This window comes from Papaver somniferum, chromosome 1, assembly GCF_003573695.1.
Source record: "Papaver somniferum cultivar HN1 chromosome 1, ASM357369v1, whole genome shotgun sequence".
In the NCBI taxonomy this organism is placed as follows: domain Eukaryota; kingdom Viridiplantae; phylum Streptophyta; class Magnoliopsida; order Ranunculales; family Papaveraceae; genus Papaver; species Papaver somniferum.
The window spans coordinates 221,619,297-221,724,965 of record NC_039358.1 but is presented as its reverse complement, the minus strand read 5'-3'; the positions used below and the strand labels follow the sequence as shown (position 1 = coordinate 221,724,965).

The 105,669-nt window shown below is 37.3% G+C and overlaps 5 protein-coding genes, 2 long non-coding RNA genes and 3 other non-coding genes across 17 annotated transcripts; 5 read left to right on the top strand and 5 right to left on the bottom strand.

Annotated features, from left to right (window-relative positions):
- Positions 1-1,271: 1,271 nt before the first annotated feature.
- LOC113337282 (GDSL esterase/lipase 7-like) lies at positions 1,272-3,398 on the bottom strand. The gene is made up of 4 exons (XM_026582996.1): positions 3,021-3,398; positions 2,815-2,945; positions 1,740-2,247; positions 1,272-1,550 (listed from the first exon to the last, which is right to left on the bottom strand). Exons 1-4 carry the CDS (start codon positions 3,289-3,291, stop codon positions 1,336-1,338), a joined length of 1,125 nt encoding a protein of 374 aa, XP_026438781.1. The 5' UTR covers positions 3,292-3,398; the 3' UTR covers positions 1,272-1,335.
- Positions 3,399-13,506: 10,108 nt separating this feature from the next.
- On the bottom strand, positions 13,507-13,631 carry LOC113342059. Its single transcript, XR_003356372.1, has one exon. It is a non-coding gene; the product is annotated as a small nucleolar RNA snoR86 (small nucleolar RNA).
- A 205-nt stretch (positions 13,632-13,836) lies between these two features.
- LOC113342138 lies at positions 13,837-13,931 on the bottom strand. Its single transcript, XR_003356427.1, has one exon. It is a non-coding gene; the product is annotated as a small nucleolar RNA snoR1 (small nucleolar RNA).
- A 351-nt stretch (positions 13,932-14,282) lies between these two features.
- LOC113342332 lies at positions 14,283-14,388 on the bottom strand. The gene has a single exon (XR_003356614.1). It is a non-coding gene; the product is annotated as a small nucleolar RNA snoR97 (small nucleolar RNA).
- Positions 14,389-16,869: 2,481 nt separating this feature from the next.
- Positions 16,870-19,849, bottom strand: LOC113316652 (protein FAR1-RELATED SEQUENCE 5-like). Its single transcript, XM_026564808.1, has 4 exons — positions 19,681-19,849; positions 18,443-18,997; positions 17,640-17,883; positions 16,870-17,282 (listed from the first exon to the last, which is right to left on the bottom strand). The coding sequence occupies exons 2-4, from the start codon at positions 18,977-18,979 to the stop codon at positions 17,266-17,268; spliced, it is 798 nt and encodes a 265-aa protein (XP_026420593.1). The 5' UTR covers positions 18,980-18,997; positions 19,681-19,849; the 3' UTR covers positions 16,870-17,265.
- A 30,062-nt stretch (positions 19,850-49,911) lies between these two features.
- Positions 49,912-51,407, top strand: LOC113337269. 4 transcript variants are annotated; one of them, XR_003354153.1, is made up of 4 exons: positions 49,912-50,251; positions 50,367-50,441; positions 50,713-50,748; positions 51,043-51,407. It is a non-coding gene; the product is annotated as an uncharacterized LOC113337269 (long non-coding RNA). The 4 variants fall into 4 exon arrangements; XR_003354155.1 differs by having other exon boundaries at positions 49,912-50,293; XR_003354157.1 differs by lacking the exon at positions 50,713-50,748 and having other exon boundaries at positions 49,913-50,293.
- A 3,398-nt stretch (positions 51,408-54,805) lies between these two features.
- LOC113316637 lies at positions 54,806-59,125 on the top strand. Of its 5 annotated transcripts, none has more exons than XR_003343006.1 (10): positions 54,806-54,959; positions 55,512-55,705; positions 55,798-55,899; positions 55,977-56,077; positions 56,157-56,270; positions 56,352-56,492; positions 56,709-56,822; positions 56,970-57,077; positions 57,735-57,928; positions 58,167-59,125. It is a non-coding gene; the product is annotated as an uncharacterized LOC113316637 (long non-coding RNA). The 5 variants fall into 5 exon arrangements; XR_003343004.1 differs by having other exon boundaries at positions 57,735-58,058; XR_003343003.1 differs by having other exon boundaries at positions 57,735-59,125.
- Positions 59,126-62,642: 3,517 nt separating this feature from the next.
- LOC113337258 (MORC family CW-type zinc finger protein 4-like) lies at positions 62,643-68,280 on the top strand. Its single transcript, XM_026582968.1, has 11 exons — positions 62,643-62,765; positions 63,988-64,060; positions 64,424-64,668; positions 64,744-64,846; positions 64,928-65,106; positions 65,189-65,293; positions 65,392-65,907; positions 66,195-66,272; positions 66,348-66,473; positions 67,021-67,241; positions 67,757-68,280. Exons 7-11 carry the CDS (start codon positions 65,437-65,439, stop codon positions 67,758-67,760), a joined length of 900 nt encoding a protein of 299 aa, XP_026438753.1. The 5' UTR covers positions 62,643-62,765; positions 63,988-64,060; positions 64,424-64,668; positions 64,744-64,846; positions 64,928-65,106; positions 65,189-65,293; positions 65,392-65,436; the 3' UTR covers positions 67,761-68,280.
- A 10,487-nt stretch (positions 68,281-78,767) lies between these two features.
- On the top strand, positions 78,768-80,316 carry LOC113360778 (zinc finger BED domain-containing protein RICESLEEPER 2-like). Its single transcript, XM_026604244.1, has 5 exons — positions 78,768-78,786; positions 78,901-79,041; positions 79,386-79,557; positions 79,647-80,217; positions 80,293-80,316. Exons 1-5 carry the CDS (start codon positions 78,768-78,770, stop codon positions 80,314-80,316), a joined length of 927 nt encoding a protein of 308 aa, XP_026460029.1.
- LOC113360770 lies at positions 79,999-81,526 on the top strand. The gene is made up of 4 exons (XM_026604237.1): positions 79,999-80,684; positions 80,757-80,854; positions 81,168-81,223; positions 81,448-81,526. Exons 1-4 carry the CDS (start codon positions 80,363-80,365, stop codon positions 81,524-81,526), a joined length of 555 nt encoding a protein of 184 aa, XP_026460022.1. The 5' UTR covers positions 79,999-80,362.
- The last annotated feature ends 24,143 nt before the right edge of the window (positions 81,527-105,669 follow it).

Below are 105,669 nucleotides of genomic sequence, written 5' to 3'. Positions count from 1 at the left end.
CACATATACAAAATGTCTAGATTACCCTTTAACTAGAAGTGATTTTACGTCCAGGTTTGAATTAATTCCAACCGTAGAATTTTATTTGCATTTAATTTTACGTCCAGTTTTGGATTAGTTCCAATAGTAGAAGCTCATTTTACGTCCAGGTTTCTTTTAATTCCAGCCGTAGAATCCGATTTTACGTCCAGTTTTCTTTTAATTCCAACCGTAGAAGTGATTTTACGTCCAGGTTTGGATTATTTCCAACCGTAGAAGTGATTTTACGTCCAGGTTTGGATTAATTCTAACCGTAGAATTTTATTTGCATGTAGTTTCACGTCCAAGTGTGAATTAGTTCCAACCGTAGAAGCTCATTTTACGTCCAGGTTCCTTTTAATTCCAACCGTAGAATCTGATTTTATGTCCAGTTTTCTTTTAATTCCAACCGTAGAAGTGATTTTACGTTCAGGTTTGGAATATTTCCAACTGTATAAGTGATTTTACGTCTAGATTTGGATTATTTCCAACCGTAGAAGTTTATTTTACGGCCAGTTTTTCTTCCCACAAAAACTTTGTCCCAGAATTCACCAAGTATACAACAAAATTCATTAATTTAATTTTTATCTAATTAAAATTAACTAAATAAGTATTATTTAGTCATTACAAAATTATTTGAGATCAGGGGTTTTTGATATTACTTATGAGTAACCCGTTTTTGTCCTATTAGGTGACGCCCCTCTAATGGAATGTGACGCTCCAATAATAGCCTTTTTAGATAGTGGTCTACTCTAGGGAGTTGTAGGTCTGAGGATCGAATCCATGCGTTCTTCTTTTACCGAGTAAAAAAAAACACTCCCCAATAATAGCCTTCTTTTGAATTGGGCGGTTGAGCTCTAACTTTCCTAATTAGTTGAATCCCATATTAATTAGTTTAAATAAGTTTCTCTAATTTAATTAGCGTGATAATGGCATGCAATAATAAGATATCACCTAAAAGATATCTAAAAAATACATCGTGTGTAGATTCCTAAAAAGATGTAGTAAAAAACATCACTGAATACGTACGAAGTTTTTTCATTCAGAATTTCCACTTGCACTTCAATATGACAATTACCACCATGCATAATTTACTTTCTTAGTCTCACAATACTTTATAAATTATAACTTACGAAACCTCCAACTGTTTTATTTTCACACCACAATAAAGATAGCAAAACAACAGTTTTCCAATGCTACTCTTAGCAAACTCGCATTTACGTAAAAGTTGTTGCATGCAATGGCAATGACGATGACAATGACAAAATGAAATGAAATTTATCGGCTAATGATAGTTTACCAACTCAATATAAATTATTACAGACGAGTTAATTGGCGAAGATTAACGGGAAAACAAGTTGATGAGCCTCTAAAACATCCATTAGCAATTTCATAGTTTACTCTCTCGACTGGATGAGCTCTGTCCCAGTACAAATGAGTATTCCTATTCTTGCATGTTGTATCATTCGGAAGACAACGCAGAGTTCCATTTGATCCAGCCGGGCAACACGGTGAATTCGCTTCAGAAAAGCCTGAAATATTATGCAAGGAGTTAGTCAAGAGGAATTTGCAGTAGTCCTGGATATCGAAATATCGAAGAAAATTACTACCTCCGTTTCTGGAAAAGTGTTACTTTCATTTTTTTTCAATTTAGTCTAAAAATAAGCCAAATTAAAAAAGTGAAAGTAACATTTTTCTAGAACAGAGGGAACATAACGTACCGTATTTAAGTGGAGATTGGTTTTGTTCATAGCTCTTCTGGAAGATGTCTGCCAACACAAAATTAGAACCCTCCAATGTGGTTGTAAGTTCTTGAATCATATTTGGAATTCCATAATTGAAAATGTTAATAAGATTATTAACACTTTCTACACATGGGGTAACCGGTTTCGGAGTGACGCTGCTTACCATTCCCGGTATACACCCAATAGGACCCAGGTTAAATACAACAAATTTCCTTGCTCCTAAACTGTATAGTCTCACTAGTTGTGCCTTATAATTTGATATCAAAAGGGCACCAAACTGTAATGGAGTGTGTGTTTTGCTGCCATTGAATTTTGCTGGTTGAAGATAATTGTTAATGTAGTCATTGCTGCCGATATTCACCACAAATATGGACTTGGACAAGTGCTTGGAAATCTTTTTTGGGGTTTTGAATGATTTGGGCAAGTCACTCTTTACTGTTTTCTCAAAGTAATCGACTTGTTCTGCCAAGTTTAAGTTGTCTCCCTACATCCGCAAAATAACACAATGTGATCAGATGTATAGTATTAACCAATCAACAGCTAATCGAAAGACTTGAATTTAAAACTTTTAAAGCCGGCCACCAAAAATAAAAGTACTTTTGCCTTTCTAGAATCAAAAACCAATTTCAAAGCAGAAGCTAATGTCAGTTTGTTTCACAAAAAAAGACTCTTTTTTAAGTAATAGTGCATTTTTTCGATATTAGAAGCAGAAGTCAGAAACAAATATTAATTTTTATGCTTTTAACCCAAACTAATTTTTAACTTTTTTACTTCTAAAAATTAGAAAATAACTCTCGATTTGGATCCACACAGCATGTAAAAGTCAAGCTTTTTACAAGGTCAACTAATTTCTTAGCAAAAAGACAAAAAGAATAGAAAGTCAACTGATGTTTTTGATTCTACAGTGTCACCAGATAAATTAGCTGTTAAAGTGTCACCATACCAAAACATACGTTTGACCAAAAATTAATTATTAAAATTTGGCCTATGGATTATTTCTTTTGATAAACACTAATAATTAGGTCTAGGATATGTGATGCGAGTTTCTTACGGCGTCAGTTCCTGATTCCGGTAGAATGCCGGCAGCTCCAGAGGCATAATTTATGCCTGTAGTTGTCTTAAACTTCTCCTCTTCTGATAAGCCTAAATATGGTGGTACCAACGGTAATCCAAGCCATTTAGCTACAAAAGAAATGGACTTGATTAATTAGTAATTTGTGTATCGAAAAATACAGACTATATGAATGTGGAAATTACCGAAAAAGTCTACAACAGTTTTGCCATTAGTGAATCTGCCAGTAGCTCCATATGGAAAATCAATTCCGTATGGTGTGAAATTGACTTTGTTAAGTGTCTGGAGATAATTATTGTTACCACTGTCGACCAAAGAATCACCGAAAACGTATAGTGCCGGTACAGCTTTAAAACCATGGTTATATTGTCTCCCAGCCTCTGCTGAAGAAAATTGGCGAGATTGAATGAGCAAAAAGAAAGCAACAACAAGGGTGAATGCAAAAGAGAAGTTCATGATGAGCAACTCTTCTGATTTTTTGTTTTGTGGATGGATGTAATCAGTGTGCGACGAGTCGACGACTTATATAGCCGGCCATGGTGGAGAAATTCAAAAATGGATGTCTAAGCTCTGAATTTGCATATTTTTATTTGAAGATGTCTTTGATGGATGGCTAACCTCTAACACATGCCTTATTTTTTTATGTTTTAGGAAGTTCAAACTTTGAACTTCTCTGTTCCCCGTGGTTTATTTAAACATCAACTTGATTACAGCATTAGCACTTACAGGGACATTTTAATAAAGAAGTTCGATATTAGTCGATACTAGCACCCACTAACGTAGATAGATAACTCTCTTGCCAGACCTTAAGTTGCAGTTTATCTCTCTATTTATCAATCATATAGAATACCAAAAATAGTTAATCTGATCGGATCCTTACTAAAATAACTCAACGTGATAGGGAAGTTGAACTTGATTATAATTTCTCTAGCACGATCTACATTTGAACAATTCACATTATTATCAAAATACAAATAAGACTAATTACAGAACCTATACCAGGGAGTACGTGGCTTCAATATCTGAACTAGTTAACAATTCGATCACCAGCAACAAGCAGAGCACTACCCTTGGCCAAAAAAGTCCGCTGAAAAATTAACCCACTGATAACAGTGAACATAACTTCTACCGAGCGACTGACAGCTTTGGTCCATCTTCAAAAAAATGCCCATGGAACCTGCACAATTATTCGATCACAGCCTTGGTTTCCTGCCAACTCAATACCACTGTAGTTGCAGGAAATCCTACACTACACCCCTTGTATGATTTCATTAATACTCAACTCATTTTAGATTTACAATCTTAATTTTATTGATGAATCTTTGAATATTTTTACAAGAAAAGATAAAGGAATCAAGAATAACATATGCTCTAGACTTTCTCTCTCATATTTACTTGTTTCTTACTCAAAAAAGACCCCTCTCTTCTCCTTTACAACTGAACGACTATTTATAGGGAAATACATAATGGATGACAGCTAATCTGTCCTTTATTTTCGGATATGACTTGCGACATTCTCGCAACCTTACAAATGTTAATCTCGCAAACTCTCTAATTTTCGCAGAATCATTACATTCTTCTCATGATTTTAGCTGACGTCGTTTACTATGTCATTTCTAAAATTATTCTGCGACGCTGTTGTGTTGTGTTGTTGATAATTTCGCTGAGACATTATTGCTGTGAGATTCTGATCCTACATCTTGCCTCTTCTCATATCTTCTCTGCGAAGTAGAGAATGATGTGAGAAATGTCGCAGTTATCTATCATTTCATATTCTACATTTATCACACGTATCCTTTTTCCTATCTGTTTCTTGACACGTCTTTTGTAACCGCTGCTTTTTAACCGCTTATATCTTTCCGTATTAATCGTGTTTATCTTCTCGAGGAAAAATTCCCTCTATATATACTCTTTCTCACTCTCTTTTTCTTTCTTTTTATTTTCTCTGCAACTTCATCGTTCTTCTGCAAATTCCGTTATTGCAACTTTTCTTCTTTATTCTTCAATCTTTTTAAGTTCTTCTTCATCTTCATACTATTTCCTCTGCAGATCTTCATCATTCGTAATTTTTTTCGAAATAATCTTCCTGCTAGTGTTTTCCATGGATTCATCAAGGTTAGTTTTCTTTTTTCTTCCTTATGGGTTTTGCTGAAATCGATCTTGTTTACTGCCTTATTTGATGTTGTTTATGTGATTCCCATACTGTTGTTATTTCAGCAAAAGCGCCTCCAACACTAAATTTGCGGTTCAGAACCCTAATATTCCCAAACCGCAGCATAAGATTGTTTCGCATAAAAGAAAGTCTGCGAATCAGAAGGTAGTAAGAAACATTATTTTTTTCTAATAACAATATTGTTGCCTCTGTTTCTTATCTGTATTGTAATTCGCAGGGTGATAAGGATGTCAATAAACCTCTCAAGAATCTCGCCACCTTAAAACTGTTGAAACTTCTGTTCCATTCCACTTACTTATCTCTTCTAAATCTCCTGCGACATCTTCGCAAGATAAACCATCATCTCCAATTCGCGAAAAAGCTGCCTCGGACTTCATTTCTTCAGCTGACCTTTCAATCATTGAAATCCCCATTATTGATCCTTCTATAAATGAAACCTCTTCTCTTCTTATTGATAATATTTCCCAACCTTCTATCATTGCCAGTTCTCTACCTGAGTCTCTTCCCTTTTCGAAAGAAACCGTGGAAGGAATAGATATTGCTTTCAAAGTTTTGTCTGAAGTCTTGGATGATGGCAAGAAGTCTTCCATTGATCCTGTCAAATCTAGTATGTGCGAAATTCTGAGTAAGTATTTCGGTTCTGACAGAGCTGCTTCGTAAACAGCTTTGGAAAAAGATTGCAATGCTCTTCGTCTCGAAAATCAAAAGCTTCAGAATGTTTTGTTGGATCTTGATAACCTTCGCATTAAGAATGATGAATTGAGAGGTATGATTTTCTTATATGTGTCTTCAATTTACCTTTTTAATGGTTTTATCCTTCCCATATTTAATTATCCTTGAAATCCCTCTTTCGCATGTTAAGCCTTAAACCAGAAACGAATAATGGAGAGATATCAATTTGAATCTGCTGTTGAAGAAGCCCGTGTTGATAAAGAAATTTTGATGGATCAATATAACCAATTAGATAACCTTTATTCATATTCTCTTGATCATATAAATAATCTTACCAATGAAAATACCCAATTAGTTCAGAGGCAAGATTTATTAAGTAATGAAGTATCTCGCCTTTCTTATTCTTTAACTAAAGCTAATTTAGGGATGGAAACTTTATCAGATGAGAATAAAACCTTATCTCAAGAGAAGCGAACTTGTTTAAACAAGATGGCGATATCTTCGCAACAACTTAGCATTCTTCAGAAAGTATGTGATGACCAAGAGCAATCTCTTCGCTCTTTGAGAAATGAACTTAAAGAAGTAACAGAGTCATCTATCGCTGAAAGAGATACACTCATTCAAGGTTGAATAGCTTTAGTGTAAAGGCGAATCAACTTAAAGAACAATATTCCAAATTAGAAGAATCTTATTCTTCTCTTGCGAAGAAAAATGCCTTTCTTATTTCTAAAGAGAAAAATCTCCAGTCTCGACTTAAAGGTTTAGTTGGAGATAAATTTGATGACGCAATGGACCGTTGGGAGAATAGTTGTCTGACCTTGATTCAACATCTTATTTTGCAAAAGGAAGGTAGTCATAATAGTTTGACTGCCTTAACTATCTTTTCTTTGTCATATCTTTTTGAGTTCTTCATCTTATTGAAATTTTGTATTCTACCTTTCCCAGAGTCTGAGAAGAATCTTCATTCCTCCATTTCTGTTTTGGAGGCTAAATATTCCAAAATTCCTCAAAGAAAATGCATTGCTCGTCTCTGCCCTTACTGGTTCTCGCGACCGAGCAGAAAGAAGACTTGATTATCTTGCTTATTTTAAGGATATTCAAGATAGGAATCATCAGAGAGCACTTCTTCGTCAAGTTCATCTCCGGGCTGAAGTCCTTGTAAATGATATTTTATTGTCTAAATCTCTTCCTCCTACATCAATCGAACCATTGGAAGTAGATGATGATGAAGTTCCTCGTCCTGCTGATAGTGATTATGATTATGAAAGTGGTGCAGAGGACAATCTCTTGGAAGATGAAGAAGAAATTCCTTCTAAGGAAGCATATGCTGGTGTTAATCAAAATGAGAATGAAAAAGAAATCTCTTCTGAAGAAGTACTTGCTGGCGGTAATCAAGGTGCTAATCAAGGCGAAGATCAGAATCGAAATAAAGGAGAGGCTTGCGATAATGAGAACATTGGCGAAAAACGTCTATTGTCTCCTTCTACTGGAATTAATATTGAAGCATGAGCTTCTTATCTAGTTCTATCTTCTTGAATTGTCTTATTTTTATTACTTTTTGCGAATAATATTCTTCAACCAACTTTGGAATTAATTTTCCCTTTTAGTATTTTGCTAGTGAGAAAGATAATGCTTCTTGTTTATTGATTCCCATACTTGCCTCTCATTATCTTTCTTGTGAAAAATAATCTGTTATGAATACTTATAAATATTTTGTTTTGTCATGTGGTCTTATTTTTCCTTCCTAATTAAAGGTCTTATTATGCCACCTCTTGTCATTGCGACAAAATCGCATGACGTCCTTGCAATTTCATGCAAAAACCCATTGATCTTGCCTTAACTTTTTCTTTTGTATTATGGCCTCTTCAGGAATGTTGCGACAATATGACAGGCCTAAATATTCTTGCGAAAATAAAGCCTCATGACATTGCCGTCTTGCGACGAAATCGCAGGACGTCTTCGCACTTTCATGCGAAAACCCATTGATCTCGTCTTATCTTTTTCTTATGTATTATTGCCTCTTCAGGATTGTTGCACAAATATGACAAGCCTTAATACTCTTACGAAGAAAAAGCCTCATGACATTTGCGTCTTAAGACACTTATCAGCTCACTAATGGAGGGTGCCGCCCTTATCTCCCCCCTGGTTGCCCCTTCAAGGAGGCGTACTGCACCCTAAGTGGGGTTTTCTTCAGGCCGAATGCAGTATAAGCCAAGAATTGTCAAGAATGGCAAGGTATGATTCAAACGCCCCTGGCACTCTTGACTCAACCGTGTACCTCGGCGCCTTGATCAGATCTGCACTCCTTGGGAGCGTCCTTATTACCTTAGTCGCCCAACCTAAGTCATATGTTTAAGCTGAGAATCCAAGGTTCCTCTCCCGGATGGGCTTTATTGACCCCAAATCTCCATGACTCAGGTTCCGGCGGCGGTGTAGCCTTTCCCTGAGCCATGCAACAGGTACCCCCTAATATGACGTACTTTAGGTCTTACATTTGCCTCTTGCGAAATTTTATTCGCGAACTAGGGTGTACGCCATAAAGGTTCGCCCCTTTCTTTTATGTCATTTTTCTGTGATTATCTCTGCGAAAATTTCGCACATCATGATCTTGTTTTGATATGAATAATCTTGCAATTATTCTTTCAGAATCCATAACTTCTCAAAGCTTCTTACGGATAATATCTTTTTAAGTACAACCTGTTCCATGGTCTGTCAAGTCTATGACCAACATCTCTACCTTTTGGATCTATTAATCTATAAGCTCCTGTTCCAAATATTTCCTTAATGATGTAAGGTCCATCCCATTTTTTCGCTAATTTTCCATCATTTTCTCGCTGATATATTGGTGTCTCTCGCAGAACTAAATCTCATGGTTGGAATTCGCGTACTTTGATACGTTTATTATATTCTCGGGCTAATCTTCGCTGATAATTCTCCATATGTTGTAAAGTTTTTTCTCTTCTTTCTTCTAATTCATCAAGTTTGTTTAAGATCGAACCCGCACTAAGATTTTTCTCCCAAGCTTCTCTCTTTGTTGTCGGAATAACAACTTCTGTTGGTAACACCGCTTCAACTCCGTATGTTAAACAGAAAGGTGAAATTCTTGTAGCTTCTCTTCTAGTTGTATTATAAGCCCATACTGCATTATGTACTTGTTCGCACCATGCTCTGTGATGTCCTTCCAATTTCTTCTTTAATATATCTGCGATTGTTTTGTTTGTTGCTTCTACCTGTCCATTAGCTTTTGGATACAAAGGAGTATACTTTCCACATTTTATCTTAAATGCATTGAGTAACATTTCTATGTTCTGTCCTTCAAACTGTTTCCCATTATCAGATACCAATTCCGCAGGAATTCCGAATCTGCAAATGATATTTTCGAATATGAATGTAAAGATATCTTTGTCGCGAATATGCTGTATTGCCTTCACTTTTGTCCATTTTGTGAAATAATCTGTTGCGACTATTAAGTATCTTCTTTGTCCAGAACCTGGTAAAAATGGCCCCACAATATCTAAGCCCCACTTCCCAAAAGGCCACACACTGGTTGAATATGACAATGGTGCTCCAGGTGCATGTATTTTCTTTTCATGTCGCTGACAATCTTCGCAACGTCTTGATATTTGTTTTGCATCTTCGTGCATGTATGGCCAGTAATAGCCTTGCATTTTTGCTCTATGTGCCAAAGATCTTCACCCGCTATGATTGCCAGCATCCCCACTGTGTAGCATTTTTAGCACTTTTTCTCCTTCCTCTCGTGTCAAACATCTGAGTGATGGTCCATTAAAGGATTTTCGGTATAACAGCCCATTCTTAATTCATAATTCGTTGCACGGCTTTTTAACCTGTGTGTTTCCAATCTATTCCTTGGTGTTTCTCCTTTCGCCAAATATGCATGAAGTTCCATTCTCCAGTCTGCGATATTGTTCGCTTGTTCTTCTTCTTCATCGTCTATTATCATCACGTCCACTTCTTCTTATTATTATTTATTGATTGATGGTGACAGAAGTGTTTGTATTTTTATGCATCTCGCAGTTGGATCTGTCATCATACTTTAGATGAAAGCAAAAGCGTCTGCGAGTCTGTTATCCTTCTTGAAATGTGCCTCCATTTTATTTTTGGGATTTTCGCTGACAATTCTTCAACGAGCTTCTTGTATTTCTTCAAGGATGGTTCATTTGTAGTATACTCTCCCTTTATTTGGCGAATAACTAGCTGCGAATCACTAGTGATCCTGGCATTTTCTAGTTTCATTTCTATTGCGAATTTTAAGGCATGTATCACAGCTTCATATTCCGTTTCGTTATTAGTGGATGCGAATTCCAATCTGAATGAAAAAGCCATCTTTATTCCTTCTGGCGAAATTAAAACAATTCCAACTCCATTGCCTTCTCCATTTGATGATCCATCTACCAATATCTCCCATCTATTTGGTTCTGTTAATAAATCTTTTGGATCTCCGTGTTCTCTTCTATATCCATCATTTCTTCTACCGCTTCATCTTCTTCTAAAGGAAATTCTGCCAAGAAATCTGCAACAACTTGTGATTTTGGTGAAGACAAAATTTCATATTTAATATCAAAGTGGCCTACTTGTGCATTCCATCTCTCCACTCTTCCTGATCTTTTGAATTCTTCATCACTGATTCAATTGGTACTTTTGTTAATACCTTTATCTTGTGCGCTTGAAAATATGCGGAGCTTAAATGATGCATAAACTAATGCTAAGATTAACTTCTCAATCTTTGAGTAATTCTTCTCGGCAGTATTAAAAGTTTTGCTAATGTAATAAATGGGTTTCTCCACTCCTGCGTCTACTCGCAATAACACACACTTAATGCATGCGACGTCGTCGCAAGATAGATCAATAATTCTTCTCCTGATTCTGCTTTTTGTAAAATAGTTGTATTCATAAGATGTTCTTTGATCCCTTGAAAAGCTTTTTCGCATTCATCAGTCCATTTGAATTTCGCACCCTTCTTGAGTATATCGAAAAAATATTTGCATTTGTCTGATGATCGCGAAATGAATCTCCCCAGCGAAGCTAGAAGCCATTCAACTTCTGTACATCTTTTATTGCTGGTGTTGGCATGTCACGAATGCTTGCACTTTTTCTGGATCAACCTGTATTCCTTCCTTTGATACAATGTAGCCTAAAAATTTTCCCGATGCAACTCCAATAGTACACTTCTCAGGATTCAATTTAATGTTATACCGCATTTGTTCAAAAATCCCTCAGGTCGTACATGGTCTTTAGCTTCTTTACTCTTTACTAACATGTCGTCCACGTATACTTCTAATGTTTTGTGTATCCATTTTGCGAACACCTTCTCTACCATTCTTTGGTATGTCGCTCCCGCATTTCGCAAACCAAATGGCATTTTCGTGTAACAATATAAACCTCTAGGGGCGAAGACAGTATGTTCTTGATCTTCTTCAGCGAGAGGGATTTGGTTATACCCTTTGTACCCATCTAAAGACGATACCCTATCATTTCCCGCTGCGGATTCCACCATTTGAGGAATATCTGGTAACGGAAAAATATCTTTAGGGAAGCTTTGTTTAAATCAGAGAAATCTATGCAAATCCTTATTCCTTTGTTTTTCTTTGGGACAATGACCATATTCGCTATCCATTCTGGGTATTTAGCTTCTCTTATGATTCCCGCATCAAGCATTTTCTGTAGTTCTTCTTCTATTTGGGAATGGTGTTGCGATTTTTCTTATTCTTTGTTTAAATGGTCTCACATTTGTTAATCTCCAACTTGTGGCATGCAATTGATGGATCTATTCCCGGTATCTCATCCATGCTCCTGCGAAAACGTCTTTATATTCTCGCAAAAGGTTAACAGTTCTTTCTTCTTCTTCTACATCCATCTTGGTTCCAATTCTCAATATTAGAGGTTCTTCTATAGTCCCAACGTTTTTCTTTTGTTGGTTCTGCGGCAGTGTAACTGGGCTTGGGTTCTCCCATTGGTGTTGGTTCTTTTATTGTTTTCACAGGTCCTTCTCCTTCTTCCGAAATTTCGCTGGGTATTCCTTGCCTTTTTTGCCCTTATCATATAACTTTAAATTCTTCTTCTTTCTTTGCCTCCTTTGCCAACTTTCTGCGAAATTGTTTCCTTTTTGCTTGTCCTTCATAATGTTTTATTTCAATTTGATGATATAATTTCGCATTGTCAACATCTCCTCTGATTTCTCCTATTCCATTTGGTGTGGGGAATTTAATACATTGATGCAATGTTGATACTACAGCTTTTATCGCATGTATCCATGGTCTTCCTAGCAACATATTATATGGCGATTCCATATCCACCACGCATAGTGTTACGTGTGTTTCGATCTCTCCTAGTAGAATTCGTAGCACTATTTCTCCTTTAGGTTTTGTTATAAATTTTCCAAAGCCATGAACAAAATATGTTGAACTGGATTTCTTCATCTTTAAATCCCATTCCCCTGAATGCATGATAGAATATTATATCCACTGAACTTCCTGTATCGATTAAAGTTCTGTTCAATATCCATTCTCCCGTGGATTTTGTTGTTGTCTCATTCTCTTTTCGCGTAATAGGCACTGTAATAACCAATGGAGATGTGTGGTTCAAATTTTCTTTTGGTATTTCTGTCGCCATGAACGTAATTTTTTGTGTTTCCCAATCTTTTAAGGGTGATCTTTTCTACCGCCATAACCTTCCTTCCTTCAGAATTTCGTTTATGTATTCTTCCTTTGATGTTTTCATGGAATTCATTAACCATTGCTTTTGTTATCATTTTACACTCCATTTTTTTGTTATCATTTTACACTCCAATCTTTTGTCATCTTCATTGACTCTAATCATTTTTCTTTTAACTGGTTCACTGATTTATTTAATAACTTTCTTGATTTTAACAATCTTAACAACAATCTTCAACTTTCGATCCTTAGCTCCCTATTTCTAGCGATTTGAACAATCTTAACAACAATCTTCAACTTTCGATCCTCAGCTCCCTGTTTCTAGGAAATCCTACACTACACCCCTCATATGATTTCATCAATACTCAACTCATTTTAGATTTACAATCTTAATTTCATTGATGAATCTTTGAATATTTTTACAAGAAAAGATAAAGGAATCAAGAATAACCTATGCTCTAGACTTTCTCTCTCCTATTTACTTGTTTCTTACTCAAAAAAGATCTCTCTCCTCTTCTTTACAACTGAACGACTATTTATAGGGAAATACATAGCTCCTATTTACTTGTTTCTTACTCAAAAAAGATCTCTCTCCTCTCTTTTACAACTGAACGACTATTTATAGGGAAATACATAGTGGATAACAGCTAATCTGCCCTTTATTTTCGAATATGACTTACGACATTCCCGTAACCTTACAATTGTTAATCTCGAAAACTCTCTAATTTTCACATAATCGTTACATTTTTCTCATGATTTTAACTGACGTCGTTTATTATGTCATTTCTAAAATTATTCTGCGACGCAGTTGTGTTGTTGATAATTTCGCTGAGACATTATTGCTGCGTGATTCTGATCCTACAACCACCTGAAACTGTACCATTTATCTGACAAATGATTTTTAACAATCAACTCCAAAAGCAGAGTTCCAAGAATTGTCAATTGCTGCAAAGCACAACAAAAGAGAGCATCACCCATAACAGGAGCCAACCACTGACATTTCTTAATGATGCTCAAGTCTCGTGTCTATGAATACACAATACAAACATTGACCAAAACAAATACAAATCTATGAATACACAATACAAAAATTGACCAAAACAAATACAGGTTAAGAGCACATCAAAACTGATATTATGAAACAAATACAGGTTGAACACATCAACTAGTTCGATGCCTTATTCAAAATTAAGAGATTTGATAGGCACACAGAGAATTGCTTATTGCTATTGCCAACTTCAATCACAGAGAATTGCTTATTGCTATTGCCAACTTCAATCGCAAATATGATCATCATTAGAATTAGACGATTTCGCCTGCAAATTGGCTTTTCATTTGAAACATAACTCCTAAAGCTTAGTTAAAGTGCTAAGATATAGGTCAATTCAAAAAGTACCTGACTGAAAACAGACTCAGGTTCTAGTGACTAGAAGCGTGAGATTATAGTCTACAATAATAAAACAAAAGGAAGATAAGGAGTAGAAAAGCTCAAAGAGTTGCTAACTGTGCTCAAGGAAGAACTGTTTTAAGGTTCTTCTCATACAAGAGGTGTCAGAAATATAGCATTGATCATCATTGCCCACCTACACTCCCATCAAATCTTATTCTAAAGAAATGAAATCAAAAGGGAAGACAATTCATTCTTTTTCAACTTTTGTGTTCCTGCAGACAGGGAAATGAGATCTAAAATAAGATGTAGGAGTATAATATTAAACCTGAAAAACATGGCTGTTTTTTGAGACAAACAAGCTGTTGAATAAAGTAGGCCTGCAGTACTAACACTAAAAGACACAAATTTAAGACATGCATCGGGACTTTCATAGATTTTAGAGAAGCCGAGGTGCCACATGCATACATCATAATAAGAGTGACATATTAATCAAATCCACATAAACCCCATGCTTGGATTAGCCTTATTAGCCTTACATGAAACATATAGTGTTGTAGTTGACTGCGGTCTCATAAATTCCGAAAGAAGAAGCTGACAGATAACACACTTTATATGAGTTTTTTTAGTCTATATGGCAAGCAGTTACCACAAAATGTAGAATAGTTAAAACTCAAACATAAAAGGGGAGTGAAACCAAACTTAAAAAGATAAAATAACAACATTAACCGCCTCAATAATATCCATTAATTTCATGTGAAATGTAATCTCACGAAGGGGTTCTCCCTGTAAACAAGAGTCTCAGTTCCACTATATCTCAGGTGATTGAACAATCATCCCAAGCATTACCCAATGAACACAAGGATATATGACAATTATTACGAAGGTGATTGATGCCCTTTGGAATATAGCTTCGCCAAGGGGTTCTCCCTGTAAACAGGGTCTCACTTCCACTATACCTCAATAAATTGGATAAATGTTTTCCATATTATCAAATGTCAATACATAGGAAAACATATCAATTGGCTCCGATACATTTAAAGCTGTGGAATAAGTCAGGCAATGATTTCCAAGCTACATATGCTGCTAGAAAATGGGCAAATCAGCAAAATTTCAAAGAAGGAGATATGGTCTACAAGTTACTCCAAAAGCAAGAACGACAATATAAAATGGCAATGCATAACGATCTTGGAAGAGCTTCAACGACTTTGTAAAAACTTAATTTACTTTTAGTCATGCTAAAAGAGAGTAAAAATAAAGTGGCAGATCAATTGACTAGGTCCAACAGAATGCATGGAAGCCAGTGGTGCACGCCCGTGCACACCCCTACGTGGACACCCTAATCACTCTTGAGCGAAAAAATCTGTTGGGGTGAATGCGAATGGCTAAGGAAATAAAAGGTCGAAAACACGCCACATCGCCAAATGCGTGCAAGTGGCGTGTTTTCTATCATTTTTGTTGTATGATCTGTCTCTTCTTTAAAAGCGAGTAGATCTTTCTAATTTAAACTGTCATAACAGTACAATCAAAAATGATAGAAAACACGCCACTTGATCGCCGGTGGCGATGTGACGTATTTTCAGCCGTTCATTTCCCTAGTTACCCGCATTCAGCCAGACAGATTTTCCTCTCAAAGGTGACTGGAGTGCCCAAGCAGGGGTGTGCACAAGCATGCACCTAAAGAGGCTTGCAACCATCTGTAATCCAATGCCATAACATAAGAGACAGTGCAACCAAGTGACCTACAGTGGTCTAATGCAACACAATGGGCTTGCGACTAACTGTAATCTGATGCAACAACATAGAGATAGAGCAACCAAGTGACCAACTGCGGTCTGATGCTACACACAAAGGGCTTACAACTAACTGTGATCTGATGCAACAACATACAGACAGTGCAACCAAGTGAGACAGAGTGACCAATTGTGGTTGATGACCAAGCATGCAACCAACTGTGGTCACACGGCCAGCATGGGTGCTCTAAAACAGCCTTTGACCTTTAACTGTTAAAATTGATTTTGACCTTTAACTATTCAACTTGATGGATTGTAATCAATCAAAAGAAAACTGATTTTAAAGATCTAAACCATAAACCCGTAACTCATTATAATCATAAACTCCCTACTCTCTTGGGCATTTCATCAAACACCAATCAGGCCAAGTTCAACATTTCCAACATTCAGATTCAGACAACCTCTTCCTACCAAAAAAAGAAAATATCAAATTTGAAATTAAAATCAAGAACTTAAACTCTATGCATTCTGATAATTGTATAAATTCTCTATTCTCATAAGACACCATGAACCCAAGCAGTCAACTTTTCCTTCTTTCAGTTCCAAAGAAACCCTGGATGTTTTTACCAAAAAAAACCAAATAATAAAAACTAAAACCAAAATCAAATTTGAAAATAATATCAAGAAACTGAGACCTTCAGGATTCACCGAACACCCATTAATCAAACTTTTCCCTCTCTGCAAACCCCAGATGTTTATACCAGAAACCCTAAAGTTGAAAAACAAAATCAAATCTACAAAAACCCAACAAAAAAAAAAAACAATCAATGTTGAAATTTAGCCTTCAGAATAACATCATGAGGCCGAGGAGATAGAGCTGGTGATAAAAATCTAATAGAAATAGAGAGAAAGTGAGATCTGAATAAGAGAAATATCAAAGGGATTGAGCAGCAGAAAAAAAGTTTATATTCAGATTGAAAACTATTTTCCATCAAGATTCTCTGAGAGAACCGATTCTGGAATTTCAGTTTTTGTCCACATGCTTTTTTTTCTCTGCCGCTTCAAAAACCCTAATTTCTCTACTCTTAGCTTCACCTCTCTAGATTTTCTACAGACAGTATCGCCCTTCTCCTCTGTTGTCTAGAAACTCTCAGTGCAAATTTATTTATATGAAGTATAGTTCTGCCTTGAAATACTAACCGGGCCGTGCCTTATATTTCAAGAACTATCGGCCCGTTCTGTCTACTTTGAAGCCAAAACTCTCATATGCTATGAGATGATCTTGGCAGGGCCAAGAACAAAACATTTTACTCTAGGATACAAAAAGTGGCCAAGTTGCAGGGGAATAAGATGTTTGGTGGAATTGTGGAAGAGGTGCAAAATGTGACTCTCTTATCACAAACGATACTAGCTGAAATTTCATTGGCATCAGTAAACCAGAAATCCAAATACAAGGTACACAATTGAGTGGATAAGAGCCAGGATAATCCTGGTCAGAAAATGGGGTAAACCCTCATTGTACAGATACTGCATTGCAGTTAACCCTGGACAGACTATCCCTGCTGAACAGCTCTATTGCTGATACAAATAACACATGCTGTTTCAGCATATGCCAAACAAGGGATTAATTTGGGTTGTCCACGAGCTAACTGCGGGATTAGTTAGTAACCTGCCAGCCATTTGACGGAGCACTTCAATTAGCAGCACTTGCTTTCAACAGTCAATTACAGGAAACTTCTTTTGCATGAGCATTGTAGGCAAATTTGGATAACATAATCACCTCCCATTAAAATGCTACCGGTTTGTTTCACCTAGCACAAATTGCAGTTTTTTTAGCACAAGTTAGAACGTCTCGAGCTCTTGATTCACAATAACCATGTGTAACATCTTAGATGGAAGTATGCAGTAAAGAATTATTATCAAGAATATGACAGATGCTAAACAGAAATATGTTTGTGCGTTATTGCAACAGTGTCAGGACTATATCAAGATTCTGTAAGCACCGAATGGATTTGATAATATCATACGTTTCTACACTCGCAAGTCATGACCAGTCAACCACTTCTCCAGTTGTTTATATAACATTATTGCGTCCTAAATTACAGAGCATGTTAATAACGAACATAGAGGAGCATGACCTGAATAGACTTGGAAGAAAGAGTACTCACTTTGAATTGCTTGGGTCTCCCAATGATTTGATTCTTCATCTTCTATCTCTTTAATACTCTGAACAACAGTTTGAACAGTCATGGTAAGGTGATCGGTGTGCATATCAATGTCTTTCATGATTTTACTTAACTGAGCTTTATACGCATCGCAGCGCTCTTCATATGCTGCACACTGTCGTTGGAACCGTTGCTTCTCATTGTAAAGCTTTGTCGTCAATTCCCTAATTCGTTTATCCTTCTCATCCTGCAACAAAGAAATATCTCCTCACATACCGATCAACTGTAGGAAATAAAAAATGATAAAGAATTGGGTATAATATTTCAGGGGATATTCACACAATTACTATAAAAGGTCATCCTCCAGTACATGTGTATATACTACAGTAAGCGACATGTTCTTTTTCAAAAATGTGGAAGATTCAAAGCTACTTGATTACAGTTATTCTTGTTCTCCACCTGAGGATCATGTAACTACGCAACCCTAACAATAGCATGCATCAATGTCACATATGTATATTTTGTCATTTTAATACTATGCACTCCATGGTTCCTGTGTTTAAACTATAAAGGTCATTCATCAAACTCAAAACTGTTCCGTATTAGCTACAATGCCTTCAATACTTAAAGTCATATTGAAGTATCCATAACCCATAGTCGAATGCTCGTTAGGTTTCAGCAAGTAAGTTTTTACAAACATGAACAGTCCAATCCTCTAATATCAATCAATATTATTCATTTCAAGGGCAAGAACCCATCTGGAAAAATTCAAAAACATCGACTATCTATTTCACTGAAATGCTTACCTCGTTGAGTGGACCCTTATCTATCTGCCGGACTGGAACCTCACTAGGAACCATAAGCTCGTGATTATGCTCTCTAACGAAATTGGTAACAACCCATTTTTCAAGGTCTCTCTTGTAAGCTATCACTAAGATTGCCTTGCATCCCACTCTAGTTTGCCTGGATAGCCGAGCAACTTTTTCTTCCTTAGATGATTTCTTTCGCCGAAATCCTTCCTTTGAACATACATAATCAAAACCAATAACTGCACGATCAATACGCGATCTTCTTTTGCGATTAACACGTATAGTGAAACCATTTAGCCTGCCATACTCAGAATAATATTCCCTACCATCATCTGCAGATTTGAACACCATCCCAACATACGGCTCTGACGAATCAGATTTAACTAAATCTTCATCACAAATAACAATCGTCTTCATGTTTTCACCAGTGTCATCACATTCTTCAACTGTTTCAAGCTCAATATCATTTGAAGTTTCTTCTTCAATGTCCCTGCCACTCTCCATTAGATCGAACCCTTGAGCAGATGTGCCCATTATCACGCTCCTGCTGTCCTGCAATTAGTTAAAAAAACATGAACTTAGTCGTGCATTTTAAGATAGAGGAAACCAAATCAACAGACATTCACTGATGCTGACATCGTAAATGATTATTATTCACACACACATCAAGCCTCACACAGTCAATAACAGCATTGGATTTCCCAACATGGATTTCTTTTCATCTCATGGTTAGTATCTCTTTGTCTTTCTTAAGCTACTGCAAGATAAAATAGAGCCAACACTGGAAACACGAGACAAATTCATCTCCCATTCCCAGCTCCATTAAACCTAGATAACAAGGAATGAGTTAAAGACATACTTACACTTTACAAAAAAACCCTAGGTTTCATAATGCAACCACATAAATGTTCATCACATTTCTAAATTTCTTCATGCACCGGAAATAATATCAAGACTATATAACAAACACATCCAATTTTTTTCCACTTTAGTACTTAAAACTAAAATGAGTTCTTCCAGGAACTACCCACTCAATTTAGCTTAATCTCTACAAAAGAATCAACTAAATTTTCCCAACCCCATCCACTATTTCACTAAACGGATTATTCAGTAAGACCCAATTCCTTCTAAGACCAAGAACAATATATAACCTTCATTCGAATAACAAAATTCGTTTTCAACCCAAAAATTAGTAAGCGAAAAGTGAATTTTCATAAGAAAATTAAAAAGAGTACCTTTACTGAGATTGATTGCAGACGACTGAGATCGATATAGATCAAGAATGGCGAGATTGGGTGAAGGAGGGAAAGTTAGGGTTTTTGAGTGATTTGGGAAAAAAATTGTAAAACTGATCACGAGACTTTTTTTTTCTTCCTCGGTTTAGTGAGGAGGCGTGCGGTTTAGCTGCTGTTGGGGGGATTCACGACTTTTTTAGATTACAAAATACGCCGGCTTATCGGTTTTTGCTTCCACATGCCGAGCCAAAGTCATCGTAGTAGTGTGTCATGGACCTCATGGTAGTGTACTAGAGCAAGTCTGACTGTGGAATTGAAAAATGTTGAATGTTAAGTCAAATCGCTTTTAAGTTGGAGTCTTCCACGTTCGGTGCGGTTATGTGTAAAACCGTTGAACTAACCGTGTACAATGCGGTTTTCAGATTTGAAATCGTAGCCGAAGTGTTCTGTCTTCGGTTCGGTTTTCAACCGATCCAATTCGGCTCGGTTTTTTGTCAGTTTCTACTGTTTTTAACCGATCCAAGAGAAAGAAAAAAAAACATTCAATAGACCCCGGCTCAATTTCATAAATTCAAAGAAACACAGTATAGAGATTCCAATCAAAAAATAAATAAAACTAAAATATGGATTTTTAAGAACCCTAAAGTTCAAATATATTCTTCAAATGTGCAACTTCTTCAGATTACATGAAACAAATCCAACCAAATAAACATCCATCAACAGTTGATTCAACGCACCAACTACAGAAATAAGAATTGAAACCCATAGAATCTAACTAATTAGACATAAAGACATTAAAAAAGACCAATTTTTTAAGAACCCTAAAATTCTATTGGGGTCACTAATTTTCGATTTTTCACCAATCAAAAGGTGGTGGTGCTTGTGCTAGTGGTGTATCTTGTGGTGGTACTCGTGATGATGGTGTAACAGTTGATGGTAGTGTATCAGGTGGGGGTGTTGGAGATGATGGTGTAGCAGTTGATGGTGGTGTTACTAGTGTATGTTGAAAAGGAGAAGAAAAAGTAACTAAAACATAAGAGGAAGAGGGAGGAAGGAAGAAAAAGAAAAGAAAAAGGAAAAAGAGGTGTTGATTCTGGTGCAACTGATGGAGGGAAGAGTTGCTGTGAAGAAGTGAAGAAGAAAAGAGAAGAGAAATGATACATGATTTAGTTTTAGGGTTAGAAATAAGTTAAGTATATCCTAAGGATAGAGGGCTAAGATTTGATAGCAATATAAATCAATGGATGTCAATCATCGGTTAATACAGTTCGGTTTGGTGCGGTTAATGGGTGAAACCGTTGGCCAAACCGAAGATCTAACGGTTATTAAAATTAAAACCGTGACCGACTATTGGATTATCGGCTCGGTACGGTTACGATTCGGTTTATGCGGTTATCGGTTCGGTTTGCGGTTACGGTTCGGTTCTGTGCACGCCTACTTTTTATGTCATGCTACAAGGTTCTATGGGAAAGAATTTGGAATCCAAACGAAAGTTGTAATAATGATATCCAACTTAAATCCAAACCACGTTTCATTTTTCAGAAAACACAAATGATAATAACGTCTAACATCTAATCTAATTGGGGTTTTGGGAGACGTCCTTGAAATCACATTCATAGTATGTATATGATGAGTACCAAATATTTTATGTTGTATTTATATATGCAGGTATGTGGTAATTATGTAAGAGAAGAGATCCCTTTACACTTTTATTATCATACTATGTCACATGTTGGATGTTATTTTTGCAAATAAAAATCAAACTGTAATGGACTTGAAGCTAATATTTTGGGAATATGTTACTATTACAAAGCTCTACGTTTCCACTGAAAATGAGCATATTCATAAAAGAATTTCTCTTAGGAATAAGAGAAATTCTTGGACAAGTCCAGGTCCGGATGGTTTCCCACTCGTACGATAGAAATAGCAAGATCAGATCACACAACTACAAGAAAGTAGTATCGGTCTGGCTTCACAGTTCCAATGAAGTCTTTAAGTTGTTAACCTGGTTTAGAAGAAGAAACCAACGGTTAAAGGAGAATCGACTCTAGCTTAGCACAACTAGTATCACACAGAATGTGTGGGGAGTAGGTTTCCCAGTTGTTAGAGTTCTCCTTTATATAGTCTTTCAAATCAGGGTTTGCAATCAATGTTAGCTTAGTAACAAAGCATTCAATATTCATCGTTAGATGAAAAAATGATTAGATTCAAGCTAATATTTATCAACCGTTAGATCGAAAACATAGCTTGTTACACACAAATGAAATGCACGTTTCTAGGATTGTGTAACCGTACCCAAACTTGTACATTAGTTGGTTCAATAATAGTTAACCAAAAGGTTAGCCATATGATCACTTTCATATCAACCATATTCTTATTCACCATAACTAGTTCAAATGACTCAAATAAACTAGTTAGAGAGTTGTTCAATTGCAAGGAAATCTTATGTACTACACAAGAAAAAATTGAAGCAAAAACTATTTGATTCACTCGAATCGGTTCATGAACTATATAGCCACGGTTTGCAGTTGCATTCCTTAGTTTATAAAGATAAGTTCACAAACATCGTTTTTAGATATAACTGATAGACACATTTTTGTGTCTAATTTGCCTCGATTTTATATATTCATAGTTCTCATTCTTGTATTTATTTTGGTAATTTATCTCTTTGTAGGTGTTTTTGGAGAAATAAGCTTTTGCGGCAAAATTGGCTCAAAACGTGGCATTTGAACCTCCGTAGCAGACGTACCAGTGACATCCCAGAAATACCCCGGAGGAACCCCGAGAAAAGTGTTGAAAACATCCCAGAAAAATTACTAAACGCACCCAAGGGACAAGTGTTATACGGACTCCAGAAGCGGATAAGGGGCGACCACTGGATAAGGGGTAACATTTCCCCTTCACGTTCAAATTCTGAATTTGGGCGGGAAAATAGAAACTCTCCTGGCAGTTTTGGCAATTGTGATTTGGAGGAGTTTGAGGTCGATTAAACCTCTGAATTTCATAGGATAGACTCCTTATGGGTCTAGGAATATAATACGGGTGTTGAAATCGATTATACTGGGCTAAATCGACGGATTTTTATCACAACAACAAAATATGGAAAGTCGCGTGTGTGACCTTTTTTGGGGAATTTTAGAGAGATTAAAGTGCTATAAACCTTCCCAAAGATTTGTATCTATCTAAGGAAGAGTTTAGGATCAAAAGGAAAGCTCAGAAACGCGTATAAATTCTAAAACAAGAAATTGCCGCAACTTTGCCGTGAAGAGAAAGGAAGAGATTTTGGAAGATTTTGGAGAGATTTAATCGGCCTTTTTGATATAAACAGATTGGTTGGGTCATATAGAAGGGGAGTCGAGAGTTTGGGAACCTGAGGAGGGCCAGAGAAGAAGAAATCAGAGTTCGATCAAACTCTGTTTCTGCTGCTGCTGCTGCTGAAGAACACGAAGAACGGACGTCCGAAGACAGTCGTTCTTCAACAGTGTTTACGACAAAGTTTTAGGGGTCGCAGCTGCAGTCTCAACAGCACGTCATATATATTGTTCTTCTTGTAACAGTGAACAACGCCTTTGCAACAGTTATTTCTGTTGCGATTTTTCTGTTCAATTGGTTTACTCCCTTTTAATCAACTTTTAAGCTTTATACATGTATTTTGAGATCATGATTAATATGAGGAGCTAAACCCAAACACTGGGATGACGGAGGAAACCCTATTTCACGCATGTGGTAATTTTTATAATTCTTTATGACTTTTTGCACTTATTTTAATTGATTCATGATTTTCACTAATTAGTTGTGATTTCGTTTGATGGTGTATGCTTAGACGTAAGAGCTTTTGATACACCATGCTTGTGATTTACATCTAAAGTTTTAAAAATCTATTTTTGGCAAAGAATAAGAGTCCATATTTTTAATATTTGAGCTATAATTGGTTGGAGTTATTAATTAAGTCACATGAATGGAATTTGGTGGAATCCTGAATCTCAGTACCTCTCGATACTGTGACAGCTTTACTTGTACATATTATATTAAGTCTAAAATCGAATTTCAACAAGTCCGAGAAACGAACACTTTACTTACCACTACAAAATTACATCAATAACCTACTCAAGTTCGCGGACTGGGTTCACGGACTTAAGTTCCCAGATGGAGTTCACAAACTCCAGCAGAAATTCTCGGGTTTGAGAACTTCGCCAATTCGCGAACTGGGTTCGCGGACTGAGTTTGCGGACTTAGCACACGCACTACTCCGGTTCACTTGATCAACAAAGTTCGCAAACTTCGGTTCAAGTAATAAGGACTTATATATATATATGTGTTTCCACAAGAATGCTTATATCCTCTGATGATTATATAATCTAAACTCTCATTTCAATCATTGAAACATTCTCAGAGGACGTTATATAGCGGTTATTCACAAACCATTTTTCGTCAGAGCAATTTTCAAAGTGATTGAAACATAACATGACTTTTGTCACTAGGTAAAGATGAACTTGGCTAAAGAGAAAGCTTTACCAACACATATTTCGAGAAATAGATAGGCGAGATAAACTCGGCTCGAAATACCAAATGTGTATAATATAAGTCTATATAGCAAAACGACTTTTGTCTCAAGATAGAAGATAAATAGACTTTTGAGTGATAGATAAGTTCAAGTCTCCACATACCTTTTAATCGATGAAGATCCACCGGTTCCTTGAGTAGTCCTTCGTCTTGTATGACGATTTCCATGGAGTTCTTGAGCTCAACTACACTTTCTATCCTAGTCCGAGACCTTAGCTATAGTAGACTATAAATCAAGACTTATAGTTTTGATCATTAACATTGACAAACATGCTTGAGATAGCAACGCATGCGAGTTCGACCGAGCAATGCTTTAACACTCTATTATATTTATACAAATCTAAAAGAATATGACAATGGTCTGAACCTCTTTGAGCTAAATGAGAAAGTAAAGCATCAGGAAAATATATGATCCAATCAATTTTAATCAAAGCCCTATCAATTCTAGATTTATATTGACCAGTTCCATGTTTGTTACTAGACCAAGTAAAAGGATTTCCATTAAATCTAAGATCATTTAGTCCTGATTTGTTGATAGCATCTAGTACTTCTTGAGGTGTAAAGCTAGGAGTCTGAGTATTTTTATCATGAGGGGACATAGTAATGGTTAGGTCTCCAATGAGAAACCAAGGAATTTTTACAGACTTACTCTAGAATATAAGACCATTTCTATGGTTGTTCCTTTGTATATGAAGTACCATAAAATAGGAGAGAACCCATTCTCTTTTACTTGGGTCGTTTGAGATAATAACATGAATCATTTTATCAGTTGAGCCAACTAGATCTAGAAAGAATCCATCCTTCCAAAGAAGCAGAAGGCCGCCATCTAAACCAATAGAAGGAACATAAAATTTATTGGGGAAGCCTAGAAAGCTAGATAATTTAAGGATTATTTCATCATTTATCTTGGGTTTGGATAAAAATATTGTATCAGGAGAGTGTAACTTGTTAAGATGCTGCAAATGATCTCTGGTATCTTAACTTAGAAAACCTTGACAGTTCCAGCTTAAAACCTTCATGCTTGTGAGATTAAGTAACACAGTACTATTAAGAAAAAATGATGAAATAAAATAATTAAGAATGTAAATTTGCAGATAGAAAAAAGAGGGAATATTAGAATGGTAAAGAAGTGATACTGTAGCAGTAGGGATCTCATCAGTATCATGAAGATACTCCTTCTCAGCCAAATCTCCCTCTTCAATCAAATCGTGTTCCATCTCATCAGTCTCATTAGTAGATGGTCCTTTCCCAGCATTCTTATTTTGGTTCTGTAACTTTTCAGCTTGTTCACCATCTTCTGACTCAACATCATCAAGCTCGTTATTTTTGGATCTCTTCAGTTTTATGCCTTCATCTAACTCATCAGAAGCATTTTTAGTTAACTGATTCTGACTAGCTTCACATATCTTCTGCACCAGGAGATCCAAGTCTTCAATTATCTCCACACCATAAGCTTTGGCTAATTCATGTATATATATATTAATACCACACTAGTATATCGCCGAATTCTTAAATCCTCAACTATGTTTTCACACTCTTCATCATTATGATCAAAAACAAAACAGTCTTTGCATAAAGTATGAGATTGTCTTTCTCAGTGATAGTGTACATAAGCAACTCCTCCTGAAGCAGTGTTCCACCATCCCCCTCTGTGAAGGGGTTTAGATAAGTAGATCTTGACCCTAGCTGTGATCACACTTCCTGCTCCTGGTCTACAATTCTCTGGATCTAACCAAATCTTTTCTCCAAGTTCATTAACCACATCATTTACCACTGTAGGAGAGTGATGTCGGTTGTAGTAATTTTCGTGCGGTAAATAAGAGTTCGTTGCTCGGACTTGAAAATATTTATAAATAAAAATATATACACAATATTTGTCACAGGATCAAGAGACACTAGGACTCAGGATTCCACCATTAATCATGCACACAATTCATATATTTATTCCAAACAATTATAACTCAAATGACATCGACTCTTATTCTTGCCAAAGTAGATTTTTAGAAGATTTATTGTATATCACTAGCATGACGCATCAAAAGCACTAAGAACAAGCATACATCATCATACGATATCACAACCAATTAAGAAAAATCATAAAACAATTTATAAAAAGTGCAAGTAGTCAAAAAAGAATTAAATATAATTATTGTATGCGTAAAGAACGGCTTCCTCCATCATCCCAGTGTTGGGATTTAGATACTCATATTAATCATGTTCTCAGAATATGATAAAAAAGAGTCAAAAGTTATGAAACAATGGTTCTGTGACCCATAAGATACGTCCAGAAAGAAACGATACCAGGGAACTGCATTAAAACAACGACACTCCGTTGCTGCTGTTGACGGTGCGGAAAATAAGACTGCTCTGTGTAGTCTGTTCTTCGTGTTCTTCAAGGTCCTCTAATGGCAGCATCAGCAGCAGGTGGGAATTGCTATTAATCCTTCTTCTTCGCTCCTCTGCGTCCCAAACCTTCCCCAAACTCTTGATCCCTCTTCCCAATGACCGATACTTGTATTTATAGTGTTTTGGAGCAAGAAATCCGACCATTGATTGCGTATATTTTCCCTTTAATTCGATTATTCTTTGCTGCCCAAATATGAGAATACTTACCATTTATAGAATTTCCACACGTTAACTCGCTCCCAAAATGCTCCAAATTAGTTTCTTCATGCCTCAAAAGCTTTCCGGCACCTCCACATCACTCCATGCACAGCAGAAACACACTTGAGCTCGTGTTCAGTGTTGTGTTGCTCTGTTTTGAGTTTGGTGAATCGAACCGAGAATTCCAGCCTAAATTGATTGATTCTGACACCCATATTGTGTTCCTTAAGCTATATCACATCTTCCTACCAAGTTTGAACCATTGAATCGCACCACAACACCTTCATTTTGTCGATTGAAATTCTGACAGTTGATGAACCAATTTTCCCGCCAATTTTATTTTTTCAAATCGTGAAGAAGGTGTCCCCTTAGCAAACAGTGGTTTCCCCTTAGTAATTAGGTTACCCCTTATCCAAAAGCGAGAGTCCGAATAACACTTGTCCTCCAGGTGCCAAAATCAACTTTTCGAGCCGAATTTTCCAAAAATGTTTATTTCCTAAAAATACATAAAAACACAATATTAGTACAAAAATAGAGTTCCAACAATACGGACATTGAGGACAAATTAGACACAAAAATGTGTCTATCAAATACCCCCAAACTTATTATTTTCTAGTCCTCGAGCAAATTTATTCTAGAAAGGAAAATCATTTGAACCCCTAGGTGGACCTAGTGGCGGAGTGTTGTCTCCGGAGGGTTTACCAGAGGTGTACCCACAAAACCTTTACTCCAGACCTAGCTATCTACGCAGAACCTTGGAAGGCACTAAAGAATCTCCTTGGTTGGCATACTTATTGACTACAAGAGGAAGTACCCTGGTGCGAAATTCCAATTGATGTACACGAGTTTGCACTCAAGCATACTAAAATTCATATATAAGTGACAGAGCTCTACTCAGATAGTTGCACTATGGACATCATATTCGGAGTCAAACTAATCACATGGAAAGATTAAGAGATGGATATAGAAAAACATAGATGGTTTTGATGTTTACTAAGTGAACGGCGTTTCCCATATCTGTCTGAAGGCCTCCGACAAAATGAACCTATCCTAATGGATTGAGATACTAGTCTGACTAATATCAACACACTGGCATATACAAGGGAACCAGTGGTCGATAACCTAACTCTAGGTCAACACAACTGGCATATACAAGGGTACCAGTGGTCGACTTTATTGAATTTATTCCTTTTGGTCAAATGGTCTGGTCTCAATAAATTTTTTTCAACTTTTTGGTAACTACCATTTTTTTTCATGGTATCTCAATCACTCTAATTCACCCTAGCATTGGTAACAACTTGAATCGTGGGCCCCACCTAATCACTTAGAGTACATAGTTTAAAAACAAAATAAAAATAGAAGTGAAAAGGACTCAACGAGATATGGTGCAACTATCATGTTATTTCTAACACCTGAGCTCTGTGCTTAGATGTTTCCATCTATTCAGATTGGTTCCTCAACTCCTACAACCAAAATGCTTCCATCCACTTAGATTGGTTAGTGCCATCCTAAATACGCATAAATTTCTAGGCTCTGGAGTTTATTTATTGCAACTAAAAAGTTTCTACCATACCCCCAAACTTAAATCTAACATTTTCCTCAATGTTCTAAAGATGAAACTAAAAGCATGAACAAGGAGAAACTGTTACCATTTGAAGCAAAAACAGTTAAGGAAGGATATTACCGAGTTGCATGAGATTGGGTTACCTCCCAAGAAGTGCTAAGTTTAAAGTCTTTAGCCAGACGTAGGAAAGGTTTAGTCAACTCGAACCGTATAACAGTAGCCGGAATAACTGTGGGTCTTTAAAACCAAAAAGAGATGACAAAAGGAAACTGCAGTGAACCAACGAAATGAACAACACTAGCATGCCCTTACCTAGTTTCCTGATAACTATTGCTAATTGTGGTTCAGGTTCAGGTTCTATGAAAGGGTCTAAATAGAATATTTTCATTGGCTGCGTTTCTTCATAGGTTGGATCCAAATTATTAGGTCCTAGAGTCTGGAAAAACTCAAATATGATCTTAGAAGATCACAATAATAACCTAAATAACTGAGGATCCTCTAAGTCAATAAGATTTGACTTACATAATTGACCAAAATGAGAGTAGTGGTCATTCTTAAGCAAATGTGTCGATTCTAATTTCCTAAAGCATTTAGGTTTAGTCTCACAACTTAATATTCGACACATTTGGAATATAAACGTTCCCACAGTTGGAAGAAAACTATTTGGTGGGAAAACAAAGTCAATATGGGGATCATATCCTGGGCAAACCACATCAACCAGAGGATGGGTTTCTAACGACTGAACTCCTTCATGGACATCATTAGGCTCGGGAAAACGAGTATGAAGGTAATCTTGTAAAATGGTCGAGGCACAGATATCAAGTCCTAAGTGTGGGGACTTTCTGAGAGTTAAAGGTAAGGCACTAGGGAAGTGATAATCACCCCCAAACTTAGAGTTTTCAGTGTCTCTAGAAAGACCTCTAATTATTTCTTGAATTTCCGTATCTTCAGAGTCCTTAAAATATTCAAGAGATTCTTCTAAGTTATTATCAGGTAGTGCATCTTTACTCATCTCTACGGGTCTATCTTCTTCTTCTTCCAAGACTATTGTTTCTAAGTCGCTAGACTCTAAAACAGTATTTTCGAAATGAACCCGTTCCTCTAAACCACTATCGGCTTCGTAATCAAAAGGAAAAACTACATCGTCTAAAACGGTGGTATCCCTAATCAAATCCTCTTCCTTTTGAATAGGTGAATAATCATAAAAATTATTTGGATTTGAACTAGAAATAATATAATCATTATAAAGTTCAATTGGATTAATAGATTCCTGATCACTATGCCTACATATTTCAGATTCTTCATTACTACTATCCTCATCATCATAATAGTACAAAGATGATTGAACCTTATCTAAATAAGTAGTGTCTTTTATTCTAACCTCGTTCTCTAGATTGGGCAAATATTCACTATTGATATCAAGGGGTAGAATTGGAAACACTATTTTGGAAATTTAGATTATTTTGAGCAGTATTAGCTAACTGTTCATTTTCTGCCTCTAAACGTGCTTGAATTTCACTGAGCGTAACACTTATACGTTCACAAGTCTCATTGAATATCTTAGACCGTTGTGTACTCTCTTCTCTTGAACTAACTGCACGTTCATACTCCCTTCGAATTTGTTGGTAGGTTTCTTCTAGAGATTGAACAGGTTTAGAAATGTCATAATCATGACTAGTTTTTAAGTAATTTTACAAAAACGCATGACTAGTACTATAATATTCCTGATTTTCTTGCTCGTAAGACCAATTCGTGTGTGGATAGTAATTGGGCTCACTATGGTATGAACCATAACCTTGAAAAGGTTTGCGTTCCCAACTACTATTCCCACCATGGTCATAAAACTGATAATGTCCATATTCAAATTCAGGTCGATACTCATTGTATTGGCTTCTATCATACCAGTTCGACATTCTTAATTGCAAGGGAATTCTACACAACCACAAACAAGGCTGACTCGACCAAATCAAACCTATAAAATCTAGCAAACAACAAGCATGATGGCTCCACTTAGATTTTTTCTAGACTTGCTTCTATCTCTCGAAGGGGAATTCGTTATAATTTAAGCAAACCCCTCTGGAATCAATCCGAGTCAAAGTAAGTTGAATTGAGGCGAGGGAAGCTCAGTGGAGCTTTGATACCCAAGGCCTCACCGCTATCACAAGGCGGCGCAATCACGCATTCAACTCACAGAAACCATTATGAACTTCAAGGTATGCTTAAGAAAGTAACCAATATCCTTCGAAATTTTTTCCTAATAAGCGCGTTACCGTATCGGTCTCGTTCTAGTCAAGTTTTAATCTTGGGTTCGCGTTAGGTTTCGTTTTCCTAAGGCGGTCAAGAAGGGAGTGGTGATGAAATCCGAACCCTTATCTTGTATTGGCCAGGCCTTGCTCTTTACTAGGAATTTAAAAACAGTCCAAATTCGTCCTCAATCAATGAATCACCTTAAGGAATACAGTAAACCCGCTGACAGGAGATTCGCGAGTGTTTCGATGGACTTACCTCCCGTACCAGACGGGGGATGAACCGTTGAAGTCGACTCGGGCCACGACTCCTATGTCATGTACGAACCCGAGGGGCCGAGACGATATAGTAATCGTCGTCCTTCCCTGCACACAGTTTATATAAATTTTTTTTTGTTTAATAATACCCTTCTGTAGGGTTAAAAAAAGAAATAAAGTCCAATTGTTTAAATTCCAAAGTCCAAAATAAATAAAAAAATTACAGTTTTCCTCACACACTCTAAAAAAAATTAAAAATTAAAAATTAAATCCTAAAATTGTCCTTTTTTCTTCTCTTTTCGCTTTTCGCTTTAAGCTTTTTCCTCTCCAAGTCCTTAGTGCTCCACTTCGAACCTGTAAATCAAAGAAAAAAAACAAAGTAAAAAGGAACAAATAATAAAAAAAAATAAACCTAAAAAAAAATAAAAAAAAATCTATATACAAGTCCGCATCGCCGACGCCATTTTGTTGTAGTAATTTTTGTGCGGTAAATAAGAGTTCGTTGCTCGGACTTGAAAAGATTTATAAATAAAAATATATACACAATATTTGTCACAGGATCAAGAGACACTAGGACTCAGGATTCCACCATTAATCATTCACACAATTCATATATTTATTCCAAAAAATTATAGCTCAAATGATATCGACTCTTATTCTTGCCAAAATAGATTTTTAGAAGATTTATTGTATATCACTAGCATGACGCATCAAAAGCACTAAGACCAATCATACATCATCATACGATATCACAACCAATCAAGAAAAATCATAAAACAATTTATAAAAAGTGCAAGTAGTCAAAAAAGAATTAAATATAATTATTGTATGCGTAAAGAACGGCTTCCTCCATCATCCCAGTGTTGGGATTTAGCTACTCATAATAATCATCTTCTCAAAATACATTTTTATAGCTCAAAATATGATTAAAAGAGTCAAAAGTTATAAAACAATGGTTCAGTGACCCAAAAATACGTCCAGAAAGAAACGATACCAGGGAACTGCAGTAAAACAACGACACTCCGCTGCTGCTGTTGACGCTGCGGAAAATAAGACTGCTCTGTGTAGTCTGTTCTTCGTGTTCTGCAAGGTCCTCTAATGGCAGCAGCAGCAGCAAGTGGGAATTGCTGTTAATCCTTCTTCTTCGCTCGTCTGCATCCCAAACCTTCCCCAAACTCTTGATCCCTCTTCCCAATGACCGATACTTGTATTTATAGTGTTTTGGAGCAAGAAATCCGACCATTGATTGCGTATATTTTCTCTTTAATTCGATTATTCTTTGCTGCCCAAAAATGAGAATACTTACCATTTATAGAATTTCCACACGTTAACTCGCTCCCAAAACGCTCCAAATTAGTTTCTTCATGCCTCAGAAGCTTTCGGGCACCTCCACATCACTCCATGCACAGCAGAAACACACTTGAGCTCGTGTTCAGTGTGTGTTGCTCTGTTTTGAGTTTGGTGAATCGAACCGAGAATTCCAGCCTAAATTGATCGATACTGACACCCATACTGTGTTCCTTAAGCTATATCACATCTTCCTACCAAGTTTGAGCCATTGAATCGCACCACAACACCTTCATTTTGTCGATTGAAATTCTGACAGTTGATGAACCAATTTTCCCGCCAATTTTATTTTTTCAAATCGTGAAGAAGGTGTCCCCTTAGCAAACAGTGGTGTCCCCTTAGTAATTAGGTTACCCCTTATCCAAAAGCGAGAGTCCGAATAACACTTGTCCTCCGGGTGCCAAAATCAACTTTTCGAGCCGAATTTTCTAAAAATGTTTATTTCCTAAAAATACATAAAAACACAATATTAGTACAAAAATAGAGTTCCAACAATACAGACATTGAGGACAAATTAGACACAAAAATGTGTCTATCAATGTCCTAAAAGAATATGTTGGAACTGAATATTCCATTCTTGATGAGTAAACACTTCTGATCTTGTACACTGATAGAAGGATCATAAATTTTAAGATTAAGAAGACATTTAAGAACATTCCAGGGACCTTTTTTAGGACAACTCTCATTGTATCATCTAAATGAAACTTGAAGAGAAAGATGTTCCTATCAATTCCTCGGACTTCTTTCACTTTGTATCCTTTCCATAATGAGATTGTGGCTTTCCTCACATCTTCAATATCTATAACATCTTTTGAAAAAAGTTTCCCGATCAAAGTATTTTTCCATTAATTTGAAGCTTCAGCGATAATAGTTTGCTTAAACCCCAAGGCTCTTCTCATTTGTCTGGCACAAAGATCACGAATAATGGAGTTTTGTATCTTGTTAGTGATGGATGAAATTTGATTATTGGATGAAGACGCCATTTCTTTAGAACGTATAAGAAAGATTTTCGAAAAAAAAAGAATAGGGTTTCTCCTCAACTGGTGATTCTCTTTTAATACTTAAAAAAGAGATATAATTATATTATAATTGCATATCTTACTGTTATCAATGGAGAATAACAGAAAAACAGATATACACGTAGGATAATATCTTTCCTTGAATGGCTGCATGGTCAACTGAGAGAAAGACGGATGACAACTAGTTTGAATGAAATTTCTCCGCGTCGTAAAAGAAGGTAAGTTGGAAAATTCAAAATTCAAAATTTGTTTGTGATAATGGTGGATAGGCCAAGCCGAGTTGAGGTGAACATGATTACTAAAACCCATACGATCATACACGTGATAAGCTTGATTAAAATACTGGACATACTGTTGAAGACCATCTTGAGACTGATGGATTGCAAAACTGTTGTCGAAACCGATAATACTGTAATAGATTGTAACAATAAAGTTAACAGAAGAAGCATATAGGACCAAGAGAATCCATATTGGATGTTTTCCATGATAAAAAGAGAGTCCCTGCAAAAGATATTTAGCAATCCATAAAAAAGAAAAAAACCATCATTACAATAAAACAGGCTAAAGCATAAAGAATTAAAACTTTAGAGAGAAACATGAAAACTAAAAAACCTAAAAACAGGATAATATAAAAACAACACTGAAAGAATTATAGAGAACAATCCATCTCCAGTTGGCATAGACTAAAGAACAGAAAAAACAAGAATAAAAATGTAAGATTTAGATCATGGGAAGATAAAAACAAAGGAATGGAAGAAACGATTTTTGTTAAATGAGTTAAATCATTTGTCGCTCGATCCTCAGAGCTTCCTCTCTGTATCACAATTTCTGCATATAACAAATGTACTTGAAACTTTAGAATTTCTAGAATTTATAAGTCTCTCTAGAATTTTTTCATCTCTAAATATTCTTCTGATATAAAACAAGATTAACTAATCACACATTCTCTACACTTTTTTATTTCTCAATTTTTTTTTTTTGTAATATAAATTTATAATCTCAAAGTCAAGGCAGCGACAAAGGTAAAAAGGTCAAAGTTCGGGGTGCAAAATTCAACATTACTGAAGATAAAATGTATTTGTTGTAATTATGTTTATTTTACCCAAGATTGTATGAATGGTGCACAAAAACATGGTAACACCATGTGGGATAACATATTTATTAAATATCAAGAGAAAACCATGAACATCAATGATCGTGATGCTTCTGGGTTGCCGTAATGTTTCATTGTAATCAATAAGGAAGTCACCTCATATGTTGCATTCATAATGGAAGCCAAGAGAGGACGGGTGAGTGGTCTTGTTGAGGTTGATGTTAAAAGACAGGTTCGTACATAATGGCAGTGAAAAAAGGGAAAAAATCCAATTAGAAAGTTAGTTATCATATTTTCAGGGTGTTGAACAAATATAAACCAAAAGTGTTAACATCTAATCAACAAGTACCTGAAAGGTCGTCATATAATTCTTCTCCCTCAATACCAAATTCTTCATCATTTTCACCAGGTCCATCAAATTCTTCTCCAGATACCCCAATAAATCCAAATGTCAACTTAGTATTCAATAATAATGATGCTAATAAAAAACTTTCAGGAAGAAACAAAGCAAGACTTGATAGAAAATTTGCTAAAGAAGGGGGAAACTCTGATGGATTTAACATGGAGGAGTTTATGGAACATCAGAAGACCGTCGAGAAGTAAAGGGCGGTTGACAGGATATTTCAGAACAGGAAGACTAAAAAAATTTCTTGTCTCAAGAAAGATTTGTGAATGACTATGACAAGGATAAAATTAATCAAGCTGACACTTCAACTATGAACCAACAACAAAAACATGCGTGGAAAATCGAATTCGATAGGCTACAACCATAGATTGAACAATAATCAGGATTTGATAACAACCAAGATGGTGGTGATGATGATGAGGATGACTTCAATGATGAGTTTGGTGTTGCAGCTAGAACTTCTAGATAATTAAAGTATTAATTTAATCTTTAATTTAAAATATTACATTTTACTTTGAAATGTTGTTGTTGCATTCAACTTAATATTAGTTTCAAATGAAAAGTTAATTAATTTGAAATGTTATTGCAAGCTACTTATAAAGTTTCACTCATTAAATTAATATTGAATAAAACAAACTACAAACAAACTAATAATTAAATGTTTAAACTAAAATACATAACTTAATAATTACGCCCACCCGCTCTTCCATACTCTTTTCAAATATTCACTCTCAGATCTTCTCTTAAGCTGTCACTACACCATTTTTAGGGATTCACAACGGAATCTGGACGTTGCTGACTGGGGTTGCAACGACAGATCGACGTTGCAAAACACGGCGTTGCATTTTTTCGCAACGACATAAGCTCCGTTGCGACTCTCGGTCAGCAACGGGGATTCGCAAATGCAGGTGTCGTTGCGATGCTATTTATTCGCAACAGAGATCTGCCGTTGCTAAGCTGTTTCGAATTACAGGAATACCCCCACCCGGAACTAAATGTTATTGGTTCTGGTTCTAATTTAGCAACAGATTGCATACGTTGCTAATATTTTACAACATAAAAAAAAGGTCAAGTCTTCATTGACCTGGTCAAAATCCATTTCCCCCACATTTACCCCCTGCAGTTACCCAGTTCCTCATATTCATCATTTCCACAGATATACAAACTATGTCACTCATTACAAAACTGTAGTATATTATGAAAAAAGGATTCTTCAATTGAAATTAACAATAAGTATGAGTATTTGATACAAATATATAATAAGTATGTATCACAACAAACTAGTGTACACATAGAAACTTACTTAGTTCCTATGTTCAGTTCGTAGAAAGTTACGAAATTCCTAAGTTCTCCTAACTTAAATCACTATAAGGAAATACTACATGGAAACTTACAAATCTTGCAGCTGCTGAGGGATCTAATGGATGCTTTGTTCTCCAACCTTTCTGATCTCACTTCAATTAACCATCGATCAAACTAACAAATTAGATTAGATTGAATTGAATTGTGTTGTAGTCCCTCAGTGTCCTCTATCATGTGATAATACAGTGAATTATACAGAATGCAGATCAGATAAGGCGAATCATACTATGCAATAATACAGATAACTGATGTGTAGCAGGTCAAATCTTGATACTATAAAAAATTATTTAGGAGGTATGCCGCGGTGGTCTGAGTTCTGGAGAGATCAAGAGAAAATGATATTCGTGGGAAACACAATCTTTCATTCCAGTCGATTTTGGAAGCTACAGAGTGCTCACAACAGCACATCATAAAGTACGTGCACTACTGTTTTACTGTGTCATTATTTTTCAATAGGTATGAAGGTTCAGAAACAGCAAAAAACTCTTACCGTCTTCTATGGATTTCCAGAATTTCATCACTTAACTTCTTCTCTTCCTTAAGTGATCCTCATTCTACTCTTTCTGGTATAAGTGGAAAAAAAATATTTTAGCAACAATAAGTTGTTAAGATAGTTCAAATTATATGCCTAGAGGTGGAGTCTTGTTACCTGTCGGGAGAAAATGTTTTTCTATGCACCAGAAAAAACCTGTGTCCCTCAACTGCCCTTGCCATGTTTCCAGAGTATGAAGGAATAAAAACATCACTTTTAACCGACACAATGTAATCAAGTTCCTCAACTGATGTTATTTTTTCCTGTGAAAAGTCGGCACGAGAGTGGGGTGTTCTCTCTGCATAAGAAATAAGGGATGGGGTCAAACATGAGGGTGCGATGAAGCAACAACAGAAAATGCGTAATCTCCTTTCGATCAAAACACTTATTATGTGATTAACATTGCATTTCTCCTAACATAAACAACACAAAGGGCACAATTTGGTTTCTACCATTACATTCATAGTACCTCATCAAGGTTAGTTCATCAGCCTCATCCGAAGACAGACCATGTGTGCATCCGCCGAAAGCAAGCATATCCTTCTCATTTCGTAAGTGTAAGGAGATGTACGGACCATAGTCTGATCAAATATCATATGATATAACAAAAATCATCATTACTTCAATAGTTTAAAACTTACAATGATAAGTGACAAAATTAAAACACTTTACTTCAGATTTGAAAACCAATATTAATAATTGTTCCCATAATCAAAATTCGGCCAGGCTATATTGAAACTTAGAACCAAGCAAGGAACAACAACCAACACAAGGAAACTTTACCAAAACAAAGTACTGTACCAAGTAGATAGGGTTGGAACTGTAACTAAATAATTATGTGCTCTCTATTCATATAAGTTGAGAGTGTTGTTATGAAGACACACCAGACCCAATGGCTTAATGAATAAAATGCAAATGATAATGTAACGAAGATCACAAAAAAGACTTACCGGAGTAAAGTCACCAATAACATAGTCCGTAGCAACAGCACGAACAACATAATACCTCAAAAGTGATTACATAATAAAGATTAATGTCCATAAGCTTGAAATCAATATGATAAGCATAAGCAAAAGAAGTGTACTTACCAGGGATTGATATTCCCCCGGGTGGCTACTACCGCTTCAACTGACCTGCACTGCAGTCACCTGCGCAACAAAATACAACAGAGCCCAAACCACACATATCCATAAATAAAAACTGATTATATTGATACTTCCGGTTCACATGATTACATTACGATTCAAAGTTTTTTAAGCACAACTGCCTGAGAGTCTTCCTTATGCAGAACTGCATAAGAATCTTCCTGAGAGTCTTCCTTATGCACAACTGCAGAAGAATTTATATGCTAGCATGCTAAGCACATGTACAAAAGTGTTTCAAAAAAAGCAAAAAAAGATAAAGCACAACCGCCTGAGAGTCTTCCTTATGCACAACTGCATAAGAATCTACATGTTAGCATGCTACGCACATGTATAAAAATGTGAACATATATAAGCAAAATAAGATAAAGCCATGTGTTGTTAATAAATTGGTTAGCGAGCATTATATACGATGGCTGAGATATCTCCAAAAGAGTAAGTCGACCGCCGACCAGACTAGTCATTTCTGATGCACTTCTTTGGATGAAGCACTTACCCTTCAATTCTAACATCTTGAAAGGTCGAAACAAACTTGTTAAGTTTAAGGACTGGTTCATTTGGGAGGAGAATCTTATCCAACATCACCTTTCCAAGATTAGATGGTACAATACAGCCGTGACACATACGTACCCCAAAATATTTAGAGAACATCAACACACACATAACACTCATGTATATGGAATTTACTCCACCTTCAAACAATGTATAATATTCAATGCCAAATTCCAACACCTAGATAGTAATACTGTGGTGTATCGCCCTAGCCATAGCATAAAAGCTCGAAAGAAGTAGTTATAAATGGAGGAGCAGAGTTCCTATATACCACAGATGGAAACTATTGTTTCCCATGACATTCATACATGCAAGCAACATATAAGGTCTTTTCTAAGTAATATAAAAGACAAAAGAATCAACAAGATTTTAGTGAATCAAAAAACAGCAATGCATGAATTTGTTTAGATGCATAAATATAGTTTTGTAAAGAGGCATTAAATGTTATAAAAGAGTAATGTAAGTTCCAACCTCAATCCGCTATACAACCCTTACCCTATGTTGTCCGCTTATCAAATCCAATAACACCTTAACCAAATAGAAGTTAAGTTAGAGAAACAGAACAATCTCGCTGAACCTGATCTACAAAATAAAACGAACTGACCTAGCCAAACTGTGGAAACAACACAAAGCCCCTCGACGAGGATACTAATATGGATTTACTAAAGAAGGTTCCAAAAATTATCAATGGAACTACAGCTAATTCGAGATGTGAATAGGTTCAACAGTTAAAGAACATGACCGCCAAAAGTGCAATAACAATCGTCTCTGAAACTAACATAGTTCATAGTGCAATAACATAGTTCTTAGTGCAATAATTGAGCTGGATATAAATTACCCTGCTGAGATTGTTGTTCGAAGACATCTAAATTATCAGTAGAAATTTTAGTCTAGATCAAGATACAAAATATCAAACTCATTGAAAATAGCACTGGCGGGAGCGTTGAACAGCAGTTACTGAGTGAAATATAACTCACGCAATAAAGTTCATAGATGAAAGCTTAAATTCACAAAAGATATGCCTTTTAGAGAAACAAATTTCATGAAACGAAGCTTTATTTCAGTTCATTATCCCAAGTGCCCTAAAATCGATCCAAAAGTCACAGGACAACGTATGAAATTTCTGTGATGAAGTGGTTTGCCTCAATTCAAAAGATTTTCTTGTAAAATTCAACAAATGAGGTGACTTAGGACCACTAGATACCTATTTATAAGCCCTAGCATCACAATTAATACTAATCAATCTTAGATTAACTTATAAAGGAGGGATAAGTTATAGGACTGCTACACATACCTTCTTAGTTCTTCCTTCTTCTTCAAACTCTGATGAACTGAAAATATATTACAACAACAAACCATAAAATTAGTTTATAGTTTACAACCCAAAAATACAAATTAAACCCTAAACTGAAAATACCTCAAAATCCCTAAGAAAGTTAACATAAAATAATATATCAAACTTATACCTTCAATGTTCTACAGATCTCCAAAGTACTTCAGTTCTTCAATCTTGACAAACCCTAAATGGAAACAACAAAATCGTATTAGATTCACATATGAAACCCTAAAACCGAAAGAAATAGATGAAATCGAAAGAATCAGATTCACAAATGAAATCGAAAAACTGAAATCAAATATTAAACCCTAAAATCGATGGATTCGATAAACTCAAATCAAAATCTCTAAATCCTAGAAATCAAAGTCTCTGAGTCTGAACCCCGAAACTCACAACTGAAACCCTAAATATATCAAAATCTGTAAACCCTAACATAAAAAGTCAAAGATTATACTTACACGATGATAAAGTTCAGAGATTGAGATGGAGATGGAGATGGAGATGGAGATGCAGAGAAGAAGATCGAGATGTAAACCCTAAATAAAGAGCAGCTCAGCTGAGCAGATGGAGATGGAGATGTCGATGCAGAGAAGAAGAGAGAGTGAGCCGACAGAGTCTCTGCTTGTGGCGGAGAAAAAATAAAATGAAATGAATAAAGAAATGGATTAAGGGAAGGATATACCTGGATTGGGATTAAGGGTGGAAAAAAAAAGAAGTCTTGATCGAAGTTTGACTGGGGCGTGTTTATAAGTCCTAGTGTTCCCGACCACGCACGTGGTTCACACGCTTGAACACAGCGCAGTTGCGATTCGCAACCTCGCTTGTGAGGTTACAAAATTCGAAACGACAGATCTCTGTTGCGAAAAAGAAGGGCGTTGCAACTAGCAACTAAAATTTCGCAACGACCCTTATGCCGTTGCAAACCTGGGTTGCGAATCCCTAAAAATAGTGTAGTGTGTCATACAGATTCTGGTTCTAAATGTAATTAGTCATTTTCCACTACAAGAAAACATGGCTTTGGTGATGATGCGAAAAAATTGACATAGAATTTTTTTGGTGATAATCTATAACTTTCTTTACTAAAAGAAAAGTTTTACTGACAAAATTAATTCGTTACTAACTAATTTTACGGTGACGAAACTAAATGTTTGACACTATATTTATTTTTAGTGACCATCAACTTGTTTGGTTGCCAATGGTTATATAGCAACAACTTCTAATCGTCACAAGAAAAAAGATCTGCAGCGAACTACATTTTGTCGCTTTAGCCATTTTCAGTGACACTATAACTTTGTCGCAGTTCGTGACTCAGTGATTACTGAAATGTTGTCACAAATAATTTTTTATGGTGATAAAAGAATACACAGTTGCTAAAGAATAAGTATTTGGTAACAATATATTTTAACAATAACTTCGGGAAACTCAATTTACTTGTTGAAGTAATTTCATTAATGTAATTACTAAAAATACTCATTGGGATAATTACTCGTTCTGGATAATTACTCGTTGCTTATAGTTCGGTTGTTGCTGCACTTGCCACAATTCAGGTGCCTCCTAAAGAAACAAGAGTTCGAAATAATATATAAAAACAAGACAATCCAGAGAAAACATATTTTCCCAAATTAAAATAATGCATATTAAACCTGTCTTTTTGATAGTTAATTGCAAGCGAAATAATTTACAAATTGTAGTAGGAAAGAATACGTTTTTTGGCTCGATAGATTTCAGTTTGTCTTGGTTGGCTATCAAACATCCTCTGCTTACAAGTCATTTATTTACGATACATAACTTCTCTACTCTTTTTGCTTCATGAAAGTACTTATGCTTATAGGAGAGAGAGCGGGAAGTACTTCTAATATCGCAACATGGTTGTGTTAACTACTTGACATATATAAAGGAACACAAAGAACCATTGAATTCTAAAAAAATAATTCATCTGTCAAATTGTGCCATGGATATTCATAAATTATATACAATTGAAAAACATTTTAAAACATCTACGTAATGAATATAAAAATGACTACCAGATTATATATATATCTTATACTAACGACAATCAATTAAACGGGTTGTTTTAGAAATATCCCATTATTTAGTAATACAGGTCATTTATGAGTGAGACAAAATTTAAAAATAAATAAGCCATCTATTTTGGTACCAAGAGAGTATAATTTAGCAAAAAAAACATGGGTGATCATTCAATAGGAGTGTACTAAGCTCTCGACTCTTATAAACAAGCCGAAAATAGCGGCATCCCAACCCCGTTCTCCAAATGTTCAATAGGCCAATCACCTTACATCACATAGCTTGATAGGTTCCATAACCTTACATCAGATGCACCTCCTCCTACTGCAACACCAATTGTAACATACGCTGGGCAACCATCTCTCGCTATCTATTCTTTTATCTTCCCTTTTTTCCATCTGAATCATCAATGTGTATGTGCGCGTCTGTATAAGACAACAAATTAAAAAATCACAGCTAAAAAGTGTCTAATTGGACATAAATCAAACCAAATTAACCATATCCACATCAAGAGATGGCAAGAAAGGGTTTTTATGTTACATATGCACAATTGTCAACTGAACGTGTAAAACCTTTATCATTACATAATTACCAATTTACCATACATACTTGAATCAATACATGATTAGCAATTTACCATGCATACTTGAATCAATCTTATACACAGTGGTTAAGTTTGCAATTCAATCAACCACAAAATGCGTAGATAAGACTGTTTCGACTCTACAAGTGGATCTTTTTCAAAGAACTTACTTTTTGGTTAGTAGATGTTGCAAGGCGGGAGGTTCAGAGAAAGAACTTACAAACTTTTCCAGAATTCTCTTCTCTCTAAAATACGAAAAGATCCCATATTTGGAAGTTATGCATTTTTACAAGACCACCTGGAAAAAGGAAAACTCCGTTCAGAAGAGTACATGAAAATGCTGGATAGAAAGCCCAATTCATTATGGTCAACAAGCCAAACATAACATAATTGAGCACTTTCTTTTTACTCGGTCAACAAAAATAGAATAAAAAAGCAAAACTGTACGGGGGCTAGGCTATATTAGCGCTAAGTTAAAAGGTTGCACGCCAATAAAACCTATTTAAAACGAAAATAAAACTCTCCAGGCCATTCAAAAGAATGAATAAAACCTGGCCTACCCTCATAAAACTCATAATTTTCCTCAGCCAACAAACAAGCTTGTTTTGCCGAGGCATCAGCTGAAAAATTAGCCTCTCTGTAGCTATGAACATAACTAATATTGTTGTAAAAACTCTTTGACATTCTCCACTTCTGCATTAGTTGCCACGGCAACTCTCCTTTTTGGAGAGAAAAATGCAACTCATCGAAACCGATCTGACGCATAGATTTTTGACATTCCATCTTTGAGCAAGAACTGCACCATAGATAGCCGCACAAACTTCAGCATAGAAGTTGGTCTGCCAGCCCAGTCCAACGCACAAAACTCCCAAAACTGCCGAGTTAGAATCACGAAAAACTACACCAGAACCAGCTTGGCCCGGGTTTCCAAGTGATGCACCATCACAACAGATCATAAGCTCACCTGGATTAGGCGGCGTCCAAGTAACTTCAATTGGAACAGAGTGTTTGCAAGATCTATGCTTCACTCTAAAGAAATTCAAAATTCGCAAATCATCTAAGGCATTATACATGTGGCCCTTCATTCTAATTGAGCTATCACGAATTACCTGATGTACCCGTCCCTTAAATTCAAGCCATCAAACTCGCATGTTCTCATAATAAGCCTTATTACGCAACTTCCATAATTCCGTAACTATTGCAAGATTTGCAACAAGCCACGGATCCTTTATCATCCTACTCCGCCCTTTTGCAACCTTGTAAGAGGCCACAAGATCTTCATTCGGTTTCAAATTAAAAATATCAGCTACCCAATTCCAAATCTTCTTAGCAATTTTGCAATGCCAAGTAATATGACTGACATCTTCGCAATCCTCCCTGCACAAGCGGCACATAGAAGGCATCTCCCTACCTGTCTTCTTTATGATATTATCATCAGTAGCGCAACATTGCTTATTAAATAACTTCCAGTATTGAACACTTAAAGTAGGATGCACAACACTTCTCGAGAATAGAGCTGCATATGGAGAAATTTCTACAGGTGCCCTGATGGCAGCCTTAGCCGACTTGACAGAGAACACACCCTTGCTGTCCAAGTCCCAAATTTTGTAATCATCACCCCCACCAATAAGAGGCCAATTATCAACATCAATATTGCATCGTAACATCAATGCCTTAGTCTTTGGAGGAATAACCCAAGAGCCATCAACAATAATATCACTAACTTTGGCCTTAAAATCATTAGGACCCTTTTTAGTGATGCCAAGTCTTTGCGCAATTGAAAAATAAGCACACCAATTATCAAAAAATAAGGAAGTATTAGCACCATTACCTATAATTGAGCGCGTATGCCTTTGCACAAAATTATGTACCAATCTGATTCCTGGAAAAATCGAAGAACCCAACTTATAATCGATCAAGTTGTCATTTATCTTGAAATACTTCGCCTTCAAGAATCTGGCCCAAGTCTTATCAGAGTCACGAATCGAAACCCACAACTTCATAAGCATGTCCCTATTAACATCAATCAATTTCCTAAGACCAGGCCCACCTTCACGCCTAGAACGGCATAAATCATCATAAAGAACCATAAAGTATTTACGCTTCTCAGCATCTCCAGACCACAAGAAATTTCGAATGGCCCTCTCAACTGATTTGATAGCCGTGCATGGCCATTTATACACAACCATGGAATGAAGAAAATAACTAGAAATCACTGATTTAATTAGCCGAGCCTGAAAAGACAAGAGCTTACCCTTCCAACCTGCCAGTTTATCCATAATCTACTCCATTACTTGTCGAACATGAATATGACGCACAATACCAGGTTTTAATTGGATTCCCAAATATTTATCTGGGAATAACGCCCTTTTCATGCCCATAAAATTTGCAGTAGCAACAGCACGAGAATGTCTGTCGCCACCATAATAGAATTTTCTTTTGGCATAACTAACGTATTGACCAGAAGCAAGTTGATACATACCAAGCATCTCCTTCAAATGTTGCAAACTGTGAAGATTACCTTTGCAGAAAATAAGCATATTATCCGCAAAGAGTAAGTGAGTTGGCGCCACACCTTTCTTGCTCACCATATGGTGCATACTTTTCGCTGCAAACAACTTAGAGAGATTGCGGCTCAAGACATCTTCAATAAGAACAAAAATCAAAGGTGAAAGAGGATCACATTGACGCAGACCTCTAGTAATACTGAAAAAACCTTCAGGACTACCATTAATCATAATAGAAATCCGAGCATAGTTAAGAATATTAAGCAACCACGAACACCATGCATCAGAAAACCATATTGACGAAAAACCTCAACAACAAATTCCCAACTAACCGTGTCAAAAGCTTGGGCTATATCCAGTTTGAGGCCAACATTCCCATGCTTCCTTTCCACACTAATCTCATTGATCAGTTCCGACGCCAAAGCTATGTTTTCATGAATGTTTCTTCCCTTCATAAACGCCACTTGTTCCTCATAAATCAATTTATTCAGCATTGTACCAAGTCTGGTAGCCATAATCTTTGTAATGATTTTGAAGAAGAAGTTTCTTAAACCAATTGGCCTATAATCCTTAATAGCATCAGATTTATTATTTTTGGGGATTATAACAATAAAACTAGAGTTAATGCCATTAGGAATTTTCAGCATCGCCCAACAGTTTGCAATAACATTAAAAAGATCTCTAGAAATAATGTTCCAACAGACTCTAAAGAAAGAACTTGTAAAACCATCAGGGCCAGGAGCAGAATCAGCGCCCAGATAAAAAACAGTTTCCTTAACTTCATCCAAAGACGGAATAGCATCCATAAAAGCACTTTCAGCAGCTGAGATGCTTTCATGCTCATAATCAAACAACTTTGGATCAATATGCACAGCTCCACCATTGAATTTTGCACGGTAGTGATCAACAATGTAATCTTTTATTTCATCCTGCAAAAACAAAGTAGAGTTAGTAGAAATCTTCAATTCAGAGATTGTGTTTTGGCTTCTCCTCATACGAATGGTGTTGTGGAAAAACCGAGTATTTTGATAACCATCTTCCAACCAACTAGTTCTCGATTTTTGCTTAAGCATAACTGCCAATTCAGTCCGCACCTCATCAACAGCTTTCCTAGCATCGGCAACCTTCAAAAATTGCAACTCACACCTAACATTTTGATCCAGAATATCATTCTCCTTATCAAGATTCAATTCCGCTTGTTTTAAGCGAAACTGAACATCTCCAAACACAGTTCTATTCCAAATCTTCAATGCATCCTTCAGTCTCTTCAACTTAGATATGAAAACAAAAGGAGGCGCACCATCCATCCTGGCACTCCAATTTTCCTTTACAAAATCCAAAAAAGATGGGTGAGAAAGCCACATTTTCTGAATTCTAAAAGGAGCCCTATTTGGCCTTGGACTATCAAAAACAAAACCAAAAAGAGGGGAATGATCATAGAAAATTCTTGGCATAGCTTTGCACCTCCAGTTAGCATACTTATCATGCCAAGCATCGTTAATAACAGCCCTATCATGTTTAGAAACGATTCTATGAATGCCACTCCGACAATTAGTCCAAGTATATTTCTTCCCAATAGCATCTGCTTCCACCAAACCATTGTGAGAGATCCAACTGCGAAATTCATTCATAAATATTTCTTTGATCGACCTTCCACCCTTCTTTTCATCTAAATGCAAAACACAATTAAAATCACCCAACACCAACCACGGAATAGAAATAAATCCCAACCCCAGTTGACGCCAAAGAGACCTCCTTGCCACCGCATCAGAAGAAGCATGCACAGCCGTGATATAATTACCAGAAAAATCCAAAGTGATAGCCTGTTTTGAAGAAGATATAACATTCGTCCTTGCCAGAGAAATCCTCCAAAAGACCCAAATGTTACCTCTCTGACCATTCACCTCATTAGTGATAACATCTTCACAAAAATCAAGCAAATTTAAATTCCTAACAAAACGTGTAGTGCAACGAACCTGCGGCTCCGCAATACAAATTACATCAGGATTGTGCAAGCGATAAAGCTCACTCAACTTGGCCCTTGCACCATCTTTAGCCAAGCCTTGTGCATTCCAATAAAATACACGCATTAATTAACTCCGTTCTTCGAAGGGCTTGCCGAACCCTGTCTGGAAGATTTACCACCTCGTGTTTGAACTTGACTAACATTTGCCACAGAAATAGTCTTCTTTTTAGTAACTTTTGGTTTTTCTTTTTGTCAACCAATTCCTTCTTCTCACGCTCATTCAGATCTTTATTAGCAAGTAACTCCAAATTTCTTGCATCCTCTTCAACTACCGAGAAAGTATTTGTTACCACCGTGTCCACCTCACATGCAACTTCGTCATCAGCTTCAATAACTACCTTATCAATTTCTTCGGTCCCAGTTTCAAATCTATTAGAAAGCGTTAAGTTCTCTAAAGATTTAGCCGGAGTAGATCTTCTTGAAGTTTTAGTGGCTTCACTAAAACTAGCTTCATCATGGTCATCCATAGTAGTCGGACTAGTAATTGGGGAATGCTGCAAATCTAAAACCTTCTTCCTCAAATTCTCTAGCCTTGTCTTAGCAATCTCTTGTTGAATTCTAGCGACTTCAGCATCAACCTCACGTTGTCGGGCTGTCTCTTTCATGGCCTCATAAGTCTTATAAGCTTGCATCTCCAGATTGGTATCTTCCTCCTTGCACAAATTATCGTGCACAGTTTCCGCAAGTTCTGCGCCATCACTGCGCAAAACTAATTTGGCATCATCATTGCGTAAAAAAGATTTTGTAACATCATTGTGCATCCCAGGCTGAGCCTCACCACCATCGTTGGCATCATGTCTTCTTTGTATGGAATGAACAACACCATCATTGTGCTGCACATATTGGACAGCACTTTCATTGCAAGACGTACCATCATTGTGCGGCACTGACGCTGCTGCACCATCATTATGCATCTCTGATTCCGTACCATCTTCACCCAGTTTTCCACCAGAACTAGCACTATGCTCGGGGAAAATTGTGTGTTTTCCAGTAGCCATCTCAAAAATTGAATTCTTCACAGTTTTGGGATCATCTCCAGACTTGTTAGTTTGATCTTTTTCCAAGATTGGAGGATCTTCTGGCACGTTCTTGTTACCTTTAGGAATTCGTTCTTTTTGCCAGAAATTCTTAAGATCATCCATATCAGCTTCAATTGAGTTTTTGATCTCAGGATCAGTTTCTTCATCAGCCTTGTCCTTCAAATCATCAAACTTTTTTGTTCTACAATCAGATTTTTTATGACCAATAGATTTGCAATAATCACAAAAGCTTGGCCTGTTTAAAATTTCATAATCTTGAACAAAGATTTCTTCATTCTCTTCTCCATCAATCAAAATCCTTCCTAAAGGTTGAGAGAAATCTATGTCGATCAAAGCAGCAGCAAAGTAACCATATTCATGGCGCAAAGTACGCGGATCAACAGAAACCGGCTTACCAAGCCCTCTTGCCATTCGAAAAATCGTCTCTTCATCCCAAAACTCCATTGGCAAAGCCATAAAACGAACCCAAACTGCAGCTCTAGTAATCTTATCCTTCCCAGGATCAAACATAGGCGTCCATGAATAAATTTTAAGTTGTTGGAACCCTGTTTCAGATTTAATCTTCCACGGACCATCATAGCTTACACGTTTTCGATCATCTTCATTGTCTAGCTTAATAACAAAATATCCCTTTTTCCATGGAATAAATTGAACCGAACCTGATAGCTTCCATTGATTCAATAAATATTTCTTAACATCTTCAAATTTTAGGGTTTTGAAAAATATCAAACGCCCAACCAAACTAAATCTCCACACAGCCTTAATCCTTGCGTGAGTCTCTCGTGGAATTTTAGTCAACATCATTGTTTGTTGTAGAACGAATTGGAGGATGAGAGAGTGTTTCAGCATCAATCCTTGACAAAACATGTGTTCTCTTCTTTAATATAGCCGCATAAGAGCCTTCCTTATGCACGCCTTGATTGCCATCTTCATGCAGATTCCTAAACGCGTTAGGATTGCCTTTTTCATGCAGATTCCTAAACGCGCTAGGATTGCTATCTTCGTGCTGCTTCCCAAACTCGGTCGAATTAGGGTTCATAACATTGGGGTTTGCAGCGTTAGTCCTTGGGATATAGATACTTTTTGTTTGAGATTGATTCCATATCCTTTTAGGTTGATTATCTTGATGATTGCTTAAAACAGGCGGATTAATATCTTGATTTTGCGCCATTAGAGCGCAAAATCAAAAGAAAACCTAAAGAACACAAAAGAGAAAAGGGAGGGAGAAAAAACCGGAGCTTCCGCTCGTGAAACCCTAGAGTTTGTTTGCCTCACGAAATAAGTACATAATTAAGCACACACGATATGTTCTCTGATCGGGAGTTAAAGCACAAGTCATCAAAAGATTGAGCGACCGAAAGCACATCAAAAGATTGAGTTTTACGAGAGAAGCACGAAAAACATTTGTATACTTAGAGATTTATTTTTTTATATACTTAGAGGTTTACTTAAGTTGATTAGAAAACAAGTCCATGTGTCTCCATGATTCTTTCACTTTCAGCGAATATGCTTGATGATTTATAAAAGTTAGCTCCCAGATAATTTATCAAGTTCTAGATCTCATTCTATCTTAGTTTATATGCTTTTGAGTCTATGATAGCTGACTTGCAAAGAAATTCACTTGAAGAGTATAGAAAATGGAAATAAATCAAAAGAGTTGTTATTTCTAATTTGTTTGGTATCCTACCGAATAAACTGACATCACCTATTAATACTGTGATGGAAAATTCACAAAATTTTCTTTTTAAAGCTTGGAACCTTCCCAATAGTGTCGCTAAGTTCACTAATACATTTAAAAACCTATAAGAACCTCCATTGAATTAAATTTGCTTATGTCACGTGACGCTAAGTTAACTCTCCTATACCACTTCCTCCGTGTAAAAAAGAAAAAGACATTTCCATTTTTTTATAAAAAAAGTGATAGTACTTCCCCCTAAAACATAAGTAGTATTTGGATACTGGTCAAAATCGGCGTCGAAAATAAAAATGGACTAACCTCGCTACACTACAGCCAAGGATGCCGATGGGAGATTCACGAATTACAAATCGTGACTATACATCTCGTTTTTCCGTTTCCCGAGATTCCACTCCTAATCGTAAAAAAAGAGACGGGAAACCTAAAATATTAACCTAATTATCTATCCCTGCCTCTGTCTCTTCGCCTCCCCCACCATCACCAAAGACAACTAAAAATGAGAATTAGGAACCCTAACTCGATCTCTTCTTTTTTTCCATCTAAACTCATCAAATAAATCTGAAAATTTGGATTCACTATAACTCTTTCGACCACCGAAATCTATAGAGGAATATTACTGATCTATTGCTGCTACTTCGATTATTTCTGCAACAACTTTTTGTTCAACTAGGTCAAAGTTCAGATGTTCAAAATGTTTTGAAACCTCCTCTTGGTAATCTAGTTTGGTTGAATTGGTTTCGTTTTTTTTTTTTTTTTAACTGAAGTACTGTTTTGTGTTAGTGCAGGTGCAGTAAAGGAATTGAAGTTAGCAATCAAGAAGAAAACAAATTAAATCAAATAAGAAATCATCATATTTCATGGTAACCCTTTCTTCCACTTCTTTTATTAAATTTCAAAGGATATCATTAGGCTTCGTTTATTGTTGCAGTTTAGGCGTTTGTTTATATGCCCTAACCAAATCAACATCAGATGATAGATAATATAAGTGAATGATAACCGAAATCATAGCACGAATCTCACATCGGTATGACTGCAAGGTTGTAAAATTTACATTTAATGAGACAAATTCTAAATTTAACATTATAAATTGCTAATTTTCAAGTATTTTCCTTGCTCACTTTTATTGAACAGGCGTGGTTTGATCTTTAGATTCTCACATAATTTAAGGTAAGGTGGATTCCGACATTTGCATAGTCTCCCCTTTGAGAAATATATACAATGGAAAGACCAACAAAGCAAGATAGAGCTTCCCATAGGAATAAATACTCTATGAACAATTGTTTAGTGAATTCAAAATCCACTCTGATGTCTAATAGATTAATATGATTGAAATATCAAATCCCTTCAAGTATGTAGTTTAGTTCTTCTATCATGAATTGATCATGTGATTTGTATAGGTCAGTATTAGTAATTGATCATTTACGATCTTTTAACAATTTTCATTTTACGGCTGGTTTACAGGAGGCATGTATGGGGTAACTTTTGCCTTTTGTACCACAATGAGAAGCTAATAGACGACAAGTCTATGCTTCAAGACTTTGGCATGCGTATTTCGTAGGTAGAAATACTGATATCTTTGGTCGTGGCAACTTCTTTGGATTACCGTTATGGTTTTATATGGGAATTTTATTGATTTTTAAGGTTATTGATGGTAAATGCAGAACTTGTAATTAAGTGCAAACGTATAAAATTTCTTGATGGATTTGGATTCTCTCGGTTGCAGTCTCTCATTACTTATGGCATGTAGTTAAGGGAATTATGTTGTTCGACTTGGTCACCATTTGATTTTCTATAATTATATGCAGCATGCAGCAGTTTGGTCTTTATATATTGTTCAAACTTTTCAAATTGTCATGGTAAAATCTTCACAGGCTTGCACATTTAGGAGAACTATTTGTTGTTGGGCTGTTGTCATTGGTTGACCTAGTCACACTGAAGGACTTCATGCAATGATAAAAGCGCAAGCTGAAAGAATTCAAGCATAAGATGACCAAATATGCACACATAATGAGTCTATCAAAATGAGAAGTTCACACTATACATGACCCAGGAACAACAGAATCTGATGCGTAGACTTGGGCCAAATAATATTATCCCTGCTGGAAAAACTGAAAATCGAATGCTGGATCATGTGTCACCTGTCAAATGTATTATACATTGTTATTAGTAGCAGTATTTATTTATTTTCTGGTGGAGTTTACTCATACAATGTTCTTATTTTGGATATTTTTCAATAATTTGTTTTTATGGCTCATAATTTTTTATTCTATATTATTAAAAAAGTTTATATATTTATATTTATTTTTTAATAATAGATCTCCTTGAAATGATTGGTGATGACATAGGCTAGTCACTAAAGAAAAAATTTGGTGACGAGTTTGGTGTGATGAGAAAATAGTTATGGTGAGGGCGGTGTCGTGTTCTTAAATAATTTTTGAGACGAGTAACTTCGTTGGAAAGATTGTTTTGAAGACAATTATAATTGCAGGTAAAGCTGTTTTGGAAACGATGATATTCGTTATTGAAATGGTCATACAGAGACAATTCTAATTGGTCATTATACGTACTTTTAGAGATGACTAAATTTTGTTATTGATTTATTATTTTGAGACGAAAGTTAGTCCGATGCTAAACCATTACTTTTTCAGAGATGAAAAAATTTCGCAGCTAAAACTATTTAGGTGACGAATTTGTTTCTTCACTCTAAGTATATTTTGAGACGAACAAATTTCACGGCTAAAACTATTTATGTGACGATCTTGTTTCTTCGCTAAAAGTACATTTTTAGACGAACAATTTTCGCGGCTAAAACCATTTTATGTGACGAATTTGTTTCTTCACTATAAGTATATTTCGAGACGAACAAATTTCGCGGCTAAAGCTATTTTAGGTGATAAAATATTTTCCTCACCAAAAATACCTAGAGTGATAAAATTCTTCATCACGAAATTAGTGAACAGTGTCAATTTTATTTTCTCACGAAAAGTTAGTTTTGGAAACAAAAAAACTTATGTCGCGAATTCAAAAATTCGGTAGCGATTTCTTAAGGACGTCACAGAACACTTTCAACGACTCGTTATAGGTGATGAATTTTTTTGTGTTGCTGAATTCTTTTTGCAACGAAGAAATTGGTTTTCGTGACATAATATTTTGCCACTAAAAGCGACTTTTCTTGTAGTCACATATGTTCTTGTAGGCAATCTTCTTTGTGGTTGAATATCAGGTCGTAGATTTTCATCTTCATAGTTAGTCCACTCTTTATCGCGACGGGTTTCCTGAACTGTACCATGATATGGAGAATCATGCAAGTGAGCATAGTATTGTGCATTTCACGAGGACTTAAACCATAATATGACCCACAAATGATACCGAACTTCCTCTTCAAAATTCCAAAAGTGCGTTCCACATCCTTCTTCAAAGCCTTTTGGCGTTCGTTAAAATTCTGTTATGAATAGCTTAATGCACCGAAAAGGGGCTGACGATAACATTAAACCAAGGTTGAACGTTTTGGATAGATACCATCCACAAGATAATATCCATGAGTGTATTTTTGGCCGTTGATCGTAAAACGGACTTGGGGAGAAATTTCATACTTTTTGATCTTCAAATAGAGGCCACTTGTGCAAAACATTGATATCATTTTTTTGAAGCCGGAAGACCAAAAAAGGCAAGCCATATCCAACAGTCATAAGAAGCAATAACTTCAAGGATAACAGTTGGTTTCAGATAATGACCTTTATAATGACCGACCCAATAAACAGGGTATCCCTGCCATACTCAATGCATATAATGAAAACTACCTAACATTCATGGGAATCCCCTATCCTCATATTTTCGCTCAAAATTCGTCTAACATCTTCCTCGATTAGTTTTCGTAAATTTGTTGGACCAAAATAATTAATTATTACTTTGCAAAACAATGAAAGGTAAGTGAATGAAGTTGTTTTAACCATACGAAGGTACTCATCGTTCGCATCCACTGGTTTTTCATAACCTAGAATCCTTAGAGCTGAAGTAACTTTTTGTTCAAGATTATGACCTCTAATATTTAGTGCATCAAACTGATAGTTAGAATAAGGTTCTACTCGAAAAATCTCATCAATATTCTTTTTCACCAGGTTCCGAGGCATGTGGAATCGACATTGGAAATAGTGATCAAAGTACACACAATTGAGAAGAAAATAATCGTGCATTATGTCCCTCAATACGTATATCTTCTTGACAATACTTATTGGAACTCTAGGTATTTGTCCTGAATGTACAATCATCAGAGTGTCGATTAGTTGTTTATCTCCAACTTCCTCATCATCAAGTTGTTGCAACCTCCGTTGATGTATTTCTTACAGTAATCTAAGCCGATTCATAATAACATTCCTCTCTTCATTGGATCTCTCCATTGATGATTATGAAATTTAAAATTGAGAATACAGATAGAGAAATTAGTAAAATATATGTAGAAGTAGGTGAGAGTAATTTGAAGGAGTACAAAAACGTATATATAGGAACCATCAAGGGGAAATAACCTTTACAAAATAGTTGTTGATCGATATTCATAATATCGCTAGCAATATTAAGTAAGTCACGCTATAGGGTCTAGACGCCAGATTTATTTAAAATATCGCCAGCACTGTTGATAATAATTGTCGATAATAACTCTATCGCTCAGTGGTTTTCCCAAAGTAGCGCAGCTCATTTTCCACGACGGCTGTGTGTCAAACACTGTTTTTGTACCATTGTGCATAGAAATAACTTTTTGGAAAAAAAAGGTGGTTGGTAAAAAAATCTCAAAGTGCTATTCTCCAAAAGCACTCATGTTTTAGGCCAACGTTTAAAAGCTACACTGGAATAGCTTTTAAAAGCAGAAGCTTTAGACCCGTTTAATTTTAACAAAACTGATTCTCTATTTTATTCTCGTTATTATATTGAAATGACAATATTTATCCTTAAGTATTTGTTTATGTGTAATTATTTTCACTAATAATTTTATTTTATGTTTATAAAATAATATCTATCTTACAAAAACAAATGTATTTTTGACCATCTGACGATTCTAAATCAATCTTTTTGAGTGATCGATGGCTCTCATTGCTTCAAAAGTTAAACAAAACGGAAGAGACAAATCGTGGCTCAGAATGCACCCTCCTCCTACGCGGTGATCCAACGTCCCAAATTCGACTCCTCTCTTTATGTCATGCGTTACCAGGCTCCTGATCTTCTTCTCTGATATTAAGGGCTCCCGATCGCAAGCGAGTCAAGCTCTCTTACTCATACCCAGCAATCAATTCTTCGTCGTACGTTACAAATGTTCGCCTACATAAACCCTAACAGAGGTCATCATCTTCCCATGTTTCGTACGCCTCCTCTCTCAAGAACATTAGGTAATTGATAATTCTTTTTTAGTTTCCTGACTCTAATTTTTCGGTTTCTTTTATCAATTTTAAATTTCCAAGTTATTTTCGTTGTTTTATTTCAAATTTCCATTGCTGTAAGTTGAAAAAAGGTGCCATCCATCTCCTATCCATCTCAGGTAAATACTAATTTGATTTAGGTATCTTTTTGATTCAGAAATTGCAACCTTTTGCTCAGTAATTAAGTGATTCATGTCGAATAGTCTGTCTAATTTAGCCATTTTGTCTGATTTATCCTTCAACTCTTGATGTTGTCTAAATAATTGTAGGAGATGCTACGATTAAAAAAATTAAAATCATACATAGTATATCTTTACTGAATTGGGTTGGTTTTGCCTTTTCGGTCTTACAAATATATTTTTTTTTGTATAAAAATTGAATCCACGAACACTTAAAGTATGGCCTTTGGTTTGTTGAATCCTTCAATTGGCAATAAACTAAAATCCCTGAAGTATTGTAGATTAAAAAACTATATGTATCTGCAGTTCAATTGATGAGTTTTACTCTTATGATGGTCTACAGTGATCATCTGTAGAAAATGGGTTCCCAGATTAGAGCCAGCCTTCCAAACTCCCCGTAACAGCCGCATACAAAGCTTTCTCGCATATAGGCGAGGCTGAAGAAGGCAAACCTTGGACCACACGTGTTAGACTGAATCGCATTTCATGGGGACCAACGAGGTCAAGATCCTGAACAACTTCATGATAGAGGACAATGTAAGTGTTAGACTACCGATCACTTATTAAAGGTTAAATGTGTGTCATCTTATTCTATGGACTGATCAAAAAATGTTTTATGGATACAAAAGTGACTTATCTATTTGGCGCTCAAGTTGAAATTCTTCATCACAAGTTCAGTTTTATCCCTTTCAAAGATCTGGACTCACGTTCAGCCAACACTTATCTCACGGGTAATGGTTCAGTGTGTTCATTTATTTATTAAAGTTAAGGCTCTCATGTTGCTTACATGTTTTTGGCTTCTGAACAGATTTTGTGGGGCGTGCTGATCAGCCTCATAAATCTTCGACACATGAAGAGAGCCAATGGTCAGCCCTGTATGGTGCGCGACTTCACGCTGCAGGACCTTGGGTATTGATATCTTGATCTCACATGCCTTAGATTGTTTCAATAGGCTGTACTGCTCACCGTAATGCATGCCACTTTCCAGGGGAAGCAATGTCAAAATAACTCTGTGAGGTGATTCTACAAATTAGATGAGCCGTAATTCAGATAAAACCTTTGGTCGCAGTGGTTTCATTCACATATGTTCGTAAATACCAAGGTAGCATTCCTCCAACCTCCAAAGTGTAAATCACCCAAGCTTATCAGCTTAAGTTATTCATTTCCCTGTTTGTTATACCAGGCAATTACTCTTTCTCCTCTACTAACGCCACTAAGGTGTTGTTCAACCTGTCCATTCCTGAGCTGCTCGACATTAAAGAAAGGTATACCATCATTGCGTATACTCTTTCACATACAGATATGAATCTCAATTATAAACCAGGTATGGCTTTCTCTCATTTGGAATATCTGGAACTAGGTATCTTATGTCTACATCTTCTTGAGTTGATTGTTAGAAAAACCAACAATTGTGTAGGTACCTGTTTAATTTGAGAATTTTAGGAAAGTAGAAATTTTGACTGATATTTTGATTTGTTTCGTTTTTTTGCATAAAATATGGGTTTGACTAACTTTTGGAGATTTTTTTGGAAATTTGCAGATTGGCAGTGAAGATTGGGAAGATAACCTGATTTTGAAAAATATTTGTTGGGGGGAAAATAACACAGGAAATGTCGTTGCTTCTCTTATGACTTCGTTAGAACCGAAAGCAAAGGTATCATATCGAAGTTGCTAAAAAGCTCAAAATATTTTTAATGTTCACATATCTGAATCTCCAATAATGATAGTGTTTTTGTAAAGTACAACTATACCTATAGAGTAACTTATGATATACCTTCATTGTTTACTGGGAATTTTTCAGCTTATATTACCCTGTATCTTCACTTTACGTCTTCAATACGACTGTTCAGCAACCTGTTTCTTCAGCTTGATGCTTGAGAGTTTGAAAGAAAGGAGACCTGCTCACAAGGTCTGCCATTTTGCAATATTTTGTGCACGTTTTTTGGCTTGAAAAGTATTACTCTTTTAAGATGTCGTAGGGGTACATCAGATTTTACTCCAAGTGTTCTTAAAAACTAAGAAGAGGTAAAACTTGGATCTACCTGTCTTTTAAGATGTGGTAGTTGATTGCAACAACTCATAGAATAGTGGTTGCAGTGGTGGACTTATGGATTACACATAAGGACAAAGTATGATGTAGCTCTTAGATTTTCCAACCTATCTTTTCTATTTCGTTTAAGCTCTCCTCCTAAAAGCTGGAGATGTCCAGCATGTGTATGTTACTAGACTAATAATTTGGTTCTTTTTGAATATGATTATTGGTGGTGTATTTTGTTAATTCAATTCATGGCTACTCCAATGTATATGATACTTGGAGAAAATAAATGATTATTCTTTAATATGATAATTATGGTCACGATTTGGTGAACCATTTTATGGATGCTGAAGGTGAGCCTTCTTAATGACATTGGTAAGGTATAAGATTGTGAACTCCGACCCATTATAGAAGAAAACAGTGACGAGGCATATTATGCATGTCAACCTATAATTGCAAAAACAATATGGGTTACTGAAAACTTGATGGTACTGATGAAGACTGATCTTTCTTTATGATTTTTTTTTTTAGAGTAACCGCCGGCGCCAAGGGAATCGCAACCAGGTCTACCCTTATGATTGTGAACTGCGACCCAACATAGTTTCTTATTAGTAACCCATGTCTCAACGATATGGCTTACTGAAAACTTGATGGTACTGATGAAGACTGATCAGTACCAAAATGAGGATTTTTTTTTTAATATTAGAGCATCTCTAATGCAACGGGTAAATGTTTTATAATCTTATATTTAACCTGTAATTTTGAGTTATTGAGGAATATGAGTAGGGACAACCGTACTGAGCACAATATGGATCTGTTGTTCCTCCACTCTCAATTTTGGATATATTAGTCCAGGTTACTTCAACTGTTTTATATTCCAGTATGTTTGTTGAACTTAAAGTTTTGATTATGGATTGTGTCTCTAATATTTGATTGCGGATTGTCAACTGTTCTATATTTCAGATCCTTGCTGATTCATTTCGAAAGCAACCTTTTCATGGTTACAAGTCCATTGAGTGAAAACACTGTGGAGAACGATTGGCAATATTGGCATTGGGTTGCAACTCCCTTGGCGCCAGCGGTTACACAAAGAACAATCCGTGCGTGTCCATAATTGTAATGTACGGGCCGAGCTACTAACTTCTTTTGTAAATGTTAGAAGCGCAATGGATATGGGAGAGGCAGGAGCAACACTAAAGAAAACATGCATAGTTAGAATTGGTAGATTTCTTCATGGAAATTTGCTCACTCAACGAGAGAAACATGCCAGATGCAAAAACCGCTTTAGCTAAGGTCAGAGAACCAGTCTTTACAGAACTTCGGGATTCATACGTGGAAGCCCTTATTGGTAGAGTCCAAATTTTGTATCTCTACCAACTGAAGGAGTGATACTCTGATAATGTTTCTGACAAGCGAATTCAAAATCATACATCAAATGTCAAAATATATGGGGAAATTACAGAAGATCAAGAAGACCCATTAGACCCATTTTAATGTTTCTTACAATATGATTTGGTAAAATTATGATGTAAAAGGTGGCTTGAGATGGCATTTGGGTACACTCTTCTGAGGGTGTTTGGCAGACCACTTTTGAATCTTTCAAGAATTCAACTTTGAAGCGGAGGCTTACAAATGTTGTCAGATTCAATTTATGCACTTCATGCAGAAAGGTTAGAAGGGAACAAACTTTAAATATGAAAAGAGTCATTAACTGGCGGGATGGTTGACGTATGGAACCTACCATAACTTGGGAGGAGACAGGAAAATGAGTACAGATTATTTGCTGAGATTTGAGCGTTGTTGTGACTCTGTTCCTCTCTTCATCCTAGATGACTACCTTTTTCTTTTTCTTTGTTCTCTCTAGATTTTTCTTCAGTTATAAATTTGTTACAGTTTTGAAGTAATGGCTTCGTCATTTAAAAGCAGTATACAACTTTTGCGCATGAAATTTATTACAGTTTTCATGAGCTAAAAATTCCCATCCGAACAAGCACATGTCAACAACAAGAAAACATGCAGGTCCCATCTAGCTAATCGGAAATCACTGTTTTTTTTGTTTTGACACAGTAAATCGGAAATCTCTGTTACTAACAACAAAATTAAATAACCTGTGGAAAATACGGCACATGTTAATGGAAAATGTGGAAAACCTTTGAGTCTCCATAAGAGCTTATCATAATTTTCAGCAAAAGATTGAAATCCGGATCATTACGGCACGGATCATATCCTAATATAATAATAAACAACAATGATAATAATAAACTTAAATTGTTTTTAAATTTCATATCTATTTAAAGAATATTCAAAAAACACGCTAATTAATATTAATGGATGTCATTTAAAAATAATTTTTAAACCATGTGTATTTTCGTCATCAGCCACACCATAAGCACTTTAACATAACAATTTACCAAGCAGAATTGGCAGTTTATTGGTTTAACATCACTTTACATAATATAGTTTACCAAACGTGTAACACAATAGAAAAACGCTTTTATAAAACTTACAACAATACCAAACTCGCGCTAAGGTCGAAGCTTCCACCTGGATAACGTGGATCGACGACCTCACTTATTGGACCACCGACGACTTCGTATCCCTCCACAACGCCCATAGATGACATGTGTATCCCAAATTGCTAAGATGCTATCTATGCACGCATGAACCAAAATGGAATTGCCCAGTCTGGCCCTCCTTCACTGAAATTTTGAGATCGGGCTTTGAACCGAACATTTTTATCGAATTCGACTCTATTTTCAGAGAACAGTCACGGGAAGACAAAACCTAGAGCGCTGAGCATCGCCCACATCCACATTAAATGGATCGAATAAAAAATATACGAAGGAGTGAATTATTTTATCTTTGTTTTCCAATGAATCATATTGGTCAGGAAAAATTAGATAAAAACTATAATATACGGTCTAGCCTCGATAAATCAATAATCTTGAGAACAGAAAAATATATTTGTTTAGCAAGATCATTTATTTATCAATAAATACATATTTATTCATTTAGAGAGAATTTTTTGATCTTATTATGCTATATAAAATTGTAATAGAAGTCAAACAACAATTGAACCATCGATCTCAACGGGAATGGTACAATAATGGAATCAATTACCTGTGCAGAAATAATGAGTCTATTATAAATGATAAGAATTAAATGATGAGAATGATCCTTAACCATGTACATATTATCGACATATCAACTGAGGTTTTTCAAGCAGCAATCGTAATAAACAATTACTTTTTACAACACAGAACAAAATATTTTAAAAGTTGTACATGCATTACAAAATGTTAACAAAGGATGCATTTTAGTTTTAGTGGAAGGAAAAAACGATCAACTTTGTGTATATTTTATATTGTTGAATGGATGAAATATTTTGGTCTAATATGTATATGTTTTTGTACGAAATTAAGTAATCATTTATTTTTGTTTCCATAGAGCCTTTAAGGACTTTTTTTTTTAATTTTTTTTTTGCCTTTACCCGTAAATGAACCCTAAAATCCAAATATAGGAAGATTCTGGTAGGAAAAATCTTGAATCCTCTCCGTAAATTCAATCTCCATAATTTCTATTATGTTTTTGCCAAAATTTCGATTTTAAAGATCGGGTATATATATGGGTAAGGACAGGTTGGAATTATAAAATCTGATAAAATCTAAGTTTAAGTTGATATGGGTTTTTTGTTACATTTTTATTGGGTATGGTTTTCATTAAGTCCAAATAGTGAAGGCACAATTGGGGGCGCCCCGACTAAGATGTAGTCGGGCCACATACAAAAATTATTTCTTGACACTTATTTAACTAAAAAACCTGCCCTCCAATTTCCCTTAATTATTCTACTTTTTGAGAAAAATTAGGAAGTTAAAGAAAACTAAAAAGGTAAACAGTTAGGTAGTAAAACAGTTTTCAAGCTTTTTACTACTTTATACGACGTATCAGTATTTAAAGAGTGGCGACATACTTGAAGTATGTGACCCGATCACATCGTAGCTGCACCGATTGAAGGATACAAAAAACAACAACATAATTAAGTAACTGAAGTACCCCTTATCCAAATGTGTTTGGGGGTACTTCAAATTATATATTTTGATTAGACGAAAAAGAAGAAGGATTTTGGAAGATTTGTGTGATATGAGAAGATGCTTAAATGATTTTATGACTCCTAATTGCAACCTTTTGTAGACAATCAAACTTTCGTCTATGAAAAACCCCAAACCAAATCCCAATTCAAATACTAAGTCAATCAAATTTTGCAATTACAGAGCCACTGTCGCTATTATATTAATCCGACAAAACAATACCGACTGAACTGTTGGCATTGTATTCATCAGAAAAAACAATATCGACAGTAATGTATTCATCCAACAAAACAATACCGAGTGTTAACCTACTACTGAAACTCAAATTTGTTTTTTATTATTTAAATACAGTTTCGACTTTTTTTTTTAAGGCAAATGGTTTTGATTCAAATCATTTTGATTATCATAATTTGCTTCGCTACTCAAAATGATTTTTTTTTGATAACCTAAATCAAAGTTCATCATTATGATTCGTTTGATTTTTTTGATGGAGAAGAAAAGTGAAGGGGAGATACTAAAAAATAGTTTTTAGTTTTTTTTTTTTTAATTTTTATCAGGATAAGGATAATATGGTTATTTCACACCTAGAAATAAGGACCCCTTAACCAAAATACAACCCAATTTAACTTTGGGTATCCCCCAATTTGTGGAGACATCTCCTAACTACGCCTTCCAAATAATATGGCGGTGTTTTTGACACTGAAAGAATATCACCTTGGTGTTTTAGAGCTTAATATACTCCCTCCGACCTGGTTTACTTGCCAAAATTGGGGATTTTTTTGTCCTAAATCACTTGCCAAGTTTCATATTTTTCCACATTTTATCCCAATTTACCCTTATGTTGGAATCAGGTCATAGTATTGAGAATTGTGTAATTCTATTTCCTATACACAATGTTAAATTCTCCTCTCTCTCTATATCCTTTATTTTCTTTTGTTTTGAAATCTTCAAGTAAAGACCAGAAAACTAGATATATAAAAACTATGTATCTTAACTACTAACTTGAAGTAATTTTGAAAAAAAATTCTACTCTCTACATTTCTTAATCTGTGTGAAAAACCAAATAAACTAGTAAACTATGGCGAGGAAATAAAAAAATTTATTTATTAATGCGCTAAGTGAGATTATGCATTTAGTCTCTTCACCTAAATCAGGACGGGGGAAAATTATTCATTTGGCTGAACATTTATTTATGAGGTTTGACCGTAAACCAGCCTTGGGTTGAGCTGGTAAACTAGGCACGGTGGTAAAAGTAAAAAATTTGGTCTGGGGTTGGCCCCGTGTCAAAAATCGTTTCCGCTGCCTATATACTGTCAAGGTGAATTCCTTTACTTGTTTCATTCCCTCCCAAGACTCTTTCAAAACCCCAACATTCTGCCAAAACCTGAGAGAGAAACCGAGAGAGAACAATCGAGAAATCGGATCGAGATCGAGGTTTAGTTTCATTGAAGATTACCAGTTAAAGATATGGCAGGTAATCATCTACAATATTAATTAGGTTTTGATTTTAAAGTTTTGAGTATGATTTGAAGGGGAAAAAAAAGCCCTAAATTGGATTCGTGACGAGTTATTGATTCTTAAGTAGATCTTTCATTTTCAAAAACTTGTGGACTTCGTGAATCTAGGTTTAGGTTCTTCTGATATGATGGGGATTTTCAATCTCTAAAATCAAATTTTCACAAGAACACCTATTACTCCTGAAAATTTAGGGTTAACACTTACCAGTATTCTTTATGTTTCTGAAATCGTGGATTCACAACGAGTTCTTGATTATTTAATGGAAAAACTTAAGAACCTCTTGAATTCAGGGTTATGTTGTTATGATTGGATGGGGATTTTCAATCCTAATAACAAATTTTCAGAACAACATTTAGGGTTTGTAGTATATTTTTTATTTTTCAATTGGGTAAATTTTTTGACTTGATGGTATTATGCTGAGTAAGTAGGAATAGAATAATGAATGGAATCACTACTGTGCTGCATAAGTAACCATTAACATTTTCTGTTATTAGGCTGAACATAACCTGGTATTACGCAACAATCCGACTCGTTTGGACTTGTACTTATAGTACCACTTCATTTTGTGGTTTTAGATGTCAATTTCCATGGGACCATTGCCCCTAGTATCTTGTTGGATATGATATTTGTATATCACAAGATAAATTGACAGCCTAAAAGTATCAATGCGGCACCAGTGTTCCATTCCAATACCAAAATTCTTTTGTCTTTATATTTTTAAATAAATAGAATGGATGTATAATGCATTCTTTCATTGTAAATTTGTTAAAAGTATCACTAAAGATTTACACTCAGTTGCAAATAAAATGCTAAGTTTAAACTTTTTGGTAGAATTACAATCAAGCGTTGGCCAAATTTCGGTTTATTCAATTACTGAACTCTTTACGTATGTGTATCAAGATAGGATAGATCCTCAAAAATATGTGCATCCAGCACTTTATGATGACCCTAAGTGTGTACTCAACTGCTTACACATAACTATCTCTGCCTATGTAATTGCATCTCTTCAAAAAGAGATAAACATAGATCAAACTAAACTTGCTTATTGCTTTGTTTTATACTCCCTTTGCTTCGGGAAGTGAAAGTCATGGAATGGAGGTAGTATTATTCATGTAAGTCTTTACGTCTTGGAATTTTGTTTTGGGTTGTTGACGGAATTTGTTGATTCTCTGTGGCAGGAAATGTGGTACAGCTGTCGTTCAAAGGGCTACACTTAGGCACAATGAATTGTGTTGGTGCTCCTGTGAGAGTGTAAGTAAAGTTGACACTGTTTTTTCTTTGTTCCTGCGTGATAATCATTTTCAATAATTTATGCTTCGCAGTGTAGTTTCTTTACTGTTTTTACCTCTAGACAATGAATCAGAAATTATTTTGGGGCGCGCCCTGATATTTGCGTCTCACATATAGGCTCTGTGCTTGATATTTTGCTCAGATGTCTATTTTACTGTTTCAAAACCTAAGATACTATTTAAACACCCGAAAACTGTTTTATTAACTCATTTTGCCAACTGCTCGTAGACGTTTCTTCTTCTGCCAGTCTTTTACACCTTCTTTCTTCTTTCTCTTATGTGATCATCTTCCGGTATCTAAACATACATTATGTTTCTGGTGTAGACCTCGCCATGTAACTGTAGAGCGAGGGTTTAGGCCTGAGTATGCGCACCAATTCACGATGGTTCCAGTTACGACCAGTCTTTCTTATCCTTTGTTCCTGGAAGGAGTGCGGCGTAAGACTGCTATTTCGGATGTTGGATATATTAGATTGTGTATAAAAGCTAATCCTGATGGTGGGATGTCACTCCTAGTTTATTATCAAATTTCTGACCCCTACTTTTGGGACAACACTTATAACAATGCAGGTATGCATTTATTTACGAGTAACTAATCCTTTTTCTGTTTTTCCCACTTATTGTATCTAACACTTGTATTTGTAGACTTGGAGCATTTGCTGTTATTAGGAAAAACATACTCCGGTGCGGAGTTACTTGGAGCTTTTGCTCACATTGTCGACAACTCAAGAGATGCTTCAGCGACAAGGTAATTTAATATCCTATAGAAACAAATTTTTCTCCACGTTCGATTGTTAAGGAAGTTTGTGTTTTTTTTATTGATATGCAGAGTTAACATTTCAGTCGCCTCTTTTATGAAGCTAAAAATGGAACAGATATTCCAGTCCTATCATTTTTGGATGATGGGGTTGGTATGACATTCCCTAGGTTAAAAGAAATGTTATCTTTTACGAACGTCCCAGTACCAGCTCAAGATAATACAACAAATTCTTTGGTAAATCTTTTAAGGTGAGTTAATCTTTTGCTTCTTTAACTTTTTGCTTAACAAGCTATTTTCTGATAGTTCTAAATATGGATCTTTATTGTGTAGGAAGCTGCATTGTCACTTGGTCTCAATATATTAGTAATTAGTCAAACAAGTGGATCAAGAAGCATCGGTTTCCTGTCCCAATCGCTAAACCGAGATAACAAGGAGGTATTTCCATTGTCTTATACCTTATTTAGTTATTTTATAAGCAAACGACTGTCTTATATTGTTTGTCTCTGAACCGCTGTGGATAATGTATTATGCAGTTCATTGAAATTCCACTTTTAGGCTTTTGGAGATCTGAGCAGGCAATGGTATTGGATGAGAGTTTACACCCTAAAACGGCTAGTGAGAAGAGTCTGAATCTCTTAAAAGATCATACCCCGTTTGATGAGTTCTCTTTGGGAGGATTATTTGAGAAGTTCGGTAATGGAAGCGGTACACGTATTCTTATTTGGAATTTCGCCAAAGATAGAGTGACAGGAGAAGATGCTCTGCGATGGATTGAAAGTGACATTGTGATCTGCAGCAACAGTTCTAGCCGTCCCGATTGCTCACTTACATCATTCTTGAAGTTCTTGTATAGAGAATCAACAATGAATATATCCATTCAAGGGCTCTATGTTCTCAATTTCTCTTGGGAAAACAGTTTAACAAGAAAGGAAACGATGGATGACTTGGTGATGGGAAGTCAGATACAGGTTACGTTTGGATTTTCTGAGACAGATTGTGTAGAAAACAACTGTGGTGTGCTGATATACTGGAATGGAAGATTAATCGAGGTGAGTTGTTTATATTATAACTGTATACGTGACCGATGATAATAATGAGATTGTTTATTGTTTAGAAATCTTGTTCTTAAATGTCCCATCAGTACTGTCACAAACAATCCCAATGACTTGCTTATTAGTCTGTTGATAACCTTTTGACAAAGCAAAGTATCAAATATTGTAGGGTCAGGGTGATTGAGGGGTTGAGTACATGGTCTTATTATACAACCAAAATCGTATTTGATCTGAATCTGATTGCTGCTATTAGTGTTGTTGTTGACTGAATCTGTGCTTACTAGGCTCATAAAAAGGTGGGGAATATGCAAAGTGGCTGCAGTCGAGGAGTGATTGGCGCTGTTGAAGTCTCGCACTTCATGGTAATAGATTTTGATAATTGGTGTTCTTTGCCAAATTGTTTATGCAAGTGGCAGCTAATCTCCATTTTTTTGCAGCCTAAGCAGAATATACATATACTGCAATCTAAACAACAATTCCGCCACTGCTATGCTTACGATCAGTTGGAGGAGAGCTTAGAAAGATCTTATAACAATTATGCGGCACGAAACTTAACCCCGGAGGTAATTTCTATTATTTTTTCCTTTTCTGGTGAAAAGCTTAGATTCAAATATGATTCAATAATTCATAGACCATAGTAAGACATTTACATGTCAAGTGTTTTTCTGGGATTGATTGTGATGCTGATAACTCAATTAAGGTTAGTGATTTCAATTTTTAGATAATGGTGAGATCATGAATGCTCTGAATTCTGTTCAGTTAGGTAGTGGAAACCTGCCTTGTCCCACTGGTGACAAGGATAAAATATCTGGACTATAACTGTAAAGGATAGTTTAATATGGCTGGTGCTTTTGATAAGATTAGAAACAGATATCCTAAGATTAATTGGCATTGAATGATGATATGGACGGGGGGTATGTGCATCCTAGAACCTCCGCTCAGATCTGGACGCTTTAAGTGACTACAGATGTCATTTTAAGGAGAGGGGTGAATGTGGTTTTTAGATGTATTGTCTGCAAGTGTCATCTTTTATGGGATTTATGGGAGTGTGAGGTAAGTGGTGAAATATGGGATTACCATGGCTGTTTAATATTGATATTTGTTTTGCAGGAAATGAATAACACTCCGACCAGATCCGATGACCCTCTATTTGAATGGGTGCACTGCGATAAGTGCGGAAAGTGGAGGAGGCTGCACCCATCTGTAGACAAAAATTATCTACCCAAAAATTGGTTTTGCCCTGATTTCCCGTACCTAGGATCATGTAAAGAAAAAGAAGAAAAAGAGGTAGATGGCGAGTACATGATTCAAATTGATGATCCAATGCCAAGGTAACGTTTGTATTTATGTACTTCATTTATCACAAGTTTAAACCTGTCGTGATAAATAGTGTCACTAAGGTGAGCAAAATCGATCCTAGATCCCTACACTAGGAACTGGAATCTAGATTTTCTGAACCAAATCCTTCCCCCGGCCATTGTCGAAAACATCACCAACATTGACCTCTCCCAAAATAGCATCCAGCAGGATAAACTGATTTCGCCACTCAACAAGGATGGCAACTTCACTGTTAAGACTGTCTACAACCACCTGCCCTGTGGCCAGGAAAACCTGCCAATTAACCCAGTATAGAAACGTATATGGAAATTTGAAGTCATCCCTCGTATTTGTATGGAAATGCTATATGCAAAATGTGTAATGATAATGTTGAAACTGACATCCACTGCCTGATTGTGTGTCCCTTCAGCAAGGCTGTGTGGTTTGGCCTACATTGTAGGATAGATACTGCCCATGATTTTGATACAATTCCACCTAACAACTGCAATTGTGGCAATTATTCTTACAGATGAAGGAGGACAGGTCCTTGTTGAAGTAAAGATAACATGCAACATAGATTCTCTGGAACATAGAACTTGCAACATACAAATAGCAAGAAAACTCTAATGAAGAAGGATTCGCAGCAGAATCAACAAACACCGAGTTGATTGACGATAGTCTTGAACTGTTAGACTTATTTACTTATTCCAGAGTTTTTAATTGTAATCCCCTAGGGTTTAAATGGCAGCCAAAACTTGTTACTATTGCTTCTAATTATGCAGCATCCATTAGGGATGATAATACTGCAACTCTGCACCTGAATTGTAATGTTTCTCCCAGCCTAACTATTCCTCAGGTCCTGGACTGGAGGACTTTGTGTTTTCTTTTCTGTACTTTTCAAGTTTTTTTTTTTCTTTTGCGAGAATTGGAACATCGGCTTTATCTCTTCCTCTTAGTACTGCAGATCAATTATAAGGATATAACAATAAGTGAGTTTGGGTTTGTTTTCTCACCCCCATTAGCAAATACATAAATAGAATCAATTGAAAAAAAGAAAAAGAAAAAAAGAGACTACTTGGTAGTTTCACTCATGGATTCAAGGCTGCGCGTCATTTATACATTTCCTTGGTGTGTGTTATTTATACACTTCCTTGGTGCGCGTCATTTATACATTTCAAAAGTGCACGTCATTATTAACATCAGGAGTGTGAGGCAAAATCAATAGAGCCGCGCTCCAATATCAATAAAGCCGCGCTTCCAGATCCAAAAATAAGGGCTTTATTAGCTGTCATCCACTATGTAAACACCTATAAAAAGAAAAAAGTCCAAGAGAGAGAAACATGATACACATAATTGTAAAAGAGAGGCACACCATCTTCTTCCTCCATCACCTAAAAACTAGATCTAGAGCTCTACCAAAAAACCCATTAATGGAGATTCCAAATGTAATACTCATGTAATTTCAATATTGTTACTGTTATTCTAGGACTGAGAAGCATATTAGTGATTACCTGAGAATTATATGTTTCCACTGGGCACCCCTTTCGGGATGATGTGCTCACTCGTTCCCACTTCAGTGTTTTTCAGTTATCAAAAGAAATGGCGCGCTTGAGGATATACGTTTCCGTAGTTTAAAGCTTTAGCGGATTTAGAACGTTACGTATCTTTATGTATATGTATTCCTTGTTTATCTGTACAATAACACATTCATGTATTCATACCACTTGAGAGATTTTCATTTAAAATGTACCACAGGGTATGGGGTTTATTTGATCTGTTTTATCGATAATTTAGACTTGATGCTTCAATTAAGTTGTAATCTTGTAGCTAAGCGGGTTTAGTAACTGGGGCGTCACATGTTAGTTGGGACACAACTATGTGCGATTCTTTTGTGCTCGGGTGGGTGAGTATACTAGGCCGTTGAGCTAGATACTGGTCTCACATGAGGCAAGAAACGTCTACGTTATACTGATACTTGATGGGTTCACTTGACTGAGTTGTGGGAGAAACTTCTCAGTTAAGCGTGCTCGGACGAGAGTAGTCACTTGATGGGTGACCTCTCGGGAAGCTGTTGCTGGATAACCGCAGTAGTGTCGTTAAAAATCCAACACTGCTGGATAACAATAGTTGGTAAGTGCGAACAATATCGGTGTTAGTTGGGATACAGCTATGGCGGTTTTTTTGTGCTCGGGTAGGTGAGTATGCTAGGTCGTTGAGCTAAATACTGGTCTCACAAGAGGCAAGGAACGTCTATATTATACCGAGGCATTTTCAGCACCATTGGCTCCAGAGTTGGCAGAAAAACTCTGCAGCTAAACGTGCTCGGATTTGAGTAATCCAGGTATGGATGACCTCGTGGGAAGTTGTTGCTGGATAACCGCAGCAATGCCCGTTGAAAACCTCACACTGTTGGATGACCGCAGTGGCTAAGTGGGAACAATATCGGTAGAGGAACGGGTCATTGCAACTATTCATAGGCCAAGCCTTTGAGCTCAATTATAAAGAAAAAGGAAAAGCAGGTCATGGTGACCTAAGTTGTTTTTGTAAAAAGTACAGAGATTACAAAATAGGAAGCAACTTTTCTGAAATACATACAGGGGGTGTGTTATCCCAAACACTAATGACATGGGATTTCCTAGCTAGCTTAGCCAAAATATCTGCTGCTTCATTCATTTTATGCGGAACATATTTACATAGTGAACTACCTAACAAAGTTAAACCGTTTTTACAGTCTTGAACATAAGAGAAGAGTGTCCAAGGGATATTGGAAAGATCACCATTGATGGCATTAACAAGCGCAAGATTGTCGAAGATGAAAATGATGTTCTGAGCATGCATATCTTGAGCCCATTCAGCAGCCGTCAACAGTGCTTGAACTTCAGCTTCTAGAATTGATTTTGCACGTGTATGCCAGCATCTGGCAGCTGCAAATCGACCATTGGCTCTATAGAAGACGATCCCACATCCTGCAGAAGAAGACCATTTCCCCAAGGAAGCATCCACAAACATTAAACAAGTGTCAGGGTATTGATGCACCATTGAATAATGAAAGCGATGCTTATTAGAGGTAGTTTCAGTAGCAAGAAAAGGTTTCTGAAGACTCAAATAAAGCCTATGTGTTTGAGTCAGGGACTCTAACAAATCTGGATTTGATGGATAGTTACGACAGGACATTGTCGCTTGTTTTCCATGCTAACACTACAGCGTGCTTTCCAAATTTTCCACAGTATAACTATATAAATACTAAATAATTTTTGAGCATCAGAGTTAATCTTAATATCAAACCAATGCAAAATCCAGTCCCTGAGAGAAGTAAATTGGTGAACAGTAGCAAAAACTTGTGGGCATAATTGAAACCATATGGCTCTAGCAAAATCACAATGAAAAAACAAGTGATCAAAAGTTTCTGGATATAAACAAAAAAGCAGACAAAGGTCATTCTCCATAATATTGAGTTGAAACAAATGTATTTTTAAAGGTAGAATATTTTGAAGACACTTCCAAATAAACAATCCAAATTTAGGTAAAATATTCATGTGCCATAGCTTGAGCCATTGTTTCTGTTGTGCAACAGTAGCAGAACATTGATTAGCTACCAACATTTTATACACAGATTTAGTAGAGAAATTACCCGATTGAGTAAGAGACCATCTAATACAGTCATCCCCAGAGTAGGGGATTTTAATGGACTGAGTTTCTGTTATTTGTGTAGGGGTAAATAACTCTGCTAGAGCAGCCTCGTCCCATTGCTTTGAGTAAGGATCTATAAGCTGAGAAACCTGAGTATAATCTTGCAGATGATACTCAGTTGTCCTAACGACATGTTGTGACTTCATATTTACCCAATTATCCTTCCAAATACTTATATCCTGACCATGAGCCACTTCCCATATATGATATTTCCTAACTATTTCTAAACCTCGAGTTATACCATTCCAAACCCAAGTACCCTTCTTCCTAGAAAAATGTAACGGTTCATGCTTTGGAAAACATTTGGATTTTTTAAAACTTGAGAACATAAATCCTGAGGTTGAGTAACCAGCCTCCATACCATTTTTGTAAGCATAGCTAGATTGAATTTACGGAGATTTGTAAAACCCATACCACCATGTATTTTAGGAAGGCACAAACCTTTCCATGCTTTAGGGTTTAAACCCCGCTGCAGTGTATCTAGTTGTTTTAAAATAGAGTCCGAAATTGGGAAACATGTCATCTGATAAGAAGCAACTGAATTCAAAACAGATTGTATTTGGATTGCTTTGCCAGATTGAGGTATGAGTTTTTTTTGCGAACCATCTAGATGTTTCTGCATTTGATCTACTAAAGGTTTAAAACACAAAACCTTAGATCTATTGAGAAACAAAGGAACCCCTAAATATATATCAGTAAGCTTCATAGTGTCCAATTGTAACATGTTAGCTATCTCAGTTTGTCTAGTCCTAGAAATGTTTTTTGCTAAAAGCTATAACACTTTTGATAGGATTGATTACCTGACCAGAAGCGCGACTGAACCTCAAAACAATGTCTTGAGCATACCTAAGTTCAGATGATTTAGCTTTCAAAAATAAGATGACATCGTCTGTGAAAAAGATGTGAGATAGATGGTCCATATCTAGCAGGATTAACACCATGAAGCAACTTGGCACGTTCAACATGTAGAAAAAGCCTAGACAGTGCCTCCATACAAATAATAAACAAATACGGGGACAAACAATCACCTTGAAGAAGGCCCCTTGATGCCTAAAAATAAGAGCAAGGTGTTCCATTTAGAAGTATAGAGATATTCGGGGTACTAATGCATTGTAACACCATATCACACCATTCTTTAGCAGAACCTAATTTCGATAAAACATCAATGAGAAAATTTCGTTCGAGTCTATCGAAAGCCTTAGACATGTCTAATTTGATAGCTACAACACCATATCTATTTTTCTTATTTTTCATGGTATCTAATAGCTCGTGGGCTATAACTATGTTATCTTGAATATGTCTACCCGGCACAAAAGCAGCTTGGAATGGTGAAACTATTTTAGATCTGATTGGCTTCATACGATTCACCATAAGCTTAGAAATAACCTTATACGTTGAATTACATAAGCTAATGGGACGAAAATCAGATGGAGTAGCAGGCACTCCACTTTGGGAATTAAAGTCTGATATGTGGAATTAAATCTAGGGTCCAAACTGTGACATGTAAAAATAATTTGAACCACAGAAACAATATCAGATTCAACTATGTCCCGATTATGTTTATAAAAGCCAATTTGGAATCCATCAGGGCCTGGTGCTTTCCATGAAGGCATTTGAGCAATTGTACTTCTAATTTCAGTCACATCAGGAATTTTAAGGAGCATTTCATTATCTTCAGCATAAATACAAGTAAGAATCAAATTTAAAAATTCTATATCATGTCTTTGAAAAGTAATTGAATTACAACTACTAACATGACAAATGGAAACATATTTCCTTGACATAATTTATTCAATTACAATATTAAGTGTATTATACCTCGTATAGCCGGTGTATACTACAAAATGAGCAAAATAGTGAAAAATTAGTCCAATTTAAATAGGGGAATACTACAAAATGAGCACGACTATGTCTGGACATTTTTTAGTACTGTATTCATTATAATCTGTAAAGATATCCTTTCGAGTACTTATATCCATCTGAACAAGCCAGATACTTTGAGTTTCATAAATTTCCACAACAAAACATCTAAAATAAATTAGAGCTTGCCTCGACTTTGATAGAAACCTAGACAGTGAGAAACACATACTCAAAAATGAAAACTGAATAGATTACGGAAATCATCTCGCCGTTTAGGGAAATATTGCCTGTCTAAGTTAGCCAGTAGAAGATACTGAGAGATAATACAAATATATATATATTCTCTGTTCGGTTCCTATGGTGATTGCCAAATCTCCCACAGAATCAAACGATGTCATTTCTTGTATGTGGAAGTATGAACTGAGTAGTTGTGGAGTATATGGAGTGAGGGGAATAGAATGAGAAATTTTGGGGCATATCAGGTCCAAGGATAAGGTCTCTATATATAGAGAAAGACCCCAACGTCTAGAACAGTCGGTCTTCTCAAATGTCCATAAAAACCGATTTTCCTTTCATGCCATCTAGAATTGGTAACATAAACCAATTATGCAAAATTTGAATTTTCAACGACATTAATCGGTTTATATATTTACACATGTAATCCAATTTTCACAAGAAAAAATACATAAAACTAATAATTTGAAGGCATGAAGAATCATTATAAAATCGGATTATAATGACCCTGCTTAAACCGGTTTCATGATAGAACCTCAACAGTCGGTTTATGTCAGAAGTCGTATAGGATCGATTATTTACCCATAATTGCAAAACCGAATTTTGAGCATGCATAAACTTGTTTTACAATAAACATATTATACACATAATTATAATTAAAATACTCTTAAGTGTATTTAAGTTCAAAACCATGATCATCCAGTAAATAAACCTTACACCATCCAAAAGAAAGTCCAAAACTTGAAACTTAGACCACCAAAAGTCTTAAAAATCTTAAAACTTGAACTCATAATATCTAAAAGAGAGCATCAACATGATGGAGCACAAGCAACATCAGGAACATCAACATCTTCTGCTTCAGCAAAGGCTCCAAGAGAATCATATATTCCAAAACCTACATATGACAAGTCTTTTTAGGTCAACATATGTTGATTCTATCCCAGGGCCCATAAAATCTTGGTCGATTTCCACCAACCGAGGAAGTTGCATGACCAACAACTTCTTCTTCAGGAGTTTCACATATTCCACTGTAAGCCCGCATATAACAAAACCTACGTATGACAAGTCTTTTAGTAACATTCAACATAAAATTGAAGAAAAATGTAAAGACTTTTTAGAAAATGTCTACTTCCGTAAAAATCAAAACAATGTGTGAAATTATTGTGAAATGAAGAAAAGATAGATACCATTCTTTGGGTAATGTTTTGATGTCAAAATCAGACTTCAGTATCCTCCATTTCCTACATCTGTCACACTGTGCCAACTCATGATCGGGTTTGAAGTTATTACACCATTCCTAGGTGAGCATACGTAGATGTAGGGAAAATATCAGTAAAAAAGAAAAACGAGATCCATATTATGATGGAATACCACCGAAGTACAAATAATGCTACAAGATGGTAATATATATGTATACAACATAACTTCTATGATGGAATACCACCGAAGTACAAATAATGCTACAAAATGGCAATATATATGTATACATCATAACTTCTATGATGGAATACCACTGAAGTACAAATAATGCTACAAAATGGCAATATATATGTATACATCATAACTTCTATAAAATATAAGGCTGTTATTGGGGCGTCACACTCCTTTAGAGGGGCGTCACCTAATAAGACAAAAACGGGTCACCCATAAATAATATAAAAAACCCCTTATCTTATATAATTTTGTGATGACCAAACAACCCTTGTTTGGTTAATTTTAATTTAGTTTAATTAATTACGCCTAGGTTGGACATATAGCAAACCTAGGCGTAAAATTGGAATTACGTTTGGAAATCAACTAAACCTAGGCGTAAAATTGGAATTACGCCTGGAAATCAACTAAACCTAGGCGTAAAATTGGAATTACGCCTGGATATCAACTAAACCTAGGCGTAAATTGGAATTACGCCTGGAAATCAACTAAACCTAGACTGAACGACATGCAAATCAAAGTTTACGCTTGAATTGAACTAAACCTAGGTGTAAGTTCTTCAAAAACTAAATTACGATTGAAAAATCTAGTACCGTACCCAGGCGTAACACTAGCAGAAAGTAAATAAAATCCTAATTTTACTTTGATTTCATTTGATTTAAGCACAAAAATGAGTACAAAAAAGATGGGTTTGTTCGATTATTACCTTACATACACCATGGGTTGTTGTTGAGGAGTTTGAAAAATTCATTCTTCAATTGATTGAATCGGTGGAATGAGTTGAGGTTGATTGAGATGTTGATTACCATCACTAGGATCAGTTTGCTTCTTCCTCATCTGTTTTTATTAGTTTTAATTGAAGGGTCATTTTGGAAAAATTGCTATTGAATCAAAAGTATCCCTTAACCAGATTTTTGGTCACCAGATATCCAAGTGACGCCCTTCTAAAGGAGTGTGACGCCCCAATAACAACCTTCATAAAATAGGATTGGGACCAAGAAAATTTATTATTTCAAAGGAATATTATATCGGAGATGCTATTGAAGAAGTCTGACAGGTTGATGAACGTAATTGTTCATAATGAGGCCCAACTTTCTCTTGAATTTGCTCATAACGCGGATTTAGTGAAGCATATGACTTTGCTGCGTAAAGAATGTGACGAAGCCCTTAATTGGAAGGATAGTCTCATTTTAAAGCAAAAGAAGGATATTGCCTTAGCTGAGAGACGTCTTTCAGCCCAAGAAATCATCCGCAAGTAATATCATGCGGTTAGCTAAGGTTACTGCAGAGTGTAACGTTTTATCTTCTGATGTCTGTTCTCTTAAGAATAGACTTTTCGAGGAAGGCTCCGCATCATCTTCCATGTCCCATGCATCCTTAGTTAGGAAGTTGGAAGAGTTAGAGAATGTTTACCAAGTTTTATCCTCTGAGGATGCTTCGCTCCGGATTGATGTTTGTGACCTCCGAACTGAATGTGATACCCTGGTGGAGGATCTCGAGTCCGCTGAGGTGGATCTTGCTGAGGCTCAGCATAGTTTAGAAGAATCCCTTAGCCATGCAGGAGGTAGCTTAGGGTCCTTATATTCCAGCGCATCCTTTGTGTCTTTTGTTACATCTCCTTATTGCTTACACCCTTCGTATTCGCAGGTCTCCAGGAGCAGCTGGTGGGTGCAAATGACAAAATCAAACTTCTTGAAGGCTAAATATCTTCGCTGGAGATATATCGTCAGTTTTATGTTGCTGCTAAGTTCAATGCTGAGGCTCTCCAGTAGAGCTGGCAAACAAGCCCAAAACCCGCGGGTTCACCCTGCCCGGCCCGTAAAAACCCTAACCCGGCTCGGCTGGTTTCTAAACAAGCCGGGTTAGGGTTGGTAAATTGCAGGCCCGTGCACAAACGGGTTAACCCGGCCCGTCCCGCCAAAACCGCGGGTTCAGACCGTCAACCCGCCCTGGGTAACTTGTGAAGACACGTGGCGTCGCCCCTCCCATGAGTCCTATACGTGTCTGTCTCCCCAACTTCTATACTCTATACGTGTTCTAACTTCTCTACGCGTTGTATAAGAAAAAGAAAAACCTAGATAATTCCCTTTCGTTCGTTTCTCTAATTCTCTGAGAAGTGAACTCTGAAGAACTGTGAATCTCTAATTCTCAGAGTCTGAAGAACTATGTCACTTCTCAATGTTCTCATCTTCTTCTTCTTAGCAACCTAAATCAATCGTGATTCGTGAGTCCGTGACTCTTGAGATTAAACATAAATCAATCGGATTCAGTTCACGTTAGCCTACAAGCGGAATTTGTTCTTTTGATTTGTGGATAACAAAAGAATCTCAATCATCAAAACTCAAAAGGTATTATTACTTTAATTTGCAGTCTATTTTCTTTTTGGATTGTTAATATAAAAACTTTTCTGATTTTGTGGTCTTATTAATCTAACTATTTGCAGTCAGTCTACCTTTGTGGTCTTATTAATCTGATTTTGAGTTTTTGACTATATGTATATCAGTATATGATTCTAGTTCTCAGTGATTTCGATTTTTGAATGTGTGAGGGTTTGTGTTAGTATAGATTCTATAGAATCATAGATGGATCTTATTGAAATATTGAATACTGATTAAGTACTGTTGTTGAACTTTTTTTTAATGATTTTCTATGAATTGTGTGTGTTGGATTTGATTGATCATTATTTTTTCCCTAATTCTAGAAGGATACTTATTTGAATAGGTTCAATTATACACTACAGAAGAGCATTGTTTGCATATAGTGGACAAGGTCAATGGTTGACTGACTGGTGAAAATTAAGAAAGTGTTTTGTCAATTAGCATGAATGTCTGCAAACTGCAATGAACATTTATCTGTCGGTGGTTCATGTAGGATAACATCCATGGATGACGGTGGAGCCAATAAATTCAGCTGACAAAGGAAAACACTAGAAGGAAGAGGATTGGCCTTTTGTGATAGGATATGTAAGCAGCTAAGCATGGCATCCAGACTGTAGTAGCATCACGATCATGCGGTGAATGCGATTTACAGTTCTGATAACCTTAACTAGATTGAATTCTATTTGCAGAGAGTTTTAAATTTTTCTGTAGCTTTAAATGTTTGAGCAATTCAAGGTGTATTTAAACAAAAAAAAATATAGGATGGATGTCTAACCGGGAGTAGTACATGATCTTTTCTTTGCCAAACCCAATGTTCATTTTCAGACTTCTTATATGTCTCATAAAAACATTGAAAGCACCTTTACCTTGCATTTCATTTCTCATCGCATTATATTTGGGAAGGGACCATTAACAATAAATAAGATTCTTTTTTTTTTTTGGAAGTGTACTTGAGAACAAATTCAGTGGGATAAGAGAAGGATTCCGAAATATTTATTGGCAGTGTACCTTAAGATAGAAAGAGAGTCCAGCAAGTGAGCATCCAAGGAAGGTTCCTGTCGCAGACACCTGAAAAGCAAGTAAGATTTTATTTCCTTGACACTTGACATGTTGACACTTGACATGTTGTTGTGAATTTGGAAGATGAAAGTTTTTCAAATGTTACATTTTTGATTTCAAATGTTCTTACTTGCTTTCTATAATTGAGATATGATAGGGTGAGGGTTTGTGAAAGTAAATGCTTGTTCTTATGCTCACCATTAGGCATAAATATAATGCATCTAACTTATTGTAGTCTGCTTCTTTTATTTCCTACAAGTAAGTAAAGTAATGTAGTGATTTTTGAGTCTGACCTATTCTTTGTGGCTCCATTATTCTAGGATGTCAAGTGTACAAGAACAGTATAACGATGTTATGAGTAGTGAGGATGACGATGTTGAAATGGTAGATTCTGAGAATGTCTCTGCAACTGTTGGTTGTGCACCTACAGCTATTTCAATTGGAAAGAAAGGAAACAATTCAAAGAAATCTTGACTTAGATCTGATGTTTGGGACTTTTTTGACCGCGTTAAAGAGAAAGATGGAACAGAGAAGGGAGTGTGTAAGGCTTGTCAATTTGGATATAAATATGAAAGCAGCAAAGGCGGAACCTCATCTATGAGAAGGCATGTGTGTCCTCAGCGTCAGTCTAAGGACATAGGGCAGATGATGTTATCTGCAAAGAACGGCCAGCTGTCTACCCGCGTACGCAAATTTGATCAAATGAAGTTCCGGGATCTTCTTTCAACATTACTCATTGCAAGAAACGTCCCATTTTCGTTGGTGGAATGGAAAGAATTTAGGGATATATGTGCTTATCTAAATGAGGATGCTAAACCAATATCAAGGAATACTGGGAAAGCTGATGTTATCAAAAGACATAAAACACGAAAAGAAGGTATTCGAAACATGTTGAAACTTGCTCCAGGTATGTTGCAGTCCAGAATTTCAAATTTCGGTGACATGTTTTGTTTCTTACTTTTGTATGTATGAGTGATTGATTATCATAATATTTGCTGATGTATTTGACTTATCCTTGCAGGTAGGATGTGTCTAACATCTGACATGTGGACTTCTGTTACGACTACAGGGTATATAAGCTTAACTGTGCACTATCTTGATCAAAATTGGGAGTTAAAGAAGTATCTTCTGAATTTTTGTGAACTTCCACCACCTCATACAGGTTAAGCACTTAATTCATGACATCTTTTATTTTATCATGTGATATTTATATATTGCTTATTTGCTTTAGTCTTGAGATTTTCCACCACCTCATACAAGTGAATTACTTAATTGGGAGTTTTAACTTTTACCCATTCCACTCTTTGATAGGTGAAAATCTTTCTGCCATGCTATTTGCGATGATAGAAGATTGGGGAATTGAAGATAAAGTATCCAACATCACCTTGGATAACGCTGCAAATAACGGAGCTTGTGCTAGAATTATGCAAAGCAGACTTGTTGCGAAGAAGATCTTGTTTAACAAGGGAAAATACTTTCATGTGCGTTGTTGTGCTCACATCTTAGCTCTTATCGTAAAAGATGGACTTATGAAGATTGATCCAGCTGTGCTTAAGATAAGAAAGTCTGTGAAGTCCCTTAAAAAGTCTCAAGTAAGAAAACAAAAATTCTTGGACATTGTTGAAGCTTTAGGAATGTCTGGAACAAGAAGGGGTATTCGTCAAGACGTGAGCACAAGGTGGGTTTCTACTGTTATTTTGTTATACTTATACAGTTAGAGATTGTATTAATGTTTATAGTATACTCACTTGGTGTTGTTTTATACAGGTGGAATTCAACTTATCTCATGTTGGACAGCTGTCTTGTTTATAGAGTTGTTTTTGCTCATTTAAAGGAGGTGGATCCAGACTATGAAGACTGTCCAACTGATGAAGAATGGGAGAAAATTGAAGTTGTCACAAAGTTTCTCAAGACATTTTATGATCTCACGACTTTATTTTCTGGTAGTAAGTATCCTACTTCCAATCTTTATTTTGAAGGAGTTTGTCGAGTTCAGGTGTTACTCAAAAAAGAAAGTACAAATGATATTGATTACATTAGGGAGATGGTAAAAGAGATGCAAGAAAAATTTAACAGTTATTGGACAAACTTGAGTCCTATATTGGCTATTGCACTTGTGTTAGATCCTAGATATAAACTTCATTATCTGAACTTTGCTTACTCCAAGTTGTATCCTGATGTAAGAGTACTAGAAAGAAAAGTTAATGATGTGCGTGATGAAATGAAAAAACTTTATAATGAGTATTGCATCTTTTCAAGAGCTTCTGGAATTGGAACTCAGAATTTGGGTACTCAAACCGATGGGAATTCTGCCCATCAAGGAAGTGAGTGGTACGAGGTAATTTTGAAGCTTATTTATTACGTACATGTGGTCTTGTATTATTTTGTGTTTTATCTGTGTGTGTTTGTGAAGTTCTTGTACTTTATGTTCTCATAGAAGATAACTAGTACTTTGCTCTCATTTCTAACTTCTTTCTTGTTTTATGCAGGAATACGCTGCAGCACAGGAAAATGGTGGTGGTGATCTGCAATCTGACTTGTCAGAGTTAGATCTATATCTTAGTGAGAAACATCCTTGTCAACGGAATCCATCATTCGACATCCTAATGTATTGGAAAGGCCAGGAGCAACGATTTCCAGTTCTTTCAAGAATGGCTGGGGACATCTTGTCAATTCCTATTTCAACCGTCGCTTCAGAATCTGCATTTAGTATTGGCGGAAGGGTAATTGATCGATTTCGGAGTTCCTTATTACCTGAAAATGCTGAGGCGGTGATAACAACTCGTGATTGGGACCTTGGAGTTGGTAAGTGCCTATATTGCATTTAGTTGAATATCTAAATTTCATATTTAACTTCGATGGTTTTTATCCATGTAGGAAAAGAAGATTTGGATGAGGAAAATGGGCTTATTGGAGAAGATGTATTAGGATTTGAACTTGGTGTATTGGAGGATGAGGAATTGGAGGATGGCGAAGTAAGTTCTTATGCGTCTAATTAGTATGCGTAGTTGCATACTTCTTCAATATAAAGCGGGGTAAATATGCAAATTCTGACTTGTTTCTTTTCTTTTGTTTGATTTATTTTTGCTTGGAATTACAGATTCATAATAATGATTAGTTGGAGCAACTCAAAGATAGACATGGAAAATGAGAATGTTTTTTGGACAAATTGTTTTTTGGACAGACAGTTATCACAGTGTCTCCAAATTTTGTATAGAAAAGAGATTGGAGATGTTTTTTTGGACAGTTATCAGTTTTTGATTTAACCACAATATATATTTTGTGCAGGATCTATGGTATGGTAAAATGGTATTACTAGTTACTACGGTATCGATTCTCAAAGGGTATTTTTCTTTGTTGAACTGTGTAATTGTAACTGTGACTGACTGACTGTGTAACTGGTATAATGGTATTACTATTAAACAGTTGTTACTTGTTAAGATTTTCAATTTTATCATTTTGTTTCACTAGATTTTTAAATTTTGATAGTGTCACTAGTGAATCTGTTGTTGATTGAAAATTTGAAATGAATCTAAATATGAAATGAGTTATGTGAATGTTATGTTAGGTTGCAGCAGTCTTGCCCAGAAAACATGAATACTCTGTCAGACAATTCAGATCTGACATACGGGCGGGCTAACCCGTGAGCCCGCAAGTTCAGCCCGTTACGGGTACGGGTTGAAGAAATGCTAACCCGCGAAGAATTTTCACCCGCGGGTTTCGACCCGTATTAACCCGAACCCGTAGAACCCGTAACGGGCCAGCCCCGGCCCGCCCGGTTGCCAGCTCTACTCTCCAGCAAGCTAACGATCAGCTTAGTGCTCAGATGACAGATCTTCGTCAAAAGTCTGCTTCGGATTTGGCGGCTCAGCCTGCTCAAATGAAGGCGCAGTTTGAAAAATCGGCCATCGATTATATTAATGATGCCTTTGCAGAAACTGAGCTCCAAGCTGAGGGTGTGGTTTTTCCTCGTCTCTCTTATCCTTGATCCTTCCGTGTCCAGACTATCTTAACTGAACTCTTTGTTGTATTGTGCCCCAGTTGAGGGGCCTTTGTATCGTCTCCTTTCCTTGAAACAATGCTTCATGACGGTTGAATCTTTGTTATCTGCAACTTTTAAGACATGTCAGTTATATTTTGGTAACATTATTATTGTAACTATATTATTGCATGAATATTTTGTTTGTAGACGTGTTGTGTCTAGATGATTGCACATTCAAGTCATCACAAGGTGCTAAGGTATGTTTAACCTTGAGTGGAACATTCATCGTCCTATCTAAGTATCCTTTGGCCAGAAGGTATCGTGGTGGCGAGGGCTCTTACATGGCAATAGTTTTCCTGTCACCCTACGCGTTCAGCGCGATGGCTGCTTTACTTCGACAAGGTATCTCTATAGGGGATATCTTACTTTTTCTTATTGCCTCATGAATGGAGTTATCAATCCGATGATCCGAGTATTGACATATGCGCAGTTATGTCTTGCCTTGTCTCATCGTCAATCCTGACGAAGGGTGTCTATTCTAACCCAATTTGTACCTAATCAAAAATTGACTTTCTCTTATCAAAAAGTTTTTTTCATTGATTAGTAAGGTTCATAATACCTTCAATCAGGGATAGAACATGGTGGGCTATTGCCCGTTCCCTTCTTCTCCTGAGTAATCACCATTCTCTTACGGGTAGTACTTTTTTAGGTACATTGCATTCCAAGGGTGTTGTAATACTTCACCTTGGAGGGTCCTTAGGTAGTATGACCCTTTTCCAGCGATGTCATGTATGATGTAGGGCCCGTCCCACGTCGGAGCTAGCTTGCCCCAATCCTTCTTTCTTTGATATGGTGGTATCTGACGTAATACGTATTCTTCGACCACAAAGTTTCTTGGGATGACCCGTTTGTTGTATTCGCGAGCTAGCCTTCGTTGATAGTTTAACATCTTTTGCAAAGCCACTTCCCGCTTTTCTTCAAGATCATCGAGCTTCTCTAGCATTAAGTCCGTTGTTAGGTTCTTCTCTCATGCCTTCGTTTTTGTTGTTGGAAGCATTATCTCCATTGGTAGGGCTGCACATGGTTCGGTTGGTTCAATATGGTTATTGGCCAAAAATAAATCGACACCGGAGTACTCCGTTTTCCAACTTTGAAAACCAATGAAACCATTAAACCTAGTCGGGTTTTATTAGGTTGGTTGTGACTTGGTTCGGTTTTTAACCTGTCGATTTTAGTTAACCGATAGTTCATTCTCAATGGTTACCTTTTTTGTTCTTCAATTCTTTACAGAGTCTGATAGAAATTTCGAACTAGCAAATTTAACCTCTAATTTGAACAATTAAAATAGTAAATCGAGATTAGTAACTATCAAGAATACCACTTCTTCCTTATCTTCAATTCTACCGTGAAGAGGATAAATTGAATCAAAGCAATCCAGTTAGATCAAACCATATTCATAATTCTTCAGTCAAAGCAGCACATAATTTCAACATCGCAAGACATAAACGGTGTACAAATACGAGGAAGGGATAGAGGGGTACATACAATCTTAAAATCACAAAATCTTGTATTTCAATCCCACGAACAAATCAATCCCAACTAAATCAAAAACTAATTTTATTAAAACCCTTTCCCCCTAATTGCAGGCTTAATCGAAAAAATCTTTTCTTCTCCAGGGAATCCATTGAACTAAAATACCAAACAAAACCCATCAATTCCAACCTTGATAATTTAAACATGAAACAATTCAACAATTATTATACACAAAAATTCGTAAAACGGCTTCAAATACAACAATCAAAACTCAAAAACTCCATTGTCTTGGTTCTGCACATTAACAGATCTAAATAAACATAAACCCTGGATCTCGATCAATAGTTGTAAGATTAACCATCAATCAGTTATGAAAGGTTATTTAATAGCTAGATTCAAATGGGTTTGAGCGTCGTTGTAGAAGAACAGGGGAAGAAGAAGAAGATGTCAGGGGTGGGGTGTTTTTACTTGTTAAAACTCAAGTTTTGTAAAGTGGAGGAAGAAGAAGATGGTTGACTGGTTGTGGATGCTTTTTATGATAGGGATGTGGCTGATGAGTGTTTGCCGGTAGTGGAAGAAGAAGAAGGAGCCGCTGCAAAAAAAAGTGCGAGAAGTTAGAGTGAAAAGATGAAAAGAGATTAGGTTTGGAAAGTCACGTGGAAAGTTATATAATATGATCTATGGCTAAAAACTATTAAGATCCGACGAACATTACTAATCGATTAACCAAGGCTTTTCGGTTCGGTTTTGGAGAGAAACCAAAAGTGAAACCGAATTTGTCGGTTATTTGAAACTGACAACTGAAACCTAAAGCATTAGATTTGGTTTCACTTTGGGTTGGTTAATATTCCAATGGTTTCAATTAGGTTCATGGTTATGGTTCGGTTTTGTGCAGCCCTATCCGTTGGGATGACCGCTTCGGCTCCGTAGGTTAGCAAGAATGGAGTATCTCCCATTGTCGCCCTTCTTGTAGTTTGGTAGGCCCATAGGACATTGTGCAGTTGCTCGCACCATCTTTTCTTGTACGTTCCTAGCTTTTTCTTCAAGTTCATCGTTATTGTTTTGTTGGTCGCCTCCGCTTGCCCATTGCTCTTAGGGTATATAGGAGTGGACTTGTTTTTCTGAATGTTGAAAGTATCAAACAACATATCTATGTTCTTTCCTTGCAACTGCTTGCCATTGTCAGAGACTATGGCGGCTGGTATTCCGACCCTGCATATGATTTGCTCAAGCAAGAACTTAAAGACATCTGTGTCCCTAATTCTTGCCAAATCCTTTGCTTCCACCTACTTGGTGAAGTAATCCGTAGCCACAATAAGGTATTTTCTCTTCGAGGTTCCCTCTATCAAGGGTCCGACAATATCAAACCCCCACTTGACAAATGGCCAAGGGCTGATGACTGTGTTGAGCTCCGTTGCTGGCGCTTTAATCTTCCTGGGAAAGCGTTGGCATCTCTCACAGCGCTTAGCCACGTTCTTTGAATATTCTTTCATGCTTAGCCAGTAGTATCCTTACATTTTGGATTTGACTTCCAAGGACCTTCTTCCGCTATGATTGTCGGCATCTCCGCTGTGTATATCATGGAGTATCCTTCTACCTTTGGTTCGTGAGAGGCACCTCATCAGAGGTTCAAGAAATGACCTTCTATACATTATTCCATCATGCAGGTTGTACACTGCTGCTTTCGATTCAAGTTTCCGAGCCTCTTTGACATCTGCTGGAAAGGTTCTTTGTCAAGGTATTGGTGAATTGGAATCCTCCAATCATCTTCCGCTTCGTCGTCGTTATCTTCGTCCGACATAGGTTGATCTTTGTCAGATTCTTCGACTTCGTTATCTGGTTCTTCTTCGTCTTCTTTTCCTTTCTCAGCTTCTCTCATGGTTCGAGTTTGAACGGCCAAAGACTCCCCAACTCCTGAGATTGGTCCTTCTATCGAAGGCTCATATATCCTTCCAATTTGCACGGAGGTGGTATCTCTGTCCCTTAGAATTAATGATATGAATGTTAAGGCATCTGCGTGTCTGTTATCTTTTCGACAGACATGTATGAATGTAACGTTGTTAATTTTTGACGCATGCTCATGTGCTAGCTTTAGGTACGAAGATAGTACTGGATCCAAAGTTTGATATCTGAGCTCGATTTCTCTAATGACTAACTGTGATCACTAGTAAAACGAACATCTGACAAGCCTAGCTCCCGTTCCAAGCGTAGACCATGTATGACCGCCTCGTATTCTGTGATGTTATTAGTGTACTGTTCGAATTTTAACCCGAACGCATAGATGAGTCGGCCTTAGGTAGGGGTTGTTATTACAATCCTTATGCCTGCGCCCTCTCCATTGGAGGAGCTATCTAAGAATATCTCCCACCTCCATGAATTCTGAGGTTCCAAGAGATCTTCTGGTTCTTGCTTGTCTTTCTCCATTCCTGGGATGTCATCTATCTCTGCTTCGTCGTTGAGAGGTAGGTCCGCTAGAAAGTCTGCTAAGATTTGTGATTTCTCAGCCTTCATTGTTTCCAAGATTATGTGGAACTGCTTGATCATGGCATTCCATTTTGCCACCTTTCCAATTTTCTCCGTGTTGACTTATCTGAGCCTTTGTGAAGACTCGGATGGTATGTGCGTCGAAATATATCCTTAGTTTTTGTGTTGCCACCACTAAGGCATATATAAGTTGCTCCACCTTGATATAATTATGCTCAGCTGAACTGAGTGTTTTGCTGATGTAGTATATGGGATTTTCTCCTTGTCCTTGGTCTCGTACCAATACTGCGCTCACAACGTAGCTTGTTTCTGCTAAGTACAAGGTGAGAATTTCACCTGGCTCCGGCTTCTGTAGGATGGGTACCGAAGTCAAATATTCCTTGATTTTTTGGAAGGCCTGCTCGCACTCCGTGGTCCACATGAACCTGCTTCCCTTCCTTAGTGTATCGAAAAATGCTTTTCATTTATCCGATGATCTTGCTATGAATCTTCCCGTGGAAGCTAAGATTCCATTTAGATTTTGTACTCCTTTTAGTGTTCGTGGAGATGGCATTTCCATTATTTCTCTTACCGTTTCGGGGTCGACTTCTATTCCTCTCTTAGTTACCAAGTATCCTAGGAATTTTCTTGAGGTTACTTCGAACATGCATTTCTTCGGGTTTACCTTCATGTGAAAGATTCTCATGGCTTCGAATATTTCCTTTAGGTCTGATAGGTGGTGTTTCACCTCTTTGCTCTTGACAAGCATATCGTTCACGTAGACCTCCAGTATCTTGCCTATCCACCGCTTAAAGATTTTGTCTACCATCTTGAGATCGGGGTTGAAAAATGAAATCGGGAATTGGAAATGGATATTGTAACCGAGAGATTAATCTCCCACTGTGATCGCCAATTGTTTGTGGGTGAAAACCGTCTGCTGATTTCGGTAATTTCGTGTGAGTGCGAGAAACAAATCTAAACCCAAAACAATGTACTGCACGGGAGTACTTTTGATTCGAGAGATCAATCTGTACAATCCTGACCTAAACCAAGAAATGGCTGTTCCAGGATTGCTTCAGTCACAAAGTGAAGGAGAAGAGTTAGTCTTAGGGAGGGAAGCGAAGAAAGTGTTGAGGCCAGAATAGTTGATTCTGGAAGTGTGGGTGTTTTGCGACTTGAATCTGAAAGTTGAACTGGCGAGCTGAATGGAAAGCTACCAGGTGATTTCTGGATGTGTATTGTTCTCCTGACCAAAACTTGTCGTTTGGTGGAAATAGGTTTAATAAAACGTACCCTGGCCTCGTAAGAAGTGGAAGCGGTTGAGTGGTGGAAAAGTGGTAACGGGTAACGCCTGGAATTGATGTTTCCATAATGAAGATGCGTTTCACCACTTATTTCTTGCCATTACTAACTGCCTCACTCTTATGACACTTTCTTGTAACGGGCATATTGCACGCCGCACGCTGTAAACCACAAGACCAATACCCTGATGAGCATCCCCCAGTTTGTGACATGTTTTGATGTCTCGAGTGTTTTCATTGGAAAACGTGTAGCATGTTGCTATGTGCGGCAAGTTAAGATGGAGAGGCTTGCCGACGACCTTCGACGGCCGAGATTTTGCATCTCAAGAGGAAGTGTAGCCGTTGATCGCGGATACCTTCTGTTTGGCGGCTAGTGGCGTGGCCGTGGTGCTGGCATTGCTTGCGCATTCCTTTGGCGTGGCCAAATTAGGGTTTGACACAAACCGTGGAATTTGGCATTGCGGCCAAAAGTTGCCATAAGCTTGGTGGAGAACTTGTGCTGAGATCTGCATCTCAGGAGGAAGGATAGCCGTTGATCGTGGCTACCTTCCGCCGGTGGCCAGAGGTATGGCAGCGTGGCTGGCATGGCTTGCGCATGCTTTTTGGCATGCGCGTGCGGCATGTGTGTCTGGTAAGCGCGTCTGGTAAGCGTGTCGGGAATGAGTGTATGGGAAGCGCGTCTGGAATGCGCGTCTGGCATGCGCGTCTGGTAAGGGAGTCTGACATGTGCGTCTGGTAAGTGCGCCTGGCTTGCGCGTCTGGCATGTGCGTCTGGCATGTGCGTCTGGTAAGCGCGTCTGGCATGCGCGTCTGGCATGCACGTCTCGTAAGCGCGTCTGGCATACGCGCCTGGCATGTGCGGCATGCGCGTGTGGCATGCTGGCGTTTTTTGGGAAGCTAGCGCGTTTTTGGGAAGCTGGCGCGTTTTTGGGAAGCTGGCGTGTTTTGGGAAGCCAACTTAGTATGGCGACCTTTTTGAGGCCGTGGTAAGTTTGGAGCAACCCGATTGGTTGACGAGAAGTGGGGCCAGCATGCTAGGGCGTGGCCATACTTCCAACGCGCGGTGGAGGATTTGAAGCTACTTATTGGTCGACGGAAAGAGGATCGACATGCTAGGGCGCGGCTGCACTTTTAACGCGTTGTGGCGGATTCAGTTGCCTAGCTTGTTTAAGCATGGTTTTGACCAACGGGGTCCAGTATACTTGCGCGGGGCGCGAAACCCTAATTTGCAAATTAGTTGGGTTTATGAGTTCTTTGCGAGTTATCACAATAATTAGCTGGATTTTGTATGCTGCCACACAAAAATCTTTATCTACAGAATGCAATGTGCTTTCTGTCTGAGCATTTCGTGCAATTGCCTTAACTTTGGTACTTGGAGGTTCATGTTACTCCGCTGCGAGTGAACATAAATCCGTCATGCCATACCTGAAAAAGCGGGGGTCTAACAACACCACCCAATATTTCTTTTAGCAATCTGTATGGACTAACTTCGAAATACTCTCAAGGAGTTAATATCTCTCTCTTGTTTTTGATATTACTCAAGCTAATAGAAATCAGGGAGTCCTAATCAAAGCACAAGGAATACTTGGACAACACCAAAGACTAAAGTCCAAGGATCAATCAATATCAATCAACAACCAAAGGTTGAATTTCCAATTGATGATCACGAATGCACAACCTGTATTATTTCAATTATATAAAATATAATGCGGAAAAGAAATAACACAGACACCAAAAATTTTGTTAACGAGGAAACCGCAAATTCAGAAAAACCCCCTAGTCCAGATTGAATACACACTGTATTAAGCCGCTACCGACACTAGCCTACTGCAAAGTAACTTCGGACTGGACTATAGTTGAACCCCAATCAGTCTCCCACCGATCCAAGGTACAGTTGTACTCCTACGCCTATGATCCCAGCAGGATACTGCGCACTTGATTCCCTTAGCTGATCTCACCCACAACCAAGAGTTGCTGCAACCCAAAATCACAGACTTGATAATAAACATATCTGTCTCACAAAAAAAAGTCTATCAAAGGATAAATCTGTCTCCCACATATAAACCCTAGGTTTTGTTCCGTCTTTTGATATAAAATCAAGGTGAACATGAACCAATTGATAATCCGATTTTATATTCCCGAAGAACAACCTAGATTAATCAATCACCTCTCTAGAATCCTTCCTGACTACACAAGCAGATTGTCGAGGAATCACAAACAGTGAGAAGAAGATGTTTGTGACTTCTTTATCTTTCCTATCGGAGAACTCTCACGATCTCAAGCCAATCAGTCGATTGTACTCGTACGATAGAAGATGCAAGATCAGATCACACAACTACGATAAAGTAGTATCGGTCTGGCTTCACAATCCCAATAAAGTCTTTAAGTAGTTAACCTGATTTTAGAGAAGAAAATCAAAGGTTAATGGAGATCGATTCTAGCAAGCGCACTAGTAGCACATAAACGTGTGGGGATTATTTTTGCACAATGCTAGATGTCACCTTTATATAGCCTTCAAATCAGGGTTTTTCCTTAGGTACAAAGCAATCCTTATTCACCGTTAGATGAAAACCTGATTTAGATTCAAGCTAATATTTCTCAACCGTTAGATCGAAAACTTAGCTTGTCACACACACTTGGGTAGACTTTTATTGGGTTTGTGAAAACCATGCCCAAACGTGTACGTGTATGTTGGCTCAACATAGTAACCCAAAAGGTTAACCATATGAGAATTTCATGTTAACCTTGTTCTTCTTCACCATAACTAGTTCAATTGACTCAAATGAACTAGTTAAAGAGTTGTTCAATTGCTATGAGATCTTATGTAACTACACAAGACACAATTGAAACAAAGATGATTCGATTCGATTGAATCGGCTCATGAACATTATATCCACGGTTTGCATAAAGCATTCCTGAGTAATTTAATATTTCATGTTCAGAGCACATCTTTAGATCATAACCTCTTAAGTTCACAAACAAGTTCGCGGACTTAAGCTAAGCGGTTGAGTTTTCCAAACTCAGCAGAAATTCTCGGAAAGAGAACTTCCGCCAGTTGCGGACTGGGTTCGCGGACTTAGCACACAAACGAGTTTTTGGAAAATCCAGCATAAATTCTCGGTCGAGAACTTCCGACAGTTCGCGGACTGAGTCTGCGGATTGGTTTCGCGGACTTGGCAAGCCAATTCCACAAGCCTACCGATTTCTCTTGATCAACAAAGTTCGAAAACTTCGGTTCAAGGAATACATGGTTATGTAATCTAAACTCTTATTTCAATCATTGCGACATTCTCAGAGGACGCTATGTAGCCATTATTCATAGGTCGATTCACGTCAGAGCAATTCTCAAAGTGATTGAAACTTTTCATGACTTTCGTTACTAGGTGAAGATAAACTTGATCAAAGTGAAACGCTTTACCAACACACGATTTCGAGATAAAATATAAGCAATGAATGCTCAGCTCGAAATATTAAATGTGCATGATCTAGTTTATATAGTATACGACTTTTGTCTCATAAGAAGTGGGAGATACAAGAGATAGACTTTTGAGTGATAGATAAGTTCAAGTCTCTACATACCTTTTTGTAGATGAAGTTCCACGGTTTCTTTTATAGATCTTCGTCGTTGTATAATGAATCGCCATGAAGTCCTTTAGCTCAGCTACACTTTTCTATCCTAGTCCGAGACTTAGCTATGTAGGCTAGAAATCAAGACTTATAGTTTTGATCACTAACATTGACAAACATGCTTGAGATAGCAACGCATGCGAGGTTGACCGAGCTATGCTCTAACAATCTTCCCCTTTTTCAATTTTAGTGACAAAACTATTAATACATATGGAATACAAAAAAGATAAACTTTAGTGGCTCCTATTCCATAGTCTAATCTTCAACGTTCTCTGAAATCTTCGTCCTTCCAAGTACTCCAATGATCCCAAAGGTTGTAAGTTTAGCATCACCGTTGTTGAAGATCCGTAGCTATAACAATGAGAGAAATCGAGATTCTCGATCATTATTATACACTGTCATAGTATTATTATGTAACATCAAAGTCCAATTGCATCACGACTTTAATAATAATACTAAGGTGATATGTATCACTCCCCCTAGTCAATACTCCATCTCGATCATGGAAACCACTCCCCCTTACACAATGATCCAAAAACCATATGTATTTGTAGTGTGAACTAAAATATTTCTCCCCATTTTTGTCAATAAAATTGGCAAAGGTACAAGAATGGGATCATAATGAAATTTCCACAAGAGACATTTCATGACCAAAAGAAAAATACATACCAACTTAATTTAGATGTAATGTAATAGTCGAAGCTAACAACATTCATCAAGGAGTTTTAAGATACAAGATAACCCTTATAAAATTCCACAACCGCACTCCCCGCAAGATATTACCGTTAAGCAAAAGTTCAAAAGAACTCTCCCCCATTCGATGTCATTCCCGAGAGAACAACATGAGCGACCTTAATTTCGAAAGAAAAGAAGGATTTTTTATTGGACACCAAAAACCATAGGAATGATTTTCTATATCCAAAGCTCAACCAAATTAACCACAAGTAAACCCATGATTAATTCAATTGGAATACACAACTAAATCAAACCACAAAAGTGATCAATTTAATTGAAAGTGTTCAACATAAGTAAACTCACGGAGCTACGACTAAGTCAATCACACGGAGATGACTAACTTTAACCGTTCAAATACTCAACATAAGGAAAACCTAACGGAATATATGACTACATTAACCAAAGAACATGATAGTGTATCCTTTCATATACTCAACACAAGAATTTGTGGAATATATGAAAACTCAACTAGATTAATTACAAGAGAACCTATAATTAATCTAATTGGAATACAAACAACCTAACTAATTATCGAAGTAATCAATTTAATTATTTTGGGCTCAACATAAAAGAACTTATGGAACCCCGACTAAGTTCATCATAGAATATGACAACCTTAACCGTACATGTACTCAACATAAGAAAGAAAACTTATGGAGTACTAACTAAATAACCAAATTAGTTGATTAATTTAGTTCCTAATGCTCGACATATAGCATCTTATGGAACAACCAACAAAGCCAAGGTAAATCGACTTAGTTGTAAGGTGCTCAACATAAGACACACAATGGAGCCTTCACGGTAAAACATAATAAAATGGATCAATGAAGATCAATACCGTGGATAACATACAAGGATCTCTTATATTTTCCATCATAGCGACATAATAGACTTTATCCTTGTTGAACAAAAGATTTTATACTATTTTCCATCAAATACATGACTGCATAAAGTCTATTCGTCCTTTCATCAATACGAATACCGATTCATGAACGACTTTACTTTTGACCGCAATATGGGACCTTCAAGTTCACAGACGTAAACAATACATATCCCATAAAAATATTGCAATATCATAAACCATTAAAATACTGCAGTAAACATCATCCTCTAAATATTTTTATAATTTAAAACCAATAAACCTAAAAAATAACATAAGAAGATGGAAACAAAAATAGCTATGTGTAGTCACAATCATCGCTATTCAAAGCACTAGTTATTCTTCCAACTAATCCAAAAAGAAGACATCCTAGGCGACAATGCTTTTGAGAAATTCAGCATCATTCCCAAACTCCTTGTTGTCAACAACCATTGGAACATACAGTTCATAAAGATAGGAGTTTATATCAACGATTGTCTTGGCTGATTATGTCGTACAAAGGCTCTCTGAATTTCTAAGGACTTTGACACAAAAGCCTTTATTTCACGAATCTCCTTTCTTACTTCCTTCAACTCATCAAGAACATCGGAAAACTTCTGAGAGTTAGAAGGCACAACCATGTGATTTCTTGTATTCCTTCTTTTTCTTTTCAGGGACTTAGAAACAGGGGATTTTTCTTTTTCCTTGATTGAAGATTTAACAATCATGTTGACATCCTTTCCATCTGACATGGTGCTTTGAGAACAGTTATAAACAACTGGATTTGTGTGATTGAATCACCTAACTCAACAAGAAATCTTATATAGGATGTCAAAAAGGAAAAAGGAATGCAGGGTTTAAAACCTATTGACAGGTTCGTATACGCCCAACTCTAAAACCCTATAAAGAGTAGAATTGTCGATAATAACCCTTTATTTTATTTGATAGACAGAAAATAACAAATCTAAGAAAAGAAGGAAAAACTTTACTGAAGCCTGAATCAGCACTCAATCTTGTCTCTTTTCGATCAGGCACATGAGACAAGATTTTCCCAACAACACAATCAAGTTGTGTTGCGATGAACAACGATTTGTCCATCTTTTTTCTCAAGGGAGGAATCTTCAGACTTTTGTCTATCAAAACGATTCGACCATACTTTCTTTTCAAATGGTCTTACTCTATCTCTGGAAACCAACTTCTTAGACGAAGATAAGATCCTACATACCTCGGCGGTCTTCTGAGCAAGTTTCAGCTTCCTTGCTAATCGTTGAAGTTTGCTGGCGTGCCTTATTTGGTGCTTGTACTTGTAACACCTTGATAGTTCGTGTCCCTTCATCAAACAAAAGGATCACGTAAAACTTGGATAGTATTCAGGCATCTGAGATGTGCAAGCAGCTAGATAAACAGTAGATCCTGAAACATTACTGACAGGGTTTCTAGTTAGAGAATCCAGTTTGATTGGGTTTCCTTCTTCTCCGAACCCATTGAGGTTGATATATGTATTGCTACAAGTATAAAAATTGATGTTTTCACCAAGGAGCCCTACACTTGATTTCCTATCTTCATCGGAATCATAGGTTTCAGATATTTCATCAAGTGTTACAGCTAGACCTTTGTTCCCAGCGTATTTTCTACGATTTGGGCATTCGTTAGCAAAATGGCCAAAACCCTTATACTTAAAGCACTGAGGCATGTCCTCGTCATCAGCCTCGTCAGCATCCCTGTTTTTAGGAGGTACGCGACCGTGAGGTTTGTCTGATGACCTAGGTTTGTCTCTTGAAAACCGTTTACTTCTCTTCAACAAAAGATCCCTAAACTGTCTTGTGATCAAGGAGACCGACTTGTCAAGGTCTTCACCTGAAAAATCATTCTCATACTGATCATCCTCAGATACATGAACACTTTTACCTTTGGCAAGTAATTTAGTGCTCTTCTGTGATTTAAAGGCAACATCCTTACCGACTTTGGATGCATGCTCGTGGTCAAAGATCTTTAGCTTCCCAACCAAGGTGTTTCTGAAAAGATTATTGAGGTTATTCCCCTCAACGATGACATGCTTCTTAGACTCGTATCTAGATGGAAGCGATCTGAGAATTTTCATCACAATGTCCTTTTCAGCAATAGTCTTACCCAATGCAAAAGATGCATTAACAATTTCAGACACTTTGTGATTAAACTCATCAAATGTTTCTTCATCTGCCATACGAAGGTTCTTCCGATCGGAATTAAGGTTTTGAAGCCTAGCTTCCTTTTCACTGGAGTTTCCTTCAAATACGGTTTCTAAGATATCCCAAGCATCTTTAGACCTAGTGCAATTAGACACATGGTGTTGAAGACTTGGGGCAATGGAATGTATGATAGCATTTAACCCTTCAGAATTCTGCTTTGCAGCAAGAATCTCGGCAACATTATATTCACAAATATTCTTGGGAGCAGTTCCGTCTCCATATGCAACAACGGGCGCATCATAACCATTCACCACATATACCCATGATTGAAAATCACGCGATTGAAGAAAAGCTCGCATAGAAATTTTCCACCATAAGTAATTGGAGCCATCGAAGACTGGTGGTATGTTAATAGAGATAACACCTCTGTCCATAGAGTCAGATCGCTACAAACACAGACTTGTTAGGTCTTGAACGTGTTTTCCTGCTCTGATACCGATTGAAAAGGCGGGGGTCTAACAATACCGCCCAATATTTATCTTAGCAATCTGTATGGACTAACTCCGAAATACTTTGCTAGAGAATCAACTAGACAGTCAGACTCAATCTACATAAAAGTATCTCAAGGAGTTAATGTCTCTCTCTTGATTTTATTTTTACTCAAGCTAAAGACAATAGCGAGTCTTTATCAAATACAAGGAATACTTGGACGGTACCAAAGACCAATATCCAAGGATCAATCAATATCAATCAACAACCAAAGGTTGGATTTCCAATTGATGATCACGAACGCACAACCTGTATTATTTCAATTATATAAAATATAATGCGGAAAAGAAATAACACAGACACCAGAAATTTTGTTAACGAGGAAACCGCAAATGCAGAAAAACCCCGGACCTAGTCCAGATTGAATACACACTGTATTAAGCCGCTACAGACACTAGCCTACTGCAAACTAACTTCGGACTTGACTATAGATGAACCCCAATCAGTCTCCCACCGATCCAAGGTACAATTGTACTCCTACGCCTCTGATCCCAGTAGGATACTGCGCACTTGATTCTCTTAGCTGATCTCACCCACAACCAAGAGTTGCTGCAACCCAAAATCACAGACTTGATAATAAACAGATTTGTCTCACACAAAAAATTCTATCAAAGGATAAATCTGTCTCCCACATATAAACCCTAGGCTTTGTTCCGTATTGTGATATAAAATCAAGGTGAACAGGAACCAATTGATAATCTGATCTTATATTCCCAAAGAACAGCCTAGATTAATCAATCAACTCTCTACAAGCCTTCCTGACTACACAAGCGGATTGTCGAGGAATTACAAACAGTGAGACGAAGATGTTTGCGACTACTTTATCTTGCCTATCGGAGAACTCTCACGATCTCAAGACAATCAATCGATTGTACTCGTACGATAGAAGATGCAAGATCAGATCACACAACTACGATAAAGTAGTATCGGTCTGGCTTCACAGTCTCAATGAAGTCTTTAAGTCGTTAACCTGCTTTTAGAGAAGAAAATCAAAGGTTAATGGAGATTGACTCTAGTGGGAGCACTAGTAGCACACTGATGTGTGGGGATTAGTTTTGCACAATGCTAGATGTCTCCTTTATATAGCCTTCTAATCAGGGTTTTGCCTTAGGTACAAAGCAATCCTTGTTCACCGTTAGATGAAAACCTGATTTAGATTCAAGTTAATATTTCTCAACCGTTAGATCGAAAACTTAGCTTGTCACACACACTTGGGTAGACGTTTACTGGGTTTGTGAAAACCATGCCTAAACGTGTACGTGTATGTTGGTTCAACATAGTAACCCAAAAGGTTAACCATATGAGTATTTCATATTAACCTTGTTCTTCTTCACCATAACTAGTTCAATTGACTCAAATGAACTAGTTAAAGAGTTATTCAATTGCTATGAGATATTATGTAACTACACAAGACACAATTGAAAAAAAGATGATTCAATTCGATTGAATCGTCTCATGAACATTATAGCCACGGTTTGCATAAAGCATTCCTTAGTAATTTAATGTTTCATGTTCAGAGCACATCTTTAGATCATAACCTCTTAAGTTCACAAACAAGCATTCCTTATTCAAATTCCGAGAGTATTATGCTTCATGCGCTCCTCACCAAACCCTAATCACCTTGTATAGATAGATGTGAAACTTTTCTCGTATCTTATTGCTCTTCTACCTATCTATGCGAGATACATGTGTGTGTCCAGACCCTTTTGGATTCGGTGAATATGGAGGAAGAGCGGGAATATGAAAAAGTATCCCGTCGCATTGAGAGGCTCCAGTGTAATAAAACTTCTTTTACGTCCAGTTGTTAGGGCGGAATAGTCCGCCTCTCGGTTGAAACCGGTTGAAAAAGGCAGCAAGCTGAGTTTGTTCAACTTGTAGGAGAAGGCCATCGTAACTTCCCTTTCCAAGACGGTGTCATAGTTCTTGATTCTGCGGATGAATCAGAGAATCCTCTTTGAGAGGTTGTTGAGGAGATTTTCGAGGAAGATGGCGCTGCGGTTGACGATGAAACTGAAACATCTTACGGAGCGGACAACGAAACTGTTGGTGGTGACGCTGGGGAAGTCATAGTGGTCTATGCTGGGTCGTTTGTTGAAGCGGATGTCGGGAAGGAGACGGATACTGTTGCCGCTGAGGCGGTTTCCAGGTGGGATGTTGAGGCGTCGACTACTGCTGATACTGCTTTCGGATGGAACCTTTGTTGCCCGAGAGATTGTTGGGGAAAGTGCTTGAAGAATCTCTGACAGAGGCATTGACAACTCGTGTATTTGCTTTCGATGACCAGTTTCCCTTTTTGCTGTTTCTTTTTGTTGCATAGACATCTTGATGCTTTTGCGTACTTATTGTTATCTTCTTCGTATTCATGGAGAAGTTAGGGTTTCGCCAATTAGCATCCCGCTTGCGGTTTTACATCTTTGAAAAACTTCTAATTTGAAAGACCTCAATCTTCCATTAGATTAGGTTGTTCGACCTTCCAATCCCTTCAGAGATCTTGAATAATGGAATAAGGCATTTCCTGTATATTTTCGGCTTTTTCTGGTCATGATTTGATGGCTGATCGTGTCTTCTGATCTTCAACAGTGAAGGACTCCCGTGTATATTCCCAGTCCCCAAGTGTAGTTTGCATGTTTCCATCTTGTGTGGTCAGTGGGTTGACCATGATAAGGATACCACCATCGTGTATTCGTAATTGTGATTTTTTTACTTTTTCCACGCGTAACTAAAATATGGAGGAGTACGGGTTACCGTTACAGTGATTGTTTCCATGGTGAAACTCTGGCTGGTATCGACAAACGGGCGGCGACAGTTCTTGGCAGCAGATGTGATCAGAAGAGACTGTCCATGGAAGTAAACGGATTATGTGGATGCGTAAGTGAGTAAATTTGGAAGGAAGGAGTGGTGATTATAGCACGACCCTCGGCAAGGAAGAGCGGCGGCCATGACAAAATTCTTAGAAAGAAAGAACAGCGGCTACAACACGATCCTTGGAAGGAAGGAGGCGTTGAAGTGGCTTCGGTTCTCGGAGAGGACGTTGAAACTCATGGAGTAAAAACGCTGGAGTTTCGTCTTCGGACCCTAGAGAAGATTATGGAAAGAACGCTGAAGCGGAGCGGCTGTTGGAGCGAATGTTAAAGCGGAGCAGATGCTGAAGCGAACATTGAAGCGGAGCCGCTGGAGAGGCTTCGTCAATCAGTGTGTTGTAAGGCTGGACGCCCTTCAACCGAACAGTGGTTAGGAGTCCCCATTTCCATCTAACAATCGTGCTCTCCAAGAGAGGTTGGGATTTGGGAACGATTTCTCTGGTTGGAAAAGTCTGCTTCCCTGATGCGGTGCGGTTGAGAGCTTCAAATATGTCTTGACGTTGTGCCTTGGGGAAACATAGAATCTCATATAAATGTTTCATCACGGACTTCACAGTTTTGTGGGAGAAGTCCCCAGAAATAACGCGTCTCTTGACAGGAAGAGAGTCTTCGTGAACTCAGGGGGTTTGCTGATTTTCTTTGCTTCGATTTTGGAGAAGTCGTTCCTGATCTTTATGTGTGATGAAATCGAATTTTTGATTCCCTACGGGGTGTTCAAGTGCAACGCTAGAAGGATGCAAGCTACTAGCACTGGGAAGATGCAAGCTGCTGTAAAGATGAAAGATGCTGTAAAGATGCGAGCTACTGTAAAGATGCAAGCTGCTGTAAAGCTCCGAGCTGCTGTGAAGATGCAAGTTGGAAGTGCAAGTGTGACGTTGGAAGGACGCAAGTTGTCATCGCTGGAAAAGATGCAAGCTGCTGGCGCTGGAAAGATGCAAGCTGGAAGTGCAAGTGTGACGCTGGAAGGACGCAAGATGTCAGCGCTGGAAAAGACGCAAGCTGCCGGCGCTGGAAAGTTGCAAGATGCCGGTGTCGGAAGGACGCAAGCTGCGCTGGAAAACATCCAATCTGCTGACCCTGGAAAGATGCAAGTTGTTAGCGCTGCATCTTGTTGGAACGAGCGCTGGCTTGACATGAACGCTGGCTTGGCATGGCGCTGGTTCCGGTGTGGGTGCTATCTTGGCGTGGCGCGGTAGCAATAAAGTGGGCCAGCATATTCCAGGTATGTACTCCAGCGTTTCTTGTGTTGGTGCAAACCCTAGCCATAGTTATGCCTCCCATAAATCTGTAGAAATATTGTTCTTCTCTTCGAATATTACCGTGGTAGCGTCAGCTACCTCATGAATAGTGACTGGTAATCGTTATGATGCAAAGTAGGTACACATGGGCATGCAACTGATTCCACGAAGACTGGGCGTTAGGGTTTCTCTGAGATCCAAGGTTGCAGGCCAAGGTGACCGAAGGTCCTTCTGCGGACGTGGTCAAATAACAAGAGGCGGAGGTTGGAAGGCTGTCCAAAGGATTGAAGCTGAAAGCTGCTGACCCTGGAAAGATGCAAGTTGTTAGCGCTGCATCTTGTTGGAACGAGCGCTGGCTTGACATGGACGCTGGCTTGGCATGGCGCTGGTTCCGGTATGGGTGCTGTCTTGGCGTTGCGCGGTAGCAATAAAGTGGGCCAGCATATTCCAGGTATGTACTCAAGCGTTTCTTGTGTTGGTTCAAACCCTAGCCACAGGTATGCCTCCCATAAATTTGTAGAAATATTGTTCTTCTCTTCGAATATTACCGTGGTAGCGTCAACTACCTCATGAATAGTGACTGGTAATCGTTATGATGCAAAGTAGGTACACATGGGCATGCAACTGATTCCACAAAGACTGGGCGTTAGGGTTTCTCTGAGATCCAAGGTTGCAGGCCAAGGTGACCGAAGGTCCTTCTGCGGACGTGGTCAAATAACAACAGGCGGAGGTTGGAAGGCTGTCCAAAGGATTGGAGCTGAAACAGGCGGTCCTCCAAATGACGAAGGACGTCTTCTTCGAGAAGAGAAAACCACTGTTGAATGGATTCCTTTGGATGCACTTCTGTCTTCTGAAATTCTTTTTTTTTTTTTGAAAGGAAAATGAAACACCTGGCTTATGGTTTCAATTTTCTGGATTTCTGGGTTGATAGACAAGTGTTACCTATGAGGGTTTTGGGTTATTATTCGGGATGAACCGTTTCAGGATGATGCCGTTTTTTGGTTATGATTGTAAGTGATACGAACATCCCAGGGAAGATATGGAACCGTGAACATTGCGTGTTGGTAGATGACATGGGATGAAACGTAACATGGCTATGGGTTTTATCATTCCCGTGAAAAATTGAAATTGTAAACCATATATTCTGTCTAAGCAAGACTTACTCGGTTTTCCGGACCTCCTGATGAAAAAGGGATCCTCTGTGTGTAAGATCGAGTCTTGTGGGAAGCACCGCCGCGATTGTGGAAAGTCCACGATCGTTTTGAGTCACTTGATGATTGGATCGTTTGCTTTCGGTTTCTGTGAAGTCCCCATCCATCTCTTGCGGTTTGCGACTGGTAACCAGGTTGTCTGGTAGTCGAGTTGTGGATCCCTGAACAGATCGCTTGCTTCTGCCGTACTGATGCCTGGATCGAAGTATGAGATCGAGGATTGAAAACTGTCATTGTAACCGAAAGATCAATATCCCATTGTGGTCGCCAATTGTTTATGGGTGAAAATCGTTTCTTCCAATTTTGGTAATTTCGGTAGGTGAGTGAGAAACAAATCTAAACCCTAAACAAATGTACTGCACTGGAGTACTTTAGATTCGAGAGATCAATCTGTACAACTCCGGCCTAAATCAAGAAATGGCCGTTCCGGATTTGCTTCGATCCCAAAGAGGAGGAGAAGGGATGGTTTAGGGAGGGAAGCGAAGAGAGTGTTGAGACCAGAACGTTTCTGGAAGAGTAGTACTTGACTTGTATCAGAAGGTGAAAGCTTTTGGGAAAGCTCGCAGAGTTGCCTTTCTGAGTATTATATTTCTCCTGACCAAAAACTTGTTGTCTTGGTGGAAATAGGTAAGACCTATTTATACAAGTCTAAGTGAAACGTACTCTGGCCTCGTAAGAAAAAGAAACGGATGAGTTAAATGGGAAGAGGTGGTAACGCCTGGTATTGGTGGAATTTTTGATGGAATTGATGTTCCATAATGAAAAAGCGTTTCACCATTACTTCCTGCATTTACTAACCGTTTTATTCTTAATACACTATCTTGAAACGGGCATTTGTGTATGCCGCACGCTGTAAACCGCCAAACCAAAACCCTAAAGAGCATCCCCCAGTTTGTGACATGTATTGATGTCTCGAGTGTTTTCGTGGAAAACGTGTAGCATGTCGCTGGTGTTTGATAAGTTGAGCTTGAGAGATGTGCCGGCTCAGTGGCGACCTTCGACGGTCGAGATTTTGCATCTTGAGAGGAATCGTGGCCTTTGATGTAGGCGTGGCATGTCAAAGTGCAAGTGTTGCATGGCATGTGCCAATGGCGCGCGTAGCGTCTTTGGCCCTAGGTTTGCGCGGCTTGGCATGCTAGGTTGCAAGGGTCGTTTGGCATGTGCCAATGGCGCGTGTGGAGGCTTGGCACTAGGTTTGCACGGCTTGGCATGCTAGGTTGCAAGCGTCGCTTGGCATGTGCCAATAGCGCGTGTGGCGGCTTGGCACTAGGTTTGCACGGCTTGGCATGTGCCAATAGCGCGTGTGGCGGCTTGGCCCTAGGTTTGCACGGCTTGGCATGCTAGGTCGCAAGCGTCACTTGGGATGTGCCAATGGCGCGTGTGGCGGCTTGGCCCTAGGTTTGCACGACTTGGCATGTTAGGTCGCAAGCGTCGCTTGGAATGTGCCAATGGCGCGTGTGGCGGCTTGGCCCTAGGTTTGCACGGCTTGGCATGCTAGGTCGCAAGCGTCGCTTGGCATGTGTCAATGGCGCGTGTGGCGGCTTGGCCCTAGGTTTGCACGGCTTGGCATGCTAGGTCGCAAGCGTCGCTTGGCATGTGCCAATGGCGCGTGTGGCGGCTTGGCCCCAGGTTTGCAGGGCTTGGCATGCTAGGTCGCAAGCGTCGCTTGGCATGCTTGATAATCGGGTAAGGGGACGCGAGCGCATAGATGATATAGATCAAGGTCGAGTTATACCACAAGAAAGAGAAATATCAATACATCGATATGATCGCACAGGCAGTGAAGAAAGACATAATAGAGTAAAAATTGAAGCAAATAATGAAAGGCGTAGGAGAAGAAGAGAAGAAACTGAACAACAAGAGATACAAGAAGCAATACGCCAAAACAATCATGAGAATAGATTGAGACAAACAAGATTAAAAAGACCCATGCGAGAGGATTTGGATCAATCATTAAGAGAATAAATTCTTAAGGAGATGGCAGAATTAAGAAAAATGATGACTACAAAAAGAAATGATGGAAGAAGACAATTAGAGGAAGCAGTGGAGGAAGATGGAAAAACTCCATTTACAAAAGAAATTCAAAGAGAACCGATACCATCCAAGTGCAGTTTACCGGCATTTACAAGTATATTTGATGGAAGTGCATGTGCGATACAACATGTGAAAGCTTATGCAAGATCTTTATTGCAGTGGGAAAATTATGATGCAGTAATGTGCAAGTATTTTGCTGCAAGTTTAGAAGGAGAAGCTTTGAAGTGGTTTGAAGGACTACCTGTAGAATCCATTGGTTCGGTTCATCACTTACAAAATGTCATTTTGGGGCAATACATAAGTAATAATCTATCAAGACCAGGGATTGAGACTGCATTTGGACTTCGCAGAAGAACAAATGAAAGTTTGCATCATCTAACGACACGTTGGAGAACAATGTGTAGTGAAATGGGAAGACGGGTGGATGAGAGACATCTTATTCTCGCATTCATTAATGCTCTCTTTGCAACAGATTTATTATATACCCAAATCTTCAGAATAAAGGATACAATAACAATGTCGGAGATGCGCGAATTTCAAGAAGAATACATAGAACTTGAGGAAAAGCAAAGAGAGATGAAATCTTACCCAGTTGCAATATCTGATTTGAAAGGTGGAAATGTAAGTCTACTTCCGAGGATGACAAATGCTGTTGCGAGTACATCACAGGGAACTCAAGGAAGGAATAATGCAGAGACGGAACAAAAGTTAGTGGCTATGGGCAGTGCAGATCAAACAGATTTTAATAAAGAGTACAGAAACAAGCAACTTCAAAATTATGGAGGTGCTGATACAGTTCAACCATGAAGTTCTGCAGGACAGCAAACACATTATAACAAGAAAGCTGGAAGAATAGTGTGGGAACAGATAAATTTGCCGAAGTTGAACACTACAGTGGATAAAGTAAGGGAAGCTGCTCTCCTAATGGATGATATTCCAGAACCACATAATGTAGGCAAAGAGCCACCACAAGGAAGGAGGAGTAAAGAATTTTGTGTCTATCATAGATTCAATGGTCACACAACAAGAAACTGTAGAAATGTGAGGAAGATTGTATTGCGAATGATTGAACAAGGAAAGTTTGACCATTTCTTACTAAAACAGCCAAGGAATTTACCAACACCACCACCTCCACCTCAAGGAAATACATAGCAATGGAGAAGGAAAGGAGTACATTTGTTATTGAAGTGGGTGCGAAGGAAAAGAATTTATATTGTAACTCGATCATACACTCGTTTAGAAACATAGAAGATTTTCATGATAATGTCTTAAGTCGAGTATATGCGAGAGATGCTGAAGGAAGGGAAATTCTTAACCTGGAAAAAATATCACCCTTGAAAGAATGGCAAAAGCAGAAAATCTCGTTCAACTCAGATGAAACACCAAGAGGAGGAGAATCACATGAATGTCCATTGGTGGTGCGATTGGGAATTAATCCGAAGCCATCAGAAGAAGATGAGGAAGAAAATGAGAGAAAAACCTGGGCGATAAATAGAATACTTATAGATACTGGAAGTTCTGTAGATATTCTGTTTTATCATACATATAAAACCATGGGTGGAAGAGATGATGAGTTAGTCCCTTCAACATACAAAATCTATGGCTTTAATGGTTCTGCGAATAAACCAAAGGGAGAAGTGACTATGCGAATTCTTTTACAAAATTTACCAACAGATATCATATTCTGTGTAGTGGATGTCGAATCACCTTATAATGCTCTCATTGGAAGACCTTGGCTGCATAGTATATTAGTTGTTGCATCAACATTTCATCAATGCATTAAGTTTCCTTTACCTCAGTGTGTTGGCATTATAAGAGGAGATACAATTGAAAGTAAAAATTGCCAAGAAATTGATATTGACAAATGCGAAGCAAGAGAATTCAAACGACGGAATTGGAAAACATATGCAGTGGATAGTCAAAGGGCAGAGAGATTAATGGTTGATGCGGTGAACGAAGTTGGGGAAACAAGTATGCGAAGTGTTGGAATAGATTCTTCTGCGAATAAAGAATGTTAATCAAGATTAACAAAATTTCTATCGAAAGAAAAAGCGTAGAGGCAAGATATCAAAAATTAAAGGGTACAATGAATTTCATACACATCCAATTGAATGGTTACGCGAATAAATATTCTGGAAAACATATGCGAACTTAAGAAGATTCAAGAAGTGCAGAAGACAAATGATTTTATGTACTAAAATAGTGGATCTGATTTTCTTTGTGCAAGATGATTCGATAAAATCATTTATGTACTAAGGAGTAACATAGGCATTCTCATCTGTAAGATGGATTGTTGAAAATTTCAATAAGAAAACAAAAAAAGAAATCTTTATAATAAGACATTTATAAAAGGCTACAGAAAATGATATTTATTATCAGATTGGCTAGGAATCCAAATGTGGCGTGCACCCTGGTTCGCTTATATGCAAGAGGCAATATAGTAAGACCTATCGCACGTCATAGTTGGAGAAACCTAGAAGGCATGACTCAAGGGAAGGCTACACCGACCCCGGAACTTGAGTTATGGAGATTTGGGGTGAGAATAAAACGATAATGCCCATCCGGGAGAGATACCTTAAATTTTCAGTATAATATAGTAATCTTAGATTGAGAGCCTAAGGTGAGAAAGGCTCTCCTAAGGAGTGCAGAAACTCGATCAGGGCGCCGAGGTACACGGTTGAGTCAAGAGTGCCCGAGACGTCTGGAGCGTACCTTGCCACTCTTGACAAGTCCTGACTATGATGCACTCGGTCCGAAGATACCCCACCTAGGGTGCGATCTTGCCGCCATAAACTCTATAGGTAGCGTATGCTAGATTGCGAAATCAACTGGTTGTTGAAAAGCCGGACGGGAAGGGCCATAATCTTAACACGATAGAGGTAAGCTTCCTTGAAGGGGCATCCAGGAGGAAGATAAGGACGGAACCCTCCATTATGGAGCTGAATTGTGTTAAAATTCGTAAATATCGCAAGACTTTTAACTCATACAAGTATTAAGACTTGTGATATTTACGCGAATTAACCTGAAGAGGAAATAATACAAGAAAATGATAAGACGAGATCAATGGGTCAATACACTATGGTGTAAAGACTGCCTGCGATTTCGTCGCACATAAACAGAGGCAACATAAGACCTTTACATAGGAAGGCAAAAATAAGACCTCATAGATAATACAAGAAAAGAAATTATTCATAACGTTTAAAATATGCTCGCACCAAGAGAAGTTCAT

Bases quoted from the DNA above. Each gene is read 5' to 3' on its own strand.
- LOC113316652 (XM_026564808.1), bottom strand. From the start codon at position 18,979: ATGGGCACATCTGCTCAAGGGTTCGATCTAATGGAGAGTGGCAGGGAC. The intron at 17,884-18,442 runs GTAAGCATTTCA...TCTTTGTTGCAG, and splicing joins ATAAGGGTCCACTCAACGAG to GATGAGAAGGATAAACGAAT.
- LOC113337258 (XM_026582968.1), top strand. From the start codon at position 65,437: ATGGTATTGGATGAGAGTTTACACCCTAAAACGGCTAGTGAGAAGAGT. The intron at 65,908-66,194 runs GTGAGTTGTTTA...TGTGCTTACTAG, and splicing joins GGAATGGAAGATTAATCGAG to GCTCATAAAAAGGTGGGGAA. The intron at 66,474-67,020 runs GTAATTTCTATT...TTTGTTTTGCAG, and splicing joins CACGAAACTTAACCCCGGAG to GAAATGAATAACACTCCGAC.
- LOC113360770 (XM_026604237.1), top strand. From the start codon at position 80,363: ATGCAGGAATACGCTGCAGCACAGGAAAATGGTGGTGGTGATCTGCAA. The intron at 80,685-80,756 runs GTAAGTGCCTAT...TTATCCATGTAG, and splicing joins TGATTGGGACCTTGGAGTTG to GAAAAGAAGATTTGGATGAG. The intron at 81,224-81,447 runs GTATTTTTCTTT...ATGTTATGTTAG, and splicing joins ACGGTATCGATTCTCAAAGG to GTTGCAGCAGTCTTGCCCAG.
- LOC113337282 (XM_026582996.1), bottom strand. From the start codon at position 3,291: ATGAACTTCTCTTTTGCATTCACCCTTGTTGTTGCTTTCTTTTTGCTC. The intron at 2,946-3,020 runs GTAATTTCCACA...TTTCTTTTGTAG, and splicing joins AACTGTTGTAGACTTTTTCG to CTAAATGGCTTGGATTACCG. The intron at 2,248-2,814 runs GTAAGAAACTCG...TTGCGGATGTAG, and splicing joins CGGAATCAGGAACTGACGCC to GGAGACAACTTAAACTTGGC.
- LOC113360778 (XM_026604244.1), top strand. The intron at 79,042-79,385 runs GTTAAGCACTTA...CTCACATCTTAG, and splicing joins ACTTCCACCACCTCATACAG to CTCTTATCGTAAAAGATGGA. The intron at 80,218-80,292 runs GTAATTTTGAAG...GTGTTTGTGAAG, and splicing joins AAGGAAGTGAGTGGTACGAG to TTCTTGTACTTTATGTTCTC.